We start from the raw sequence: 144179 nt of genomic DNA, 5'->3' as shown, positions 1-144179 counted from the left end.
CCTATGGCCAACCTGGTGATGAGCTCTTCTACTTAGCTAGACTGGTTCTCAGATAACAGGCATGCATGGGAAAGTGCTAGAGCTCTTCCACATACCACTGGTCTCTTTCACCCCCAGGTAATTTGCACATTTAATATGACCTTCTGGAAATATGGATTCCCTTACCCTAATAGCATCAGACCTGGGTTCAAAGTCTTGTAAGCTTGGCAGGACCTGCAAAAGCCAACACTTTGCTGGCAGGGTGTAACAGAGCCTCTTATCACTTTTGCACCAGGCTGAGGGTCTGGGATAGGGCACAAGAATGGGTGCGCAAATAAAGCACATGATAAAGGATTGTTAAACCAATGAATTAAGGAATACTAAGACTTTTGGTACCTGTCAAAAAAATCACTTCAGAGTCAAGAAATGAGCCATTTGGTAAGGGGCTCAAAATTCCAGGTTAATCAAGTGCTTAAATGCGTAGAGTTATACAGACTGTCCCTGGTGTCATTTTATCTTGAACAAGGAGAACACAAACTTATTTATACAGTTGTAGTGTTTGTTGGCATTAGCAAAGAAGGCTTTTATGTTGCTCAGTTGTCATGAATTGGAGTGTTATGAGAAATGCCTGGCGCCACAGCCCAGATTCATGAGATCAGTACCATATTTGGCAGAAGCCAGTGAAGCAGCCAGCTGGCGTACACATGGCTGTCTCTAGTGCAGGAATGAACCCAAATGGACCAATAGCAGGCACGGCTCACCAGCTGGCTGTCCTGATCTAAGTTCTGACGCCCCTGTGAATTTCATCACAAGTTCCTTAAAAATAAGGGGTTTTGATTCAGATCACCTCTGAGGTATCTTCTAGCTCTCAGCCTATGCTTATTTTCTTTCTTTTTAGCATTGCTTCTCTTCTCCACCTAGGGAAGAACTGGTGAACTAATTCATGCTTAATTTTCTTAAAGGGTTCTTCTTGTGAGGCAAGTCATCCTGACGGAGAGGTAGAAGGTGGCATGTTCCAACTGATCTGCTTTCCCCTCAATCACCAACTCCCTTTAGGCCTTAATGGAGACAGGCCAGGACTATTAACCCAAGACCTCTGGGAATAACAATGTCCCCCAGATGTTCTGCTTCCAGCCCAGCCTTCACAGTTATCACTGAGGAATGCAGTCCCTGAGAAGATACCCACCTTCCTTGCCACAAGCTACACCAACTGCTGACCAATTGCCACAGAGAGGCAAGTAAGTCCAAGGAATGGCATTTTCCCCTAGACCACTGGCTCTGGTTCCAATCCAACCCCCATAGCCATGATTCCAGCAAACAGCCCCTATAGAGATGCTACCTGGCAACAGAAGTTACCGCCTCCTCAAGAACCACAGCTACTGAAGACCAGAAAAGAAAGTCTTACATACCAAAGCCCTTGACACTGTTGGTTCTACATTAGAAACAGATACGATTTGGTTAGTGGAAACAACATTGAATAAAATGCAGTACTGTCTGCTTTGCACCCTAAGGACCAGGGGACCTTTCCATCTGATCTGCTGCTGAAACCTCCTATATGTTATCACTCTCTTTAGAATGTGCAGTCCTTGAGAGTTGAGACAGTCTCAGATTGTATCTCCATTGTTTCATACCTAGGAAGAGCTTAACAAATACTTTTTTCATTCATTAGTTTGTTCATTCATTAATTTATTCATTCTCAAGACAACAAGCATTTATTAAGTGCCTTGTATGTGTTAAGCACTGGCAATATAAATACAAGCCAAAAAAAAAAAGATAGTCCCAGCTCTCCAAAATCTTACATTTAAATGTACATTTTACAAAGAAGAAAACACTTAAAAGGAAGTTGGAAAGGGGGAGGGGAGAGGAGGAGAGAGAAGTTAGCCGGGGGCGGGGGGGGGGGGGCATAGTGGTGAAGTTCAGAGAGCTAGAAACAGCTGGGAGAGGAATGAAACATGGCTGCACTGGGCCAGTCCCAATATGGAGGTCCCTGGGAGGAACTCAGTGGTGAGAGAACTGGGTTAGCATAGTAATGGGATATTCCTGAGTGAGAAGGCTTCAGGCCTGGAGAAAGCTTCCAGGGTACCAGGGCCACTGAGTTATGGTGTCAAAGTCCAGAAAGTCAAAAGCAAAACTGGGAGTGGGATTTTAAGTTGCCACTTCCTACCAGAAAGAAGCCTGATTGGATCTCCTTACTTGTTAGAGCCCTTCTCAAATTGTAATGCATGTACTATTATTAGCCCCAGTAGAATGTCAACACCTTGAGGGCAGAGACTGTTTTCATATTACCTTTCTTTCCACCCAGGTATAGTACAGTGTCTTGAACACAGTAGGCGCTTTGTGAACACTTATGAAGTTGAATTATAAAGGGGGAGAAAGGAAGGAGAATAAAAAGAAAGGATGAATTGTGTGCATGAATGTGTGTATGTTTGAATTATCATAACGCAGGCATATGCATATCTATGTACTCCTGGAAGAAACTAAATTTTAGACAATTAGGAAATTGAATGAAACTAACCCTTTGAAGGAAAGACTTCATGTTAACCCTTGACTTACACCATTATAATCAGCAATGATGAAATATTGTTAGTGTTGGAAAGAACGTTAAATATTATGGAACTTTAATTTATACATAAAAAAACCTGAGACCCAGGTTGTCTAAGTCACATAGGCAGAGGTGGGTCTGAAGATTTTCAATTTTTTTCAAAGTTTTACTTGTAAGGCTGGAGATCCTTGGAAAAGAATCCAGTGTTCACAGAGCAATGTGCCAGAAAGTTGTGGAACAAAACCCTGTATCATAACAGCGAAGAAAGTGGTACTACTTCTGCATCTAGTCTAAGGAGGGGAACCAGAAACTATCTTTCCGTTTACCAATGATTGTTGTCACAAAAAACCAAATGATGGCATAGGCCTATCCAATTCCAGAGCATTAAAAATGTGTCTTTAAGGCAAAATACGAGGACATTCAGCCACGGTAACACTGAGTGTGAAGGGGAGAGTCCTTGCATTTAGTTTAGTGGTTGCCCCTCCCCAGACAGAGGAATGGTTGATTCCAGGGAGGACTAGCTAAAAAGGTGAGGAATACTGCTGTTTGACCCCTTGACATGTCGTTGAATTATCAAATGTGTTTAAAAACCCTGCAGGCTGGATTTTTAAAAAAGGGATGACATGAACTTTCATAGGAGATGAGTGTGGCATACACTAAAATGGTTTGGTAATGACAACAGCACTCATGCTTTTAATTTTACAACCCACTTCAAACCGAAAAACCAGTGACAAAAAAAGTACAAAAGAATGCATCACATCCCCCACCCCTTCCCCTGAAAGAATAGGAGTCTCACCAAATGATCTGGGCTATTAAAGATAACTCGCTTTTCAAAAATTGAAAAGCAAAAGGAAAGGACAGTTGAATTACATACATGTTAGAATGAATATTACTTTTTTAAAAATCCCTGGATGTTCAATCAACACTCTCGTTCAGCTGCGAATCTTACAAGTTTCCAGATGCATTTGCTGCTTGGTTGGAGCAGTGTCTTGTTTTGGGGATATGTCGATTTAGTTCTTCTGTTTAAAGAGGAGCTCTCGTAGAGAGCACTTTCCCTGAAGTTGGAAAAACTCAAGTTCAAATCCAGCCTCAGACACTTCTTGGCCTTGTATTTAACCTCACTTAACCTCTGTCTGCCTCAGTTTCCACAACTATAAAAAGGGGATAATGACAGCATCCACCTGCCAGGGTGGTTGTGAAGATTGAACGAAATATTTGTAAAACACTTAGTATATCGTAGGTGCTTAGTAAATGTTTATTCTCTCCCTCCCCTCCTAGTAAACATATACTTTAATCACAATAAAGGTATTGCATTTTGTCTTCATGTATTTTCTCAATCCAGGAATGTTAATAATGGATTATTATTATTATGTGGGAATCTGATAAATTCTTTGATGTTTAGAAGGATTCTCCAGACTTCAAAAGACTGGGAAGCATTGGATCAATGCAGCTGGTACTATTATAGAGGAAGAATTAGCCTCGGAGAAATTACGTAACTAACCCTCAGTCAAACAAGTAAATGCAAAAGGCCTATATGAAGCACCATCTTTCCTGCATCCCAAGCTCTTTGCTACACTGTGGGGAAATTGTGAAAGACACGGTTGGAAATCTAGAGTGGGGTCAGATTGCAAAGAGCCTTCAAAGTAAGGAAGCAAGGACATAAGCATTAAAGTACCTACTATGTGCCGGGCATTGGTTACAATTATCCCCATTTTATGGTTGAGGAAATTGAAGTTACCAGAGGCTTGCCTGTGGTCACATAGCCAGTATCTGAGGCCAGATTTAAATTCTGACCTTTCTGACTCCGGGTCCAGAACTAAGGAGTTTGGACATTATTTCACAATGTAAATGTAATTATAATTGCTATGAAGAGTGCAGTGTTTGAGCTGGGAAGTGACATAATAAAAAATAGTGAAAGCAGTCTTCAGACTAAAGGCAGGTGGCTGGATCAGATGTTCTCGCCTTTCTGGAACTATTATTCCTTGATTCTAGATTCAGATTAAGCTTTATGCTAAAATCAGTTTAGGGAGGTGAGCACACACATACACACACACACACACACACACACACACACACATACTCACATTCACACACACAATCTGGTTCCTCTTGTAGTCTGTTAGCATTCCCTGCGTGTAGCAGAGATTAGCAGTTTTATCAAGATAATAGTTTTTACATTTGCCCTCTGCATAGCACAACAGTTCAAATCACAATAATTACTGTTTTGAAATGTTCCTGGTTTGGTACTATATTTTTTTTTCCCTCATTTGCAACATTGAATTAAGTTCTGAATTTATGTCAGCCACGAATACACTTGAAGGGTTCTGTGCTTCCAACTACCTCTCAGGGCTCTTGAGAGAAAAGGTGATTTGAAAATACAAAGTACTTTAGAAAAGGGACATTTTACTGTGACTTAGCCCTCATTCCCTAATTCAACTGATATTCTCAGTGAAGACGATATCAAGTAAATCATGGACAGAGTTGGACTGAAGCACATGCAGACCATAAATTCAACAATCTGGATCTGCAATTAGTAAGACAGGCCATAAAGTGGGGGGTAGCGAGTGGAGGGGAGGGGAGGTGGGGGGAGGCAGAGGTGGGAGGAGGCAGAATAAAGGCAGCAACTCACCTGAGCTCTCCCAAATTCCCCTCCAAACAACATTAAAATACTGCCTCAAAATGAATTCTGGAGTGGCAGAACCAACAAAAGGATGGGGTAAAACAAATTTCCAGCCCAAGACAACTTAGAAGGTTATCAGTAAAGGTCTGTCTCGCTGAGGTGAAAATGTAGCACAGTCCAGTGCAGGATGCCCAGGGCAAGCCAGCCGCAGGCCTTGGGGGCAACTGCTTGGTTTCTCAGCTCCTGGAGCTTTCAGCCCATAGATTATAAGAGGATGGGGATTTGAGAACAGGTCAGAAGGAGATTATGGGGGACCCTTTACTGGCACTAGGAGAGGGACCTTGTTGCATTGCCCATGGGAGGTTCTTGGTCACAGTTCCAAAGTGAGGAGGAGCACTAGGGAGTGCTAGCAGGAGCAGGTACCCTAGTCACAGTTCCAGGGGAGAAAAGAATGCTTATGGTGACTCACAGACAAAAGCACAGGCCAAGAGAGTCGTAACCACACCCCTCTTTAGATCCTACCACCTTGGAAGAACTGAACAGTTACAGACTCCTAGAACTAGCTCTGAAAATGACAGCATGAAAAATCTGAAGCCTGGGACGGCGCTCCCTCTTCTTTGGGAGCAGAGCCCAACTTTAACATAAGGTTAAAAGTCAAGAAATAAGCTGGAAAAGTGAGCAAACAACAACAGAACCCAACCATAGAAAGTTACTATGGTGACAGGGAAGATCAAAACACAAACCCAGAAGACAACAATGTCAAAACAGCCACAGGCAAAGCCTCAAAAAAAAAATGTGAATTGGTCTTAGGCCCAAAAAGAATTCCTGGAAGAAATCAAAAAGGATTTTAAACATCAAATAAACTAGGAAGAGGAAAATTTGGGAAAATGAGAGTGATGCAAGAAAATCATTTTAAAAAAAGAGTCAGCAAAAAATACCGAGGAAAATGGCAACTTAAAAAGCAGAATTGGCCACATAGAAAAAGAGGTACAAAAATTCACTGAAGAAAATAAATCCTTAAATATTATAATTGGGCAAATGGAAGCTAATGACTCTATGAGGGAGGAGAAAATTTGGAACTCAGAATTTTGAAAAATGAATGCTAAAAAAAAGTTTTTACATGTAATTGGAAATTTTTTTTTTTAATTTTAAAAAGGGCCATAGGATGCAATCTTAAGCTACCATAGCATGATGTCTGGGACTAAAGAAGTGACAGGCCCTGTTATACTCTGCCCTGGTCAGACCATAGCTGGAGTATGACCTCACTTCAGGGCACCTCATTTTGAAATGGACATTAATAAGATGGAGAATGTATAGATTCACTAGATAGTGAAGGTCCTCAAGATCCTGCCATCCATATGAGGATCCAGGGGCAGCTAGGTGGCGCAGTGAGTAGAGCACCGGCCCTGAGTCAGGACGACTTGAGTTCCAAGCTGACCTCAGACACTTGACACACTTGCTAGCTGTGTGACCTTGCACAAGTCACTTAACCCCAATTGCCCTGCCTACCCCCCTCCAAAAACAACAAAAAAATGAGGATCCATATGAAATCCAATTGAAGGAATTTGGGAAGTTTAGCCTGGAAAAGAGAAGACTTGGAGGAGGGGGAATGTGATGTGTGTTTTCAAATATTTGATGATCGTGGAAGAAGGACTGAACTCATTCTGCTTGTTTCCTGAGGACAAACTAGGAGCAATGGGTGGAAGTTGCAGAGGTGTCATTAAGCTAAAATTGAGTGTATAAATGTCAGAGATAGACTGGGCTGGGGTGCAGGAGAAGAGCAATTAAGATCAGAGGTCACTATTTGCACAGAACAGCTTTTTAGAATTTTATGGTCAAAATTACTATTTTGCATAGAACAGTGGGACTACTGGAGTTTAAAAGTCATGCTTTGTTTCATTCCTTTTTTTGTCTGGGGATTTGGAAAGATTTGCTTTATGCAGAAGGTAGGGAGTTCTAAAAGTGGTTTTAGAACATAAGTTTGGTAACAGTCAAATGAAGTGACAGGAAGGGGCAGCAGCTCAGGTTAAGTTTAAGACTATTGGGAAGACTACTAAGTCTATACACCTACACGATCAAGGAAAGAGGAAAAGGACATAAATGTTTAAAAGTACTTATAGCAACTCTATTGTGGCAAAGAAACTGAGGGGATGCCTATGGATTGGGAAATGAGTTGACAAATCATAGTACTGTATATGAACGTGATGGAACACTATTGTTTTTTTTTTAAGAAATGATAAAGGGCTCTTGTGCTAAAAAAGACATTATGAAGGAGATGGTTTCAGAAAAACTTGGGAAGACTTATATGAACTGATGCAAGATGAAGTGAGCAGGACCAAGAGAACAATGTACACATTAATAGCAATATAGTAACAATAATCAATTGTGAAAAATTTAGCAAAGCTGATCAATAGATTCATGGTGATTTCAAAGGACTCATGATGAAAAATTCAATCCACCTCTAGATAGAAAACTGATGGACTCTGAGTGCAGATTAAAATGTATTTTTTCTTTTTTTTTCTTTCTTTCTTTTTCCACGACAAGGCTAATGTTGAAACATTTTGCATGACTTCATATGTAGAATAGGTGTTGCATTTCTTAACTTCTCAATGGGAGGAGAAGAGGTAGAGGGAGAGAATTTGGAACTGAAAATAAAAAGTAAGAAAAAATAAAATAAATTGTACTAAATAAAATAAAACTTCACTTAAAAAAAAAGAAAAGGAAAGGATAAAAGAGAGGGTTTCAGAGAAGCCTGGAAAGAACTGTATGAACTGAAGCAGATTGAAATGAGCAGAACTAGGAGAACAATTCATACAATAATAGCATCATAACATATGACAAAATTTGAAAGACTTAGGAATCCTGATCATCACAATTAGCCACCACAGTCTCAGGGGACTCAAGATAAAATGTGCTATCCACTTCCCGATAAAAAGGTGATGGACTTGGTGGAGATTGAGACATATTTTTTGAATGGGGGCAATGGAGGGTTTTGGCGGGGGGACTTGACTGTCTATATGTTTGTTGGGCAGCTAGCTAGTGCAGAGGATAGAATGCAGGGCCTGTCATTAGTCAGTAAGACTCATCTTTCTGGGATCAAATCTGGCCTCAGACACTTACTAGCTGTGTGACCTGGGGCAAGTCACTTAATCTTGTTTCTTAGTTCCTCATCTGTAAAATGAGCTGAAGAAGGAAATGGCAACCCACTCAGTTATCTCTGCCAAGAAAACCCCTAATGGGGTCACGAAGAGTCAGACACAACTGAATGACTAAACAACATGTTTCACTGGGATTTCAATTTTCTTGTTTTGGGGGGGGGGGAAGGGAAGGAAAGAATTTAGATCTGAAAATAAAATAGAATTTCTAGAGGGAGATGAATTAAGACCAGCTAAGAAGAGTTATACAGAATAGAGGAGCTCAGAGGAAAAGGAACAGTTAAATAGAAGAGAGAAAATGGCAATCGATTTTATCCTAGGTCTCTGGGCCTACTGGTACAACCTTGCTTAAGGGATGAAAAGAGATCTCCACCGTTATTGGCTGAAAGAAGTGGGCTAAGAAGCTTAAAGCAAGTCTATTGGTTGGGAATGCTGATTGGAGATAGCAATAACCTTCCACTAAAAGTGCTTACACTTGCTTTACAGCTCTTGTCTGGGAAGACTGGCTCAGCTGCGGGCTGAGAATTGTAGTTGGCCCTATAAATGAAATGCTTACTAATCTCAGCACTAGTAGTGAGGTTCAGGTGGCTCTAAAGATAGCACTTCAGCTGGAACAACAGCGGAGGCACAGAAGGAGCCGCAGCAGAATTTACCAAAAACAGCCTTTGTACCAATCACCGGAGGAAGGTGGATGTGGTCGAAAGAGCTGTGACCACAGCACCCCCAGTGGGTGTTTGTTTCAAGGAATGCTAGGACCCTGGTAATAGCCAGAGGCGATGATGAATTGGAGTTGATATTTGAGAGAGCAGTATCCAGCACCGAAACTCAGTGATAGCCGTAGAAGACAGTGGCAACTTGAAGCGTTGGACATGGGAGCTGCCCCTCCCTCTGCTTACACAAGTTCTGTGTGTAACCTCCATGTAGGTGCCTGGACAAGTGTTCCCCCATGTGTGGGACAGTCCTTCAAATGCATACTTATAGGAAAATAAGTTTAGGTTTCATGAGTGAAATGTTCCAGTGTTACTTTCCATTGCTATTTAAAATGCCTTTGTTATGAACCAAGTGTTTCATGGAGATAATTAGTAAAACTTGCCATCTCAGGGAGGGGGAAAGGAAGGGAGGGATAGAATTTGGAACTCAAAACTTTTAAAAAAAAGTTTTAAAACTGGGGGAAAAATGAAAGAGTTTTAAAGATGAAATCACAAACTTGGATCCTAAACAAACCAATAACGATGAATAATAAAAGAAACATAGGGAGGGGAGCTCATTAGCAATGGTTTGGAGAGGATTCAGACCCACAAAATACATAAAACCTGGAATCGCAGAGTGAAAAATCCCCAATCTAGGACCTAGAGAAGGACAATGTTTGAACAATTAAAACTACTTAACAGTGAAACCAAGTCTTCATCACTAGGGTTCTTCAAGCAAAGATTGGATTGGAGAAGTTGCAGAAGGGATTCTTTCTCATAAATTGGACTAAAATGGTTCCTGAGGATCTTCCAACTCTAAGATCCTGAGATTTACAAGAGGCTTTTTTGGGGGGAAAGGGATCACAACAGAATTTCTTTGAATAGCAGAATCCCTTGATGAAATACAACTATTCAATGTGTATGAACACACTTATTGTCTGAAAGCAATATTTGCCTATATGCAGTCAATTAATTCTTTATTAACTAGCCTCACTAGGATGGGTGTGGAAAAGGGGAAACACTAGTAATTTACAGCCACTGATGATCCTTTGCCTTTCCCCAAAACTTTTTCCTAAAAATTAATCAAACTGATTGAGTTTAATTTTTTTATTTCCCTTGTTCACCCTCTAGTGGAGATGCTAATGAGTAATGAAAAAGTCAAAAAGGTAGGGTGACAAGGAGAATACCAATAATGTGTCTCCGGAATTGACAAATAGGATCATCTGGCCCAGAAAAATGTCAGGGCAGACAATGAAGGCATATGGTGGTGCTCTGGGCACACAGTAGGTATATAGCTAATAATTGTTTAAGGGACTATATCCCCAACTTACTGTTCACTCCATAAAACAAAGCAAAACAAAAATTTAAGGGGAGCAATGTTTGGGGGGAATCTCAACCCTATTCCCCCAACCCCAAATCAATGGGAAACTTGAAAAGTAGATTTTCAACCAGCTTGTGGTAGAGATGCTTGAGCCATCTTTGTAATCACTATTAGAGAACCACAGGTTCACTGTGAGTCCTGTAGATTCCAGTCTAATAGAACCTCGTATCACCTAAATTATAGCTTAGAAACAGGCAATCACAGAACCAAGAGCCCTTGTTCTGAGGACTATCGTTGCCAGAATGCAAACTTAACTGCTGGAGCTTTGAAGATAATAACTCAGGGGTCCATGTGGATATGGTGCTTTATGTTGTTTTTGAAGACGATCATCTGAAGTCTGTTACTGTAAGGAGATGTTATCAAATATAAGTAGGAAGTTGACATTTATTTTTAATAGTATTTTATTTTTCCCCAATTACATTTTTTGACATTTTGTTTTTAAGTTGTGAGTGCCAAATTCTATCCCTCCTTCTCTCCCTCCCCTCCCACCTCCCTGAGACAGTAAGCAACCAGATATAGGTTATGCTTGTGCAATCATGTAAAACATTTCCATATTAGTCATTTGGTACAAGAAGACTTGAACCAAAAAAAAAAAAGAAAGAAGGAAAGAAAGTGAAAATAGCATGCTTCAATCTGTATTCAGATAATATCAATTCTTTCTCTGGAAATGAATAGCATAAAAGAAGTTGACATTTAGGAAAGCAGGTGAACATTTTCAACTATGCAGGATTCCCAAAATGAACCAGATAAAGACAATATAAAAGAAAGTCAATTTTTTCCTCTTCTCTGTTCAATGCATAGGAATTTACTCAGTTCATAAGATTTATAGCTGTAAAGAGACTGTTGCTCAATGCTCTCATTTTACAGATAAAGAAACTGAGGCCCAGAAAAGAGATATGACTTGGCCAATGTGACCTCACTATTAAGTCATAGATAAAGACTGGACCTGTGATTTCATTGGTACAGGGTGAGGACGGTGGCATCATTGCTACCACTTATAGTATTAGGGTATTGCCAAATGTACTGAGAGGATCAGGGACTTGTACGGAGTCTCATAGCCAGTATGTGTCAGAGGTGACCCAATCTAGCTAGCAGTCTATGACATTGATACAATGACTTTTACTCTGTAAATGACCCTGCATTTGATTCTGGGTCCTTTGCCTTCATTTATTGCACTCTTGCTACAATGCCATGCTATATGTTAGTAAACTAAAAAAAGAAAAAAGGAAAGAAAAGGAAAAAAGAAAAGGCTTCATAGGTGAAACATTAACATTCTTAAGCAATCAAATATTACCAGCTTTGCATATAGCTGTCTACCTTTGCTGATTAAACATTAAAAGTAGGGACTATGTAGTAGATAGTACTCATTTTAAAAAATAAGTTTAGAACTTTTCAGTTTTTAAAAACCTGAGTTTGAATGAATGTATAGTTGGTACTCTCAGAATTTCTATTCCTTCCAAACAGTAGCTTCACTTTTAATTTGGTGGCCCAGTCTATTTTTTTTAAAAGCGGCTTATTGCCTAACAAAATACACAAAAGACTTGTATAGATTTAATTACAAAGTGCTCCTTAAAGAAATAAAGAACAATTTAAGCAGCTGGAGGAATATTCAATGCTCATGGCTGGGCCATGCCAATATGATAAAAATGATACTACCAAATTTATTTATATTTTTATACCATGTGAATCAAATTATCAGAGATATTTTATAGAACTCAGTAAAGTAATAACAATTCATTTGGAAAAACAAAAGATCCATAATATCAAGGGAAATGATGGGGGAAAAAGGTAGGAATGAAGTGGGAATAGCACCTCCAGGCCTCAAACTATATTATAAAGTAGTAGTCATCAAAACCATCTAGTATTGTTTAAAAATAGAAAGTTAAATCAAGGGAACAGACTATACAAAAGGAATCAGAAACAACAGAACTTTAGTAAGTCAGTGTTCGATAAATAAAAAACATGAATTACTTATGAAAGAACTCTCTATTTGACAAGAACTACCGGGAAAACTGGAGAGCAGTCCACAGAAATTAGGCTTAGACCAACCCCCTGGAGCAGAGGTGTCAAACATGCAGCCTGCATATGACCCACAATACTCCAGTGTCTTGAACCAGATTAAAATGTAATTGGGAAGTAGTTAATGAAACAAATAAAAAACAGTAAAACACAGGTAATGTTACATTTTAAAACTAAGTCAAAATGTGACCTGCAGGGATCCTTATGTAGCATTCAGTGGCCCATATTTTTATTTGAGTTTGAAACCATTGACTGACACTATATTCCACAAGGCATTATAAATGGATATATGACCTAAACATTAAAGATCATGCTATGAGAAAATTAGAAGAAAAGCAGATCACACACCTTTTATACTTATGGGTAGGAGATCTATTCTTAACCAAACAAAGGATAGTGAAAATTATAGAAGACAAAATAAATATCTTTGATTACACTAAACTTCCAAAAAAAGTTTGTTATCCATGATATATAAAAAAATTAACATGATGTATATATACACACATATGTGTGTATGTGTGTCTATAATCAAAAAAACCATTTCTCAATTGTCAACAAGCATAATCAGCTCTCAAAAGAACTGTAAACTATTAACAACCCCATGAAAGAACACTCCAAATCACTAAGAACACAAGGGATGCAAATCAAAACAACTTTGAGGTTTCACCTTGCACCCTGCAAATTGACAAAGATGTCAAAAAATGGGAATATTGTTGAAAAAGTTGTGGGAAGATAGGTTCATTGGTAGATTGCTGATGGAGCTGCAAAAAAAAAAATTTTTTTTGAAAAATAATTTGGCATTATGCAAATAAAGTGATTAAGATAGTCATACCCTTTGACCCAGATATTCCATTACTCGAATTTTAGCCCAAGGAGGTTGTTGATAAGAACAAAGTATTCATATACATCAAAATTTTTATAGCAGTGCTTTTTGTGATAGCCAAGAATTGAAAACAAAGTAAACCATTGATTGGGGAATGGCTGAACAAATTGTGGTTACACAAATGTAATGGAATATTACAGTACGGTATGAAATGATGAATGTGATGAATATAGAGAAGATGGGAAAGAGTGAAGTAAGCAGAGCCAAGAAAACAATATGCTATAACAATGTAATGGGAAAGGACAACACGACACAGAAAAAAAAAATCAAAAGCTAATATTACAATGTTATAAAGAGCAAGCATGACTTGAAAGAAGAGATACGAGATGACATGCTTCCCTTTGTAGTGGTGAGATGTCTATGAGAGGGCAGGTAGGTGGCACAGTGGATACAGTGCCAGGTCTGGAGTCGGGAAGACTCATCTTCTTGAGTTCAAATCTGGCCTCTGACATGTACTAGCTGCGTGACCCTCGGCCAAGTCACTTAATCCTGTTTGCCTGTTTCCTCATCTATAAAGTGAGCTAGAAAAGGAAATGGCAAACCACTCCAGGACCTTTGCCAAGAAAACCCCAAATGGGGTCACGAAGAATCTGACATGACTGAAATAGCTGAACAAGACCAACAACAACTGATGTCTACAAGGGTCGCACATATTTTCATACTTTTTTGATTTTTGATCGGTTATGCTGATTTTTCTCTCTCTTTTTCTGTCTTTAAAAATACTATTTATTATGTGGGATAGGTTTCTGGAGTGGGAGGGGAAGGAATGCTGGGGGAAATGCAAAAAGAAACAGAAGACATCAATAAACATTTATTTTTTAAAAAGACATCAATGAAAGATTTTTTAAAATAAAGCAACTTCTTGCTGTTTGTTATCTGCAAAGAAGAAATAATGCACAGTACCTGGCAAAATAAAGACCACTTGAGCAATGATGGTACTGAGGAAGAAAGGAAAACAAGGCTTCTGGTAAGACTGTCTCCTTTGCGGATTTGGGTTTGCTCTTTATTATTTATTATTTTGTGCATATACTATACTGACCAATGAATGCAGTGTGTACACACATATGTGCCTCATAAAAGTTTGTTTAATCTGTTGAACAAGCTGATCTTCAGCAAGTTTGTATTCAATAAAGAGACCGAATAATTTCATTCAATTCAGTTCAACAAACACATAATAAATACATATTATGAGCAAGACACTGGGGACAGAAAGTCAAAAATAAGTCCCTGAAAGAATTTCAGACATACATACACACACACACACATTCTCTCTCTCTCTCTCTCTCTTTCTCTCTCTCTCTCTCTCTCTCTCTCTCTCTCTCTCTCTATATATATATATATATATATATAGCACACATATATAAATGTGTGCATATGCATACACATCTATATACACACATGTATCTAGATAGACAGATAGATAGATAGATAGACAGACAGATAGAGCCAATTAATACAAGATAATCTGAGGAGGGAGAGAGGATTTACAACTGGCAAAAATCAAGACAGGCTAGTAGGAGGCAGTATTTGAGCTGAGTGGCGAAGGAAGCTAGGGCTTGCAAGAGGCACCAGCAAAGAAGGCATATGTTCCAGCCCCATGCAAAGACATATATGAGAGATGGAATGCTGAATTCAGAGAAAGAGAACATTTAGTTGGGCTCAAACCTAGAGCGTGTGAAAAGGAAATAATAAATGGTTGGTTAGTTGGTTGCTATCCTTTGCTTTGGAAGAGGACCAAAATGACATCACTATGCTAGAATCAAGTTCCAGTGCTTCTGACTGTGGCTGATCAGACCCATATGAGCTCGGAATGCTCTACCACAGGTTGTTCACAAATAGTCCATGTGAACATTTGAGGTGGATGCTCTAAATCTGCACATCCTGCATTTCTTTTGAGCTACTTCAATTCTGCTTTGCTCATGGAACACAGAAAGTTAGAAGCCAGATTGTGGTATACTTTAAATGCCAGGTAGAAGTTTGTATTTTATGCTAGAGGCAATGAAAAACCATTAAAGATGAGGAATGACATGGTCAAACGTATGCCTTAGGGATGTTATTTTGACTGCTGAATGAAGAGATTAGAGGGAGGGGAAAGGCTTGGAAGTGGGAAACAGAGAACAGTTAGGATGCACTCGCAATAGTCTAGGGAGGAGAAAATGAGGGACCGAGTTAGGGTATAGCAGGGTCAGTGGAGAGATGAATACAGGGATGTGATGGAGGTAGGATCCAGAGTTGGCAAATGACTATTCAGGTTTAAGAGAAAAGAGTTGAGAATGACTGAGGTTGCCAACCTGACTAACTATGAGGATGGTGGTGTCCTAATGAGTACATAGAATTCTGGAAGAGGAGGAGGTTTAGGTGAGAAAATAGTGAGTTCCATTCTGAACACACTGAATTTGAATTAGTAATCCAGTTTACCTGTTCGATAGAATGGATGAAAGGGAGTGAGTAAATCAATCTGGAAAGGTAGGTTGAAATCACATTGTGGAGGGCTTTAAATTCTGGCCAGGGATTTTATATTTAACACAATGGCTCTCAAATCACTGAGGACCTCAGAGAGCTTTTGTTTATGTGGATTATATATATTGATACTTCCCATATTAGACAGACATTAAAACTGATAACAGTTTTTTCAGTTAATTGTGAATAGTATTCTTTGATATTAAAATTAACTTGTTAAGTGGTAATTACTTAATATGAATCTATGAACTTTTCAGACTGTTACATTATAACCCATTGTCCTGCCTAGTAACTTGAAAGGATCTTTTACCCATGTATGATATTGTAACATCACGCATTGGTTATTTGGAAAATATTGGTTCACTGAGTTATGCAGATCTTCCAAATGGTGACACGTCATTATGCAATATCCAAAAATCACATTTGTTACTATCAACTTCTTTCCCCCCACCCCCCACCCCATCTTGTCAGAAAAGCCATGAAGTATTGGGAAGCTGTCAAGTTCATGGCGACAGATACAAGTTTTTCAAATTCTAATTTTCACTGAAAGCTCAAATTTTATCATTGCCAATGAACACTGTCAATTGTTTTCCTTTAAGTGACAGGCTGACTTCATTCATTTTCAAGGAACTGTCTGCCAAATGCCCAAATCTGAAGCATAGTTTATCTCTCAGTTGTTCTTTCAAGTCACAATGGTGTTCCATGAGAAAAGCAGTTAGTTCGGCTCATAACTCAATCACACAAGTGAACCTTAACATAACCACAGTGCTTTGGTATGCAGCAGGCATGCTTTACACATACTTCCCACTTAATCAAATGGAATATTAAAAAATATGTGTACTCAAAGGTCAAGATTTAATAAAATTAATAACTTTTATTGCTTCATCAAGGATATTCTCAAATGAAACTGGCATTTTACTTTTGTGTGTGTGTGTGTGTGTGTGTGTGTGTGGCAGTGAAGAATACAATGACCACTAGTACAGTTTGGGGCCACTGCCTTGATTCCTGCTAAGTCATCATCATTTTTACCCAACATTGCTTTTTCATCATCAGTGCAAATGTCAACACAGTTGCTCCAGGGTAAACCATGAGATTCAAAAAGCTCATTAAACATTTTGAGTACCTGAGCACCACTTGTGTTTGTTGCCAAATACTCACAAAAAATTTTCTTCGGTTAGTTGCTTCTGATACCAGGTGAATATAAGTAAAACAGATTCATCTATTTGTAAGGCAATTCTGCAGATATTAATTCAGCCTTCATGTTTGCAGCTAAATCTTTAATTCATAGGTCTTGTGCTTCTGGAAAATTCTACTGCACACTCATAAGAGAATGAGAGTAGAAAAAAAAAATAAATATTGTCTTGGTATTACAGTTATCTCTTCCACATCATGATTTTCCCCACTGAGGTTTATCTTGATATATCATGGGTAGGCACAAGAAATTAAATGGGAATTTTGGGGGAGTTCTGTGGAAGCCATAGACAACATGCGAAGGCCAGCAGATGACAGAAAAAGTTTAGAAACTCAGAAAAGCAAATACTTAACCCAAATTTTGCAATAAGGTAAGTACCCCATAAAAGAAAAAGAAAAAAAATTCAGATTTCTTCTCTGGTATGGAGGCCTCAAAATGTTTACAAAAAGTTTCTAGATCACCAGGAGTGCTTTGCCCCTAACCTCCTCGATACAGAAGGGATAACTGTATAATGAAATAGTTTTAACTTTTCAGACCCCTTGAGTTTCAGGGACCCTCAAACTACACTTTGAAAATTGCTGCTAGAGATAACAAGGAACCATTGAAGATTTTTTGATTAGGGGAGGGAATGAAGTCCAAAATGCATACAGTTGGTGAGGCAGGACAAACAGCAGGAAAGAACATTTAGGTGAGAGTAGGAACTAGAAAGATTGACTGTCTCAGTCTCACAAGCTTTAAAGATGCAGTCTTTTGCAGCCAATCAAAAGAAGCCACCTCTACCCTAATGGTAGGGACTGCAGAGTACCTCCACGTAAGGCAATCTAGGTATACCCAGGCAAGCTCCCGTAGGCGTACCTCTACACTAGGTGACCTGGACAGGTTCCAAAGGCTCCATTAGATTTGTATTGAAATAAAAGGATAGGATGTTAAATTCATCTTCTGAAGGCTCATTAGAAGCACCTCACTTACTAGAGGGGCAGACAGGAGGAGAACAATATGCTCCTCATCCCATTCTCCTGTTTGATATTTTTTACTGGGACTTTGTGTTTTTTTATCTGTAATGATGATTTCGCTTCAGTAGTTTATTGGCTGAGTTCTTGAGAATATTCTAGGGTTGTATTTGTATTTTGACTCTGTCAGTTTGTGAAAAATAATAAGCTTCTCATGTATTATTCTTCAGTTATTATTATCTCAAAAGGTCATTTTAAAGTGAGGTTGTTTGGAACTCCAGATGCTTCTTGTTGGGATTGCTATAGTGGTGATAGCACCGAACTGTAGGATACTACAAGGCATCTATGTCCACTCAAGAGATTGGACCAAAAAATTCACGTGAGGAAAAAAAAGCCTATCGTCCAGACCATAATCAATCACAAACCAAGGAATTATTTTGTGCCTTCTATGTGCCAGGTGGGTTTTGGGCATACAAAGATGAAAGCTAAACAGTGTCTGCCTTCAGACAGTTTTATTTGGGGAGAAAATGTATACATATGTAGATACAAAATACATACTAGTCAACATGAGCAGGGAAGGCAACAGCAATGAGGGGAGCTAGGAAAGACCTTGTGTAGAAAGTGGTACTTGAGCTATCTTGAAGGATAACAGTTATTCTAAGAGGTGGAGATAAAGAGGAGGTGCAGTCTTGCAGTCAGATGACCAGTACAAACAAATGGAGTTAGGAAATGGAATGTTATGGGTGAGGAATAGGAAGGGCAGTATGGCTGGACCATAGTTTTATATACAGGAATATTGTTGAAGACTGGAAAGGTAGGATACAGACAGGTTGCAAAAAGCTATACATGACAAACAAGTTTATATTTAACCTTACAAGAGGGAGGTATTGGAGTTTAATGAATGGGGGTGGGGAGGAGAGAAGACATGGCTATACCTGTGCTTTAGGAAAATCACTCTGGTTGCTACGAAGAATGGTTTAGATTGGGGAAGAGATAAAGCAATTGAGACCAATTAAGAGGCTATTGCAATAGGTTAGTAGAGAAGTGATGAGGACTCATGGGGTTGGCCACCTGAATGGAGAAGATAGAATGGAACGGGAGGAATTTGGAATTAGAAATGACAAGATCTGGCAACCAATTGGATCTATACAAGACAGCCAGGAAGAGGTGAATGCTGTCTTGTCCCATATGTCCAATTGTTTGCCAAATCTTGTCATTTCTAATTCCACAACACCCTCCCTTTCAGCAAAGGAGGCTGAGAAGAATCAGGCAAAGAGGAAAGAGAACCAAGGGTGAGTGGCATTACAAAAATCCAAAGAGGAGTAGCTAGATGGTCAACACCCTAGAGAGGTCAAGAAGATTACGCCATGCAGTTGAATGCCTTACATGTGGACGAGCAATGGATCTAGTACTAAATAGAAGAGAATAGATTGGATTGTATTTGGGGAAAATTGGGCAGTTTGTACAGTGATCTGACCAAAAATGAAAACAAAAAAGCCAACCCAAGTTGACCCCAATATTCCTCCAGTTATTCTTGTCATAGTTCGGTTGTTTCAGTCATGTCCAGAAAACGAAGTAGACCAGTCAGGTAGCATGAGTGAAGGGGAACAGAGTGAGAACTGTACTAGGCTCCCTGGATGTTAAAAGAAGTAAACAGAGGCATGTTGGTGTGGGTGGGGAATGGGAATGGGTGTAGATCTTATGAGAACATGGACAACAACTGCACAGAATGAGGTGCAGATAGTGAAGTGACCTACACTGCTGGAAGGAGCAACCACATCGAGATCACAGTGCCACCCATGAAAGCATTAAAGTCTAGTCTCAGATTCGGATCCCATAGAAATAATAAGAGACAGCAAGGCAACAGGGTGAATTCCTACATAGAATGCTGCACCTGGCCTCAGGCAGACCTTAAAACACAAGCTATATGATCTTGAGAAAGTCACTTTTCTCAGACATGGTTGGCTCATCTGTAAAATGGGGACACCTATTTTGAGTCTCAAATGAGCAAGTGCTAACTCGTGTTCAAATGTTAAAACACCATATAAACGCCATTATGATTTTTGATAGGCGCAGTTCATTAGAAGGTGAAACAATACAGTAGCCCTGTGGCCTGGCAGTTCAGCAGAAAAGCAAGACGGAGGGAATTTGGGGAAGAGGAGAGGGGTGAACCAAGGGAGTCCCTTTAGAGTTGTAACATCCGACAGGAGGGACTGTTAAAGGAGGAAGGGGAGAAAGGAGGGAAATTCTTATAGAAGGGACTCCCAAGGTTGCTGCTTTAGGGACCTAGGAGGGAGACTACCAGGAAGGAAGAGTTCAGGCTATAGGAGTAAGAGGATTGGACGGCAACTCAATGGATATGCCCTGGCTGTCTGAATTTGTTTTTCACACCTTCTCTTGGTTAGGGGAGGTAATTGAGTGCTTTGGTTTAAAAGACCTCCTGCTGGGTGCCAGGCTCCATGGGGAAGTAAAATAAACAAGACATAGTTAATTGTGTCAACTCTGCTTAATTATGTCAATAGAACTTGGAAAGCAGGGTTTCCTAAGGAATTCAGAATCAGAGCTGATTTTAATGTTAAGGATAGCCTACCTAAATACTGCATTCATCTGACCACATCAATAAATACTTAACTCTCTATTTATAGAGATAACGCATCGCAAGTAAAAGATACGACTTTCAGCCTCCTGGTGAAGAGGGAAAGGGCAATGGAGCCAGTATACCTGGCTTGGAGCTTAAACATCCCACGCTCAGCCAGTTACTTACATGGCTGACCTCACAGAGGTAAAGGAACTCTAGAAAACTGTAAAAGTGCTGCATAAACACGAATGGTTATCCTATGTGTACAATGCTGTGGTTTTAGGGGATTAAGATGTAAAGGGTAAAATTTTCCGTTTTCCTGTATAGCTTGAGAAGTTTTTAATTTTAGCAAGAACAATACCCATGTTTAATGAAAAATGAAAAGAATCTCAACTTTATTATTTGAATAATTAAGGAGTAACACTTTAAAAGTCTCATGTTTGATCGTTATCCTTAGATTCTAATCAAATGATTTAATGTCATCATTGGCAATGATTTACAATCTCCTCCCTGACCTAATGGAACACTTAAATAAGCCTAAATGTTAATGTTCTATTGACAATTATTACCCACTTTGAAAATTCTTGTCATAAATTCTTATCATAGCCAGGAAAATTACTTCTGCTTTTGGACTATCTTTTTTAAACCTGAAAATGACAGGTGACTTACTGAGTTACAAAGAGGGCTGCACTAAAGATTAGGAGACCCAGGGTCCTAATAACACCTCTTGACAATAAAATAGATGCAAAAGCTTGGGAAAAGCCATTGAAGTTCTCCAAACCAGTTTCTTCCACAACAATGCCATTTACACCAATTTTAAAGTTTGCTTTGCATATATTACTTCATTTGGGACTTACACCCACGTGAGATCCTATGTGTATTGCTGTTCCAATTTTACGTTACTTCCCACCATCCCATTTTACAAGGTGGTGTGGTGGTGATGGTGGGGAACCAATCCTTAGGTGAGCCTAAGTTGTACAGCTAATCAGAGTAGGGTTTGAACTAAGATGTTTCTGACATCAAGTTCAGCATTCTATTTAGACCTCATTATCTCTAAGGTTCTCAGTTCTTAACAGCCCATGGCTGCTCTTTCATATGGCTCATGAATTTGGCTCCACTCATTCCATATTCACATTAAAGATACACACACACACATACTCTCACAATATACACTTATCATTTAAAGAGCTAAGAAGTCAAATTTTTGTTTTGCATTTTGAAATGGTACGTAACTTCAGAGGTTAAAACAATACCTTCAAAAATGGAAAATGGTTGACTCATTGGGGGATGAAACCCACTACTACTGCAAACCAAAGTGGGCTGTTCAATTCAATAGAAAATCTGAATTGACAAAAACATGCCAAAAAATAGCTTGCAGAGCTACAGCCTTCTACTATGTGTACCCACCTAACTGGTGCCTGGTTAAGTTTGTGTTCATTTGGTTTAAGTTCATTATTTGTGCTGTTGGTAGCAAAGGTGAAAGAGTTTTGACGTGTTACGCCTAGAAAATCAAATGGTAAGAAATGCTTTCCAATAAGAAATGACACAACTAAAAATGGCAAATTAGTCACATGGTTGTTTAATTAACAGGTTTAAAATGATCAACAGTCAATTAACTATGTGGCATCAAATTCTGGTTTTATTCACTGTACACACATGTGCCTTGGTAACAGATGTTTGTGTATAATACACATATACAGTGAAAGACTTTTCTGTATAACTTTTGATGTAAAGTGGAACATTTTAAAAAATCATTTCAAAAAATCAAATCTTATATAATGGAAACACTTTAACCACAGCATTCACATGCTCTTACTGTGGGTCCCAGAGGCTTATCTAAACGCAGGCAACACAATTAAACCACCTTCACTCAAAATGGTGTCAGGATGAAACTACCTATTTACAGACCACTGATAAGTTATGACAACACTATTTCTCTGCCTGTCACTGCATTTCTTTTAACCCCCCGGCACTAGGAGTCAGGATTTCCTCAGCACTATGGACTTATCTCAAATGCGTTAGTGCAGAAGAGTTGAAAATCTGGGCTGCTACTGCCATATACAGAAATGGAAAGATGATTTGGAAATAAAGGAAAGAAAAGTGATGAATTGCCACATATCTGTTCTTAAAAGTTTCCAATTTTCAAAAAAAAGATAAAAAAACCCATAAAACTTTATATATTATACAAATGGTAGAAAAATAAATCTAACAGGTCTGGAAATTCTGATATGAAACACGATGGCCAATGACTCCCAATATTTTAAATTTCTTTATAGAATTTAAGTACTGTAGTTTCTAACTATGTCTAACTGTAGTAGTTAACCCCTCATGTTTCTATCTGCAATAAACTTATATCTAACATGTATATACATAGGCACAAACTAGACATTACAATAATGTATATAAACCTTGTAAAATTTTAGTATTGTTTACAAATTTTTATTACTTGAGAAACAGAGCTAAGACTTGGCAAAAAGAAAATATTTGAGAAAGGCTCTAATGTGAAACTATTTCACTATAATCTTTTCCAAAATTTCCTATCAGAATAAAAGCCAGATAAGCTCTTTAACATGAGAACTATGAAACTAATTTTGTTATTTAACCATATACATACCACATGGGGGGTGGGGGTGCAGAAGACAGGAAAGATGGAAGAAAACGTGAACTCTAAGGAAAATATATTGAATAAAATGAGGCCCAAATATTTATTCACATATAGACACACGAAAGGTGGGAATCAGCCATGGTGTGCTGGCACCTAGTAGTCCAGCCAAAGTCCATGCTTGCCTTCCTTATTTGGGTTTCCCAAATTCCCTAAGAGATGGACCCTAAAATGGACCCCAAATTCTCTAAGATTAAGGACCACCTGAAGGGCAAGAGTATGTGTGAGAAGGTGACAATATATTACAAATGAGGGATTATGAAGGAAAAGAAACATAAAGGTTATGTCAAAGAAATGTATAATTGAAAAAGATGGGTTGGGGCACATGGCAAGAAATAACTAATGGACAGCCTGCGTAATACGTTGGTACCAAGATGTCATGAAAACTCAAGGAAGCTCCTAGCATATTGAATGATCTCTCAAGTGGTATATTTATAAAAAAACATAATTAAGAGACAAGAAAAGAAAGCATATTTAGATTGCAATCTGTATTGTTAAAAAGGAATACCAATTGGATCACCCATAGCCAATTTAAAATGCAGGCTGATTGGATTCGACATGTTTTTGGTGAACCAACACTTTTGGTATTGACTTATGATGACATAGCTTTGGCAACTCCCAGGGAAGAAACTACCTTTATCCATATCAAATCCTTCATTGTTCCACAATTTAGTCCTGAGCTGCATGGGGTTAAGTAGTTTGCCCAGCCAGTAACTGTCAGAAGCCAAAGTCAACCCAGGACTTCTGAACTCTGAGGTCACTTCTATATCCCTTATGCTACCCTGCCTAATGTAAAAGCGAAATAACTGAGAAACTGTCAGGGGTACAATCCTAAGCCAAAGGCCATGTATCTGATGACCTTTATGGAATATTGATGAAAATTAGGAGCTAAGGACAAAAGAGCCTTGAACAGCCAAAACAGAGACCGGGAAAAAAAAGTAGGATAAAAAAAGTCATGTACTTGGTTCATAAGTCTCCTCTGATCTAAATTACTCAGTTTACACACAAAATTAATTATTTCTAAGCTACTACAATTGAAGCAACAGGTCAGATATGTTGGAGTGGTGGAGGTAGGAACACTGGTAGAAGCAAAAAGGAAGACAAATATAATCATATGAGGCAGACACAAGAGTCATCTGGAGCTCTTCAATTATGAGCACCCAGTGCTCGCTCCACTCTGCAACAGCTCATGAGGCCAGCACTGGATTGTAATGGAGTACCAGAATTAGCGTTCATAATGAAGCTGTCATCAAGAAAAGGTTAAATTATATTCCATATCCCCTGCTTAATAAAAGATAATTGTGGGAAATGCATTTTAAAAAGATTTCCATCTAAAACAGTTAAAAACAATTTTTAAAATCTAGTACTGACAAGGGTAAGCATCGATAATCTGGAAAATTCACTTTTGTGGAAGAGGTGCTACTAACTATTATAAAACCAAATATAAATTTTAAAACATAATCATCTATTTCACATTATCCACATCATTGCTTCACTCCATTAGTATAGATCAAGAGCTGAACACAAAGGAAATTCTCATGGAATAATCAACTGAATTGTGATGTGTCTGAAAGAAGAAAAAAGCAGCCTCAAAATACCCTAATCACCTAGTAAGCAATACCTCGTAGAGTTCGAGGAAAGGCTCTCCATTGAAAATTCATCATCTCTGTGCTTTCCTACAATAAACCTGGGAAAGGCTGCAATCAGCCTGAGGTCTCCTGAATGGTAGGGGAATAAATGTTTTAAAGAGCATGGGATGGCTGGGTGGGAGACTCCAGAAATATGGCCTACATGACTAGTTCTTTCTGCTTTATTCCTTGCAGCACTCATAATTTAAAAGGGGAGATAGCATCTTGCAGTGAAAGTAGCTCTGAGTTAGGAGTCAGAAAACCCATACTTGAGTCCCACTTCTGCAAATCAGTCTCTAGACCAGTTTTGTTACTTGTACAAAGGCCAAAATACTGTTTGCCTTGCCCTCCTTACTCTACAGAAAAATGAAAATCAAATCAGTTAATAGGTGCTTAAATGTTTTAGTATAGAGTATTACATTATAGTTTTTTCCATGCTAACCTTCTATAAACCTGGAAATCTTTATAGGAGAGTGACCGGAGTAAAACTGCCCTTCTACATTTTTAGCAGTAAGAAGAAACAAAGCATATGTCTGTCAGTGAAATTAATAAATTCACCAGGCTATTTCTGGTCACATGTAAAATAGCCATAAAAGACTGTGTTTAATGCCTATGAGTATAGGCATTTCTCAGAGGACATCATACATTCAAAACCTTGTGCAGGAATTGTCGTATACCCCTATAGTGAAGTACAAGTCCTCACCTCTAAAAAATGTGCATTTTGTGCAATTACAACTTCACAGAAATCAGAATAGGAAGGGAACTCAGTACAAGCTGTCCCAAAACAAAAATCTTCTATCATAAATTACAAAGGATTTTCCAGTCTTTGCCTAAAGACCTCTACAGAGTGTAAACCCACTACTGTCCCAAAGCAGTATGTTCCACTTTGGAATAGTTCTAATTACCAGAAAGTTTTTTCTTACATAAAATCTGCCTCTTTGCATATCTTATCCATTGCTTCTAGGCCTGCCCTACTTTTCTCTAACTTTGCAGGACCTGTCAGTGCTTATGATTTATTGGTGTAGCCTTTGAGAATCCAGGGTTACCTCCATGAGGCACCAGAGCAGCACTTTATTGAAAGTTCATCATCAACAATACACATTTATTTTTCATCTACAAGGGAAAAACGAATATACTTCAGGAAAACTTAGTACATTAAAACACATAAAACTGGAAGGTTTGGCTAATAAAAAGGCAAGAAAATATAAAACACAGTAATGCAGGTATAATATAAACCATATTTCAATCTAAGAAACAAATACATTTTGGTAATGTATTTAATCTTAGGAAGTACATATCAGACAAAACTGCCAAAATAAAGCTTTAAGAATTTTTCAGTAACTTTTACAATATATAATCTTTCCAGTAACTTGTTTTATCGTTTACTGTTGATAAGCATAACTATGATTGCATACAAACATATAAAGCAAATATACTAAAGGCAACCTCAAATACCCACCATCACAATACATAGATGACATCCTGTTCATGCTGTCTACTAATAGCTCACAAGTTACTTTCATTGATCTTTTAAAATTAAAATCTTTCCTTACTTGAGAACAAGAATGGCACTGGTAGATTCTACCTGTGTAAAGCATCTCTCTGTAGCATCTGTTTGGGCTCTTTGATGAGGTATTAAGTATGCACTAATGCCATAAAGTTTAAGTGTCTCTAGTGTCGTTATTCCACTGCACAATTCACAACACTATGAACAAAACACTCTTACAATCATTAAGAAATATTTCTCCCCAAATCGTTTTAAAGAGCTTTCATGCAACAAATTGCTCTCAATAAGAGCTGCCATCTTAACTGTCTTCTGATCATTCCTCAGATGTTAGGCCGTGTCTAATATATAGAAATGAATTAAAATTCTATTTCAGATGACTTATAAATACTTTTTGAATCATGCAGAGAATCCATGGTTAGAAATACAGGCAGTTAAATCCCCTACTGAACTTTCTGTAAAAGAAAGAATTGTCACTGTTGCTTCTGGTTAATGCATTAATAAATGCTTAAAACACGGGGAAAATGTTATCTTTTAAAATATAGATATAACCCCAATTTTATTAAAAACAAGTAATAGCATTTTATGATTTCCAAAAGATCCTTTTATTAAATCACAAGGCATCTTGAATCCCTCATACCAAACCACATCACCCAACCTCAAAATTCCAAAGGGCTGGCCTTTCCAATCCCCAATACTGGGCAACCCTCCACCAACCATTTTCTACACATCTATGCTAAACTTACAGTATCTAACCTTGTCTGGCAAGCTGCTTAGCAAACCTTTTGCCCTTAATATTTGTTTTATTCCACATTAGCAGCTGCCTTAAGTCTTTTCCACATTCCATAAGCTAGCTCTATTCCATTCTAAGCAAATGAGTTCTCTCAAATTTCCAAAATATCTGTATTATAATTCATTCCTTCTTTTCCAAGGCTGGCCCTTTCACTTGTGTTTAATTCCATCTCCCTCATAGATCTTCAACATTTTTCCTCTCTAATGGCTCCTTTTCTTCTGCCTAAAAGCATGTTCAGCTCTCTAATATCAAAAAACAAAACTTTTCTTCAGATTCCATTAGATTCTTTTATACTTTCCTTCCACCAAATTTCTTCAAGAGGGTATTACAAACACTTTTTATTTCCGTTACCTTAATTTAATTTAATCCCTTACAAATTAGTTTAATCCAACCAGCATTCTATTGAAACTCCAAGTTCACATTACTGCTAAAAAGAACTAAACTTCCCTAAAGCCATTAAAACTACTCATCTTAGCTTTAAGCTCACTTGATGCCTATGACCCATGCTCATCTTCCATTTCTTTGTAGTCTAGAAACTTGTCTCTCTTGACAAGTTGTGACCCTGCACACTGTTTCTCACTTCTCTGGACAAGCTTCCTGTCCCTGATCTCTTTCCTACAAGTCTGGCATACTGTTATCTCCCAAGAACACCTGCTGACTAATATCTTATCTTTCAAGTATCAGATAAAATCCCATCTCTTCCGCAATGAAACTTTTCCTTACGGACATGAGCTTTCCCACCTTAGAACTTCCACAACTCTATCTTTCCTTTTGGTACTGATTACATACAGGTTCCAAGTAATGTCCATCAGATCTCTCCTATTTACAGTGTTAGCCCCTGAAAGAAGTGGGGAGGGGGGCGAGCAAGGGAGGCCTCTCATGTTTTTCTAACTACCTCAATTCCAAGACATTACTTTGAACACAGTAGGTACTCAAAACAATATTATGCTGAATGACTAGATTTGGCCAAATTTGTTATTCCCACATTTTCGGCAATACAAACAGATCTAATTGTTCCATGGGACAATTAAAAAAGATCAAGTATACAAACCTTATTTGCTATATTTACATATCAAACAAACCTCTCCGGAATCTAATGGAACAAGACTAACGCAAATAACTTAATTCTTAGCTTATTATTAGCAGCAAGCATTAATACTACACTAGAAAGAGCACTTTGTTATACAAACTATAAAGCAGGATATAATTCTTTAAAAGCATCCTTATAATACCATGAAGGAGCTCAAAAAACTCAAATATTGAGGTTTCTGGAAAACAATTTTTTTTTTTTGCTAGTAAGAGATTTTACAATCTTAACATGGGCTGTTAGATGTTCAAAAAGTCAACTACAGTATTGAGAATGGCTGGCTTGGCAGTAGTCAATGTGAAAAAAGTTTTAAAGAACTGACCTTGTCAGACATGATAAAATCCCTTGTGACACTGCTGTTACCAAAACAACTCACAACAACCCCAAATTCTTTTATCTTAGTCTATATTACAATCACAGAATTTTAGAGCTGGAATCAAACCTCAAGTCTTGTAGTCTAATCCCTATTTTTGACAAATGAATTGAACAAGCACAGAATCTGAAAGCTAGAAGAAACTTCAGTAGCAATCTAGTTGAACCCATCAACATATCTGACAAGAGGTCCTACAGACCATGTCTAGAACATGGTGTTCAGTTGTGTGCGCAACCCTGAAAGAAAGATTCTGACAGACTGGATTAATCCAAGAAAACCCAATCAAAATGGTGAAATGTCTGAAAATAATATAAAGGGAGACACAACAACTCTCGTCATATACCATACACTATGCAGAAAAACAAATGTGTTCTATCTGACTACTGAAGGTTAGACAAGAACTAATAGAGGGGTACTGCAAAGAATCTGTTTCAAATCCACATAGGGAAAAACTTGAAGAAAAAAAAAAAAAGACCAGCACATCAACAGAGCTACTACTCTTCATTAGAGGTATTTAAGCAATGGCTGGATGGTTATAATGATACTTTTGAAGCATATTTCACTGAGTTTTGGGTTGTTACAACTTCTAAGATATCATCCAATCCTAAAGTCCTATAATTCTATGGCCGCATTCTAGATATCAACCTTTTAGCTATTTTTCTCTCTTAAAGTCCTCTCTTCCTCATAGCAGCTGCTAATACTTCAAGAGATGAGGAGAGAGCCTTATTTTTTTTTAAACAGGCTTTAAAAATTTCCCAGTTCAAGAAAACTAAAATAAAAACTTTGTCTTTTAATATAATAGTCTGGTTTATTTTTAATATTATAGTAACTAACTGGCCACAGGATTACAGACTTATCCTTTCTGGACCTCAGTCTCCTTGTCTAAAATTCTATGACTGCTTAATTTCCAAAGTAAGTAAGTAATTTATAAAGGGTATAGTGAACATTAAATTAACAGTTGTCTTTTTCACTGGAAAAATTATTAACCCCAAATTCTTTTTTGGGAAAATAAAATGCATAACAATTTAACATATTGAGCAAAATTTAATTCTAAAGTAGGATTTGGCAATCTTTATAATAATCATGGCACATAATGTCACTTACACAATTTTTCAATCATTAGAAAGCCTAAGCTTTGGTCAGATTAAAACATTGTTAAACATGATGAATGAGTGTAAGTTGCCTAGATCTACTGTCTCCGAAGGGTAATTCCCAGTAGCAACCAGCCTATTAGATTGATGCTACTTTTCCTAGAAACTTTGCTAAACTCTGCTCTGAAAACCTGAAAATCTTTGCTCAACATGACTGAAATGCATAGCTTTCAAGCATCAAATTTAAAGTTCAAGATTATTCCATTTTAAGTAAGCCACATTGGAATCTATAGATTTTTATAGACTGTAAAAGGCTCCAATTGACATTCACAATGACCCAGAAACTGTACATTTGTAGCATAGATTTTTAAACAGGTCATTTTTATAAGTGTATTCCTTTGACAATACTTTCCCATGAAAACACATTTTGAGCCAAGTGCCAGTAGGTCACTTTTATTAAGCCTACCCTTTAAAAAGAAAGCAAAAGAAACACACTGGCCCCTAGCAGGTAATGCAGCCAAAGGATTCAAGTGCAGTTGAGTTTTTAAATTGATCTATAAATGTAATCAGGCATAATATCCTAGTGTAGAAATTATTCTTTGGAAACAAATTAGGTACATTAGTTCCTTCAAGGTCACTAGGGCATTATTTATTAAATGACAGCTACCATTATGTAAGGCCTTAGTGGCTTCAAAGAGTTAATGTTACAAAGTAGGACCAAATCCTATAAATCCTAAAAATCAACTACCAAATGTACCTTTGAATCACAACATATACCTACAAATTTACCTTTAAAAATTGATAAAATGAAGTATTATTTAATAGCACATTCATTTTAATAGCTTAAACCTACAGTTGAGAAAAACTGGTTTATGTGAGATCCAGAAAACAAATAGAAACTTTTTTCCCCTGGAGACAAAAATGGACTATTTTTTTGATTCGTGAAGATAGTTTTATTAGCCTAATTGCCAAGTAAAAAATTCAAATTCATGATCTGAAAATGTTTTACCTTTAAAATGAATGATGCTCCCTGGCCCAGGACATTCAACACTCAGGATCTATTGTGGCACCGTCCCACTCGATCAGTTTCACAAACCAACAACATGAAGAAACCATCTTTTAAACTATCCAGGAAAAGAATGATCTCTAAAAATATTTAGTAATACAACTTTTCTTTCCTTTTTGGAGGTGAGTCAGTGTAGTGTGGTGATGGCAAGGGGATAAAAGCCTATGATCTCATCAGTGCAGGAAATTGTGTGAAAATTCTATCCACTGATATAGGTCAGCAACTTTCCTACAACTTAACAGTCTAACAAAATTAAGTTGCCCATGACATGGGAAAAATTAAGTGACCTGCCTAGGGTCAGATTAATTATATGGCTAGTACCTGTCAGAGACAGGACTGAAACGCGTTCTTTAAATCAGTCCTGCCCACCCCACCAAGATATATTTGGGGGGGGGGGGGGGGGGGAGCGGGCAATCATCATTATCAATCATTATGTTGGATGAAAACCACGTACTAGCATTCTCATTTTGTCCAATTATGTCAAAACTTATTTAACATACCAAGACTCCAGGATAGGCTCTTTAAATGATAAATGTGATTAATTTCTATGAAGAAGTCATTGTAGAGAAAATTCAATTGACCTGAGTTTATATGAGAGAGAGATATATAACATGTAAACCTTTTTCTCATATCACAGATGTTACATTTATCATTACTTTACCATTTACACTGAGGGAGGAAGGGGAAAAGGAATCTATCCATTCTGAGACCAGAACAAAGATACTGAAGTACTCTGGCCAAAATTAGTATAAATAGACTTTATTGAAGTCATTGCCTCTGTACTGAGACCGAAGATTGTGTCTACATAAGCACAAGTTGTAACATTTCACAACTTCTAAAAGGAATGTCAACAATTACAACGATCATGCATACCATGGTCGATAATCACATTTTAGAAGCATTTTCAACCATTTCTAAAGAAATGCTTATAACATTGTTATATATATAGAACTACTTTCAATAAACTGCAAAACATTGATCGACTTTTCCAGTATGAGCTACAGTGTCAACACAAAAGGGAGGCATAAATGTTTAATTTATGAAATCAGAATGGAATATTTACTGTAAAGAAAAATTAAAAAGCTTTCAAATAAAGGCCATTATTGAACCAACGTGAAGAGCACAACTTGAACTTTGAGTTCATTCATCTTTTAAAGCTGTCCTCTGAATAACTTCAGTTCAAAGCACTCAATTCAGTACTGTGAATATTCCTTGGACTGAAGTTTGGCAATGATGCGGTCCAATTGTCTCTTTGCTTCACACTGTGGGAAATTGCTCATATCATAATATTGAGGGGCAATTTTCACCAACCTGTCAATAAATAGTCAAAAGTTACCATATTAACATTTGATTATAACACTTTTAGGCAATAGCTATTACCTGAACAATAGTTATGGATGATTATGCTGATGGACACAAAATCTGCAAATCCAATTCATTAATAAAAATACATGCAAATTATTTCAAGTATTCCAATATTAAATAATAATCTCAAAATAAGTTTTAGAAGGTACAACAAGTTTAAATTTTTTTTCCTCTCAAAGCTATAGTCCTAAATGACACTTCCACATGACTTTTAAATAATGACAAAAGCCCTCTTCACAATACTAAAGTTAGGGGACCTCAGGTAGATAGCATCTCTCTGTATTCAGATTATTACTTCCACTCAACTTCAATTCTTTCTATTTTTAAATAACTATAGATATTATACTATGTTCTAAGAAAACAATTTCTTTTAAATATTAGGGGTGATTTACGGGAAATTTTATTTAACCAATTATTTGTGCTAAGACAGCAATGTTCTACATGTTCAGGTTTCAAAAACCCTTTATTATGAAGAAAGAAAGAAATCCCACAAAATAGGCAAAGAAATATCAAGTGCCACTACTTAATAAGTTCTTTCATGTGTTGAAACCAACCATGCTGGATAAAAACTGGTGTTTCCCACCAAAGATTGGATTCTGGTAATAACTAACCAGGGAGTGAAACAATTCTAAACTGAAACAATCAGCATTGGTTGCACTTGTACAGCATGTATTGTATTTTAAACCCTGCTATCAATTATGATGTTAATCAGGTTTCTGTTTGAATTTTCATAGAAATCAACTGAATTGCACCTCCACAAAAGCAACTTAAATTGCTAAGTTACCAACATGGAATAGAGAAAATAAATATGGGACATAAATTATCTCAAATTTTATTGTTGTTGTTTGCCCTTCATTCTTGAAGAGGACCATGACATCAGGAAGATGATGCCATGACATGCATGCAAACTGGATTTAAGGGAGGGAGGGCTATACAAGGTTACCAGCCTCACTTTCTCCTCTGGAGCCATCTGAGTCCCATGGCAAGAGATCAAGATGACTGGAGATGGACTCCCTCATCAGAATTTGTATTCCACTAAAAAATAATTCTTTATTCGTTAATGTAGATGCCAATCTGCACTGGCAGGTCCCTATACCAACGAAATCACAGGTCTGGTGGAAAGTTAAGGGAATGTAACAAATGGCATAGCACCCAAAACCTTTAAGGAAAACATTAAATGACTCAGTTAAAGGAGGAAATGGGACAGTAAAACTATACTAGTGGGGGATCTCAATTTACCCTTCTCAGATCTAGATAAATCTAACCATGAAAGCAAAAGGAAAAAAGGGGAAAGGAAGAAGAGAAGATGAAAGAGAAAATAAAAAATAAAAAGACACATTTACTTGTCCCTAGAATTGGAGATTAGAAGGTTTAACTGCAGGCAAGACAGGAGATAATACAAGGCTTTAGTTGGTAGCAATATAATTAGCTTACAATGAAAAATCTATTGGTGTTACTCTAGCCATACAATATACTCTGCACCCCACTTGGATCAGCTTTCTTCACTTTTTGGCTTTCAGCTTCCCCTCTCCCCTGAACTCTTTAACTTACTTTTCAGTCTGCTCCTCTCCTCAGGAGTCCCTGATACTTGAGTGGATACAGTGAAAACAAGCCACTCATACTGAAGACTTTAGGCATGAGGAAATGACCTAATGAACCCAAGAGACTTTGAGAGGAATACAAGTGCTAGGATAATCAGTGGCAAAAATCTTTGATTTGTCTATTAAAAAACCAAAACTTTTCTGGGTCAGAAAATACCACTGAGTGCCGTGGAAAGCTCCATGGAACTGTAATGCTATGAGCAACTAAGTATTGCAGAAAGTACCCTGGAATTACAGGACCTAAGTATGAATCCAGGCTTGACCAAGCTACTTGGTCTACCCTGTAAAAATCACTTCACCCTCTATTTCTTCAATTTTCTTATACCATTGTTGTTCAGTTGCATCCGAATCTATGAGACTTTGTCCATGGGGTTCTCTCAGCAAAGATAGTAAAGTGCTTTACAAATTCATTCTTCAGTGTGAGGAACTGAGACAAATAGGGGTTAAATGACTTGTCCAGGGTAACACAGCTAAGTTAAGTATCTGATGCCTGATTTGAACTCAAATCTTCTTGACTCCAAGCCCAGTGTTCTACCTACTGCAGCACCTAGCTGCCCTTTTCTTATACCGTAAAGTGGGGATAATAACATCTGTATTCCTACCCCACAAATTTATTGTGAATGTTTAGTAAACATTAAACCTGACATCGATGTGAATTAATAATCTTATTGGATTGCTAAATATATTAACCACACTTGAGGCAGTTACGTTTATATTTACATCTGAGTGAAAGAAAGATATAAACTGTGAAGTCTCTTAGCTAGTGAGCAGCAAAAGAAATTAATTGTCAACTCTTCACAGTCACTGTATAGTGACGATGTCACATACAAGGAGTAAGACGAACATAGTCTGGGTCAATTTTCCAGGCACATCAAGTCAAATATCAAGTGTGCAAAAAGGAAAAAACAGCAACAAAGCATAACAACTGAGAGAAGACCCTACATAACACAACATTACAAATGTAATTCCTTTATTCACTTTGAACTTGCTAATTCATAAACTGATTACTGTCTCTAGACATCTTCAATCAGCACAACCTTTTATTAAGGGGATTTGTTCTGTGAAGTTTAGATTCAGTTGAAGGGCCACAGTTGAGGACCTATAGGGCCATATATGGTCTTAAGGCTGCAGGTTCCCCACCTCTGACTTAGCATATCACACACAATATAAGCTATTTTTCTGTAGATAAAAACATCTGCTTACCATTCTGGTTTGATATCTGTACATGTCCGGATATAATTCTTTGTCGTAAGGACAAATTCGTTGTAAAGCACCCATTCTGGCTTGTGGTCCAGAACAGTTGAAGGATGTAACTGCACTACTTGGTTGTCCTTTACAGTTAAGTAATGCCCTGTTCGTTCCAAATGCGCCACCTAAAATCAAAACCAAATTAAATCAATACAATATTTTGATGTACTGAAAAGTTAAAAGTGGGTTAAGAGATACTTATTTGATCAATTACAGATATCACCTCCAATTCTTATTGTTTTAGATTTCACTGCTCCCATCATGTAAACTACCTACTAAAGGCTTCTTTTGATTCCTTTCTTTTTGCCCTCTCTTTGGGCTACTTCTAGCATTAGAAGAGATGAAGATAACTTCACATATAAAATCAGGTTTTGTATGTTCCACCTTAGTGAAGATATCTGAAACCAGTACTGTCTGGGTGGCTTTAAACCTCACACCTCTCAGCTCCAATTTCCTAGTTTGTAAAATGAAGTGGTCAGAAAAAGTGATCTCTCCAAGGTCCTTTCTTGCACTAAATCTTATACTTGTATGACCTCTAATCATAGAGCTTATAGAAAGTAGCAGTGATGCTATTTTAAAACCAATTCTCACCAAAGAGGTGAGGAATAGACAGGGCCAATACAAAATAAATGCCTATTCAAATTATTGGACTGAATTGATCCAAACCTAACAAACTTGGTTTTCTAGCCTACTGGCAGGCTGAGGATGGCATCTGGGGCCATGAATATACTTCAGCAGTTAACAAATGATGTCTAAAGTAAGTCAAAAGTGCCAGATGTCTATGGGACACCCAGGAGGAAATATTCAACAGGCAGTGTGATACAAGACTGGGAGCTCAAGAGAGAGTTAAGAACTAGATATGCAGATCTGGGAGTCACTGACACAGAAATAACTGAATTCATGAGAACTAATTAGATGACCAAGAAAGTGTTAAAGGGGGTGGGGGGAAGAGGGCACAAGACAACTGTGGAATATATGGTCAAATGGATGTGAGACACAGATAATGATCTAGCAAAGGAAACTAAGAAACAGTGAGAATGATAGGAGGAAGAAAAATGAGCAGAGAATAATTTTATGTCAACTCAGAATAATTTTATGTCAACTCAGGGAAGAGCACCTAGGGAGAGGGGCTGTTTTTAACAGAGAAGCCTAGAAGGATGAGGAGGGAGAAAAGATTTCACTTTTCTTTATGTTTAGGGAAGTATTAATACATTTAAGAAACACTTTCTAACAAAATGGTTAATTTTCTTAAAAAAATAGCAATTAAATGGGTAAAGCTTCAACTCTGCAAAATACACAAAAATTAAGACCCTCTCCTCCCAGCAATGATATATAAATGGAGTGCTATTGCAGTAGGTTCTGGTTATTCGATCTAATTACCTCAGACATAAAATCAATTAAGATGGGGTCTGTAAAAACAACCCCCATGCACACTGGTTATATTAGCACTTTTTGCAGTAGCAAAAAACTAGGGATAAATAAATATCCCTTGATTGAGGACCGGCTAAACAAACTGCAGTTAATAAGTAGAATGGAGTATTACAGTGCTTTAAGAAATTATGAATATCATGAATACAAAGAAGCATGACAAGACTTACATGAAGTGATGCAAAACAAGTAGACGACAGCAGAAAAACAAAATATAATGACTGTAAAAATATAAATACTAAAAAACCCCAACAAAACAATTAAAATCAAATGCTACAAAGCCTTTGGATATAAGTCTTGGATATAAATGAAAAGATCAGAAGGCACCTTTCTTCCTGCTTCTTTGCAGAATGGGAATCTATGAGTGTGGATCATTGCATACAATGTAACTCACAGCACCAACATTTTCTGCCAGCACTGACATTGCTCATCTCATCAAATATATAAATCTCTATAACACTAATTATAAAGCCTTGCAGTTTATAGAGCACTTTGTTCAAAACAACCCTGTAAGATAGCTAGTACAATATTAGGGCAATAGTACCCCATTTCACAGATGACATGATGTAACTAATGCTCACTCTGCCACAAAGCTAGCAAATTATATGACATCTAATTTTCTTCCCAGGTCTCTGGACTCCAAATCCAGGGCTTTTCCTACTACATAATACTGCCCCTCTCAATACATTCCATAATGTTTGACGAAGATCTACAAAAGCTTCGATCACCTACAAACTTAATTTTCTAGTTCTCACTGATAAAATGATAGTATATAATAGTGATTAAACAAATTAAGCAAATCAAAGTGATGGGGAACTAATGCTTCCAATTTCAGACTGGGTTCTGAAATAAAGGAGTGGCTAAACAAAATACCACATTATCAAATCAAATCATTAAAAAAAAAAAATCACAGAAGCTGAAAGAGTTGACCCAGGTCACATAATAGTGGGAAAATTAGGACAGCACATGGGACAAAATCATTTATCTCCAAGGTCTTTCTCTTCTATAAAAGAAGGATGAAGTAGATAAATTCTAAGATTCCTTCCAGTTCTGAAGAAATCCTAGGATTCTATGATTAGATTCCAGATGAATAGATCACTTGCTTGTTTGATAAACTGTATCATTCAAAATATTAAATATAATTTTTAAACCTAATGAGTGTTACGTTAATATTACATAATTTATAATGCCACGGGGAAAAAGCAAACTGGAGAATTTAAATCTTTAAGGGAAAAGATGCTTAAAAATATGATAAAAACAATCTCACAATTATTTTCTCATTTCCATAAAAATGCTACTTTTAAAAAACCAGTGGTATTTTAAATAACAAAAGGTTATCAAGATAAAGTTAAAAATTAAGTGAGGTGAGGATGAAGGTAGATTATCTCCATTCCCCACCAGCACTCTCAATCTTTGGACATGCTGTGTTAAACAGACTCAACTAGATATAAAAGCAAACGGATAAGCTCCAACTATACTCAGTCATTTCTTTTCTCATCAAGTGTTAGAAATGGAGTAAAAAAAAATAGCTTTAGTATTGCTTTATATTTACAGATTCTTCTGTACAAGCACTCTGTTGTGGTTAATAAGGTCTATTTAATATTTTTAAAGGACTTTTTAGCCTGGAGAAAGGAAGGCTAAGGAAAGACATACAAAGAAAAATCATAAAAATATAGCTATTACACAGAAGATGGTAACTTTAAATTTTCTCCTAGAGATAATACCAGAGGAAATTATAGCAGAAAACACTTAAAATTTAAAAGAATTTCTTAAGGGTTAAAGTAAAGGAATGGGATAATATGAGCACTTGCGAGGTTTCTTTCCTGAATATACAAGGAAAATCAACTATCTTCCAAGGTCCTAGAAGACTAAAGGTGGCTCTTGCCTTTGTACTGCAATGGGTTCAGAGTAAAGTAGATCATTCTAAAATAGACTAGACACACAATGCTCAGCTAGTCTTAGTATTCGCATGTTTAGTATAATCAGCAAAATCACAGAATGAACAGGAAAAAGCAGTGAGAATTAAAGTGCAGGTATAGTTCCAGATAACTCTTGTGACAAAAATGCAAGGACTTTATGCAATCAACTATTTTCTATAATTGCACTATATGACAGAAAACGTTCTCATTCTGGTTTCTCTATTCAGTTCATTCTCATAAAAGCAAAAGGCTTGTCTTCCCTAATATCTCTGATATTATCAGTTGACATAATTTGTCCTATGCAACGATTCTTTGGCAATACAGCTTACATAAGGAATACATATACAAAAAGAGAAACATAGTTGTAGACAGATATAAACTGACAGAGAAACATACAGAAAAGCCTCTTTAATTCTGAACACCATGGACAGAAAGGATAAGGCATATGTGGAAATAAGTATGACATAGGGCACACTTTGATATAGAGATACCTAAAATGCTCTTAAAAATACTTAGGGAAGCAGAAGATCAGGGAAAGCATCTAGAAAATGGCTAGGACTTGAAGGGATGTATTTTAATAGGTAGAGATGTGGAGGAAGTACATTCTAGGCACGGGGGATGGCCAGGAGAGGGCATAATGAGATTGAGGAACTGCTATTAGCCCAAGTTTAGCCAAAATGGAATATGTAAATGAGTGTTGTTAACGAAGATGACCTTAATGCCAGGTTAAGGATTTTGATTTATCCAGAAAGTAACTAAAAATTTCAAGCATGGGACAGAGATAGCCAGATCTCTAAAGTCAGTTCTCGGAAGGATGGGTTAAAGAAAGGAAAGTCTTAAGTCAGCGAGATTAGTGGGTGGACAAACATTTATTTAGCTCTTACTATGTGCTGGGCACTGTCCTAAGTGCAGGGAATACAAAGACAGGCACAGTCTCTGCTCTCAAGGACAGTCTAGTGGGGAAAACTAAATGTAAAGAACTACGTCCATAGAAGCAATATACACTATTGTAACCTCTGAGAGGAAAAAGCAAAGGGTGGGTGGGACAGAAAAATGAAAGATAAGAACCAGTTATAGGGATCTGGGAATTGGAGCTGCCTGAGGAACAATGAGAAGAAAATTTAATTTTTGATAATGGAGAAAGCATTTAAAAGCTGACATTAGGAAGTTTCCTTGAAAGCCACTCCTTGCTCGACCTTACAGAATACTGACATTTTTCCACATGGGCACAAATATCCCCTCCAAAAGGGAAAGGAGAATGAAGATCAGCTTGTAATTCTCCGCTAGTCTAATTATAAACAATACTCAGGGAAGCAGTTTCAGGAATTATGTGGATTTTGAAGGGGCATTTTATAAAGCACTATAATGAGCCAGTTAAACTTTCTGTGTTCAACAGTTGCTGAAAAGCTCAAACTTTGATTCTAGTTATAAAATTAAACTAGATTAAGGGTAAAAAAGAATAATTTAAGGCGTACTTCTGCATCTCAGAGTCATCATTATGTGAATATCGATAATCATTTCATAGTATAATATAGCCAACATTCTGGTTAGGTGAGTTTTCTGATTGTTTAGATTAAGAAAATTTAATTTTAAAAAATTCATCAAGTATTAATGCCTTCTTTATATACTTTTTGAGTAATAAATGTCAGTTATATAGCTTCATAACGACCATTTGATACAATTTAGATTACATTAATAAAATTAAATTTAAGTATGCATGATTTGCAATGCCAACTTTGCCATTTTACTGGGTTAATTGGTTACACATTCTTAGACACATAAAATTTCTTAATAAAAGCTCCTGAGACATCCCATCTAAACAACCTTTTAAGAGCAATTTTCACTGGGTTTCTTAAATTTATTTTACATTTGAAGAATTAAAGGCCAATTAGATAAAAGCAAAGAATACCAATGTGAGCAGTGGACTTTTACCTTATTGTTCTTTACATACCTGCATAAAATACCCAGTAACCAAAGCTTTTCTTATATTAATGTAATAGTCTCTGCTTGTGAAATCTGTACTTCTACGAGGCAAATTAAATCTGTCCATGATTCGAGACAGCTGCTGGCGTACATTGTCTGCAGACATCAGGGACCTGTAGTTAATGAAGTTGTCATAACACCACTGAACCGACTCATGATCTGCAATGTTTAAAAAAAAAGGAGGGGGAGAGAAAGGATATGTATCATCCAAACAATTTACCTAATTAAGAAAAAAGTGTGACTAAATGGTCAACCAAACAAACCAGGAAATAAAGTTATTTTATGTACCTTTCTAGAATATATGAAAAGCCACTGTAGATTCATGTCTCTAAAGGATATCATATATGAATTCTTTCCAAATCCTTACTGAGTCAAAATAGAGATGAAACACAATTCTAAAAACAATTTGTTTGAATTTTTTTCCCCCATGACCTTCCAGAGAGTAATTTTTATACTAATCAAAAGGACCAAAGGCAGGAAGGATCTGAGTTCAATTTCTGTCCTTGCCACGTCCTATGTGACCTCAGGCCAGGTACTTTATGTCTCCAAGACTCACTTTCCTCACCAGTAAAAACAGAGGGTTGGCCTAAATGACTTTTAACATGCCCTCCACCTTCCATTATAACAATACCCAAGCGACCAAATGATTACATTACAAAATTTTTGCTTAAATTCAATGGAATAAAATCCAGGACCAAGAAATTTGTTTTCTATTTTAAATTGTGATTTAACTAAAATTAGAAGAGTTCCAGTAATTCACTTCAGTCATAGGATCAAAAGATCATAGATTTAGCACTAGAAGGAACTCAGAACTATCTAGTCTTCTCTCTAAGTAAAGAAACTAAAGATTAGGAAGGGTGAATGACTGACTCCATGGTCAAGCAGCTACTGAGTGTCAGGAGAGATTAAATTCTAGGTTTCTACTGATTTCATGTCCAGGATGCTTTCTATTACGCCACACTGATGTCTAAGAACTTCTAGTTCTTATGATCATTCTACTACACCATACTGTCTAACCCTTACCTAGGCAATGGCTGTGCAACTATGTAAATGTAAAAACTAAGACTGTCTTGATGCCTCATCCTCCCTCCCCTATATTTAGATACTACTATCACCTGGACATTTACACGTTATCCGGACAATTACACATTCTCACTAGTGGCCCATGTGGATCAGGATGGCAAGAAATTTATTGAGTCTTGTATCACAAGTAGACATAGTTTTACATGGAATTGGGAAGCCCCACAAATTATTCCAAACATAGTCTTTACTCAAAAGCATCTTTATTAGTAAGTTCTTGTGTTCCTTTAAGGAACTAGTATCTAAAATACTGTTTGTGCATTTAAATTCCCACTTGACAGACTATTCCTCACAAAATGTAATAGAAGCAAATTGTCTTTGACAAGGAGGATTGTCTTTTGACTAAGGAATAGTGAGTTACATCCATATTTCTCAAAAACAAAAAAAAATATTGAGTTATTTGCTTAAGGTTCTGCCTTCAAACCGGCATACGCTTATGCTATTTAAGGAAACTGGCTATGCTGAAATGGAGAGAATGGATCTGGAAAGCCAAAACTTAATCAATTCTTTATTATTCCCTCAAAAATTTATAGCTGTGGCAATCTTTTTTTTTTTTAAATTTCTTTGCGACATTACTTCTGCTCAGGTAATTTGGTGACATTAACATTAAGCAAAAACAAAAGAAGAAACAAAAAGAAAACATAAACCTCTCTGAATTATAAGTCTGAGGTTCCCTTTAAAAACAAAATTCTAGTTTAAACGCCCAAAGGCCCAGTCAAGAGGTAAGGCAGAACACAAACTAACTTTAACAAAGAAACTTTGCCTAAGGTAGCACTTTATAGATGATTATAGTCCCTGTGAAAAACCAGTAACTACTAAAAAAGTGACCAACTCCACAAGTCTTAATATTGGCTTATTTATTCTGCTGGAAAAGCTTGATAATTGAAAAGTACAGAAAGCTAGATGCCTTAACTGTTTCACTGTATCTTGAACTATTTTCATTGGAACATGAGAAATTGTAGAGTATAGAAGATAAAGGTCTAGCCTTGGAGTCAAGCCAAGCCCAGGTTCAAGTGCTGTTTCGGACACAACTAGCTGTGAGACCAAGGGCAAATCAATTAACCCCACCAGGCAACTTTCTAAGAGGATAAACTGCAGAGATCAGTAGCTATGGGAGTTTCCTAAGCCTGAAATCATAGGGTCAGAACCCTTCTTTGCCAAAAGAGCGAAAAATCTTAAAGTATTAGATCTACTAATATGCATATAGGCCTTGATGTTAAAAAACAAACAAAAACCCTAACCATACAACCTAGCAGAGTGTTTTTTTTCCCTGCCTAATTAATGGCAGTCCCTCCTTGATGTGAAAAACTGAAAATCTGCATGCCCAATTCAGAATAGGTAGGTAATTTCCAGGAGTTAATGGGAAAGGAGAGTTATACGGGAAAAAGAATTGTAAAAAGGGGTCAAAGAAGAAGTTAATTATTGACCTGACTCCTTTCCTGAGCAGTAATGGACAAACTACATAAATATCACTGGGACAGCACGGTACAAGAAAGCTAATGTTTGATCATTTCCAAAACAATTAGAACCAGAAGCAAAAAAGGACTCAGGGGACTTTTACTTTTGTATGATCAGAAACCTATACAGCAACAACTCTGCATTAATATCATCTTAAGGAAAACTAAGTTTTCAGTCCAGTAATCAATAACCAAAACACGATCACAATCTGGTATTATACAAGTAGCACAAAACTCATGCTTTACATTGAGAGTATTATTTTACTATTTCGATGTATCCACCATCCTAATATCAGGTGAAATCTCTGGACCTAAATAATGATTATTCCTTTGACGATGTGCTTTGTAAACACAAAAATATAAAATCATTTTATTACAAATATCTGTCACACGGACTAGCAATATTTGGTAATTTTTAAAATAATTAGAAAAAAATTTATTATTATTCAATAAATATTCAAGATACAGCTTTATTGTTGGAACAGAACCTACTAAATAAAATACGTTTAGCCAAAATAAGATCTCTATTTTTTTACCCCAGGCAAGAGTTTAAAATAACTATGGATGTGTTTCCAATACAAAGGTCTCATTAATGTCAATAAATATACAAACACAAAAATGAATGAAAGTCAAATGAGAAAAAGAAATCAATGTTATCACTTGATATTTAGGCAAAAGTAAAAACTAAATGTAATTAAAACTTACTTTGTTTAAAAGCGTGGTAAACGTTCAGCAGTGTCAGATGATCTCCATCTATGTGGGCAAACCTCATCTTGGCTTCATCTGCTGCTTTCTTGGCCTCCGTGGGGCGAACAAAACACTGTGGGACTAAACAAGGTTGGTATGGGCCCAACACAAACGCCCATATCGATGAGTCACGCATTCACAGACAGAGGAACAAGGCCTAGCTAGGTCAGTTCACAGAGCATAGGGCAGGGCAGGATGGCCTCCAACTGCATCTTGGACTGTTTACTACCTTGAATTGGTACATCAACACCTAACCACATCTGTAAGACAAGAGGGTTTCAAAGCTACAGAGTACCTGATTATTTTGACTAGAACTAAAAGTAGGCATCAAAACGGCTATTCTGAAGGCCATCAAGATTGCTAAAAGTATACAAGGAGGGCTCAATAGAACTTATTTCAAAAAACCAGTGCTGATAGCTCTACCAATAACCAGAATTATGGTGACAACAGTCTTTTAGCTAAATATATCTCTTCAAGTAAGAAGTCCACTAAATAACACAAGCAATTTAAAAACTATACTTCACCACTGCTGTGGTTACAAACAATTTTTACAACTAGTCCTATTTACCACAATTAAATGCAAAAGATCTAAAAAGTGTTGTGGCTGTCACCACTGGTGGGTATTACTATAAGCACCGGTATGCAGAAGCATATGAGAACAAGAAAATATCAGGGAAACTTGGGTTTTGATAGTAGCAGTAGTGGTGGAAGGTTAAACCGCCCTTTACTATTATTTAAATTAAGGAAATTCAACCAAAAGGCTGGGGGGAATTCAGCCTATTCTTTCAATATCTTAAAGGACCAATAAATAAAGAGTCCTAAATGAAGATTTTTAAAAATGGTATTTTGAATCAATACCCCCAAATAAAAACCAACACTCAATAATAGAAAAGTGGACACTGTGAGCCCCTGACATTCATTATTTCAAGGGTCATCAAGATTGCCAGTAGGGTAAGCCCAGCCATGTATTTGTATGAAGCCCCAATCTTAATTGAAATAAGGCTATATAGTCAATACAAGGTGTTTTGTACACTGCATTAAAAAATACAACTTTCCTTAAACCACTTTAGCAATTCCATATTCATGAGAATATAAAAAATTAAATTTTTAACAAATCGGGACCTTTTTTCAACACATTTTAAAAGCAAAGCTTTTCAACTCTTGATTCAGTGGAAATATCTTAAGTGATCATCAATCCAGATGGAAATGGAACTAGCAGACTTGTAGACCAAATACAGAGTCAAATGAATTACTCTTTCCCATAATCTTTTCCCCTCAAAAGGATATCAAATAGCCAACAGAAAATAAAGACACATTCATGGTAAATATTAGAGGTCTCACTTAAAATAATAGGAGCAAGTCAAGTAATTGAAGCACAAAAAAATTCACATTGCTCTGACTATATATCAGAAAGAGTGTGGAAAACTGGTCACCATAACTAAGGAATAGTGGGAAGAAACAGCATTATATGAAGAGAAGGCCCTTGTTTTTTACACAGTTTATGTCAGGACCTCAAAATTTCTGAAACGTAAAATTTTTTAGATGAAAAATAAAGCACGAGAAGTTTGGCAAGCTGTTCATGTTCAACGGTCCCTCTGTGTTAGTTCACTAATTTCTCCCCAATGGCCTGTCCATGTATCGCTACAAGTAAGCTCAAACTTTGTGAATTCTACGATGAACTATGTAACATCACTAAACAATCATTTCACGCATAACATCTATTACTGACCAGAACCATGAAAAGAAGGGAATTTAAAACAAGTTGGAAGATTTCAACTGAACCCAAATAATAATTTCCTTGAAGAGCTAACTTTCTTACCCACTCTAAAACTAGGTTCCAAAAAGGTGAAAACCTTAGAAAACAAAACAGGCAGTAAAGGTTGAAAATGATGGGGGAAAGGCAGGTGGAACATAAAAATAACCTGTTGCTTTTTGCAATCACAAATTCTCTTAAATCTTGGGGAAGATGAAACTGACTGGAGAAACTAATAAAAACAACATATAAGAAAGGCAGACAACAACCTACCACCACCTCCGCAATTAAGACTACAATTTAGTTAAAATGATTAGATTCTGCCCTGCCCATCTGCTCTGAGTCTGATCAATTATAACTCTGCAAAAAAAAACATTTTAGCTAGTTCATAAATAAAAAAAAAATTCACACCATTAATATATGCCACAAGACTGAACTAGGCCATAACTTTATAAAACACTTTTAGTTTCAATTTTTAACGAATTTAGAAGTAATCAGGAGAGGGTTTACATTGCATAAGGCTTTTAAATATTTAAAACCATTATAAATAAATATCCTGATTACCATAGTGAGCAGGTGTTTTTAGACATGAAGTCTATTGTCCCCAGTATCTGAATCTATAAATGCATGAGCACCTTACTTATAAGTCGGTTATATTCTGTACAAAATCTTATTCCATTATTTTTCTACTGGAAATTTCACTCAACTACCACATAAGCAATTTATAGCCGTAAAACTCAGTATTAATTTCTTTACTGATATTTCCTTTCTTGCTTCTGGAATATTTACATCCAAGTTGGTATCATTTCAAAGATTGAACTTGACTCAAATGGATGATTCTTTCTTGAATCAATATATGGCTTTCAAATTTAGACTTTCACATACTAGACATGCCTTATTATGTTTCTACCATCATGAAGTACAGCCACTTAAACAGACTGAGTTAGATTTGAGACTTTTGTTATTGTTACTATCTTTATTCTTTCACAGTGAGTTTTTATTTGATCTTCTTTTCAACTGGCATATTTGTACACAACCAAGAGGATCACTATAACAGTGTTCAAAACAAGGTCCTTCTGGTACTAATGACAAACCTAGGGAGGTAAGTCTATAAATGACTCACCTTGTTCAAAATTCTGAATTATGGGATTATAACAGTTACTGTTATAGTGAGGTACCAGTATTCTTTTCTTTACAATTTGGCAATTTAAGTTTCACCAGTATTTCAAAGTTGAGTATTTTTGTTATGTTTCATACAATAAATTATTTTGCCTTCATAAATTTTGTGAAGATTTTATTCTTCAATTTAAGTAAATATTTTCATATACAAGGTATTTGTTCTTTTTGAGAATATACATCAAACTATCATATGTTAGAAAAAACTAAGTGATATCCACCCAAACTGGGATATTTTGGGGGGAGGCAAGAAATGGAGGGGGCCAAGGGACAGGGGGAAAGGATGGGGGTGGCTTTTTCCCTCTATTACCTGACAACATAGCAGTAATAGATAGGACCTCATTAGAACAGTTGTAGTCACAACTTGCAATAACCATTTTAGCGAGCTGTGGATCCAATGGAAATTCTGCCATCATGGATCCCAATTCAGTCAAGTCTCCATCGTCATTTAAAGCAGCTAGATAATTCAAAAGCTCTAGGGCTCTCATCAGAGTTTCAGGAGCTGGAAGAAAAAATACTCTATTAGTCAAGCTGCCTTTAGTAAGCAAAAATGTGACAAAGTACAAACTATTATAAGCAAACTCATTTTTCATTCCACAGTGGGCCAAATTCAGAATTCAAGCTGTCATCAAATTCAATTATAGGAATCTAGCAACCAATGAATCACCCAAAATTTCAAAGTTTGCTAAAGAGGAGTTTAAAAGGCAGTCTTTCTTCTAAAAGGGTTAGATAATTTGTTAACCAAGTAGTATCATGTTACATACTTTACACTAAATATGTATTTCCTAAAGGAAGATAAGCACCTTAATTCCTAAAAATATCAATGGCAGTGACTAAATGTAGCCATACAAACACATGCATGCACACATACACACATGCCTCATCCCAAGTCTCAAGCCTAAGAGACTATACTATAGTCCGAGGGTTCAAAAAAGGCTAGTATTACAGAACCTTAGCAGCTAGCAGAGACCTGAGAAAACATCTAGCTCAATTTCTTCTTTTAGGGCTGTGAAAACTGAGGCAAAAAGAAGCAAAATAACTGTAATGCCCCTTGGTCAAAAGGGGCATTTTGCACTAGAACTCAGACTAGAAGCCTGGTTTCTTGAGTTGTGACTTCCACAGAGAAGCTAACATTGTTTGCATGGGAACTGCATTCTTAGTAACATATGCATATGAAGTTTTGGAACAAAGTGGTTTATACACTGGCAAATAACTCTGGAAATCTTCGGAAGGCAGCATGTTAACATCAACCAGGGAGAAAATGCACATTGTGAGTTCAAACTATAGAAAAAGCTCATAAAACCAGGTATTAGGAAAAAAGGGAAGCATGATGACAGGGCAGACTCCCATGCAAAGCTTCAATATTTTTATTTCATTGTTACGCCCATAATTTTTCTGTCAATTGTTTTGGGCTAATAATCTTCCTTTAAAAAATGAAATCTCTTTAAGGATTAGGGTTTTTAATCTTTAATCCTTAATATGATTAATTCAAATTATCTAATGCTAAGATCACCTATCAAGGAAACAGAAGTTTTCATTTGGAATAATGGGCAATAAAGGATATTTTCTACCTAAGCATGGAAAGATTGGGTAATGTAGAAAAATTAAGGAGGGTGAAGGTGGTTGAATGGCATCAGATCCCATATCAGATACAAGCTGTGACTGTGGGCCTTTCAACCTTTCTGGGCCTCAATTTTCTAATTTACAAAATAAGTGGTTTAGGCTTGGTGGCCTCTCTAAGGTCCTTTCCTGTTCTAAATAGATCCTACTATATATACTTATCAGGTGTGTGGGAGAAAGGGATAAGTTAGTACACCTGTTTAACCTATGGATGACCTCAATATATTAGCAAGCACTTAATAAGCGCTATGTGCTAGGGATATAAAGAAAGACAAAAACAGTTCTTACTCACCGGAAAATGTATTAAGCTCCAAATAAATGACTAATGACAGAAACTAGAACATGAAATACAAACTTTAACCATTTCAAAATTTTGTAGAGGGTTAAAGCTGCATAAAGGAAAGCTCAGAAAACATCATCATTCACTCTTTCCTACATGACTTGGGCACTTGCTCCTGGGATGCAGACGTCAAGCTATTAATACTCCAACTCTTAGTACTCAGTCCATGTAACCTGTTCAACCAAGTAACTGATCTCTGAACCTTACCACTATTTACAACATTTCCTCCCTTTAGAAAAAAGTATAAACATATTCTGAATTATACATGACTGGCTTACAAACTTCTGGGATGCAAACTTCTTGGAGACTGCTTGTATTAGAAAACAAAGTTACACACTTACACACACACACACACACACGCACGCACGCACGCGCGCGCGCGCATGCCTGCCTCAAGAACTCAATATCAATCCTAAGGAGTCCTAAGTAAGACTTAAATGTTCATAATAAAACAGACTAATAGAAAGCATTCTGGAATACTTGGATTAGCCTAATGAGGTTAGAGTTGTCATCTCTGTTAACTGTGAAATGGACAAAGTAAAATGATTTTTTAAAATGCTTAATATGCTTATATTAAATTTACCAGACTACTAATTTACATGTGTAATGTCCACATTTTTAAAGGTCTATATCCCCCAAATGAGATGTATGTATAAAATACAGATGGTCATTCATAAAAATAGTAAACTCATTTAAGGAGAAGCAGGACAAATATGCCTTCGTTGAGTTTCATCGCATAAAAGAGGTAATTAACATAGAGAATTTCACTTAAGATAAACCCAAAAAGTATTTTAAGTAGTACTGGCAACACATTATTACAGAACAATGTTATTTAAAAATACCTTACCTGGTGGATCCATAAAATCAAAGTGCACCAAGTCATCTATACCAAGTTTCTTCAATTGCAACACCACTGAACCCAAATTAGACCTCAAAATTTCAGGGTAAGTATTGTCCTAGAAGAAAAGCACAGGGTTGTGTTATGATATTAGCTTTGCTTGTTTTACATTTACTCTCACCCTATTCCTCTGGGAAATAGCATATTCTTACCTCTGCCTATTCCATCAGAAGAACAAGGCAAATAAAGCAAACACTGATTAAGAATAAGGAAACCCTGTTTCTTCTCATACGAAAAGGTGCTTATAACAGGTGCTATATATATTAGGCGTCTGATTTTAAGATCTACATCATAGATCTTTATTGATAGGAAAGGAGTTTTTAAATTGCTTGTGCTGCCTTCTGATAGCTTAAAAACTTAACAAATTTGGATGCCCAGAAGGGTCATACATTAAATAAAATGAACCTCTTACCTGCATTTCAGTTTTATAGGCTTTCTCTGTATAAAGTCTGAAACATTTTCCAGGCCTAGTACGACCAGCTCTACCAGCTCTTTGCTGGGCAGAAGCTTTGCTGATTGCTGTCACCAAAAGAGACTCCACTCTAATTCGAGGATTATATACCTAATGGAAGTATCAAGTCAAACAACAGTTATTTCCTCCACTTAAATATGTGTGCCCTGATAACTCACACTAGCTCAAAAAACATAAACACTGCAATTCTCGGTATATTCATAACACTTGACCAGTGGTAAAAGATGCGGCAGCAAAGCAAGAATTGGAATATATATGCTTATGCCTTGACTTGTTTATGGAAGCTGTAAATTTAACCCCCTAAAGGCAAAAGATAACCTCAAAAACTTCCAGCTTACCCTATTTATCCAAGAGTCTAAACTCCATGAAAACTAAGGACTTAAATTTTAATCCTATTGCCACATGAGTTCACTTTATCCATTAGAAAGATTCTTGAATCATTCAATAAAAAGACAAATGGTATTTCCCCCTAGTGAATTTTATTGTAGTTTCTGAAATGAGTTTCCAAATAAACAATTTGGTTCCCAATATGAAAAAAAATTTCAGTGACCACAATGCTAATATTAATAATATTCACTCTAGGGAGCAATGATTCCTTCAAAAATATATAGCATATATATTAATTTCTATCCCTAAAGTTAATAAAAATGGACAACTAATTTAAAGGATCTTTTAATTTAGGAAAAGATCTATTAAAATTATTAGGGATCATTCAACACCTGTATACTGAAGCAGCATTCTATGAAAATATTCTAGATGTTTAATATAATTTTCTAGCTGAAGAATAATAATTATGGGTTTTTTTTTTTTTTTTTTGGTTTTTTAGGGTCTATTTTGGGAGGGGGGAGGTAGAGGCCAGGGGAAGAGGGACAGATGTTAGTCGAAACAATGACTTGGTCTTTGGAGTAAAGTTGTACTATTTTCAACATGTGCTACTTAAAGAAAAAAAGAAAATACAATTTAGTTGCAAAGGTCTCTGATAGTCCTTCTCAATTCAAGAAAATAGTTACAGATGCTTATTGACTTGCGTAACATAGAGTTCCTTCTGTCCATTTTTGTTCCTATTATTCAAGTAGGACACTAACAAAATTCCATTTTCTGAACTCAATTTGAGTATTAAATGACTATGCAAAAAAAACTATTTGAAGAAATCCTAAATTATTTTATAAGTTGTGAAAGCAAATTACCTTCTGTTTTGCAAATCCAGGGTCAATGACAAACACAACACCATCTATTGTTAGTGATGTCTCTGCGATATTGGTAGACACAACTACCTATTGAATGAGATAAACATCACGTGTAATTCAAAATTAAATGACTATGTAGTATGATTGAAACACATTAGTTATAAAGCTCAATAAATTACAGTAAAATATAAAATATTTTCTAGCAATTATACAGGTCAATCCATCTTTCTCTTTGCTTATTTAATCCAACCATCTTCTTAATCAAACTGAATACAATCTTAATTATAGGTTTCTCCTAGAAAATTCAAGGGCTTAAAAATACATTCACATTGCGAGTTTAGGTTGAGGATAAGCAAGTTACAACAAAAACTAAAAATACTTCCCAAAATCCTTAAGAGTTACCAATTGATTCATTTAACAAATGTCATTTTAATTTTCACTAAAACAGCAATTTTATCCTCCAGCTAACTGTTTTCCTAGGATCAAAGACTAAGAACTAGAAAGGTATGAAGAGCTCAAAGAAAGTGAGTGACTTCATTCAAAGTCACACAAATGGGAAATTACAGGGTCAAATTATTACTTTTTTCACGGCATCATATTGCATCTTCAGGGCAGTATGAATGAAGTTATATGATCCTAATGAAGTTTTTACTGCATGTAACCTCACAAATAAAAATTCTTATTACTAAACAACTTGCACTTTGAACATAAGTTATTCTCACCTGCACCAGACCATCAGTGGCACCAATAATTCAAAACATTAATAATCCAAGGTACGTAGCCAGATGTAATCCTTACTTTTAGAACTGTGTTAAAGCTTTAAAAATTAATTTTATATTTCATTGAAATTTTTGATGTTTCATTACATAGTAATTCCATGAAAAAGGACTATGTTATATATAATCAACATCAAATTGCTTGCCTTCTCAAAAGAGATGAGGGGGCAGAAGGGAGAGAATTTGGAACTCAAAATCTTAAAAACTGACCTGAAAATTTTTTCACATGTAATTGGGAAATATTTTTAAGAAAAAAAATTTTTTTTAAAGGGGATCTGGCAATTTCCCCAACACCTACCACAGAGCTCTACATAAAGTAAGTATCAAGAACTTGATGCTTGCTGAATTGGGCTGAATTGTGTTTCAATCAACGAAAAATTGTTGGACAATAGGCAATTAGAAATAAAACTATAGCAAAGCAAAAGTTTAAGATGCCTGACTCAGCAGGATAACAGCATATGCCAACAGGTACAATAAAATAGATAGTTAAATATAGTTTACTCGAAAAATACAGAAGAAAGGATGATTTCGGCTTTCAGGAAGATAGGCATTTCTCTGAGTTTTTCAATCTACCTACCGGTGCAACTACTTTCTCTTGAGAGTAGATCATACACAGCTGCCTGGCTATAATACTAAACTACTCTGTGTTTTCAGCCATGGAAACCAAAACAGAGATTTGATGATAATGAATTTTTATTATGAGGTCAAAGATTGAAAGAAGCCTAATGGAAGCATCAACATTACAGAGAGTAACATCGTTTCCCTCCTCCACTACAGGAATTAACAGAGGTTGGTGAATAGGGACAAGTTACAGGTGGTGGTAGTTGCTTTATTTGGTAGCATAGTAGAAGTGCCCAATAAATGATATAAACAATAGCAACTCCACTAGTGTTGGTTTTATATAACCTGAACCCCCCCCATTAGTGGATCCTGACCCCTGTGGTCCACGAGCAGCAATGTAATTATGGGTCAATGGGAAGAGGTCTGGAAAAATATAGGCGTAGATAGTCAGGAAGTATAAGCTCTAGTTCTTGTTCTGCCACAGCTTTGCAATGCGGACCTGGGGGGAAAATCACTTCTGATTTAATGATAAATAATATTCATACAGCACATCTGTATTAAAAAAGTGCATTCCTCACAATAAGTCTATGTAGCAGGCTGTGATCCCTAAGATCCTATTCCACAGAACAGGTTAAAGGAGGAGGTACTCAACAGGACTGTGATTTCATTGGACAGAAACTTGTACAAATGGGTTTTCAGTCACTTGCTGATCCCTATGATTTCCAGTCAGAAGGGAAAACTCAATGCACACTTAGTGGTAGTACAAGAAAAGAGTACCCTTTTATGGTAGCAGGTTTTGTAGTAGACTGAGGTCTACTGATTTGGGGGTGGGAAGAATTGAAATGTAAAACTATCAGCAATATGAAATGTAATTTTAAACTTCTTTTGGATACCTCTATTGCCACCAATGACATGACACCACTACAACCAGAGTAGTATAATATGGTATGAGTGTGATGCATCACAATGATCCAGGCAATCAGACCCAATAACACAAACAAATGTAATGTTAACCAAAGTTTTTTAAAGAAGGATTAAATGAGGAACTCAAGAGTTGGTTAGTTTAGTGCCTCTTTCCCAGAACTCTTGGCAGATGAGACACAGTGATACACAACTGAAGAAATGAAGCATTTACTTAGTGCTTACTACATGCAAAGCACACTGGATATAGAAATGTTTAAAGACATTCCCTGTTGTCAAGGAGATCAAATTATAATGGGGGAGACAACACACATGGACGTTTTCAGCTCAAAACCAGGTGGAAAATTCTCATGGTCCTTAGGATGCAGCAGTAAGGTCAATATCGATCCCTCTTGAATGTCATTTCCACCGATAAAATGATACCTGTTCTGACGTTACATCTGACAGTGCCAAGCACTCTCTTTTCTGGGTCCCTTGTAGCACCTGCCAGGTAGGTAGCAGGCTCCATCTCCACAGGGATTTAATTTAATGACTGCCATAAGGACAAAGTGGTCTTGATGTTACAGAGATGTTGAGCGGTAAAGCTCAACATGTCCATGAAATCAGGGATTAGAAACAACATCCTCTAGGGGTAAACAATAAAACATTCATCATGACATCAACTTTTGGAAGTGAGGATGACCAACAAGTGGAAAAAATCTAACAAGTCTTTTCCAGTCAATGAGTATCTTCATGAGTCAAGACTGTTTCCAAGTCCTTGAGAAAATACTCTGAAGTTTAGAGGTGACATAAGATGAATTCTGAAAACCTATTTCAGAACAGTTTAAGGCATATTACTAGATCGGGATTATTTAAGGGGCAAGAGCCAAGGCTGAGGGAAATGGTAATAAGTAGGCAACAAGAGAGGCGGTCATAGTTCAGGTTAAATAACTTAGGGGCTAATTAACATGGACATCACAGGGAAAGCTTGATACAGACACTTAGCAGGTACCTACTATGTACAAGGAAAGTACTGCACTAGGTATTGGAGAATACAAAGACAAAACAAAAAAGGTCCCTGCCCTCAAGAAGTTTACATTTTACTGGGAATATGTATGTGAAAAAGGTAAAATGAGTAGGAAAAAACACTAACTGCTAGGAGGTCAAGAAAGCCCCTCCCTTCCCCAACTGCAATTAATCCGAACCATGAAATATGTGAAGGATAAGAGGGTTATGGGAGAGTGGAAAGAGAATTAAATTTGGAGTCAAGAGACCTTTTACTGGAATACACCTGGAGTCTTTACCATTAAATACCAACACAAGCCTGGGCAACCTGCCAAATGAGGAGGTTGGACTAAATGCTTTCTAAGGTGTTTTTCAGCTCTGATTCTGAGATTCCTTGAGGAAAAGTTGAGAAGGAAATGCTCACAAGGTATGGGGGACCATCCTATGCAAAGAAAGAGAGGAAATGGAATGCTGAGTTCAGGGAATAATTTAGTTGAGATGTACTTCAGTAATTCACTTTTAAGTAGCAGGATTAGCTCAATCATGTTTCAACTGATTCATCTGTGTACTGTCTCAAAATAATAATGCACTTAGGTTAAACTAATTTATTTTCTCAGGCCTCAAGGGTCTGCTTTGTGTTGTTCAGTCATGTCCAACTTTTCATCACCTCATGGACCATATCACATCAGGCCCTTCTATCCTCTACTATCTTGCAGTCTGTCCAAGTAAATGCTCATTGCTTCCATGATATGATCTATCCATCTCATCCTCTGCTATTCTCTTTTTCCTTTTTCCTTCAATCTTTCCTAACAAGGTCTCTTCCAATGAGTCCTGTCTTCTCATTATGTGGCCAAAGTACTTAAGCTTCAGTATTTGCCCTTCCAGCAAACAGCCTGAAGTAATTTCTTAAAAGTGTTGACTGATTTGATCTCCTTGCTGTCCAAGAGACTTTCAAAAGTCTTCCTCAACAACACATTTCAAATGCATTGACTCTGTGGTGCTCAGCTTTCCTTAGAGTCCAACTGTCACAGCCATACAATTGCAACTGGAAAAAACATAGCTTTAACTATATGGACCTTTGTTGGCAAGGTGATGCCTCTGCTTTTTAAGATGCTGTCCACATTTTCCATAGCTTTCCTTCCAAGGAGCAAGCATTTTTTAATTTCATGGCTGCACTCACCATCTGCAACGATCTTTGAGACCAAGAATATAAAATCTGACATTGCTTCCATTTCTTTTCCCTCTATTTGCCAGAAAGTGATAGGATCAGTTGCCAAGATGTTAAGCTCAACAATTCAGGAAGGATGTTAACTTGCTGGTTTCCTCAACTTCCAAGCAGGCACTAAGTTATCTTATTGTTCTTGGATCATTAAGCCTCTCTTTAAAACTACAGAAGCATTTCCACAGGGCCCAGTTCCCCTCCTCATTGAGTGGTGTGCAATTCTAGCTGAATCAATTAGCCAACTTCCAGGATGAGTGATGACTAAGTCAGTTATAAGTTAAAACGGGGGCGGGGGGAACTAGGTATATTACAAAAGCAAAAAGTTGTAGTTGTGTTCTCATTCATGTTAACTGTGCTAAAAGGATCTTAATTGTAGCCCAAAGTAATATACATAAATTGATGAGAACTTTATGAAGAATTTAAAATAAAATTCATTTCAATTAGAGTCATAAGCAGATTGAATATTCCTTACAATCTTTGTTCTTATTATTACATGGCTTCTCCAAATGAGAAATAGAGAATTCCTATTACAATTAATTATCTATTCATAAATTGCAAAATTGAGGAATATCAATAAAATACTTTCTTTTTTTCTTGAAGACAAAGAATTTGAAATTTCTAAATTAAATCAAATTAATAATTATCCACAGCACTATACTTCTCAAATCGCTTGGTTTAGTATTTTCCAAAGAATGTATGAATTCATTCAACAAACTGATATTGTACTAATAGTATTTATGTGACTTATCTAATAATGACTAAGTACTTGCTCTACCCATCTCCAGCCATTTCTCTATTGCAACCCTGACACTTAGTAGCTAGACTTCTATGTACCTCCGTATTGGAGATAATAATATTTGTACCTCCTTCTTCCCAGAGTAAAAGAAATTAAAAAATGAATAATTGTGGTGATTGTCATGTCACAGTAGTCTACTTGCTATAGAATATGAAATATAAGAAATCTTTGTTACCTTTCGTCCTATTGCTCCATTTTGTTTTTTTGGAGGAGGAGGCTCAAAAATTCTCTGCTGTTGTTGAGGTGGAAGAGTGGAATACAGAGGAATGATTTTAATGTCACCAACTTCTGGACCTAAATCATCAACTTCACGCTTTATTCTTTTACAGGCTTCATCAATTTCCTACCAAAAAAAGTTTAAAGTAAACAAACCCAACATGAATGTAAATATTTTTCAAGTATTTATCATAATCAAGTTCTATGCAAAGTTTTATTTTGGGTATACCAGCACATTTTTATCTTCATGGGTACTGTATTCTCAATTTAGCAACCTAATCTACTGAACACCAATAGATTTTCACAAAAGCCCCAAAAAGCTGAGGCTTCCATATTCTAATGAACACACAATGGCCTTATTTGCATTCAACACCCCTTTTTCTTCAAGTCAGATTTCCTAATTAATTCTCAACAAATTGTGCTAAAATTGAAATCTCTCACCCAGGAATATTAAACTGTACTCATGACCTTTTCAATTTTCACAATCTAAAAGAAATTGATGGGCAAGATATTTTAAATAAACCAATTAAGCTTTAATGTCACGTATCACTAATGCAATTATATGGAAGATTTGCTTTATTGTACCTAATGAGGATAAACACCTTTACAGTATCAACATGGACAGTCAAGAATGAGGCTAAATACAGTGTCTAAATATATAGCTACATTTTTTTTCTAAAATTTTAACCACAACAAAAACCATTATAAGCTGAGGTTAATTCAAATGATATATGTACATATTCAACCAGGGTATACTTTATACTATGATTTTTATTGGAAATATATTGAAATAAATATTTAATCAAATACCAAAGTAGGAGGTAAACAAATAATCAGATGTGTAGCTAAAGTTAATATTGTGATTTATTAAAATGGTAACAAACATTTTCTGGAATATTTTTATGAAGTACTGTAAAAATAATGAAATGTCAATTTAATTTTTGCTAAAATATTAAATAATCTACAATCTAGCATTTAAGAAAGTAATTGAAATCAACTACCAATATTTTCCCTTTGTCAAAATTCTTATTCAGCACTTTTAAGATTATGGGAAGAACAACTACACTGGACTAAAAACATTGTGGCAGTAACATCTTCTCATATGGGAAGAACACTAGATAAGAAATTAGATGATTTTCGAGCCAAAATGAATACTATACAAGATCAGAGGGATTATAATTGTTCTAATATCTTCAAGAACTTTAAAAATGTACTAACATTGTTACACTAATTATAATTACTTATCTAAAGTGGTTCTCCAAAGGGCTTTTATAAGGTAAAACTTCAAGCTAGTTCTACTATGTGTACTTTAGTAAATTCACTGTTTTCAGAGATATTTCAAGCTAGTCTACAATCGACATGATTTGAGTTGTAAGGAACTTCAGTGAAATCATTGAAGTACTAGGCCAATGCTTAGTCAGGAAACTTTTAGAAAAAAAATACTGAAGGTACAGAGAACTGTTAATAAAGTGAAAAGTTAAAATCTCAGATTTTCAGAATTAAGCTTCTGTCCAAGCAAACTTACCCATTCAAAACATAATTGAAAACTAGGATATAAAAAGGAATCTTTACAGCAAGAATTAGCACAACAGTCAATGACCAAAAGCTTACTCATATGTTCACCCAGAACCTATTAAACATTATTTTACATACACTTCCAAGTACTTGGAATGCGTAACCCCCTAGCTCATAACAGTCTAGAACAGGGGTGGGGAACCTTCGGCCTGGAGGCCACATGTGGCCCTTTGACTGAATCCAAACTTCACAGAACAAACCACCTTAATAAAAAGATTTGTTCTGTGAAGTCTGGATTCAAAGGAAGGCACTTGAGGACCTAGAGGGCTACTTGTGACCTCCAGGCCAAAGGTTTCCAACCCTTGGACTAGAATTTTGTCTTCCAAAATCACCAAGCTTTTAGAACAGTCCCTGACAGACAGCGACTATAATAACTGATGTTACTAATGTGTGATTCTAAGTCAGAGAATCACACACAGTATAATACAATCTTAAAATCTTAAAGGTCACCTATTCCAACCTAACACTCAATAAAGATCTTTTGTAAAAGCTATCAAGGTTAAATTATAATTGGTATGTTCAAATTAAGAAGGAAGAGAAGATGCTTAGGAAGACTGGAGGGAAGGAAGAATCATAGTTTTTGTATCTAAAAAGGACAAAGCTCTTAACGAACCAAAATCACTTGAATTCCTAAGGTTCTGGTTCTGGGTGGCTGAGGCTTTACTTTACAGGTTCTTACTTCAATCCTCTTTGAAAAACCCCACACTTTTAAAATTAAGCATGTCTTACTAAACATTTAATGAAATTAAATAAAGCACAAGTAAAATAATTAGAAAAAGCCTTATTAGGAGAATTAAGTACCAGTAAAAACAACCTTAGATTAGTTTTAGGTTTAAGCCATTCTTACTTTCTCTCATATTATAGAGAGAAGCCAAGGAGAACCAAGTTATGAGATTAAAATTATCTGTATGGGGGGGCGGAGCCAAGATGGCAGCCGGAAAGCAGGAACTTGCCTAAGCTCTTCCTCCAAACACCTGTAAAAAATGGCTCTGAATATATGCCATCTTGGAGTGGGGGGGAGGGTAGAAATGGGGAGAAAATTTGTAATTCAAACTCTTGTGAAAATCAATGCTGAAAACTAAATATATTAAATAATAATAATAATAAAAAAAGCTCTTAACAAATTCTAGAGCTGCAGAACCCACGAAATAGCAGAGGGAAGCAGGTCTCCAGCCCAGGACAGCCTGGATGATTATTGGAAAGGGTCTACTGCACAGTGCCAGGAGCGGAGAAGCGCAGGCCAGCATGAGTAGCGCCAGGACTAACCAGATGGAGTCAGGCGGAACAGGCCTGAGGACCATGAATCATTGAGCTGTGTAAGTTACCAGACTTCTCATCCCACAAACGCCAAAGACCACAGGGAAGGTTACTGGGAAAATTGGATCAGGGTAAGAGTGGTCCAGCCCCAGCCTGGGGGGGAAGGGGAGTGGCGGAGGTGGCAACACAGTAGCAGGGCAGCAGCAAAAAGCTCTTGCAGTTGCTTCCAGAGTCCAGCCGTGGCTGCTTCCAGAGTCCCTGGCTCACACAGTGGGAGGAATCAAGAGGCGGATCAGAGCGGGAGTGCAAGGAACGCATTGCTGGTGCAAAGGCAGGTTCTCTTGCTGTGCCCTGCTAGTATCTGGGTTAAGATCCTGGTTGGCAGTTCTTGGGAGAGAAGGAGCACTAATGTGGCAGAGCTTACAGTGATGATGGAGTAGAAGTAGCTCTGAAAACAGCAGTTCAGCCCCTCAAGCTTGGGACAAAGTACTCTCTACTCTACAAACAGTCATACCCTAACAAAAAGTTCAAAGGTCAAGCAGGTAGCTGGGAACATGAACAGCAAAAAAGTACTAAGACTATAGAATCATTTTTTGGTGACGGAGAAGACCAAAACATACAGCTAGAAGAAGTCAACAAAGTCAGAGAGCCTACATCAAAAGCCTCCCAGAAAAACATGAATTGGTCTCAGGCCATGGAAAAGCTCAAAAAGGATTTGGAAAAGCAAGTAAGAGAAGTAGAGGAAAAACTGGGAAGAGAAATGAGAGTGATGAGAGAAAACCATGAAAAACAAGTCAATGACTTGCTAAAGAAGACCCCAAAAAATACTGAAGAAAATAACACCTTAAAAAATAGACTAACTCAAATGGCAAAAGAGCTCCAAAAAGCCAATGAGGAGAAGAATGCCTTAAAAGATAGAATTAGCCAAATGGAAAAGGAGGTCCAAAAGACCACTGAAGAAAATACTACCTTAAAAATTAGATTGGAGCAAGTAGAAGCTAGTGACTTTATGAGAAATCAGGATATTATAAAACAGAACCAAAGGAATGAAAAAATGGAAGACAATGTGAAATATCTCATTGGAAAAACCACTGACCTGGAAAATAGATCCAAGGGAGATAATTTAAAAATTATTGGACTACCTGAAAGCCATGATCAAAAAAAGAGCCTAAACATCTTCTTTCAAGAAATTATCAAGGAAAACTGCCCTGATATTCTAGAGCCACAGGGTAAAATGGAAATTGAAAGAATCCATGATGACCTCTTGAAAAAGATCCCCTAAAAAAAAAAGCCTAGGAACATTGTTGCCAAATTCCAGAGTTCCCAGGTCAAGGAGAAAATCTGACTTTCAAATACAAGAATCAAGAGAAGAATGAAAAAGTAAGCAAGAAAAATAATCATAAGGGCTTACTAAAGTTGAACTGTTTTGGTTACATTCCTACATGGTAAGATGATATGTATAATTCATGAGACCTTTTCTCAGTATTAGGAGCAAAAGAGGAATATATTGAGAGAGGGAGAAGGGGAGAGATAGAATAGGGTAAATTATCTCACATAAAAGTGGCAAGAAAAAGCAGTTCTGTTGGAAGGGAAGAGGGGGCAGGTGAGGAGGAATGAGTGAATCTTGCTCTCATTGGAATTGACTTGAGGAAGGAATTGGGTTTTTTATCCCACAGGAAAGTAGGGGGAAGGGGACAAAAAAAGGGGAGACCACAGAAGGGAAGGCAGATAGGGGAGGAAGTAATCAAAAGCAAACACTTTTAAAAAGGGACAGGATCAAAGGAGAAAATTGAATAAACGGGGACAGGACAGAATGGAAGGAAATACAGTTAGTCTTTCACAACATGATTATTGTGGAACTGTTTTGCATAATGATACATGTGTGGCCTATGCTGAATTGCTTGCCTTCTTAGGGAGGGTGGTTGGGGAGGGAAGAGGGAGAGAATTTCGAACTCAAAGTTTTAAAAGTAGATGTGCAAAAAAAAAAAAAAAAAGGTTTTTTGCATGCAACTGGGAAATATATATATAGGGAATAGGGCATAAAAATCTACCCCGCCCTATAAGAAAGTAAGGGGAAAGGGAATGGGGGTGGGGCAGGGAGTGAGACAGAAGGGAGGGCTGACTGGGGAACGGGGCAATCAGAATATATGTCATCTTGGGGGGTGGGTAGAAATGGGGAGAAAATATGTAACTCAAAATCTTGTGGAAATCAACGCTGAAAGCTAAAATATTAAATAATAAAATATGAAAAAATTATCTATGCATAATTTCAAAGGTATAATTGAAAAGTGTGACATCAAGAATAAAACAATTGTGTCAATTAAGAAAAACCTGCTTATGTCTATAATCGTATGAAAAAATACTCTAAATCACTATTGACTGGAGAAATGCAAGTTAAAATAACTCTGAGGTAATAACACTTATCAGCTTGGTTATTATGACAGAAAAGGAAAAAGATCAATGTTGGAGAAGATGTAGGAAAATTGGGACACCAATGCACAGCTGGTAGAGTTGTGAACTTATCCAACCATTCTGGAAGACAACCAAACTGCATTACTATGTCTATATCCCAAAGAGATAATTTAAAAAAAAAAAAAAAGGGAAAAGGACCAACATGTACAAAAATATTTAGCAGGTCTTTTTGTGGTGGCAAAGAATTGGAAACTGAGAGAATGTCCCTCAAAGGGGTAATGGATGAACAAGTTGTGGCATACGAATGCAATGGAATACTACTGTGCTATAAGAAATGATGAGAAGGGTGGTTTCAGAAAAACCTAGAAAGACTTACATGAACTGATGCTGAGTGAAGCGAATAGAACCAGAACATTGTACACAGTAACAGCAACATTACATGATGATCAGCTACGACAGATCTAGCTCTTCCCAGCAATACAAGACCCAAGACAATTCCAAAACACTCATTATCTACACCCACAGAAAGAACTATGGAGTCTGAATGCAGATTAAAATATAATATTTCCACCTTTTTGTATTTAGTGGTTTTCACTTTTGTTCTGTTTCTTGTTTCACAACATGACCAACATGGAACTTTTAATATGATTGCACATATACAACCTATATCAATCAGACTGCTTGCCATCTTGGGGAGGGCAAAAGACAGAGAGGAAAATTTGGAATTTAAAATTTTATAAAAAACAAATGCTGAAAACTATCTTTACATGTAATTGGAAAAAATAAAATAGTATTTACAAAAAAAAAAAAGAAAAAAGAAAAACTACTTATCAGAATTTTAGGTTTTTACATCCAACCCACAAATTTTACATAGAAAGAAACAAAGAGAATAAATTACTTGCCAATGGTCTATAGACTGAAAGCTATTTGCATAGCCTGGAAAAGCACCTAATTTGAAGTACTTTCCCACTAAAAAATACAAGTAAAACATCAAGAATTTTTGCCCACAAGATTAATATAAAACAGTAATGTGACAGGGCTATTAAAAAATTAAGCAAACAAGCCGTATTAGGTGGAAGGTGGTTGTTAAGCACAGTATATCTGAAGTATGGTTATGTTCTAAGCATCCCACTTAAAAAAAAAAGCATAACTGATAATCAAAAGCAGCTGTTCTTATCCCTTTGTATATCAAGGATCCCCTTGGTAGTCCAGTAAAGCCTATGGATCCCTTTTCAGAGTGTTATAAATTGTATATGATTAAATACAGAGTATTATAAAGGAAACCAATTATATCGATATGCAGTTATGAAAATATTTTTAAAAACCAGCTTAAGAATCCATGGAACAGGATCATACCTAAGGTCCCTTTGAGTTCTAAAATCATTCCAGTGCTTTAAATTCTAGATCTAAAAAGCTAGGTCAGGGGTTCTTGACCTTTTTTGGTTATGGCCCTCTTTGTCAGTATGGTGAAACCAAAGGACCCTTTTTCCAAATGTTCTTAAATGTAGAAAATAAAATGAATAGGATTATAAAGGAAACCAATCAAATTGAAATAAACTAAGCATAACATTTAAAAACAAGGGTGAATCTAGAAACTAAGATGAAAAATGCTTTAGTTGGCAAGGAAAATTTACTGTCAAAAAAAGATAATCTAAAGAGAATTATTGTTTTCAAATATTTAAAAGGCATTAAAACTATTCATTAACACCACTGGGTGAAAGTTTCAATGAGGCAAATTTTAAAATATTACAACAACAGATGACCTAGTCAAATGTTTCATGATATGATGTTTTCCATGGATTCTTGAAGGCTAAGGCTATGCCAAGTAGGGAAGGCTTTAAGCATGGGCACAGAAATAAGCTAGATATTATTTGTCATTTGAGGACTAGACTAGGTTTGGACAAGCTCATCCACAAATTTATGAATAATTTCAGAATAAGGAATATCCAGGATCAAAAATCCTTGAAGGAGGTTTAGAACAGACCAGCATTGGTCAACTTCATGTAGTAATCAATTCCTTATTATCTATAACATTCCAATACAAGTTAGATCCCTGTGATACTGAACACATATATTTTCAGGCCCATTTCAATAATAAGATTCTAAAATTAAGACCAAAGTACACTGGTAATACAAATAGCTAATGAATTCTTTTGGAAGTTCCGGATTCAAAAAATTTGAAAAAACAGACAAACAATACCTCCCAGAAATAACCAGTCCTGATCACTATGCTCCGAGAAGAGAAGGCAAAGAGGTTTGAGAAAGGGCTTCATACTTACTAGGGAAAATGAAGCATTCCTTTAAAAAAGTATGGGTGAGAGATGAGAGAAGGAACAGAGGAGCTCCTTATGAAAGAACTGGAAAGCAGTGGTTGTCATATAATAGAAGACAGAAAAGGCCAACTGCATACTTAGAGCTTAAAAAAAAAAAACCCAAACAAATGAAGCTCTTTCTGAAGGAGCCGGATGCTCTAAGAAGGAAGTAACTTCTTGCTCTCCAAGGAATTATCAAGCAAAGCCAGAATAACTATCAAGAGAGAGGGTAAGAGACAGAAGATAAACAATATTTGTGAACTACCTCAAATTAGTACTAGAGTAGTTAGGTAGTTATTTCTTGACATAATTATAAGGCAGATAGATGTTAGTCTTCCCTGGGCACAATGTCAAGAAATGCCAAAGAATTTCCACAAGACCTGTCAAAATGAATGACTACTACCCACTTCTAATGATTCATATGAACAACAAAGTACCAGAATGAATTCATAGAGTATTGGCAAAGGATGACTTTCTCTAAATCCTGTCCTTTTGCAAGGGGTCCAGAAGAAAAAAGTCAATTATGGACTAATTATGGGCTAACAAGTTGGGTCTTACAATGCAATGTGTATTTCTGGGAATAAGCTCAACTGTAAAGATGAAAGATCCTTATCAAGAGAAGGCACCCAACAAAAAACATTAAGAATGTACTTCTTTGAATTAAAAAAAGTATTTGCTTAGTGTCTAGTCTAACTAATTAAAAAGACTTTAAACTAAAAAGGGTATATTCAACAGGAAGAGTAAATATAATTTTGTATATCCACCAAGAAAGCTATTGAGAGAACAGTTATTGTGAAGGAAGATTAGTAGTAAAGATGTCTAGAAAGTCAGGAGGACAAAAAAGTTAGAAAAGACCCAGTGAGAAAACTCATAAGACGTCTTTAATTAATCATCCAACATTTAAGCAATAACTGAAAGGAAACAAGAGGTTCACAAGAGGTATCACTGAGCCTTGGTGGAATGAAACTCATGAATAGAATATGGTTAAATCTATTCGAAAGAAAGAAGGTACTTAGAGAGTAGGAGGAGTGGATAAGAAATAGTTTTTTCAGAGCACAGGGCCCTGAAAATTGGGAATTTCCCTTCAATAAATGCTTTCAATTTAAGAGAATGGCTTGTTAACTCAAATTCTAGTAAGTAGAGAATGCAAAGGAGAATTTTGGAGCTGGATGAATTGAGGGTCCATTACTTATTGCAGCTCTTTACCTCCAAGTTTAAAAGAACATCAAGCAACACGAATGAGAAGACAAGAGTGGAAAGCCCACTGGCTGAGTCAAAGCACTTGGATTCTCCTCCTGTTTTTGACACTTCCTACCTTTCTATGTGACCTTGGGCAAGTCACTTAAATGCCCCAGGTGCTTAAAGAAAAAAAAAAGAATTTTTAAACTAGATATTCTCTGACATTCTTTAAACTCTAGGTCTCTGACCCTAGATCTTAGCATCACCTGATGAAAGGATGGTGTTCTAAGTTAAAGCTTGAGAAGAAAATACTTATTAACCTGAATGTAGTTATTATTGTGCAAGGAAATTTCTGTTCAATATCTACTAAGGTCATACACAAAAGGGGTTATATACACCATTATGAATGGCAACAGCTGCAAAATGACAAAAACATGTTGATATATATTCTAGTAACAAATTACTATAATTTCATAAAATGAAGAGAATAAAAATACCTCTTGTCCAGTAAGGAAAAGAAGAAGATCTCCTTCCTCCTCTTCACACATGTGAATTTGTATCACAGTTCGAATTGCAGCTTCAAGGTAATCTCTCTCTGGTTCTGGAGTATAAAAAATCTCAACAGGGTGTGTACGGCCAGGGATGGTTAAAAGAGGACAATTATCAAAGTAAATCTGGAATTTCCCCGCATCTAAAGTAGCACTCATAACAATAACCTAAAAGGAAAAAGAAATATTAAAATCATATTGATGTGTAATATATGAATATAATTTTAATATTTTTAAAGTATAACTAAACACCACCCTTTATTTCAGTTCTGAAAGCTCATAAAAATACTGAGTAAATATGGAAAATTTAGTTGATACTTAAAATGATTAAATTCAAACTGGAAATTTTGGATTAATATTCCTAGATATTCACTCTTCTTAAACTGTACTATTCTATATTAAAAATAAACTTATATACTTCCCAGCCCTACTCTACCGATCATGTCCTACAACAGGGCTGTCCAAAATGCAGCCCGCGGGCCCTGTCCTGCAGTTCAATTTATGCTGCCAGCCTACAAGCATAGAATTCACACAAATGCTTTAGTAAACGAAACTGAGCTACCACAGAGCTCTCACTAAAGAGGCAAATCAAAATATACTGTCTATTGTTTCAATAAAAACCTAAGGTTGAACAGTCCTGTCCTACAACATACTTCTTAAGCCTAGCTAATCTTCCTTGTTTCTTCTATGTCTAGTGATAAATTTTTTTTTTCAATCAGCAAAAATTCACTCTTTCCCTTCCCTCCTCAGCTCCCCCCCATCTCCACTGAAAAAGAAAGAGACACTAAATACCTGCTATAAACATATATAGTCAATCAAAATAAATTTTTGCACTGGCAAGGTCCAATAAAATGACTCATTCTGTAATCTGATCGCTTCATCTTTCCATTAAGAGGTAAGAAGCAGATTATGAGTACCTTGGAAACCTAGTCAGTCATCACACTGATGAGAATTCCTGAGCCTTTCAATCTTAACAACATTGTTTTCATCATCTAAGCTGTTCTCCAAGTTTTTCTCACCTCACTTTACGTAAGACGGCTTCTCTGAAACCACACTGTGCATCATTTCTACAGGACAATAGTACACCATCAAATTTATATACTGTAATTTGTTCAGCTGTTCTCCAATTGGGGGGTCTCCCTGTGTGTCCAATTTTTTAACATTACAAAAAGAACTTCTAGAAACAACTTTGTATATGCTTAGAATGTGTTTGGCTAGAACTAATCCATTCTTTATTAATCTACTCACCCACTGGTTCTAAGAAATCTGGGCAGTTTTCCCTTATGATTTCTTTAACTATGATGTCCAGGCCTTTTTTGGGGTCATAACTTTTTCCAGGTCAGTTATTTTTGCCTTCTATTTTCTTCTGTTGACTTTAATATTGTTTCATGGAGACATTCTGTTCTTTAGTCAAGGTTTTATATCTCGTGTGTCAATCTGTTAAATTCCCTTTCCGATTCTTTCTACCATTATTCTAATTATTTTTCCTTTACCATTCTTGTTTCATTCATAACTTTTTCAAACTCTTAAAAAAGAAACTCTTAATCCTTCCAAAAATTCCACTCAACATGTGTTTTCTTTTGACACTTTCCTTACAGATGTAAGTTTGTGTCTTGAGCATCCCTGTCATCATAATAGCATTTTATGGTGGGATTTTTTTTATTTGTTCTTTCTTCCAGCTTACTTACTGATCTCAGAAGTCATGTCATGTTCCACACTTCTGGTGGAACATTTAGGCCAGGGATGGGGAGGCCTGTAGTGCCTCAAGGCCACACATGGCCTTCTAGGTCCTTGGATATGGCCTTTTGAACTAGTCTAAGTTTTATAGAACACATCCTTTTATGATGGGAATTTTGTTCTGTCAAATTTGGATTTAGTCAAAGGGCCACGTTTGAAGACCTTGACGACCACATGTGCCCTCAAGGCCACAGGATCTCCACCCCTGATCTAGGCTGTTCCTGTTATTGCTTTCTTGAGGTACTGAGCATTATGTTATTTCTCAGGGACAGCTTAGACTGGTCATAAAACAGTATGATAAAAGGCCAAGTCTGATTGTTGCCTCCCTGGCTGCACTCTAGAACTTCCTGATCTGGGTTCAGGCCTACCCTTGCTTAGAAGATTCAGTAGACTGATGTTGGATTCCACCACTAACAGCCAGCTAGAAAGCTCCACTCATTCAGAGTGATAGTACCATAGAGTTCCCTTTGGCCTGTCTATCTTCAAATTGGGCTACATAAAACCTAGAAACTGAGTCCCTGCTTTACTCCTGAGGTCAGTTACAAAGCTGCTCCTTGCTTCTAAATTTGAGCCTTGCTTGGTACACCACCAAGAACCTACAACTGCTCCTCACCCTGAAATTACAACACTAGATGCAGATCATTTCCTCAGTCTATTCTGGATCTGTGCCTAGAAACTGGGCAGTGAGCAACACTGTTGCCAGTTGGCACTTGTTCCTACAATATATACAAGTTTAGGCCTGTACGTGCCAATGGGACCTCTTCTTGCCCTGGTGCAGTTTCTCCAATTTCTCAGTAAGGATTCAGTCTAGTGCATTGGGAGGAGCTGCAGTCTGGAGCTCAGCTGTACTTCTTGCTAATGCTACCTTGGCTCTACTTCTGCCCCTGGCAGACTGAATCTATTCCTTGCTTCTTTCCACTTTAGAGATGCCAGAAGGAAAAAAAAGTCTATCAATCACTCTTCAGATCTGGGACTATAATCATAGTAGGGAGGTGAGAACATCAAGCAAGACAACCACATCAATGTCTAATATTTCTAACAGCTGTGAAATAGCTAAAAATTTAAAAGTTCTATCACATAAAACAGGGCTGTCCAAAATGTGGCCCACAGCCCACAGTGTGATTTATGCAGCCTGCCTACAAGCATAGAAATTTACACAAATGCTTTAGTAAACGAAGCTGAGTTACCGCAGAGCTCTCACTAAAATGGTAACTCAAAATATATTGTCTATTGTTTCAATAAAAAACCTGAGGTTGGACAGCCCTGATGTAAAGTATTCTTTAGCTTACTTTCTATTGTAGCTGCCAATGTTAATTAGATGAGGTTTCCTGCAGCGTCAGGATCCGATAACTTCAAGGAGTTAAAATGTTACCCCACAACATCATGTTTTTTAAAATTTCCCTAAATATTATATTCTCCTACCTTAACAATGTTCTTTTTTGCAATGATGTTTTTCAACTAATACTTTGATCATTTTTCCCTCAATCTCTAAAACTAATTTGTTACCACCACACTGGAGCTCTGTTAAAACCTTTTCAAAAAGTATCTATGATGCTTGTGATGGTCACACCTTAAAAATGCTGCTTCTGCCTATTCAACTTCTACCCACCCTTCAAAGTTTAGTTCAAGGCCCAAGTTCTCCATGAAGTCTTTCCCTGTCTCAACACTCCAATATATGCTGTTATCTAGCCATTTCATAAATAAGTCATGTTTCCTCCCAACTATTACTATGAGTTCCTCCAGAGCACCTAGAAACAATGCTAAATATACTGTAGACATTCAAAGATGAAAGCACAAGAAAAATGTTCCTATTGTCCCATACTATCTTTAATATATCTTAAAAGGATTTTCTGAAAGTTGGGAAGCACATACATTCATTTTTCTCCTTGGTGTTGCCAGGTTTAAAAAATACATTAGAGAGCAAGGGGGTGGATAACCATGTCTTATGATTTCACTGGTGTTGGAAAATTCCACTAAAACTCTCTCTACCATTGAAGATAAGCCACTGTTGTGAAAGAGAGTTCACAGGGACACTGGGAAAGTAGGTTGACTTCTCCAGGGTCCTACAGCCAATGTGCCAGCTTCTTTCTGATTCTAAGGTCAGCTATCTATCCACTATGCCATGGAGGCTGATTTTATCCCCCAAAATAAACAAAAAAAACCCTCACCACATTTATATCTAAAGGGAACTGTGTTATGTCAACATTTTAGAACACAGTAGTAATGTTAACATCTAAAATACCCAAAATAGTACAGGGAACAATGAATATTTTAACATTAAAGACTGCAGGTAGAGCAGAGGGGTTGGACAAAAGGAAATGAGAAGCTTACTTAGTGCATGTTACTCATTTTATTTTTAAGAAGTATAATGACAACATGTTTTTTTTGAGTGTTGGGGGCTGAAAGGGTAGCAGGAGACATCTACCCACTTCTTTAGGTAAAGATTAATATGAAGCATAGTAATGTCATGACTGTACAGCACTCTTAAAAAGAAAAAAATGGGCCTAGACTTTAAAAAAAAAGCATTACAAAGATCATCTAAAATGTTTTAAAAAGAGAGTAGGGAGAATACCACCATAGAAAACTCAAAAACAAAACCCCCAAATAGATGAAAGCAAGGAACAGCAATGCAGGATGCTGGAAATTTTATTTGGAGCTCTCTGGAATTTCTTTTTCGTCTATGTTACAGAAATCAGTAAAAAAAGCATATTAGAGGAAAAACTTCATGCTTATAATGATCTGTTAAGATTTTCTTCAAACATTTTTTAAATGCATGGATGTTTTATAAATGGTCTATATACCTTACCTTTAAATCTGATCTTTGCCTCACAACTTCCTTCAGAACTCCCATGAGAATATCTGTGGCCAAAGTCCTTTCATGAGCTTCATCAAGGATTATAACCCCATACCGCTCTAGAAGAGGATCATTCATAGCTTCTCGAAGTAACATTCCATCTGTCATATATCTGAATTTGAAAATAAGCACCAATTAATCTCAAGTCATTATGTATTTAAATTTCACTGTATGTAAAAATTTTAAAACAGAAGGGTCAAATAGAAAGTCAGAGTTGGGAGAAACCTCATAGGCATCCCAATTCAATCCACACCTAAACAAGAACACTCTATCAGATACCTATGTACCAAGCACTGTATGAGGCATGGGGGATACCAATTCTGTAAGTCCCTATTGGGAAGGAGATTACATTCTAGCATGAAAGACAACAAGACAGTTCTTGCTACACATGAATGCAAATTAAATGAATTTAATTTGATCTAAAGAATTTCGAAAGAAGTCTACAATTCAAAAGAATGGCTATGTTTTACTGTACAGTACTAGGCTTACACCATCTGTGCTCCTGTCCCTTGGCTCAGTGCTTGCTCCACTGCCTCTCAATACCCCAACAACAAAAAAACAAAAAACATTCCAGTGAAACCAGAAGAACAGAAAGACTGCCACCTCTAGATCAGGGGTTTGGCTTAAGACTTCTGTCACCAGAAGATGAAAACATTTGCCCTGCTCACCCACCTACCAAGCCAATGTGTCTGGTCCCTGTCTTCTGTCATTCAGGGAGTACACCTCTCTCCCTGTCCCCAGCCCCAGTGTGTCCCTGAACTGTGTGCCAGGCCCCTGAATCCATGAGTCCTCTTTAATGCCTTTTCCCCTCACTTCCCCATGTCCTAGGGTAAATTCGCATTACATTTTACGTAGAGGTCTGAGGTCTTTTCTTAAAGAGAATAAATACAAAAGTTCAATATATTTAAGGCAGTTTGAGAGGAAGTACATTAACAGTTAAAGCAGGGTTTCTTAACTTCGGGTCTGTCAAATTGTTTTTAAAAGATATACTCATAACTATTTCAACGTAATTGGTTTTATTTTGGCATTTAAAAACATTATTCTGAGAAGGCATACCATACATACATAGACTTCACCAGACTACCAAAGGAGTCCAAGACATTAGAGAAGGTTAAGAATTTCTGAATTAAGGGACCATGAAAGGCAGTGATGGAGTGGCAACAAGTGAGGGATTCTATCAAACAGATGAGGAGTGAACATATTCCAAGAATGACCATTTCATTACAAAACTCCTAGAAAAAGGTATTTACAGTCATTGTCTCCATTTCCTCACTTCCCATTTATTTCCCAAAAACTTGAAATGTGGCTTGCATCCATCCTATTCAACTGAACCTCTTCCCTTCAAAGTTACCAATGACCTCCTCATTGAGAAAGCCAATGTCTTTTTCCTTCCTGACCTCGATGGGGCATCTGACACCACTCTCTCCATCCTGGATTTTAATGGCACTGTTTTCTTCTGATTCTCCTACACAACTGTTCATGCTCCATCTCTTTTGTTGGGTTACCTCTTCCATCTTGTCCCTTAACTATATATAAAAACTAGGGCTGTTCTTTCTAGGTGGTTTTATCAGTTCCTGTGGATTTAAATATCATCTCTATGCAGATGAGACCCAGATATAATAAATAGCCCTCATCTTTCCCCTGACGGCCAATTTGACATTAGTAATTGCATGATAGTCATTTCCACCTGGGTATCCCATTGGCAGACATCACAAACTCAATACTCTAAATAGTGTGTATGCACAAATAAAATAAATGAATTCAAAGCTGTCCTATATGACTGTTTCTCTCTGCTATTTGCTATTCTCTTTTATTTTCTTTTAAAGTCTTCAATGACCCTACTTTCTTTGTGACTACCCTATTTCCAGCTCTCTTCTTCACATCTTCTTTCTAATTAGAAAATAAAACAAAACTTTGTAACAAATATGCAGCTGGGAAAAACAAATCCCTTCATTGGCCATGTCCCGAAACTACCTATGTCTTAATCATCTCTCTATCAGGAAGGAAGTGGGGAAGCATGTTTTGTCACAAGTCCTCTGGAATTGTACTCGGTCATGGTGTTGATCAGAGTTCTTCAAACTTGTTTTTCTTTACAATACTGTTATTTTATCAATCATTCTATTCATTTTGCATCAGTTCATACAAGTCCTTCCAGATTTCCTCAAAACCACCTCTTTCAACCTGTCTTACAGCACAATATAACATTAATGTCATTACTGTTCCATTGTTTTCAATTGTGTCCAATTCTTCCTGAACTCATTTGGGATCTTCTTGTCAAAGATACTTGAGTAGTTTGCCATTTTGACATACGACATAAGTGAGGTAGAAGATCCCTATGATGAAAGTTCACAGTTGAAAGCAGAGTGACATCACTTACTTGAGAATAGTTTTTGCACTACTGCAGTCTTCAAATCGAATGGAGTACCCAACTTCCTGACCCAACATCACATCCATTTCATCAGCAACTCTCTGAGCCACACTCATTGCAGCAACTCTCCTGGGCTGTGTGCAGGCCACTCCTCTCTTGGGTCCCGGTAAGGAGCGCATGTACTCAACACACCACTGAGGGATCTATCAAAAACAGTTTTGAAGTTTACATGAAAATATTGGTTCACTTTACACACAGTAAATGAAATTTAATAAAAGTGCCTTTCTTTAACATTTTAAAACAGCTTCACTTAACCATGTCACAAGAGTATGATTTAAAATAAAGGTAAAAGATAACATGGAGATAAGAATCCTCTTTCGATTTAGTAATTCAATGAACATTTCTTTTGTGTCTACTAGGTGAAAACCACAAAAGTTATGAATGTATGCCTGTACTAATGCTTCTTGTTATTCTGATTCAGGTACAACATAAAGGAAATTATGTCCCTGAAGACTTAAACCTATTTATACAACAGGACACCCTTCTACCCAGCCAGCACATCCTGCTTTCTCTCCAGAATAACCCTGCTGCAGGGAAGTGGGTTACTTCAAGAAATACAACTTGTGCTCCATGTCTAGCCAAAAGCACTTTAAGTACTGCACCTGCTTCAGGTAGGGTCGAGATGGGGTCTTGATCCATAGCTTAAAAAGCACTGAAGGAGTCTAAAGTGGAAAAAGTTTAAGAAGCCCTGGACTAGAGTTGGAGTTACACTGCTAGAGAAGAATACAATTAAAGTGATAAAAATACAATGGCATGACAATGCATTTCTTCCCTCTTTCACAGTGAAGTAAAGAGGAGCCATGGAAGTTAAGTGGGTTGGCTAGAAAAGTAACACAATGATGGAGAACCACAGGGCACTGTTAGTGGCTAAGTCTCCACTGAAGTGTGTAAGAATCCACATTCCCTAATCTTACAGAATTCCATATACATCACTATAAGAAATTAATCCATATAATCCGGAATTACTAAGTACCATATTTAGAAACTACTCAAAAAGCTTTCAGCTCTCAAAGCAATCCTTTGGTGAGATAGCTAATATTCACCTCCTCAAAAGCCTCTCAAAACCACAGACAGAACCTTCCCTTCAGGTGGCTATCCAACCCTTCTATGCATTCTACAAGACTACAAGGCCAAAAAATCGTTTAGAAACAAAACCGAAAAAGTTATGTTATATGAGGCAGGAGAGGGAGGGAAAGGGTAGAAGAGAAGAAAAAGATAATGCAGACAGGCTAAATTTCTTTTTGTGCAATTCTTAAATAAAAATCCTGGTCCTCCCTTGTAGTTCAGTATCTTGTTCTTCAAACTAATTTATATTTCTATCTAGACCCACTAGTTCAGTGTTCTTCACACTAAATCCTCTCTCCTTTGGGTCCTAATCAAGCTTGTCTTGCCAACACTTGTGGCTTGCCACAATTCTATTTTTCCTTCACTTTGACTACAGCAAGAGACCTTGAAATCATGTAGTTCAATTTCCTCATTGTTCAAAGACAACAAGGAAATTGAGGAAGCAATTTCCTCAAACTTACAACTCTGTAGTTGTACCTAGTTATAGGTACCTAGTTGTAGCTAGTTAGTACCAAGCTAGAACTAGAACTTAAACTTCTAGTTCAATGATCTTTCCACCAAAATACCCTGCCTTTCCTGATCACCACACCACCTCCAAATAAAAAGTAAACCTAAGCTTTATTACTGTCATAGCATAAACAGTCAGATATAGAGTTCCTTTTCCATATGTGCAAGAAAAAAGAAACTCCCTTTTCTCAAATACGCTAAGTCAATCCAATGTGTATCATTTTAGTGAAAGATAAAATGCAGAAGGCAAACTAGAAATGGTGGTGGCAGCTAAAAACAAACAAAAACTGTCCTGACACCACCAGCTTCTCTCTTCTCAGTCAAAGGGAAGGGTTTAGTGGCAAGAACTTGCTTCACAAGAGGTAGGAAGGATTCAGGATAACAACGTATTTCAATGAACTCCATTAAAAACTAGCGGGAGAAACAACTGTACCATCAATTTAGGTGTGTATATAGCCTCTCCTATTAAGAAAAGGGTGAGGGGCTTGGGGTGGGGTGGAGGTGGTACAGATTCCCTAGGACAAAAGACAAAGGGATAAATTATCAATGAGAAAAGAATATAAAGTAATGTTGTAGAATACTACAAAAAAAATGGAGGAATTAAATAATGTACACTTAAATCCCACATTAAATACAGAATAATCACTGCTATTCTAAATGGAGTAAGAGTATATTAGTTTATGCCTATATTCTAAAGCTATAAGATTTTTCTCAAGCTTAGCCACGTGATTGCAAGAAGCCCCTTTGAAGTTTCATTTTTGGGGTAGTGGAGGCAGGTGGTAGTATGTGGGTGGAAGGCCCCTAACAACATTTTGAGATGAAAGGGTAAAGATGACTGACTGCACACCAAGAGAAAGCAAGTCTGAAAAGACTGCCAAAACAAGACCATTACTTGAGTCCTTTTGACTATACAACTTCTAATTTGAGCTTCCACTTACATCCTTAACTAAAAAATACAAAGCTAAATTCAAGTGTCTATTTTACTTTTTCTTCTTTCTTTTCCTGGAGCAGCTAAAAACTATTCAAACGAATTCCTGAATAAGTATAAAAATCAACATGAGGTATAAGAGCAGGTAGACTAGTCAGTATGCACACTTTCCCAAATAATAAGTGATTATTAAAGCAGAGAATGGTACAAAATATCTTAAAATTCTAGCATACTGACAGAACATCGTAAACCAGAACCAGTTCCTAACTTTCAATCAACTTGTAAACTTGTTTTGTAAACTATTTGCAAATGTATCCCTCAAAAATCAGTAACCAGTACTCCCATTCGTTCTAATTCTAATTCTTCTACACAACACAACCAATGTGAAAATGTTTAATAGGAATATATATGTAGAACCCCTATCAGATTGGGGAAGGGGAGGTTGAGAGGGGGAGAAAACTTAAAACTTATGGAAGTGAATGTTGAAAACTAAAATGACTGTAAAAAGAAAAAACTTTAACAGCGATTTCCATAGTCACAACTTTCTAGGCTTTAAAATTGTAGCCTAAAATAGATGCTAAAGGTTCTGTAATTGTACAAAAATCTCATTTACCCATCACTATCAAATTATCCCTCACTACAGTAAGCTACTTCATAATGTGTGCTACTGATCAAATGTATGACTGAAAGTGATTCTCTTGAATGACCAAATAATTTCTATTGCCAAAAAATATCAGTAACCAGGAAGTCTATTTCTATTTGGTAATCTGAGTGACATACATATGAGAAAACTGAGACAAAGAGAAGTTGAGTGATTTGTTTAAGGTCACAGGGTATCAAGTGACAGAGCTAGGATTCAAAACCCAGGTCATATGCCTCCAAACCTATGGTTTTTCAACTTTATTGTACTGTCTCTCACTAAGGCTCTTCCCAACAGGTTCACAGACATTAAGTGTGCCCCATGACACTCCTTGATGGCTCCCTTACTCCACATAAATATAACTGAGGCTGCTTTCCTACCACTAGGGTGGCATAAGCCAGCCTATCTCCAAAGTGCTTTCTAAGCACTCCCCAATGAATTCTACAATGAACAAAGGGAATGATTAGGGCATTTAAGTGTTTTAAACATTAATGGATAAAATATGAAACATACAGCCCTATGGACATCAAAGACAGAAAGGTTCTGTATAAATGAAAGCATGCATAGCATCATTTTTGTGTTATCAAAAAACCAGAAACAAGTAAGTACACATCAATTGGAGCATTGGTTAACACAAAATATGGTATCTGAACATAATAGAATTTTACTGTGTCACAAGAAATGACAAATAAGGAACACAAACAGATTTACAAATTGAAGTAAGCAGAATCAGGAGAAAAATAGCCATTAAAAACTATATGAATATTAATGAGGTGGGAAGTATAAAACACCCCCAACTAAAACAAAGCCAAATGCTGATAGTGATAATGACCAGTCTTAGCCCTGGAGAAGAGATGGGAGGAGACCATTGGTCAAAATGCATATACATCAACTAAAGTCACTGTGGTGGTTGGTTCAAGAGATATCTAAAAATGAATGTCACACACACACACACACACACACACACACACACACACACACCCATGCATCATCACAATTCGAAAACTCACCTGTGTTGTTTTACCAGACCCGGTCTCACCAACCAGTACAAAGGACTGATGCCTAACCAGAATATCTGTAAACCTATCTTTATATTCCCAAACAGGGAGTTGAAGCCGCTTCTTTAGAATGTCATAGTAACGAGGGGTGTGGGGTAGATTAGTGAATGGATTAATACACTGTGGAAGTGATGTGTGTCCTGCATGTCCTGTGTGTGTTGAATGAGCAGAATGTGTTGAATGTGTTGAGTGTGTTGAGTGTGTTGAGTGTGCTGAGTGCGATGCTTTTAAAGGTGGTAACCCAGCACTAATGAGCATAGCATTAGTAGAGGCACGCAATTCCTTTTCTTTCTCCTTCTCTCTTTCTCTCTCTCTATCTCCCCTGTCACGTTCTCTGTCACGATCTTTGGAACGATCTTCACGATCCCGGTCACGATCCCGATCCTTCCTAAAAATAAAATTAAGAAATCAGATTTTGCTAAATTAAGGTAATATATTTAGACATTTCCATTCAGCCAAAAAAAAAAAGGAAGCCTTCAATACAGTACTTCTCCAAAGTGAGTTCTATGAACCCCCAAGAATACAGTGCCTAGTTATTGAAAGCAAGTTAGGAAATTTCAGTTGATTAAGAATGACACTTTAGAAAAACGGAACTATGTTCCCCAGTGCCAAGGAATCTATATTGACTACAGGCATAGTGAGTTCCCTGTCAGTGGAGATGTTTAAGAAAAGCCTGGATGATTATTTGTTGGGTACGCTGTAATGAGAATTCTTTTTCAGGGTATGGGGTGGGTAGATGGCTGACGAGGTTCTTTCAAACTCTAAAATTTGGTCATGTGCTTACTGTTTTACTGTTCTGGCCTGCATGGTACTGGGGTACTATTTCTTAGACTATCAATCAAGATTAAGTTGCCTACTATATGCCAGGCACTATACTACAAATACAATGAATGAAACATTTCCTACTTGTGAAGAGTTTACATTCTACGCTAGGTGCTGAAGATACAAATACATGAAACATTCTCTACTTAGCAGAACAAAGACACACATATATAGGCAGATACAGAATAAATATAAAGAGAATACAAACAAATACAAAGTAGTTAAATACAAAATTATTCGAGAGGGAGGCACTTAGAGATTAAGGGGATCAGCAAAGATTTCCAGTAGAAGGTAAATCTCTGAGCTCCATCTTGAAGGAAAGATTCTATGAGGCAAAGATTGAGTACATTCATGGGGTGGGAGTGTTGAGTAGCTGGTGCAAAAGAAGAGCGACAAGAGACCAGCATTGCATGATAAGAGAAATGACCTCACAGATGACCTCATCTCCTTGAGTTCAAATCTAGCCATAAGATACATACTAGCTCTGTGACACTGGGCAAGTCACTTTACTGTTAGTTACTGTTTGCCTTGGTTTCTCACCTGTAAAATGAGCAGAAGGAAATGGCAAATCACTCCAGTATCTTTGCCTAGAAACCCCAAACGGAGTCACAAAAAGTTGGACATGACTGAACAACAAATGTATAGCTAATAATGCTAGGCACTGGTAGAAATATGAAGGTTAGATAAAATATGGTCCTTGTTCTAATGGAGTAGAAGAATAAAGTATATGATTAATAATAGCAGGCATTTATATAGCCTTCTAAAGTTTGCAAAGTACTTTACACAGATTATCTCATTTGGGCCTCACATCAACCTCATAACAAGTAGATGATAAAAGTATCACCACCACCATTTTAAAGACAAGGAAACTTAAGGTCCAAAAAGATTCAGTGATTCACCCATTAGAACCCAGGTCACTACTCACTCAACCATCTTTTAACTACACCATACTACCTTTGGGGTATAGTAAGATGGAAGAGAGGGTCAAGAGTTTTCTAGATCCTCCATTTAAGGAGTGAGCACCCAGGCCAATCATCTATTCATTTTTCACTCAAAAATTGGAAATTTCTTCTCTTGACTTCATTATGCTCAACCTCCTCCTGCCCCTCTTTCAGCTTCCACACAGATTCAGTTATCTTCCATCATTAGATTGTGAGCTCCTTAAGAGCAGGGACTGCCTTTTGCCTTTCTTTTTATCTCCAGCAATTAGCACAATGGCTGGAACATAAAAATATATGTTCAGGAACTGACTTTTCAAATACACAAATACCTGAAAAATCACGAAATGAAAAAATAAAATTTTTATACAAAAGTTGAAGAAATAGTTCTGACCACATCATGCTCCCACACAATGACCCAAGGATAAACTACCAACTTCTGATTGGCACTGAAAGGCCCTAACAAAGTTGCTCCAATCTACTTACTAGTCTCATTTACATTACATAGTTTACAATCTAGCTAAACTGGAGTTCTGGCTATTTGTCGAACATTATGTTTTAGTTTCCATCTCCATACTTTTGCACAGGTTGCCTCCCATACTCAGAATGTACTCCTGCCTCTTGGATTTCCTTCAAAGTTTAGCTGAAATGTCATCACTTACACAAGGCTTTTCCTAATCCCTCTAAGCTGCTGGTTCCCCCTACCCAAAATTACCTAGTATTTATTTTGTGTATATTTTAAGTACACTTGTAGATGTATATGTTGTTTCTCTTAACTGAATGCAACCTCTTTCTTAGATTATTTTTGTCTTTGTTTCCTCAGCACCTAGCATAGTGCCTGGCACATAGTATGTGCTCAATACCTGTTTGTTGAGAAGATAAAACAGGATGAGCAGGCCTATAGTTCAACAACTGCCCCACATTAAACAAAATATGATGATTCTAAAACTCAATTACACAGTTTGAAGTTTAAGGGTCATGCAACATAAAACTTAGTAGACATAAAGTCTTTGAGAACTTCAGTGGCTGTAAAAATCTGTCTCCCCAAGGCATGATGATGAACCTCTTCTGGCTGAGTTATGCTGGCCCTCAGGCAACAAAGACAGAATATTCACCAAGCCACAATAAACTTTCTAGCTTGGCAACAGCTACCAGAACTCAGTCAACTAGTACGGACTTCAAAAACTCCAAAATAGTTTCCAAAACACAAGGAGGCAACAGCATTAGACTTTAGTGAAGAATAAAGATCTAGGTTGGAATTCCAGCTCTTGAGCATATGTTGTTTAGTCACTTCAGTCTTATCTAATTCTTCCTGACCTCACTTGGGGGTTTCTTAGCAAAAATATTGGAGTGGTTTGCCACTCCCTCTCCAGCTCATTTTATAGATGAGGAACTGAGACAAACAGGGTTAAGTGACTTGGCCAGGGTCACACAACTGACAAGTGTTTGAGGCTGGATTTGTACTGAGGCTTCCTGACTAGTTCACTGCACCACCTAGCTGCCTATATGCAACTTGTACCTTAAAATCCATGGACATATTTTCTGAAGGAAAAAAATGGAGATAATGAATATTAGCTATACTTCACCAAGTGGTTGTGATCTCACTCTATAATAAACAATTAAAATGTTTATCAATTAGAAATAGTTCTCCAAAAGCAAGTTTAGTTCTCACTGGGAGAGAGAGATGATAGATGAACCTTAAACTAATGATCCCTCTGGATTTCTATTTACACCAACTAACCTAAAAGAACTGTAATCATAATTAGGTTTCCTGCCTCAGTCCAACCCCCAGATCTTCCTGCTACTACTAATTCGTGAAATTCTTTTAATGGGAGTGAGAGCTTTAATTCTGCAATAAAAATAAAAGTTATAAAATGCAAGATGTAGAGCACTGGGAATCAGGCAGACCTCAGCTTAAATCCTGCATGTGACACATTTTCTCATTTGTACAGCTAATGGTAATAACTACTTCATGGGACTGTTGTGAGGCTCAAATGAGATGATATATATAAAATGCTTTAGAAACATCAGTTATCATTACTAAATGCTGTGTTATGTTTACAAAAGCCTTTGGATCTGTATGGTGAGTTAACACTGCCCTCACCGTTTATTTCTGAGGATTGGTAAATCCTCTTGGCAGCGGAACTCTGTTGAAACAAAGTATCATTTTACCATCATCTCACTAGTCTTTTGCTCCTCCCTGTTACCATTCTAATAAGTTACATTAACATTCTCTTTCTACTACTCATCGTATAGGCACAGTACCCATTGTAGTGTGGGTTGCGGATCCAAGGAAGCAAATCAAAACCCCTCACTGCACATCTTGTGAAATTCCTGTCCACACATTTCCATAAATCCTTCTTTTTCGATTCTAAGTGTCCCTTAACAATGTATTTGATACCACTGGCATTAATTAGCTCCAGGAAAACAAGGATGTTATACCAAATAATGTTATAGGGAGCAATGAGTTCAACAGAAAGTTAAACAGAGATACTAGGTAAAATTAGGTTATTACTTCAAAATGATATTGGTCAAACAACTTTGCATGTATACAATACGTATATATATTTTTATATACTTATTTTTATCATATCAGTCTTATTCTTATATACTTATTATATTAGTATTATATACTTATTACATACTTATTTATATTATATGCTTACATTAGTCTTAATGACAAGCTTTGTAATGGGCCAGGAGTAGAATGACAAAGACCATGTGATAGAGTGCTCAGCAAGAGGCTTAGAGTTAGAAGGTCTGAGTTTAAAGGTTGCTCTACACCTATCATTTACCAGGTGTGACTTAAATCATTTAACATGTTTCAACTTCAGTTTCCTCATCTGTAAAATGGGGATATTCGTATTACTTTTCTACCATGGTAAATTTAAATTATTTAAAAACCTATGCACAGTAGTCAACTATAAAATCAAACAGGTGCCAATTAAAAAGCTTTCTGGCAACTCAATTTTCACCCACATGAATAAAGATTAATTACTAGTAGGGATAATCAAAATCTAACCCATCCAAATGAGGCCTCAGCTCTATTTCCCTGTGGTAGGCAAACCTGTAATAACATACGGGGGTCTCAGGCCTGAATTAGTTGAACCACAGGGCAGCTGGGGGACGGGGATGTCTAGCCCTGAAGGTCAAATGAACAGGGAAGCATCCTTACACAGCTGGATTGAACAGAAAAGCAAAGAACTCTCCCTTATGCATTGCTAGCTGAGCTGAGAATGAGATTACATTCTCTTTAAATGTCAATAAATAACTTTTTGTGGGCTCCTGGCTTTGAACCAGCTAGAGCCACGGGTGGGGAACCTGTGGCCTCAAGGCTACATAAGACTCTCTAAGTCCTCAAGTACAGCCCTCTGACTGACTCCAAACTTCACAGAACAAATCCCCTTAAAAGGATGTGTTCTGTAAAACTTGGTCTCAGTCAAAAGGGCCACATCCAAGGACCTCTAGGCCACAAGTTCCCCACCCCAGTCAAACAATGGTAGTACAGAGGCTGATGCGAGTTGAGTTGTAGATGTTATCAGGAAGTGTGTTTCTTGTCCTGCCATAGCTAAGGTGCCCCCCTCCGCACATCGCTAAAAAAAAAAGCCATTCTCAAAAGCCAAGTGAATATCCACCTCAGTATTCGCAGTCTACACAGTAATTAGAACAAATTGAAGTCATAAGCTTTAAGACCTATCATTTTCATTACACCTAGAAATCTTACAAGTCACAAAAAATAAAAGACCCCAGAATAGTAACATACGGTGAATATTTATAAAAAAAAAATCACATCTCGTAATTTACAAAAGGTTGCCAAAAGGAAGATCCTGGTCATCTATGTCACGCTACGGAACAGTCTCCATCCTGAAATTTTCAAGTTGCTCTTCCCTTACTATCCCTGACCAGCCTGACATCCACCTTTGAATCAAGCAGAGTGACAAGAGGAAGGTGTTTTCATGCTCCCTTAAAATGTAAACTGGAAGTATTTTAAAACTAAATTTCACTAGCAAACCTAATGACTAGAAGTCTTTACCACTGTTTACCACTGTCTCAAGTTTCCAAATGTAGACTTTTGAGTTCTAGCAGATTGTAAAACCAGATAATAACAATCCACATGTACATTTAAGATTTACAAACGTATCAAATAGGCTACTCTAGCAGAAAAGGATCTTAAACCTCTAAGTCTGACTCCCCCATTTTGTAGAGGAAACAGAAAGTAAGTGACTCACCCAAGGTCACACAGCAAGTTACTGAAAAGCCATTAACAGAGCCCTGATCTCTGGACTTCTATTCCCATACTCATTCCACATTCATAAAGTATTTACCAAGTTCCTACTGTGCACATAGTCTAAGGCTATTCATTCTAAGTCTAAGACATATTCACAGTTCTACAAAGAAGAATTCTAGCAACATGCTTCATACCAAACTTCATTATATGAGGATGAAATTACATAGATGGCTCAGGACTATATTTCAAAACAATGAGAGGAGTTTCAGTAAAGAAACTACTAAATTAAATATTGAAACATGAAATGTACTAGGGCTGAAGTTAAGTGGTAAAAGTCCAACCCATTCTAGGGCAGACTACTAAAAAAGGTTAAGGAAGGAATGTCGGACTACTGGGAATAAACCACAGCAGCTAGATATGGTAGCTTCCAACAATGGGATAAGGGGACCTTCAGAAGTCATATTCTTATATTTTTCCTCATTTCCCTTCTCCCTCCCATTCTCATCAAATTTAGATACTACACAGTAGAAGTGTGATTTCAGGATGCTATCTGGCCTCTGCACAACACACATGTCCATACTTGTGATTCCTTTTTAGCGGATAAAATATTTCAATTTGAAAAAAAAAAAGGCAGAAAGGCTTAAAATCTAAAACTATGGTTAAATGTATGTGATCTAAAGCTATCACTTAACCTAGGACATCATCGTTTACTAATTCCAACTATACTAAGCACTGACAAACTAATTTAAGTCTCTACCTTGGAGAGAGCAAGCACAGGAGCATGCATGTGTGCAAGGAGTGGAGGCTGACATCTAGGTTGTGAGCCTGGGTGACTGAGATGGTAGCACCCCTGACATTAATACATTAGTTGGAAAGAAGGGATAGTTACAGACAATGAATTCAGCTTTGAACAGGTTGAATTTAAAATGTCTAGCAGGGGTGGGGCCTTGAGGCCACATGTGGCCCCCTAGGTCCTTAAGTGAAGCCCTTGACTGAATCCAAACAATAAAAGGATTTGTTCTGTAAAGACTGGATACAGTCAAAGAGCTGCACCTGAGGGGGACTACATATGGCCTCAAGGTCACAGGTTCCCCACCCCTGGAGGATATCCAGTTTGATATGTCCAATAGGAAGCTGGAGATGTAAGGCTGAAGATCAGCAGAGAAGTTAGAGCTGAACAAGTGGATCAGTCATCTATCTCCACAGAGATAATCGAAACCATGAAACTTGAAGAGATCACTAAATGAAACAATACAGAGGAGAAAAGAGGGCCCAGGACAGAAGCACTAGATAAAAGATTTAAAAAAGATGGAGAACAGTGTCAAAATCTCACTATTATGCTGCAGAGAGGTCAAGAAACATGAGGATTGATAAGGACTGAAGAAAGGCCATTAGATTTGGCAATTAAGAGTTCATTTCATACTTTGGAAAGAGCAGTTCCCATTGAATGATGAAGTTAGAAGGAGGGATCAAGGCAAGGAGAAGACACAGGGCATAAGAACAAGTCAGGTGTTTTTTTTTGTTTTTTTAAGAAATAAGGCCCATAGAGCTGAAAGGGGTAGGGGTGGGGGGCTTTAAAGGTCATTTAATCTAGTGACTTCTTTTTAGGACCTCAACATGATACTAATGGCTGTTCTATTAACATACAATGGTTAAGTAAACTACTTGACAAAAAATTACTGAGTTCATAATGCTGTCAAATGAATATATTTAATCATAAAGCATCTACAGTTATTTGATAAATAGTAATAAAAGTACAAGATATTACTTTTTCCACAAATCATGTGCTTGCTTTTTTTATTACACTGAGTCACTTAATGAGAAGGACCTCTTGCAATAATTCCACACCTTTAAGTTAGGAACCACTGATACTGTCCAGCCCTCAAGTCTTCATTTTATAGATAAGGAAACTAATGCTCAGAGGAGTTAAGAAATCTGTTTAAGTTCAATTTCACAAAAGTAGCAGAATCAGGAATCAAACACAGTATTGGAGAGGCAATATGCTATGGTGGAAAGAACAATGACTCCGAAAGATTCAGAGGACTTGGGTAGGATGAAATCCTGGCTGACCCTTACCACCTGGATGAAATTGGGCAAGCCACTTAAATCTTTGTGGGTCCCAGTTTTCTCACCTAGAAAATGAGGCTCTTAGATGGGCTCTGAGGTACTCTTCAGTTCTAGATTTATGATCTTAAGTTGTGCAGCCATGTAAAAACTTTCTGGGTTTGCATGACAGTGGATTGAATAATAAACAATAGCTAAAAAGTATACAGAGCTTTACAGTTTGCAAAGCACTTCACATGTATTTTTTTCATTTGATCCCCACAACAACTTGGACTATGACTGACTTATTCATAGAATATACAATCAATTAATATAAATGACATCAGATCTTTTCCTACTAAGATAGATGAAAGAATCAAAAAAACTATGGCCAGAAATAATAGAGGCAAAGACAAATAAAGATTTCCCAGCAATTTTACCTAGAGCCTACCCTATTTACCTTAGAAAAGGCAGGGACAAAGAGGAGTAACATTTTTGAATAACTGCAATCCCTCTCCCTAGAATGAAGATTTTTGCGCTTCGAACAAAACAAAACAACTAACTTTGTTATAAAGGAAGCTTTGTTCTCAGGAGTTAATTGAAGTATGACAGTACTTAAGCACAAAAATGATTTATACAAATGAGAAAGTACTTTAGGAATTTAAGAAAGAACACCTGGATAGATAATAAATCCACTTCCTTTTCTTCAGAGAACATCCCTAATACTCCTTAGTAACTTCAAGCATAAAGATCTTCATTTTCAAACCAAATCTAAAAGGAACCAACTCATAAAATAATAGGTTACAGGAAGAAACCACCAAGATCAATTAGTCCTATGCATTCATTTAAGTTATTTTTTAATGATAGCTATCATTTTTATTTAATAATTTTCTCCAATTACATTTCAAAACAATTTCTTAACATTTCGGTGGTTTAAGTTTTGAGTTCCAAATTCTATCCCTCCCTGCAATGAAAAGCAATCCACTACAGGTTATACACATGCAATCATGTAAAACACTTCCACGTTGGTCATTTTGTACAATAAAATTGGAAGGGGGGGGAAGAGAAGCTGGGAAGGCATAAATGGAGAAGGAGGGGAAAGAAGCATGCTTCAGTTTGTAGTTAGACAATATCTGTTCTTTCTCTGGTGGTGGATAGCATGCTTCATCATGAGTCCTTTGGGATTGTCTTGGACCACTGTAACTGCTGAGAATAGCTAAGTCATTCAATTCTTCATCGTACAATATTGCTGTTACTATGTATGACGTTCTCCCAGTTTTACACATTTCACTTTGCATCAGTTAATCTAAGTCTTTCCAGGTTTTTCTGAATCATCCTGCTTATCATTTCTTATAGCACAATAATATTCCATCACAATTATATACCACAACTTTTCAATCATTCCCCAATTGATGGGCATCCCCTCAATTTCCAATTGTTAGACACCACAAAAGAGAGCTGCTATAGTTTTGTACAAATAGGTCCCATACTCCCCCTTTTAAAAAAATCTCTTTGCTACCCTCTCATCTGAGATAAAGAAACCTAAAGTTGTATCCTAGGTTACATGGGCAGTAAGAGATCAAGGGTTCAAACCTGGGGCCTCTACCTTCAAATCTAGTGAGGACTCTTTTCACTCTCAATATTCTTTCTCTATAAAAGTACAAATAGGCATCTACCTGTGACATAATTGGATTTGCTGCTGGAAGCACCTTAGAGACCACTTAATCCCATCCCTTCATTTTACAGATGAGAAAACTGAGGCCCAGCAAGGCTAGGAATTTGTTTAAAGTTACACAATAGCAAAATTGTAAAAACAGAAACAAATTTAAAAAAAACAAACCCTAATTTGAAATATCCAGACCACCACTATACTGCACCAGTAGACTCTTTTGGCTGCTTAGTTTTTTTTACAAATAAAGAGTCTTAGCTCTGGGAAGCAAAAGAATTTGTAAATTAAAAATTAGAGTAAAAGCATTTTAGTTAACAAATGTCAATTTAATTAAGTGCGTATCATCTTTCAAGACAGAAGAAAATTAGAACAATAATCTTTAATAGCCCAAATTCAGGGATCATTTAGGGTGTTAACATTTATATACTTTTCAAAGTTAAAAATTTTTACATACGTTATTTTATATGCTAGCTCACAACAATCTAGAGCAACAATATTGTGAAGTAGGTACTACACATATTATGATACCCATCTTATGGATGGGGAAAAGGCAACTAAAAGTTGTCACTTGCTCACAGCAACACACTGGCTAATTTAACTGGAAATTGTCCCAATTAAAGTTTCATTTCAGATACTAGATATCCAGTACTGATAATACATTGAACTTCCTGGTCAATAAATTCTCATTTCCTTTAAAAAAAAAATTGAAAGGGCAGAGGAAGGAACAAGGTTTTCAGCGTATGTATTGGTTAGTCTAGGTTTGGAGTAAGGAAATGGCTTGTCTGAAACTTAGTTTATGCTAAAATGCATGGTGGATGGGGGGCAAGAGATATTAATGACTAACCAACATATAAAGTTAGAATTATTTTAGGTCTTAGCCAGTCAAGTTGGTCAAAGAGAAAAATCCAAACATTTATTAAGCCATCTAATGTATGCAACACTGTATATGTGAAGGGCATCTGTTCTGACAGTTAATCCAAACTGAGTGCAGTTTGGATTTTGTCCCACTTATTATGCAATTACAAACAGCCTAATTCAAGTATAAAATACCTTGCCACCTTTTACAGTAGGAACTGTAAAAGAATTTTGACTCCATGAACTGTGATGAGAACTACAGGACTGAAAATAGGAACAATTCATGTGTTTGGACAAGTAGAATCAATGCTATTTAAACAGCCTTCTCAAAATAATTTAATTTTAAATCTGATTTTAAGATTAATACAACAGTTCATGTCATAAACCTAAGCCTTTAATATTGAATGCTCTAATGATTAACATTTCCTTAACATGCCCTGATTTCAAGAATGTTTCTTTGGTTTGCAGCAGCACATCGTTGCAAAAATCTAACCTTTCTACCTAATTCTAAATCTATGTTCCTAGGACTTCTAGACAGACAGGAGTAAAGGGGAGGGACAGGGAGAGAGAGGAAGAGGGAAAAAGAGAGTCAATGCATGTTGACTACTCTATTAGTATCTCTTATGATCCAGGCACAGAAACAGAAAAATATATTACCTGTATCTGTTACGGCAGAGACTTTTGGAAGTGGTACTCACAAGACTGCCAAGTGTGAACCATTTTAAAAAGAAAAATCCACTCAGCAACAGCCAGGATTTTAAAAACAAACCTGAAGACTTCCATGTAAGTCAGTCAGCAAGTATGAAAAATTCCTGAGCACTATCACAGTGCTGTAAGATGACAATGTACAAAAGCTGCCATTCCTCTGGCAAGATCCAAGAAAGACAGAAGTTAGGGACTTTAGAAATTATCTAATCCAACTCCACATTCTAAACATGAATGTAAATGGAGTCTCAAAGAAGTTAAATGGCTGCCTCAGTAAACTCCTACATATTTCAGAACTACTCTCTTAAATTACAAAATGCAGTTAGAATGTTTTGGACAGCCAGTTAAAGCAACAATAGAAAAATAATTCAACTGCTTTCATCACTTGTCTAGGGAGGAATAAGAATAAAAAGTGCGGGGGGGGGGTTACTAAATTTGTGTGTTTTACAGTACCTAACACAGGGTATTTATTATACCTAGTAGGTGATTCCTTCTTAAGTGTCCTTTGCTGCGCTCCCTCCCCACCCTCCCCCCACATCCAGCCTTCTAAATGTGAAAGCAGGCCAAAGCAATGCCCATGATCTTTTTCTCTATATATACCCTCTCTCCCAGTGACTTCATTAACTTTCTAGGACTCAATTACAATCTCCATGCAGATGATGCTCAAGATCTATATACTGAGTCCTAAATGTCTTTCCTCAGCTTCAGTCCCATATCACCTGCTGTCTACTGGACTTTTCCCACAGGATGTCCTACTACACAACTCATCAAAAAGCAGCATGTCCAAAACAGAATTGTCTTTCCGCCCTAAACAAAGCTCTTCCAAACATCTCTATTTCTGTCTAGGGTACCATCCTTCTTTTCACCCAGATTAGCAACCCTGGAGTTGTCCTCACTTTTCATTCTCCCTTATTCCCCACATCTAATTAATTGCCAGTCAATTCTACCTCTACCACATCTCTAGAATTTCTTTCTCTCAATTAACATGGCCCCCAATCTTATTTAAACCTCTTCACATCACCCTAGACTATGACAAGAATCTCATTTGTCTCCTCACCTCCAATCTCTACTTGCCTTTGTTCACATTATTCCACTGTTCACATACTGGCCTAAGTGCTATTTGATAAGCACAGGTTTCACCATACCACATTCTTGTTTATAAAGCTCCAGTGGGGCTCCCGATTGCTTCTGGGACACAATACAAACTTCTGTTTGTATTTCTACCTGTCTAATAAGTATATTACACATGACTCCTCTTCATGCACTCTTACCTTCCAGTCATTCCTTGCGGTCCCACACACATTATGTTGGATGATAGATCCAGAGCAGAAGCTACCTAGTCCCATCCTCATTCTACAGATGAGAAATGTGAGGTCTGGGAAGACTAAATGTCTTGCTCACAATAACTGTAAGAGGGAAGATCTGAACCCAGGGCTTCTGACTTGAGAGCCAGAACTCTTTCAAATATCAGCCTTCATCCCATCTCCTATTTTCAGTGCCTTCGAGAAAGCTGCCCCCGCCACGGCCTATCCCCATTCCTGGAATACACTTCCTTTTAAGCTCCAACTCTGAAAATTCCTAGCTCTCTTCAAAGCTCAATTGCTGGCTCCTGAACAAGAGAAGTTTCCTGACATCACTCATTCCCAAAATTACAGTTTACTACGTCTATATTGCACATTTACTTATGTGTATTTGATATTTTCCTTGACAGAATGTAAGCTCCTTGAAGGAAGGAGCAATTTCAATTTTCTCTCTGTATCTATTGTGCCAAATGTTGCTTTCACACTTACTGATTATCCAACATCACTCAGATTAAATTAGGAGCAGATTCAGAATTCAAACCCAGGTCTTCTCATTTCAAATCCAATGTTCCTTTATATTACACTGACCCTTCAAAGTGAATGTACAATTTTATAACCCTTTCTCTTGTATTATATATAGGCATATGGATTATATGATCATTTTATAAAGATGAAATCTTACTTCCATAGATCAAGACTTACTGTATAGTTGATCCCAAGAGCTGAAAACTTAAACTTTTACACATATATAACTTAACTGAAAGTAAATAGGTCAAACTGATAGTGTCTAATAATTTCAAGGTTGAATTCTGAAAATTCACTGTCCCCAGGGCCTCCTAAACCAGACATAATTTAGCTACATAGACATGAGACATTACTGCACAGATGCACCAACCACCACACTTAAGGAAAGCATTTGAAAGATAAAAAGAAAATGAATTTAACATTCCCTCTAACATAAATGCTGCCTTAATAAATGTTAGTTTTAGTTTCTCAAAATACTTTTAACAATAATTGGCTTTCTCCCTACAGGAAACAAAGTCACTTCCATCCCTAAGGATGACGAAAGCAGTCTGTTTTGCTTCAAAGAATTTAAGAGCCTAGTGTTCTCTCCTTCACCGGGATATTGTAGATATCTTATAATTTCAGAACTAAAGGACAAAGGCCTCCAAGAAACAAACTTTTCAGAAATGAAAAAAACACCCTAGAAATACAAGTAAATTTAGTCTGAAGTTGTGAAACTGCTTGAAAAATACTGAAATGTGACATATTGTTTTAAATATTCAAAAACTAGGGAACAAAAACTTTTGAGCAGGAAATCCCCTCCTGCTTTATTCTACACTTTAATTCCAAAGAAATCACAGTCCACTTAGCATCAACCAGGAGTGAGCTCAAGTTTAAAGGGAAAAAAGGTATAATTTACCTTAACCTGTAGAACAAATTCAGTGAAATGGTTAATTGGAGGCAATTAGCTTTGGCATTTATAGGATCACAGGATTAAAAGCAAGAAGAGACCTTATAGCACAAAGTTACAGAGATGAGTAGCAGAGTTGGGGCACTGGGTAGGCACAAAAACCAACAGAGGAATGACTGTTGCTTAATTGTATCAATAACCTTAGATCTGGGATGCAGAATATTATTCATTCCACAAGCACTTCTTAAGTACCTATCATGGGCAAGACTACTCCAATGAGTTAAGAAAATCCATACCATCTCTTCTCCAAGAAAATAGAGGAAGAGAAAACAATCCGAGCAAATGTGTCAATAGAAATGTGACCTCCAAAAAATCTGCCTTCCAAATGGGTGACTTTAATTTACTCAAGGTTTCTAGAAAAAGAAAAAAAACCTTAAGTCTCACTTAAGCTTCTGGCCTCAAAGCCCAAGTTGCAGAAATGGGACTTTACTACTTCAGATCTCAAAACACTCTGGGTAAAAGTTAGACTATCAGTAAATAAAAATGCAAAAGAAGGTGGTCTAGCAGTACCAGATCTCAAACTGCATTATAAAGTACTAATTAGCAAAACAATCTGGTTCTGGCTAAGAAACAGAAATCCCAGATCTCAAACTATATTATAAAGCAGTAGTTATCAAAACAATCTGATATTGGCTAAGAAACAGAGTGGTGGATCAGTGGAATAGATCAAGTACAAATTACATTATAGCAAATGACCACAGTAATGCAGTATATAAGAAACCCAAAGATCCAAGCTTTTTGAACAAAAATTCATTATTTGTTAAAAACTGCTGGGAAAACTGGAAAAGCTTGCCAGAAACTAGGTATAGACCAACATCTCACATGGTATTTCCAGATATGGTCAAAATGGATATGTGATTTACACATAAAAGGTGATATAAGCAAATTAATAGAGCATAGAATAGTTTATCTGTCAGATTTATGGATAAGGGAAGAATTTAGAATCAAAGAAGATATGTGTAGCATTACAAAATATAAAACAGATCGTTTTGATCATCTAAAATTTAAAAGTTTTTGCACAAACCAATGAAACAAAAATTAAAAGGGAGCAGAAAACTGGGGGAAAATTTTTTGCAACAAGTATCTGATAAAGGCTTTCTTTCTCAAATATATAGAGAATGAGTCAAATTTATAAAAATACAAGTCTTTTCCCAATTAATAAATGGTCAAAGGATCTAAACAATCTTCAGACAAAGAAATTAAAGCTATCTATAGTCATATAAAAATGCTCTAAATCACTACTGATCAGAGAAATGCAAATTAAAACAACTCTGAGGTACCACCTTACACCTATCAGAGTGGCTAATATGACAAAAAAGGAAATTTTGGATGCTGGAGGGGATGTGGGAAAACTGAGACATTAATGCTTGGTTGGTGAAGTTGTGAACAGATCCAAACCATTCTGGAGAGCAATTTGGAACTATGCCCAAAGGGCAACCCAACTGTGCATACCTTTCATCCAGCAAAACCACCGATAGGTCTATATTCCAAAGACATCTCAAAAAAGAGGGAAAGGACCTATTTGTACAAAATATTTATAGCAGCTCTTTCTGTGGTGGCTAAGAGTTGGAAACAGAAGGGATGCCCATCAAATGGGGAATGGCTAAACAAGCTGTAGTAAGAAATGACAGGATGATTTCAGAAAAAACCTATAAAGACTTATATAACTGATGCACAGTGAATTGAACAGAACCAGGAGAACGTTGTACACAGTAACTGCAATAGTGCTCTATGAAGAACTGTGAATGACTTAGCTATTCTCAGCAATACAGTGATCCAAGACAATCCCAACGGACTAATGATGAAGCATAATTCAGTCTCCAGAGAAAGAGCTGATATTGACTGAATAGAAACTGAAGCATGCTCGTCTAGTACAAAATGACTTATATGGAAATGTTTTACATAATTGCACATGTATGACCTATATCTGATTGCTTACCGTTGGGGGGCGGGGAGGGATAGAATCTGGAACTCAAAACTTTAAATAAAAGTGTTAAAAATTGGAGAGAAAAAAAGATAGCAGTGGATACCATGAGAGGTGCTTCCACTGTTGCCCAAAGATGACCAGGACCAAGCTTTCAAACTAGTACAGGCAAAACCAGAAGACTGCGGGAGCGTGGCTCCTGAAGCGGAAGTTGTCCTCTTTTAGCATCCACTTGGAAAGACTTTGAACGGATACAGTCCAGCCAAGCTCCCTGGACTCCGCGTCTCCTGTTCAGGCCTGTGTGAGTGTGAGCTTGTGCGAACACACGGACATACACACTCACACTCTCACTCATACACATACCACGCGCGCGCGCCCTTCCCCCACGACCTCTCCGCGTCGCGCCAGCCCCCACCGAGGATCTCACCCTCCTAGGCCTACACTGGGGCCCACGCGCCGCTTTCCCTTTCCTGGGACCGGCCTCGGTTCGCCCGAACTGGCCCGACCCTCTCTCCCACAGCCCCTCAGCTCCTTGGTCCTCCAGAAAGGCGGCCGAGGGAGGGGGGGGGGGGATTCCCGGGCCTGCGAGAATCGCTCCACCCCAGGGTGGCGGGAGGGATCTGGCCACGAGGCTCCCCGATCCCCGCGGAAGGCCTAGCTCCCCAGCAATTCCGAAAGGCCTGGAGAGGAGGAGAAAACTAGTGCCGGACCCTCCGGCCTCCCCGGCTGGGGCTGGTGCTGGCGCCGCCACCCCGGGTCCCGGGAGAGGAAAGCCTCCCCCGGGCCGCCTGCTGTAGGCCCGAGATCCAAAAGAAAATACCGGTAATCCCAGGCCCGGTCTGGCCCAGCAGAGAACTCGCCTCCGCCCGCCCCGACATCAACAAAGCCTGGCGCTCCCTCCCGCCTCGGGCCGGCCTCGCTTACCCATCGGTCCCCGCACGTTTCTTGCCGGAGGGATAATCTTCCCCTAGGTCCAACCGGTGCCTCTTGGACATGGTCGCGCTGGCACAGCAGCGATGGAAGAAGGAATTTAAAAAGGCGAGAGAGGGAAGAAGATGAGGGGCGACCAGCGGCAACAGGGACAAGGGCGATCCTCCGTTCAGGCCGCCCCCCCCCCACCTACAACAGCCTCTGCTGTGCGGCCAGGACCAGAAGGTAAAATGGCGGCGGCGGCAAGGACCGGGCCGGCGCGCGCGCCTCCGTCGAGTGCGTGCGTGCCTCGGTGCGCGCGCGCGTCGCGCCGCTCCTCGCCGTTTCTCTCTCGCTATTCGTCCAGCCGCCCGCCGTACAACCCCCACTCCCGCCTTTTGCTAGGAAGAGGAGAGGAGGGGGAGGGGCAAGAAATCGCCCGCCCTCTAGGCTTGTCGTGATGGGGCACGTAACGCGAAAAGGCTGCTGGGAAGATTACCTCGGTGTCACCTCCACCCTCTCTCAGCGAGAAGGAAAATCTTGGAGAAGTGGCGGGAGGTGTTGGGAGAACCCCACGTGTTGTGAAAAGTTGGGCTGAATGAAAGGACGGGACTGTCCAGGCACAAAAAGGTGGAGTTCCCCTTCCAGGCTTACCTGCCACATTGTTGCCAGCTGGAGGAGCGTGGGAAAGGACCCCCTCCCCTGGGGTCTGAATGTCCTCTTTAGATGTGGAACCACAGAAGCTCGGAATTGGAAGGCACCCTCCCTCCCATGCCATCTAGTCAGTGACTCCACAAGCACTTCTTGGCAGCCCGCCTTGTGCTGGGTCCTGGGCCAACTCCTACCTGAACGAGAAGACCTCTATAAAGTAGACTTTCATTGAGGGGGAGCTCACCACCGCCAGAGGCAATCATTTCAAAGGATAGAAACAAACACTTCCCAGAAGAAAAACAAATTGAAATGGTCAATAAACATGAACAAATACTCCAAATCACTATTGATAAATGAGTCAACTTCACACCCAGCAAATGTTTAAAGCTGACGCAAGATGGAAAAAGTTGATGTGGGAGGTCTTGTGGGAAAAGTGACTTAGAATTTTGCAGTGACTAAAGAGTCCATATCCTTTGATCCGCAGGTCCCAGGGCTCATCGCTGAGAAATATTCGCAGGTGGTCAAAGATAGAAAGTCTCCCTGTGTGTAAAAATGTTTGTGTCAGCATTTATAACTACAAAAAAAATTTTTTTGAAACAAAGTAGGCTTCTGCAGTTTGGGAAATAAACAAATTGCGGTTCGTGCATGCAACGGAATATTGCTTTGCTGCAAGAAACAGTTTATATGAAGAATACAGAGAAACATTGAAAGCTTTTAAATAAACTGATGGAAAATGAAATAAACAGAACCTAGAAAATAACACACAAATGGAAATAGACTCTAGGGGATAGAGAGTCAGGAAAACCTAGATAGAGATCTTGTCTCAGACACTTACTAGCTGTGTGATGCTGGGCAAGTCTCTTAACCTCTCTCAGCCTCAGTTTTCTCAGCTATAAAATGGGGATAATACTAATAAACATCTCTCATAGTTGTGGGGATGAAATATATGTAAACTGTTTTGCAAAAAAAATTAAAGTTATATGTTTGTATATAGCTTTTATTATTATTAGAGCAATATAAATGGAAAGAATAGAAAAAATTGAAAATGAATGCTGTGTGAGTATAATGACCAAGCTTGATTCCCAAAGAGGAGATAAGAAAATGCACTTCCCTTCATTGGAGAGTTGGTAGACTGTAGGTATAGAATATTAAGTGCATAATCTGAGGCACTGTGGTAAGTGCCAGGGATGTAAAGAAAAAACAAAAATAGTCTTTATCTCAAGGAGCTTATATTCCAAATACATTCAGACTCATTTAATATATTGGTTTTGGAGAACTGGTATTTTTTTTTCCTTTTGTAACAAAGGATGACTTTCTGAGTAGGGGAGGGGAGAGGGATATATTTAAGAATGAAGGTGATCTAAAAATAAAAGATAATTTTTAAAAAGTAAAATATTTTTAAAAGGGGAGAGTTGATGGAGTGTGGAGCTTTAGACCTGGAAATAAGGTATAAAATCAAAAATCATCGAAAAAATTTAAAAGCACAAATAAAGCCATTAAGAACTTTAAAAGAAAAAAAAACTTAGGGACAATAAGCCAGTTTTATGCCTGAAGGCTGTTTTTGAGCAAAAGTTTAGAATAAAGACTATGATAGTGTGTCCCATCAGGTTGGTCCCAGATTTGGACTGTTCTCTGCTCTGAAGAACATCAAAATAAAGTGGAAAAGAGCACTTTCATCTAGCTCATCCATGAGAATTGTAGGAGAGACTCTGTGAAATGCTGTACGGAAATCTCAATTATCTAAGTATTTTCCTGATCTGCCAGTCTAGTAATCCTGTCAAAAAAGAAAATGAAGTTAGTCTGGCATGACCTGTTCTTGATGAAGTCATGCTGGTTGTTCTCTTTTCTTGAATTCTGTCTCAAAAGAATTACTAGGTATATCTACTGCTATTCTTCTGATATTATAACTCCTATCTGTGTTATCTAGCATGGTAGATATACACTGTTTTCTCCCACTCTTTTTACTTTAAAGTGTTTTAGAAAGAATATTGCTAGCATAAGACTGTCCACCCTGGCCTGAAATCCAAGTATGTTACATCCCACTCCTCCCCCAGAGTTGTATAATACCCTTAAATGGTGTAAGGTATTTAGGTTCTTAGCTAATAGCTCCAACGGATAGAAAATAATTTCCCACCCCACTTTTCACCACCTCATATTCTGGGGTGAGGAAGGGGATTAGTTCCATACCTTAGCTCAGTTCCTATAAAGGACGGTTCAGTTCCAAGTCCAAACCTGCTTCAGCCCCAAGTCTCAGCCATCCTGGCCCTCAGATTTTCCAAACCAGGCTGGCTAGCTGGCTGCAACATCATGCCTGGACTCCTGGCTCCAAGGTAACTATGGCTTAAATACCACACTAATGGGGATCACCACTGGCACCTGAAACTAAGAAGGACAAATGACACAGAACAGGCCTGTTTCTTGCAGCCAGGGTAAAAGGAGAGTATATCCTCTTCCCCATTAAGTTCATTGTGTCCAGACCTTCAGTGAACCAGACCATCTGAACACAGTGGGAAACAGTGAGTTGTAAAGAGAGACTCTCAGTCTGGCTAGTTTTTTTATTCATTTAATATTTTTACTTTTCAGCATTGATTTTCACAAGAGTTTGAATTACAAATTTTCTCCCCATTTCTACCCTCCCCCCCAACTCCAAGATGGCATATATTCTGATTGCCCCATTCCCCAGTCAGCCCTCCCTTCTGTCACCCCACTCCCCCCCATCCCTTTTTCCCTTACTTTCCTGTAGGGCAAGATAGATTACTATGCCTCATTGCCTGTATATCTTATTTCCTAGTTGCATGCAAAAGCTTTTTTTTAACATCCACTTTTAAAGCTTTGAGTTCCAAATTCTCTCCTATCTTCCCTCCCCACCCATCCTCCCTAAGAAGGCAAGCAATTCAACATAGGCCACATGTGTATCATTATGTGAAACCCTTCTACAATACTCATGTTGTGAAAGACTAACTATATTTTGCTCCTTCCTATCCTATCCCCCTTTGCTCAATTTTCTCCCTTGACCCTGTCCCTTTTCCAAAGTGTTTGCTTTTGATTTACCTCCTCCCCCTATCTGCCCTCCATTCTATCATCCCCCATCTCCTTCTTCCTTCTTTCCTGTGGGGTAAGATACCCAATTTAGTGTGTATGTTATTCCCTCCTCAGGTCAAATCTGATGAGAGCAAGATTCACTCATTCCCCCTCACTTGCCTCCTCTTCCCTCCCTACAGAACTACTTTTTCTTGCCACTTTTATGTGAGATAATTTACCCCATTCTATCTCTCCCTTTCTCCCTCTCTCAATATATTCCTCTCTCATCCCTTAATTTGATTTTATTTTTTTAGATAACATCCTTTCATATTCAACATACCCTGTGCCCTCTGTCTACATACATATATATATCTATATATAGGTATATAGATATACATATGTATATGTATATTCCCTTTAGCTACCCTAATACTGAGGTCTCATGAATTATACACATCATCTTTCTATAGGAATGTAAACAAAACAGTTCAACTTTAGTAAGTGCCTTATGATTTCTCTTTCTTGTTTACCTTTTCATGCTTCTCTTGATTCTTGTGTTTGAAAGTCAGATTTTCTATTCAGCTCTGGTCTTTTCACTGAGAAAGCTTGAAAGTCCTCTATTTTATTGAAAATCCATATTTTGCCTTGGAACATTAAACTCAGTTTTGCTGGGTAGGTGATTCTTGGTTTTGGTCCTAGTGCCATTGACCTCTGGAATATCATATTCCAAGCCCTTTGATCCCTTAATGTAGAAGCTGCTAGATCTCGTGTTATCCTGATTGTGTTTCCACAATACTCAGATTGTTTCTTTCTGGCTGCTTGCAGTATTTTCTCCTTGATCTGGGAGCTCTGGAATTTGGCAACAATGTTCCTAGGAGTGTTCTTTTTGGGATCTTTTTCAGGAGGTGATTGGTGGATTCTTTCAATTTCTATTTTGCCCTTGTGGCTCTAGAATATCAGGGCAGTTCTCCTTGATATTTTCTTGAAAGATGCTATCTAGGCCCTTTTTTTTGATCATGGCTTTCAGGTAGTCCAATAATTTTTAAATTATCTCTCCTGGACCTATTTTCCAGGTCAGTGGTTTTTCCAATGAGATATTTCACATTGTCTTCCATTTTTTCGTTCCCTTGGTTCTGTTTTATAATATCTTGATTTCTCATAAAGTCACTAGCTTCCACTTGCTCCAATCTCATTTTTAAGGTAGTATTTTCTTCAGTGGTCTTTTGGACCTCCTTTTCCATTTGGGTAATTCGGCCTTTCAAGGCATTCTTCTCCTCATTGGCTTTTTGGAGCTCTTTTGCCATTTGAGTTAGTCTATTTTTAAGGTGTTATTTTCTTCAGTATTTTGGGGGGTCTCCTTTAGCAAGTCATTGACTTGTTTTTCATGGTTTTCCCATATCACTCTCATTTCTCTTTCCAATTTTTCCTCTACGTATCTAACTTGCCTTTCCAAATCCTTTTTGAGCTTTTCCGTGGCCTGAGACCAGTTTGTGTTTTTCTTGGAGGCTTTTGATGTAGGCTCTTTGACTTTGTTGACTTCTTCTGGCTGTACGTTTTGTCTTCTTTGTCACCAAAGAAAGATTCCAAAGTCTGAGTCAGAATCTGAGTCTGTTTTTGCTGCCTGGCCATGTTTCCGGCCAACTACTTGACCCTTGAGCTTTTTGTTGGGGTATGACTGCTTGTAGAGTAGAGAGTACTTTGTTTCAAGCTTGAGGGGCTGCGCTGTTGTTTTCAGAGCTTTTTCTACACAGTAAGCTCTGCCGCACCAGTGCTTCTCCTCCCCCAAGAACCGCCAACCTAGACCTCGACTCAGATCTGAGCAGGCTCCGCACTTCTGCTCGGATCCTCCACTTAATTCCTCCTATCAGGTGGGCCTGGGGCCAGAAGCAACTGCAGCTGTAGTTCTGTAGCTGCACCACCTCTGCTCCCTCCAGGGTGGTGGCTGAACTGGGAACTCCTTTCACTCTGTCCCCGCAGTTTTTTCCCACTAACCTTCTCTGTTGTTGTTGGTGTTCGTGGGTTGAAAAGTCTGGTAACTGCCACAGCTCACTGATTCAGAGCGCTAGGGCCTGTTCTTCCGGCTCCCAGTCTGGTTGGTCTGGGCGCAGCCCATGCTGGGCTCTGTTCCTCTCCACTCCCAGCTCCGTGCAATAGACTTTACCCAGTGATCATCCAGGCTGTCCTGGGCTGGAGCCCTGCTTCCCTCCGCTATTCTTTGGGTTCTGCAGTTCTAGAATTTGTTCAGAGCCATTTTTATGGGTGTTTGGAGGGTCCTGGGGGAGAGCTTTAGGCACGTCCCTGCTTTCTAGCTGCCATCTTGACTCCCCCTCCACCCAGTCTGGCTAGTTTTTAAAGATGTAACCTTTTTTGACCACATAGCCGGTAAATGGAGGCCACACCCACTCACATGGTAGGAAACCACAGGAGGCAGAGTGTGCTTCCATTTTAGGCAATTTGAGTATGATTAGGGCAAGCCCCTTAAGCTAGCAATTTTGGGGCCCAAAGCAAGCTTCACAAAATGTGCCCTCAAATTAGCTTTTTATGAACAAATTCTGTTGGGGAATGGAGAAAGACTCCAGGACAACAGACTGTGATGGTAGATATCCTGAACTCCAAAAATTCCACCTTGGACGCTGCTGGGTTGGGGATCAGGGTGGGAGTGAAGAGCAGAAAGCTGATCATTTGATGGTTTCCTATTTTAACTTCATTCTTGCTAGACAGATATTAAACTCAGTTGTTTCTATGCTGCTGAGTGAATATAGGTCCTGTCAGTTTCTTCTAAATTTATGGTTTGATCATTCCTATTTATAGCTGTCCTGGAAGCAAAAACTGGATGACCACCTGTCAGGTATACTGCACAGGGGACTCCTGTACATGTATGCTTTTATACTAGATAACTTCTGAGGTCCCGCCAAGTCTGAGATTCTATGATTTCTTGAACAAACTTTCTTTTGTTTCTTTCAATTGCTAGAGCTAGATGGAAAGTGGAGATAGCACTAAGGAAAACAAAATTGGGAAAAGCAGTGGCCCTTTGTAGTCCAAGGATGCATAGAAGTTCAAATTGGAGGTAACACAATTTTGAGAGCACTGAGGGATTAACAATTCTCAAGATATCTGAAAGAGGGGAGAATGCCAAACAGGGGGAGGGGAAATGATTGCCAAGAATAAGTAACTAAGAAAAGTATCAATAACTGCTGACCTAGATGCCTACTTTCCCACCTCTACAATAATCTTCCTGAGTGTAATCTGCACATACCTCAAGGGGATCCTTGATGAGGCTGTGAGAAGTGAGCAGGAGACCACCTTTTTACAACTGCTAGGTTGTTTGAAAGGTCCTGCTTTCAGTCATGATCTTACTGGGTTTATTGTTTGTTGGCTCTGTGAAAAAAAAAGCATGATTCTATAGAGTAAAATGTCTTACAGGCTTTCCTCCAACAGCATTTGTATCCCCTGCATCTGTCAAATTCACATTGGATTCCTTGAAAAATGTAACAAAAGAGATAACTTTGTTTCTAAACCCCCTGATTATTAACATCCAGCAAGACATAAAATAAGGAGATATATACTTGGCAAATGTTTTTTTGCCACTGTCATGGTGTATACTCAGTGTGTAATCCAAATGGTAGAGGATTTCCTTATGGATGATTAAGTCCCCTATGTCCTCTTGATAGCCCTAGCACTTTGCTGAGCCTCCTATGTAAGATCTGTAATCAGGAGAATTCAGCTTAAGTCTCCACACAGGAAAAACCAAGCGGCTGGTAAATGATTATTATCCAGGCTCTAGTATACAGTTGTATGGTTAACCATGGAACTATGTCATCAGTACATGTGTCTTGGACAGACCCTATATAGATGGAGGATGAACTGGGCCCAGAACTGAATGGGAAGAGGAGAGCATGCTTGATCACATTTGGAAAACTGCTTTTAATGACCCCCAAGCTCCTCTCCTGAAATACAAATGCCTCTTTTACAATATTACTGTTCTTCCAGTCTTGCTTTATGACCGTAATTCATTAATTATCAAGGTCACTAAAGAATTAAAATTGAAGTTCCCCCAAAGGACAATAGAGAAATGGATGGCAAATAGGCTACCAACTTAGAACCAATGAGGAAGTTCAGCAGAAACAGCACTGACATATGACAGGAAAAGAAAATGAACAGATGTTATGGCAAGCAAAGTGGGACTTTTTTATTTTGTTCTTTTTTCTTTTGGAATTCTAGTTCTTCTCAGCACTAATCGAGTGCCTTTGATTGAGCTTTGCCTTTGTTTGAATCAAGAGTCTTTGATTGAATCAAGAGTCTTTGATTGAATCAAGAGTCTTTGGTGACTTGCTTAAGTCACAAGAAAGCCTAAGTCACAAGAGTTTGAGTCACATGGTTGTGATGCCCTCTGTGGGCTGACCCTGAAGAATTGTATATATACTCTGAGGTTAGCATTTTGCTTTCAGGGGCTCACTCATTGGAAGAGTGTTCATGTGATTTGGCCAGATGAAACTCTGGGTAGCAGTTAAGGAGCCCTCCCCCCCCCCCCCTGCCCCGGCTTTGAAAACCCAGGTGTTGGTGCTTCTCTCTCTGGTAATTATGTATGTATTGCTATGAACAGACAGTTAGAAGCCCTGTCTGCTGATTTGTGTTATTTGCTCTGTTTATATAATTTTTGCTTGTAATTTCTGTTTGCGTTTTCTCTGAAGTTCAGGGTGCTTTTTCCCCTAAACTAAGTGAATGGTATATGTATGTTTAATTAAACTGAGATTGTAAACACCTTAAAGTTGCTTTCCTTAGAAAAGCAGATCAAAGAACTTGTGTTAGCAGCTCTCCTGTGTGCTGGTGTTATTGGCCTTACACCTCTGTAGCAGATGCAAGCAGGATTGTTGTTACGACAGATCTTATAGTGAGAGGCAGAGATAACAACCATGGACAGCCCACATGCACTTATGGTATCCACAAAATGTCAAGAAATATATAAGATGATTGCCAGGATACTCTGGAGCCCCTGTCAAGGATCTACAAAAGGACACAAACAAGCATGTCAGAGGAAGAAAAGGCAGGGCCAAGTTGTGCTCTATAATCATGCTAATGACATCACAGATCCATTTAAGTACTGCAGTTGTTATTTTATTTTCCTGTGCCATACCTCTGTAATGCATTGTATTTTGGTATTTGGGTGACCCATGATTTTGTCAATGTGGATCTTCACTCCCACTTATACAGATCACAAACTTTTCATGACTTCTCATCCTGAGCAACTCTTGTCTATATCCTTTTCACAAGTACCCAACCTGCTAGAGGCCTTCCTCTGAATTTCTGAATATCTTGGATATAGTCACGTAACATGTGGGCCTATTCTTCTATTGCCTCTCTATTGCCTTGCTAGTTTATATTGCTCTAGTTATATTGCTCTCACAACTTCTTCTTCTAGATACATCCTATACTTGAATTTACAGCAGGATCTTAGACATTATCTAGTATAACTCCTCATTTTAGAGATGAAGAACCTGAGGTCCAGAGAGTTGAAATAATAATAATAATGATAACATTTATATAGCACTTACTAAGAGCCAGACACCAGGCCAGGCTAAATGTTTTATAATTATTGTCTTATTTGATTTTCACAACAACCCTGGCAGGTAAATGCTGTTACTCTCCCTATTTGACAGATGAGGAAACTGAGGCAAACAGAAGTGAAGTGGAAGCTAGTGTCTGAGACTGGATTTGAATTCAGGTCTTCCTGACTCCTGGTGCTCTTTCTACCTTGCCCAGGGACAAACAGGTTGTAAGTATCTGAGCTGGTATTTAAACCCACATACTCTGACTCAAAATTCAATATTCTTTCTACTATACCATGGTAATGTATATTATTCTAGTAGATAACCAGTGGAAGCCTACTTGTGCCTACCCTAGGTCTTTCCCTTGTTTTATAATCTAACTTTAGTTTTGGATTAAACATTTGTGCAATGGGGAAGCAGCGTGGTACAGCAAAAAGGGCTCAGCATTTGGAATCAGAAAACCTGAGTCTGAATCTTGAATCTGCCACTCAACGACCTATGTGACCTTAGGCAAATCACTTAAACTCTATGGGCCTCAGTTTCCCCGATAATAAACGAGGGCGTTGGATTAGATGCTCTCTGAGGTATCTTCCGGCTCTTGATTTTGTCAAGCATTGCATTAAGTGCTGGGGATCAAAGACAAACAGCTTGACAATCTGTACCTGGAGGAGCTTACATTATGATTGGGGAAGATCCCACATATGGGAAAACAATGACAGGGGAAGTTTGCTTCGGTCAGGTGATGATGAGTGGTCACCTTTATTTGATTACTGTTCTCCGAGCTAAAGGAGTAAATGGGGTCGGAGGGTATCTAGAGCTGGGTCTAGCTTATTTTCTAACTATAGCATATGTTCCATATATACCTATTGATGAACTACAACTTCCTGTTCTTGTTGCTTAATCATTTTAGTCATGTCTGACCGTTTGGGGTCTCGTTTGGGGTTTTCTTGGCAAAGATGCTGGAGAAGATACTGCCCATTTCTGTCTCCAGCTTATTTTACTGATGAGGAAACTGAGGCAAACAGGGTTAAGTGACTTGCCCAGGTTCACATAGCTAGTGAGTATCTGAGGCCAGAGTTAAACTCAGGAAGAGTCTTCCTGACTCCAGGGCTGGCACTCTATCCACTGTGCCACCTAGCTGCCCACAAGACTACAACTTAAGTCTTGATTAAAATGAATAATGGATCCAATGAAACAGTTGCATTATTCAAATTCACCCGGCATATATCCATTGTGCTGGAACCAATTACTATATTTAGCATAATTATTACTTGGAATAGTGTGAATTCAAATAAATGCAACCACGTTATAGGATTCATTATTTGCACTAATTGGAACCCAGTTGTAAATTGGTGGACTGTCTACCTACCTATGTGATCTGGGCAAAATACGTTTTTCAACTATTTTTTTTCCTCAGTGTATATGATTTGCACTACTATGTATTTCATTTAATAGGTTGTGTGTGTGTATGTGTGTTGTGTGTTTTCAGTGTACTAGAGTTTGATTCAATTAAAGTCATCTGTAATTTTTTTCAACTTTTTTCAATTTTTCCAAAGCTTTCATGATCCTGGTGAATCACCCAGATAAGCATATCTCCCTGTTTTTTGTTTGTTTTTGTTTTTACCTCATTTGATTATCAGTAGTCAGAGGATCTTTGAATAAAGTTATCTTTGTATATGTGGACCATAAAATATTGTATTACTTAAATATATACATATAAATATATATATATATATATACAAAACACCTTGTCTAAAGAGAACCTAGATGCATTTTGTTCTGAGTTCCTTTCTTTTAAAAAAAATCATTTAATAATGAACATAGCAACATCTTATGTTGTCTACATCTCTCGGTAAGTCTTAAGACCTTGAACATATGTTCTCTTATAAAAGCATCTATGGAAAAAAATGCTTGTTTTCTTCTCAAATTTTCATTGATAGGGGCGGCTAGGTGGTGCAGTGAGTAGAGCACTGGCCCTGGAGTCAGGAGGACCTGAGTTCAAATGTGGCCTCAGACACTTAACACATGTACCAGCTGTGTGACCTTGGGCAAATCACTTAACCCCAACTGCCCTGCCAAAAACAAACAAACAAACAAAAAATTTTCATTGATAACCTCAGTTCATAGTCCATAACTGTGTAGTATGTAATGGAATCTTTTCTCTCCCTCTTTCTTTTGAGTGACTAGGGAAAATAAATGACATCTACCTGATAGCTTGCATGGAACAGAGTGAAGATGATAACAGGTGAAGAATGGGTTGGTTTTTTTTTTTTAAGTAGAAGAGCCAGGAGCATGAGCCCAGAAAAAGGAACAAGAACATGGAAACTGGTAGGAAACAGAAAAAACAACTGCCTTTTGCTCCTGCACCCACTACAGAGCAATAGCCAAAGCTAGAGCTGAAGTGTGGGTTTGAGGTGGGGGCGGGGGGGGGGAAGTCTGCCAAAGGAGGCTTCAAATACTAGGGATACAAATTAGTGTGGATTTTTATACATCTTTGAGATTAATAGTTCATTGGAGCATCCCTATATTGTATCTTCTTTTTAAAAAAATAACGATATTTTATATTATGAAGTATATTTCTAAGCTAAGTCAGTGTATGAATACTGAAGAGAACTATTTGTACATTTCACCACTTTTCCTGTTTGAGGCCTTTGAGCTAAGAGAAGTTAGGAAATTCTCCAAAATATACTTGGACCATTCATGTCATGAGAATCTGACATAGGTACAAACCTTTTAAAAATATAAGCCTGAGAAATGTTGCATATTCTTGGGAGGAAACAAGGTGTTGAAAAGAAGCTAGTTACGCTCCCTCCACCCACGCCCATGACCAGCTGAGTTAGAGGAACTGGAGAAACTGATGAAAGATCTAGATCTGTAGGAGGTATGTGAAGTCCAGAGTATGGACTTGATGATAGAAGAGAAAAAAAAAGGTGTGCCCGGCAGCACTAAAACCATCTTGAAGAGTAGGCACAAGTAAATCTTATCCTAGTTTTCAAAAAAAAACGAAAGAAGGAAAGATAAATTTTACACACTGTATGATAGTGAGTTAGAGCTGTCAACCACTGGTGTACTCTGTCCTAAACCCTCTTTACTCGGTCTATTCTCTTTCTTGGCGATCTAATCAGTTCCCATGGCCTCAGTTATGATCCCTCTGTAGATCCCAGTCCTATTCTTTCTCCTGAGTATCAGTGATTTATCAGCAGGCATACATGGTTTAAAGAACAAGCTTGTCCCCAAAAGTGAGAGACAACTCTCCTGCCCCTCCTTTGCAGAGGCAGAGGGATTCACAGGTGTGGAAAATTCCATAGAATTTCAATTTTTTGGGATGTATTGGTTTGTTTTGTTGGGTTTTTTCTCTTCCCCTTTTTCTTTTTTCTATTAAAAAAACTTTGTCATAGGGATTGGCTCTCTGAGAGAGAAAAGAGATACAGGGGGCAAATCTGGGCAATGCAAAAACAGAAGTTATCAATAAAAATATTTTGAAAAGGCATAGATGGTTCCTTTGTCACCTTTGTATATTACATAAAATGAGAAATATTTTCTGTATTAAGATAATCAGACACTAAAAACCTCTTGACAGATTGTAAAGATGAGTGGAAGATAACAAAATAAAATTTAGTAGGAGGGAAATTTGAAGTTTTCCCCTTGCATTAAAACAAAACAAAACAATAACTATATGAACACCTATAGTGGGTCATTCAGGTCAAAAGTCTTCAAGGGGTTCTAGTGTATGGAAAGCTTAATATACGGTGTGGCAGTCAAGAAAGCTGATGTGACCTTAGACTGCATTATTAATAAAAGTATATTAACCAAAAATGAAAGAGATAATAGTCTTACTATGCTCTGCCCTGGTCAGACCATAGCTTGAATACTGTGTACAGTTTGGGGTGCTACATTTTAGAAAGTTGATTAACAGAGTAAAATGTATTTAAGAGGTTGTGACCAAGAAGATAGAAGGACTAAAAACCGCAGCATATGAGGATCAACAGAAGGAACTGGAATTGTTTAGCTTGGAGAAGACTTACTAGAAATCTTTCTCCAAGTATTTGTAGGCTTTTCATCATATGAAAGATGAATTAGGTTTGTTCTGCTTGGTTCTGAAGAGGAACAGTAGATCAAGTGGTTAGAAATTATAAGGAGGCAGATGTGGACTTGACATAAGAAAAAAATAATTAGAACTGCCCCAACATGAAATAGACTGCTCCAACTGCATTGAGTTCCAAATACTGGAGGTCTTCAAATGGAATGACATTTGCTGAGGATTTTGGACAGTATTCATGATTTGTAGAGATGTGTATACATGACTTATGAAGTCCCTTTCAGCTCTATGATTCCAAGAGGAGGAGGATTAAAGCACAAAACTTGGAGTCAGAAGACTTTGATGCCAGGTCTGGCTCAATGACATATTAGCTGGGTGACCCTGTGTTAGTTGTTTTAAATCATAGGTCCTCAATTTCCTCATCTGCAAAATGAAGGAATTAGATGATCTTTAAGGTCCCTTTTAGCTCTGATATTCTGTAATTCTATGAGAGCAGAACTTCACTTCAGGGTTTTGTTTTTATGTGTATGTTAAGATAGGTTTAGATGGATCCAGAGGCATATCCTGTTGGTCCAGTTGTCAGGGCTGGGAGCCACAGATGAGATTGACTTTAGTGTAGAGACTCATGTCTGAAGTATGTTATAAGGTATCCTTTGAGCCCAGCAGCAGCTGGGGCAGGGGAAGTGGGGTTTGGGAGAGAGAAGAGGGAGAAAGAATATCTTCACACTACCACCATTAGGTTGATGTCAATTCCAGGCAAAACTCTGGAATGGGTTATTAGACAGATGGTTTATGAGGAAAGGAAAGTGGTGATCACTAGAAATTGTCATTTTAAACTCTTCTTTTACAGACCATGGGTTCATTAAGAAAAGTCATGGCAAACCACATTTTCTTTTTTGAGATATTCGCTAGAATGGTATTCTCAAATGCTCAAACAGATCTATGACCTCATCAATTTGTATAATCCCTATAACAATGCAGATTGCAACCAATTCATGTCTGCCCACATTATATGACTCTTGTCCATGTGTTCCCATGAATTTTCCAAAGGGAGCTGATCCAAAGTATCTAAGGTCATCCTTTCTTTCTCTTGACATTGTAAAGATATTATTGGAGCACCTGGGCTCTTACCTGTCATCCCTCAGCCTCACAGCAGGACTAACCCATTTCATTTTCCTAACGTACATTTACCTAATGACACCCTTTACTCCTGTTCTTAAAAATTCCTCAATTGCTCTACGACCTCATTTGTTTTATATTGCAGCCTGCTCACACCCACCAGGTGCCTTTCCCTTCCTCTTTGAGTGATACTTGTGTGTAGCAAAAACAACTGCTGCTGCTAGGCCAGGGGGACTCTCCTCTTAGGTTCCCCTCCCAGCTCTAGACCCATGCAGACCAACTTCAGGTATGGGTTCATCCCGGACTCTAATTCAAGAAATTGTGCCCCTCCTTGCACTTGCTAATTCTTTATACTCCCATTCCAGAGTCCTGGGGAGAAATACTAAGTGTACGTTTGGCTCATGTGAAGGTTCTCCTCAAAAAAGGACATGACAGTCCAGCCACAGCAGCCTACTTGTTGTTCCTCACATATGTCACTCCACTCCCCTTCCTTCTGCTTTTGTACTGCCTTTCCCCTATACCTGGAATATTTCCCCTACTCACCTCCACCTTTTAGTTTGCCTGGCTTCTTTCCAGATCCAACTCAAATCTGACCTACAGAAGACCTTTCCTGGATCCCCGAGCTGCTAGTGTATTCACCAGAGATTACCTTTCATCTTGCTCTTTTTGTCTTTTATGTACCTAGTTCTTTTCATGTTTCTATTCCCCACTAGAATGGGAGCTCCTTGAGGGTGGAGACTGATTTTATCTTTCTTTGTAAATGCAATGCTGAGCACTATGCTCTTGCCACATAGTAACCATTTAATAAGTGTCCTTTGACTAACCAGAGTAGAAAGTAGTAAATGTAGAATGTAAATTGGGTATAGGATAGCTATTTATTTTCTCTACACACAAAATAAATGCTAATTCAAAAGACTCAAAACCACAAACTAAAAAAAAATTTACACTCCATTTGAGTATACCATTATATAGTTTGTAGTATTGCTAAGTTAACATTCAAATTTCACCTCAAATCTGCACTATCCAAGTAATTCCTTTCATATTCATAGCTTCTGACAAGCCAGGGAAGGAGTTGGGCTCTTCCTCCTGTTGGTAATCATCCTCCTTCATATTGAAACTTCCTTCTGCCAGTCAGCTGTGACTGGAAAATTCCAGAAACTCCAACCTCTGAAACTCACAACATTGCTTTGAAGGCTGAGAATGGTTGTAATAGATTAATCACTCAGTCACCTATTCTCAGGCAAGAAAGAGAGAACAGAAAAGGCAGGCAAAGATCAGAATCAGCTCACCTGTTTGCAGCTGCCATGTTGCCAGGGTGGGGCAAAGGGCACCCTCTCTCCCATCTCCCCCTCACGAAAAGTCGGGTAAGGGAGAACTACTCCCCAATTAATTGTATCTTTTATACATACATCTTATAAAATTATTGTAATCACTTGTAATATCCTAACTACCACCCATTACTTATTTTTCTTTATTAATAACTTGTTTAAAAAGCTCAATATGGGCCCAGGGCTCTCCCCCAGGACCATCCAAACAACCATAAAAAATGGCTCTGAACAAAATCTAGAACTGCAGAACTAGCAGAGGGAAGCAGGGCTCCAGCCCAGGACAGCTTGGATGGTCTCTGGGTAAGGTGTATCACGGAGCTGGGAATGGAGAGGAGCAGAGCCCAGTGTGGACTGCACCCAGACCAACCAGACTGGGAGCCGGAAGAACAGGCCCTAGCCCTCTGAGTCAGTGAGCTGTGGCAGTTACCAGACTTCTCAACCCACAAACACCAAAGACAACAGAGAAGTTTAGTGGGAAAAAAATGCGGGGACAGAGTGAAAGGAGTTCCCAGTTCAACCACCACCCCGGAGGGAGCAGAGGTGGTGCAGCTACAGAACTACAGCTGCAGTTGCTTCTGGCCCCAGGCCCACCTGATGGGAGGAATTAAGTGGAGGATGCCAGCAGGAGTGCAGAGCCTGCTCAGATCTGAGTCACAGTCCAGGTTGATGGTTCCTGGAGGAGAAGGAGCACTGGTGTGGCAGAGCTTACTGTGTAGAAAAATCTCTGGAAACAACAGCGCAGCCCCTCAAGCTTGGGACAAAGTACTCTCTACTCTACAAGCAGTCATACCCCGACAAAAAGCTCAAGGGTCAAGTAGATGGCTGGGAACATGGCCAGGCAGCAAAAACAGACTCAGATTCAGACTCAGACTTTGGAATCTTTCTTTGGTGACAAAGAAGACCGAAACATACAGCCAGAAGAAGTCAACAAAGTCAAAGAGCCTACATCAAAAGTCTCCAAGAAAAATATGAACTGATCTCAGGCCATGGAAGAGCTCAAAAAGGATTTGGAAAGGCAAGTTAGAAACGTAGAGGAAAAATTGGGAAGAGAAATGAGAGTGATGTGGGGAAACCATGAAAAACGAGTTAATGACTTGCTAAAAGAGACCCCCCCAACATACTGAAGAAAATAACACCTTAAAAATAGACTAACTCAAATGGCAAAAGAGCTCCAAAAAGCCAATGAGGAGAAGAATGCCTTGAAAGGCCGAATTACCCAAATGGAAAAGGAGGTCCAAAAGACCACTGAAGAAAATACTACCTTAAAAATGAGATTGGAGCAAGTGGAAGCTAGTGACTTTATGAGAAATCAAGATATTATAAAACAGAACCAAAGGAATGAAAAAAAAGGAAGACAATGTGAAATATCTCATTGGAAAAACCACTGACCTGGAAAATAGGTCCAGGAGAGATAATTTAAAAATTATTGGACTACCTGAAAGCCATGATCAAAAAAAGAGCCTAGATATCATCTTTCAAGAAATTATCAAAGAGAACTGCCCTGATATTCTAGAGCCAGAGGATAAAATAGAAATTGAAAGAATCCACCAATCACCTCCTGAAAAAGATCCCAAAAAGAACACTCCTAGGAACATTGTTGCCAAATTCCAGAGCTCCCAGATCAAAGAGAAAATACTGCAAGCAGCCAGAAAGAAACAATCTGAGTATTGTGGAAACACAATCAGGATAACACGAGATCTAGCAGCTTCTACATTAAGGGATCAAAGGGCTTGGAATATGATATTCCGGAGGTCAATGGCACTAGGACCAAAACCAAGAATCACCTACCCAGCAAAACTGAGTTTAATGTTCCAAGGCAAAATATGGATTTTCAATAAAATAGAGGACTTTCAAGCTTTCTCAGTGAAAAGACCAGAGCTGAATAGCTACAAAAACATAAACTGCCCAGGCTAACAGAGAAGGAAGTGAAATTTCTTAATAACCCCATATCAGAAAAAGAAATTGAGCGTGCCATCAATGAACTCCCTAGGAAAAAATCTCCAGGGCCAGATGGTTTTACATGTGAATTCTATCAAACATTTAAAGAACAACTAATTCCAATACTTTGTAGACTATTTGGGAAAATAGGTGAAGAAGGAGTCCTACCAAATTCTTTTTATGACACAAATGTGGTACTAATACCCAAACCAGGTAGAGTCAAAACAGAGAAAGAAAATTATAGACCAATTTCTCTAATGAATATTGATGCAAAAATTTTAAATAAAATATTAGCAAAAAGATTGCAGCAACTCATCACGAGAATAATACACTATGACCAGGTAGGATTTATTCCAGGAATGCAAAGCTGGTTCAATATTAGGAAAACTATTAGCATAATTGACCATATCAACAACAAAACTAGCAGAAACCATATGATCATCTCAATAGACGCAGAAAAAGCCTTTGACAAAGTACAACACCCATTCCTATTAAAAACACTAGAAAGCACAGGAATAAGTGGAACCTTCCTCAAAATTATAAATAGCATCTACCTAAAACCATCAACAAGCATTATTTGTAATGGGGATAAACTAGATGCATTCCCAATAAGATCAGGGGTGAAACAAGGATGTCCATTATCACCCCTATTATTCAATTTGGTACTAGAAACATTAGCTGTAGCAATAAGAGAAGAAAAAGAAATTGAAGGAATTAGAATAGGAAAAGAAGAAACTAAATTATCACTTTTTGCAGATGATATGATGATTTATCTAGAGAATCCTAGAGAATCAAGTAAAAAACTACCTGAAATAATAAACAACTTTAGCAAAGTTGCAGGATATAAAATAAACCCACATAAATCCTCAGCATTCCTATACATTACTGACAAAGCCCAACAGCAAGAGATAGAAAGAGAAATTCCATTCAAAGTTACTGAAGGAACTATAAAATATTTGGGAGTCTATTTGCCAAGACAAACCCAGGGCCTATATGAACATAACTATGAAACACTTTTCACGCGAATAAAATCAGATCTAAATAAATGGAGAAATATCACTTGCTCATGGTTAAGCCGAGCTAATATAATAAAAATGACAATTTTACCTAAATTAATCTATCTATTCAGTGCCATACCAATCGAACTACCAAAAAATTATTTTACTGAGCTGGACAAAATAATAACAAAATTCATTTGGAAAAACAAGAGGTCTAGAGTATCTAGGATATTAATGAAAAGACATGCTAGAGAAGGCGGCTTAGCCACACCAGATATTAAACTGTACTACACAGCAGCAGTCATCAAAACTGCCTGGTACTGGTTAAGAAACAGGGGTGTGGATCAGTGGAATAGGATAGGTACACAAGTAGGAGAAATCAACAAGTTTAGCAATCTACTCTTTGATAAACCCAAAGAGGCCAGTTTCTGGGCTAATAATTCACTATTTCACAAAAACTGTTGGGAAAATTGGAAAATGGTAGGGCAAAAACTGGGCATAGACCAATATCTTACACCATATACCAAAATAAAGTCAAAATGGGTTCATGATTTAGGAGTAAAAGCTGATACTATAAGTAATTTGGGAAAGCAAGGAATAGTTTACTTATTAGATTTATGGAAAAGTAAAGAATTCATGACCCAACAAGAGATAGAGAGCATTACAAAATGCAAAATGGATAATTTTGATTATGTCAAATTGAAATGTTTTTGTACAAAAAAGCCAATGCAACAAGAATTAGGAGGGAAGCAGAAAATTGGGAGAAAATCTTTGCAACTAGTATCTCTGATAAAGGCCTCATTTCTAAAATATACAGGGAACTGAGCCAAATATATAGGAATACAAGCCATTCCCCAATTGAGAAATGGTCAAAGGATATGAACAGGCAGTTTTCAGAGGAAGAAATTAAAGCTATCTATAGGCATATGAAAAAAATGCTCTGAATCACTACTGATTAGAGAAATGCAAATCAAAACAACTCTTAGATACCACATCTCTCCTGTCAGATTGGCTAAAATAACAAAACAGGAAAATGATAAATGCTGGAAAGGATGTGGGGAAATTGGAACATTGTTGCATTGCTGGTGGAGTTGTGAGCTGATCCAGCCATTTTGGAGAGCAGTTTGGAACTATGCCCAAAGGGCTATAAAAATGTTCTTACCCTTTGACCCAGCAATGCCACTTCTAGGGTTGTATCCCAAAGAAATCACACAAGCGGGAAAAGGGCCCATATGTACAAGGATATTTATAGCAGCTCTTTTTGTGATAGCCAAGAATTGGAAATCAAAGGGATGCCCATCAATTGGGGAATGGCTGAGCAAGCTGTGGCATATGAAGGTGATGGAATACTATTGTGCCATGAGAAATGGGGATGATGCAGACTTCGTAACAACCTGGAAAAACCTACATGACATAATGCTGAGTGAGCGTAGCAGAGCCAGGAGAACGTTGTGCACAGCCACAGATGTATGGATTACGTGAGGACCAACCCTGACATACTGCGCTCTTCTCAGCAACCTAAGGTGCAAGGACAACTCCAGGGGACTCACGAAGGAGAATGCTATCTTCATCCAGAGAAAGAACTGTGAAGTTTGAGTACAGATCGAGGTGCACTACATGCTCGCCTTTTTTGCTTCTTTTTTATTTTTGTTTTTGGGTTGTTTTTTTTTGGTTCTGTTTCTTCTTTCTCATGATTCATTCCATTGGTCATAATTCTTCTCCACCACTTGACTAGTGTATAAATTAATTCAATGCAAAGTTATACATGGTAGTTATATGAGATTCCATGCCGTCTTGGGGAGGGAGGGGGGAGGGAGGGGAGAAAATCTGGAACTCAAAACTATGTAGAACCGTGTGTGGTAAACTAAAAATAAATAAATCAATTTAAACAAAAAAAAGAAAATTTGACTTTCAAACACAAGAATCAAGAGAAGCATGAAAAGGTAAACAAGAAAGAGAAATCATAAGGGACTTACTAAAGTTGAATTGTTTTGTTTACATTGCTACATAGAAAGATGATGTGTATAATTCATGAGACCTCAGTATTAGCATAGCTGAAGGGAATATACATATATATATATACATATATATATATGTATATATATATGTAGACAGAGGGCACAAGGTGAGTTGAATATGAAGAATGCTATATAAAAAAAATAAAATCAAATTAAGGGATGAGAGAGGAATATATTGAGAGAGAGAGAAAGGGAGAGATAGAATAGGGCAAATTATCTCACATAAAAGTGGCAAGAAAAAGCAGTTCTATAGGAAGGGAAGAGGGGGCAGGTGAGGGGGAATGAGTGAATCTTGCTCTCATCAGATTTGGCCTGAAGAGGGAATAACAGACACACTCAATTGGGTATCTTACCCCACAGGAAAGAAGGAGGAAGGAGATAAAATGGAGGACTATAGAAGGGAGGGCAGATGGGGGAGGAGGTAATCAAAAGCAAACACTTTGGAAAAGGGACAGGGTCAAGGGAAAAAACTGAATAAAGGGGGATAGGTTAGAAAGGAGCAAAATATAGTTAGTCTTTCACAACATGAGTATCGTGGAAAGGTTTTACATAATGATACACATGTGGCCTATGTTGAATTGATTGCCTTCTTAGGGAGGGTGGGTGGGGATGGAAGAGGGGAGAGAATTTGGAACTCAAAGTTTTAAAAGCAGATGTTCAAAAAAAGTTTTTGCATGCAACTAGGGAATAAGATATACAGGCAATGGGGCATAGAAATCTATCTTGCCCTACAAGAAAGTAAGGGAAAAAGGAATGGGGGGTAGTGAGGTGACAGAAGGGAGGACTGACTGGGGAATAGGGCAATCAGAATATATGCCATCTTGGAGTTGGGGGGAGGGTAGAAATGGGGAGAAAATTTGTAATTCAAACTCTTGTGAAAATCAATGCTGAAAACTAAAAATATTAAATAAATAAAAAATAAAATGATGGCCTTAAACTAAAAAAAAAAATTCAACATGGAGCAGTTTCTATTGTAAAACATCTTTCCTGTTATTATTCTAGCTTTATTTTAATTTCAGTCTTTTATCTATCAGATCAGTGATCTAATTGTACTCAACTGATGTAAGAATGATTGAATTGGTAGATCTAATTAATTCTATAGATGTGTTATACATAGATTTCAGCAAGGTATTTAACAAAATCTCCCAAGTTATTTTTGTAAACAAGACAGACTAATGTAGATGATATGGCAGCTAGGTGGCACAGTGGATAGAGGGCTGGATCTGGAGTCAGGAAGACTCATCATCATGAATTTAAATCTGGCCTCAGACGCTTACTAGCTGTGGGACCCTGGGCAAGTCACTTAACCCTATTAGCTTTAGTTCCTCATCTGTAAAAATGAGCTAGAAATGAAAATGGCAAACCACTCTAGCATTTTTGCCAAGAAAACCCCAAATGGGGTCATGAAGAGTTTTATGAAATGAATGACAACAAATTGGTAGAACAGTATAGTAGATTTGGAACTGATTTACTGATCGCACCTAAATAATCCTGATTAATGGGATGATATAAAATTTGAGGGGAGGCTTTAGCAGAACATAACTGAGTTCTGTTGTTGGCCTTGTTCTTTTCAACATTTTTATTAAGGACTGAGCTAAAAATATTTGTTAAGGACTATAGCTAAGAGTCATTATCAACTAATTTGTTTCTATTTTGAGGTCAACAGGGAATACTAATGTAACACAGAGATGTCAACCAAAAAAGAGGGTAAAGAGCAGATGGTATCACAAATCAAAACCAGGTTATCCCAACGATCATTTGACAACAAGCCATGAAATGGGAATTCAAATTTCAGGTCTCTAAACAATGCAGAAGTCAATACAATGAGGTCAGTCATTGAAGTTAGTTAGGGCTATAAATTCGCTAACCACTGATAAACTGTCAGCAATCAGGTAAGCCTAAGAGTAACTCGTGCCTCCGGTAATGCGAAGCTGCTAAAGTCTTCTATTGATGTCATTGAGCTGTTCTCTGCCAGGCTGACTCCTTGCCAAGCATTACACTCCACTATTCTGTGCCAGGCATTGCTCTCAGCTGCTCTTTGCTAGGCACTGCTCTCTGTTATATCTGGTCATCCATCAACTCCAATTTTATTCAGTGGCACCTAATACCTTATACAATATTCACTAGTGATGTTACGGTTATAGCTATTTTACCAATTGTTTTAGCTACCTCTACCACCTAGTTGAAGATCCTTTGGTTAGTCAGATTTTCCCCCACAGAGGAGAGGCCAAAGTTCTACGTCGGCTCCATCAGCTGGCCTCACAGCTTTCTTCTGTGCCTCTAAAATACTATCTACAAAGCTACCTGTGATCCTCCTCCACTTTTTGGAAGGGCTATGCTTGGTAAACCTGTCAGGCAGAGAGAACTATGGCTCTCCTCAGCCAGAATTTTCAGCCACTGGTTTTAAAGCTCTATTCTCTTCAACCAGGTTTCTCAGCTGAGCTTCTGGGCTAAATGGTTATGAAGCTCCCTTCTCTTCTTCCAGGCTGCATCAGAAATTACAGAGGCTGCGTTCAGGTCTGCCCCCTTGCCTCCTTTGTTAAATGCTTTGGTTAACTTCTTTTAACTACCTGGTATTCTATTTTCTCCCCTGGGTCTCTCAATTCAACTGTCCCCCAACTTGAGGTAAAAATAAAGCAAAACAAAACAAAACTAATTTTAATTCCTAGGTCCTATCATAACCCTCAGCTCAGGTAAATCTCCCTAGTGCTCAATTTCTTCAAATGGAAAAGGGATTTTGAGACATTGTGTTAAGGAAACTGTTTTAACTTCACCCAGAAGCCCCTCTGTTCTATGCAAAATAGCAACATTTATGTTGGTTAGGGAATTCTGAAAGTCTATTCTATTTTCCCCAGCAACATATCAGAGCCTGGTCTCATACTCTGACTTCGTTACATAAAGAAGACAAAAAGTACTTATTTGAATCTAAGGGCTAGCATTATATGAAACAGAGAAACATTAGAAACTTTCCTAATAGAAACATGAGTACAACGAGGCCGTTCACTCTCACAGTTACTATTTGACATAGTTCTAGAAATGCTAGGTATAGGAATAAGGCAAGAAGATGAAAGTAAAGAATTAGCATTATTAAAAAAGGAAGTTAAATATTTCTATTTGTATGTAAAGTAGTTTTATATGTGAGGCCCAATCAACTCAATACACTCAAAATTCATCTAGGTAATAGCTTCACATGATTTTTTCACTTTATTTTTCTTGCTTTTTAAAAATATGAAAATATGTTTTCCATGACTTCACAAGTATAAGGGTGTCATATTGCTTGCCATCTTAATGGGTGGGGGAGGGGTAGGAAGGAGGCAGAGAGTTTGGAATGCAAATTTTTAAAAATAATTTTTAAAATTAATTAGAAATATTTTTCAAGGTAATAGCTTCAGAAAGAGTTAATGTGACATAATAAATAAAGTATTTACTTCAGTCAGGAACCTGGCCTCTAATCTATACTGACTATATGACCCTGGGCAAATCTCTTAACCTCTCAGTGCCCAAGGTAACTGTATCTAAGACTATTAGTTACAGCACATTTTCTGACCTTTATTAGTGGAGGGAGTATCCTTATCAGGAGTGCCTTACATCACTAAAATTACAGGTTCAGATTTTTTTAAAGTTTCAGAAATTATGGGATATAAGATTATCTACCTTCCCCTCAAGGAAATATCAACAATATTACAACAACAGAAACCAGAAAAAAGATGGAAAGATAAATTGTTTGTGAATTAACCTATTAAGACTGACAAAGAATCTCTATAAAGACAACTATAAGATAACTGTCATGAGACAATGGAGGAATTAATTAATTAATTGAAGAAGAATTTAATGAATTGAAGAAGAATTTAATGACCAGCTTATACAGAAAAGATGACTTTACTCACATTAATATACCAATTAAATGCAATGCCAATCAATATCACCATAAGCTAATACAAATTTATAAAAGTAAGAGCCATTTACCAATAGGCAAGTGGTCAAAGGATATGAACAGGCAGTTCTTTTAAGAAATAACAAAAATTATCAATAACTACATTAAAATAGATTAACAATTCTAATATTAGAGCCCTCCAAATTAAAATAACTTAGAGATGACCTTATACCTATTATTTTGGCAAAGCTAGTAAAAAATGATAAAATGCCCTCAGCAATTAGCAGGACTGTAGCAGGGGCAGGAGGGAAGGAAAGGGTTCACAGTTATATGGCTGGTGTAGTTTGTGAATTGATTCAATCTTTTTGAAAAGCAAAATGAACCTATATGATGTCTTACAAAACTCTTCAGACCTTTTAATCCAGTGATCTTGTACCAGAGCTACACCCAGAGGAGGTTGTTGACAGGATAAAAAAAAATCTATACAAAAGTATTCCTTATAAAGCTATTTATAATCGCAAAGGACTGAAAACAAACTACCTGTCTAATGATTACAGAATGGCTGAACAAATTATAGATCATAGATTTAGAACTGGAAGGGACCATAGAAGCCTCTGAGTCTAACCCCCTTCTTTTACAGATGAGGATAGTAAGGCACTAAGAGGTTGAGAGTCAGGCCCAGAGTCATACAGCTCATAAGTATCTGAGGTAGGATTGGAACCCAGATCTACCTGACTCCAAGTCCAGTGGTCTATCCATTATTCCATGCTGCCTCTTTGTATATGAATATAATTGAATATTATTCCGCCACATGAAATGATAGCTATGAATAATAATAGCGAACATTTATATAGTGTTTTAAGGCCAGCAAAGTACTTTTCAAAGAGATTGAACCAATTCATAACTTCATCAACAGTATGATTATGAAACTTTTTTTGACAGCTATTCCAGCTGCTGTGACTATTTTTTCCTCATTTGAAAGATAAAAAGAAATGAGACAAATCTAATGTAAAATGATAGAGAATACAGTGTGCAGAAGTAGGACAATAATAATAATAATAGTTACCATTCATATAATGCTTTATGGTTTGCAAAGTGCTTTGTACTTTGTTATTTTATTCTCACAACTCTGGAGGTAGGTGCTATTATTATCCCCATTTTACAGACAAAGAGACTGAGGCAGATAGAGGTGAAGTGACTTGCCCATGGTCACACAACTAGTCAAATGTCTGAACTTAGGTCTTGAACTTGGGCAACCTCACTATAAAACAAGCTACACATAGATGACAACTATGATCTGGATGAGATCCCTGTCACTGTCATTTCCCATCCTCAAGGGCATCATTCTTCCTTTTTCAAGAAGACTCACTTTTTTTCTGTAATACAACCAATGCCCTCAGAGTTGGGGGCTTCAATCTGTATGTGGATGTTCTCTCAAGTATCCTGGACTTCCAATGCACCAATTTCATCAGATCCAGTGATCTATAGTTTTACTCTACCCACAGAGATGGTCACATTTTCTCTCACCATCACCCATAACTACGGAACCTCCTTGGTTTTGAACTTTGAAATTCCTCTCCCTAATCATAATTTCCTCTTCTTTAATCTCTCTTCTTTGCACCTTTAAAACCTGCTTGTTCTTTATACTCACTACAACTTCCCTCTCTCCTAGTACTTACTCCCAATGCATTACCCTTGTTCTGGCTTCACATCCCTTCCTTAACAGTCTTGACTATTGGCCTTGACTCCCTTTTACCTTACCCCCTTCACGTACTTCCATTCTTTAAAACCTGCGTCCTCCCATAATCATTTTTTGACAGTTTCCCAGTTTTTCAATGTCTGAAGTTGCACCACTAAAGATTGGGTCTGCTTTCAGTTCATGTTTTCTAGTCCAGTAAGTGGAGGAGGGCAAAGAGAAGAAAGCTAGACGGGAGCATCAGTCCTGCACCACTTCCTTTCAGATTGAAAGTCACTTCTTCATGAGTAACATCAAGAAGACAGAGATTACCTAAACTGAACCCTTCTTGTGTATTCCAGGAGTGGAGAAGGACAAATCATCAAATTATAATAATTTTAAGAAAATAATGTCCAAGAATATTCCACTCCATTTGCTCTAATCCTATGCTCACCACTCAAACTTTTGGCTTTGTAATTTGGTGTTTTGACCAAAGGAAACCCACATAGACATTTAATACCAGTCTTCACACCATGTGTAGCTCTCATTATGCATGTAATTACCTGGCCATTGTGTAGACCCATAGGCAGGTGCTATGTGGCAGATTACTTTGCCAGATAAGTCATGCCACTGCAAATTGGTATTCCATTTTTCCTGAGTTTGATTGGTATGAATTAGATCTCTAGACCCTATCTACCACTTTTTGGTGGGTGGAAGATATCATATTTCTGACTCTAAAGAGCTGAGGCTCAGACTCTTTTATATATGGTAAATCCACAAGGCCGCTACGAGGATGCTGGACTGAATAGTCAGGGTCTTTCACTTGACTGCCCCTCAATATAAATTGAAAGGAACTTAGAGGTTATATAGTTCAAGACCTTCATTTTATAGATGAGAATATAAAGCATTTCATAACTATAAAACAATATAAATATTCATCATTCGTCATTCATAGATTCTAGGGCTAGAAGGGATCTTAAAAATGATATACTCTAAGTTCATCATGGTATAGACAAGAAAACTGAGCCCAAGAAGACCAAAATAACTTGCTTAAGGTCACACATTGGTAGTGTAACCTTGAATATCAGAGCTGGGATTTGAATCCCATTCCACCATCTCCAAATCCTGTGCTCTTTCTGTTAGCATTATGCTTATTCTCCCTCTGGATGCCAGGTTACAAGAGGTTGAGTCAGTTGGTAGTAAGGGAGTACGTGTAACAAATAGTATCTTTTAACTTCAACCTTAAAGGCCATCTAGAGTCTAGCTCCATCATTTTATAGATTAAGCAACTGAAAGCCAGAGAAATTAAGTGGCAGTATTATTTCTTCACAATTGCTTGTTTAAAGGTCTGAATATTAAAAAAGGACACATGGTACCTTCCACATAATAAGTGCTCAAGAAATATGTGCTGATGTTACAAAGAGGAAGAAAGTCAGGATGAAATGAGGCAAAATGTAGTTGAGATAAGACAAACTCATTTGGATTCCTGGTAACTTTCCCCAAATTTCATGTTACTTAACTTCTGAATACCCTTAAGGGTAATGTCATTTGAGCTTCCCCATCTCAGTGGTAACATAAATAATTTTATATGCCTGTAAAGGGGAGAAGTCATTAAATGAAGGCTTTTCACTACCTATGGGAAGGCATAGTGTATTTCCCCTTATAATTTCTTCCTTAACATAATATTTTCACTCTTAAATATGGAAGAGGCAGATAATTGGAAGTAGCTAAGAAAATACATCTTTTCCATTTAATTAGAAGACTGAGAACATCCATGGTAAATTCACTCAACTCCTCTCCTCCACATCTAAAAACTTCTACATACCTTCACCCATCTTCAACTCTTTTCTCTTGTCTCAGAGAGAGAGGCAGCCTTCCCTCCTTGTCATTGCTACCTAGCCACATATTTCCTTGATTCCATTTACTCCTTCCTCTGTGAGGAACTTGTTCCAACAATCATCTCTTGTCTTTCTTTCATTTCCGCTCTCTCCTCCAGTGGTTCTTTCCTTTGGTTAACACATGTTCTGGTCTTTCCTGTTCTGTGTTGGAGAATGAATTGGCTTATGCGTTTCACCCCAGAGAATGAGTACTTCCTGGTTCTTATGGACCATGTGGGAGTTTTCTGTACCTGCCTTTGGCCATGTGTTGATGTGTCAGTAAAAGAATTTTGTATTTTAGTGGCAAAACCCACATGGTCCTTTGGTTCCTCCCTGCCATGATAACAGCAGAGGTGTTGGAGTGCTTTATAAGTTTAAAGAAGAAATAGTTTCTGATTCAGCCTCTTTTCTTTTGACTCTCCAAGTTGCATTATGTAACTTTGAGAATTCCTGGGAGGAGTCAGGAAGGGCTGGCCTATCTTTACTCCAGCATCATGGTAACCTCTTTCATGTGGTATCTAGTGCAGTGGAACTCATCCAGGTGAGCTTGCTCCTGAAACACTGACCTTTTTTTGGTTTTGTGTTTGTCTTTTTCTGATCTTAGCTAAATGATTACTTATCTCGAAATGAACATTTCCTGGCTTGGATGCAACCTAGGAGTTTGAGGTCCCATTGAATTGGAGCTGAATGGCAGCAGGAAGGAATCCTCAACAACTACTATAACCATTGTCAAGAGGATTGATCCAAGGCCAGGAGTGGGAAACCTGTGGCCTTGAGGCCACATGTGGCCCTCTAGGTCCTCAAGTGCAGCCCTTTGACTGAATCCAAACTTCACATGAAGGACTTGAGGACCTAGAGGGCCACATGTGGCCTCAAGGCTGCAAGTTCCCCATCCCATATATCAGGAGTTGTTTAAACAATGCAGAACCAAGGTGAAAGGGGAGGATAGGTATTGGATTTATGATTTTATTGGTATGGGGGGAGTCACCTGTTATGGATTAGCACCCTCTCTGTAACTTATAGTCTTAGAGAGTTGCTTAGAGCACTGAGAGGTTAAGTGATTTACCCATGATTACACAGGTATTATGTGTCAGAATCAGGACTTGCATTCAGACTTCCTTGGCTACAAGGCCAACTTTCTATCCACTACAGCACATTACCTTTAGTGAAGCAGCATTGTGATTGTGGGAGGAGCACTCCCACTGGCATCAGAGAAAACTGTGCTCAAATTCTGTCTCATACTTACTATCTGTATGAATTTAGGTAAATCATTTAATTTCTGTGAGCCTGTTTCCTCATCTGTAAAAATGAAATGGTTGGACTAGATAATCTCTGAAGTTCCTTCTAATGCTAGAACTGAAATGTTTTATGTTCTAATGAATTTTAAGTATCAGCCTCCCAGAAGATTTTAACAGTAGTTGTAAGTAAAGTTATTGAATCCTATCTTTAATTCATTCTGTTAATGTGTGCTGAAAGTGTTTTATGTTTCGTATTTCTTTTGTATGTAAGAAAAAATTACCTGTCCCATACCTAATTTATATCATGCACTGAAAAGGAGGCAATTCTAGATATAAGCCATAACCTAAACTATAAATGAATTTTTCCTGGAGTGTCAGGTTGGGGGTTAAAGAGCTAAAATGTGAGAGAAGGAGTCAAATTTTTCTCATTAGAGTCCAAGCTCCCCCAGGTCCAAGTAGTATACTTGGGTCCATAGCTTAGGGACTCTTATAAGTGGTACAGTACCCAGATGCCTTGGAAGGGAGGAAACAACAATTTATTTATAAATGGGCAAAGGGGCCCTACAAGGGGCAGCATTCCTCAGAACACTGGTCCTGCTTTCAGCCCAGGCCTCATAATTATCACGTGGGGAAGCACCTCCTGATTGCCGCCTATAGGGCAGGCTAGCTGAAGCACTGAGGCACACTAATGGACAGACAGGAGGAAGCCTGGTCCAGGCAAACAAACTGCCACCAGCACCTTGACCACAGTCTCCTTTGAGATCCTGATGGAGACAGCTCAGGACCCTGAACCTGAGAGCCTTTGGAGTAGCGATGCTTCCAGCCTACTTCCTTCAGTCGTCACTTTGGGAAACAATCTCTGTGGAGATGTTCAGCCTGCTACGGACACCACCACAGTGTTTTGAGTTGAAAGGAAGACTTGACATCGCACATTCATCTTTTTTTTTTTTTCAGTACTTATCAGGTTCTCCATTGATTCTCAGGGTCTTCTACCTTTCATTTTAGTCCTCCTCTTTATAAGATACCTTTTCCAAGTCAGTCACAGTTGAAATTCCCTTGGGGATATTACTACACTCTCCTTCCAGGTCATTCAGTGACCCTTGCTGACCCACTCACTGCTGTGGCTCATTTCCAGTGCTCCTGCCTCTGTAGCTGTAATTAGGGGGAACCCCACTGTTTTCCCCTTGCTTTATAGACATTGATTCACTCTGTCCTCACAAGGTGACTTGCCTTGCTTTTCATTACCAGAACATCATTCCTAGCATAAAAAATGTTTAAAATTAATATTGTCTAGAACACCAATGTTCCACAAAACACTTTGGGCAACACTAACACAATGTTTTCACATTTGTCTCCTGTCTCAAGCCAAAATCTTACAAAATAAACTGTGACTCCTCAATAGTTAACAAAAGGAGGTTTCATGGCCCTAACATGGAAAAGACACTTAACAGGGATATAATTACATTTACAGAGTCAAGTAGATTCAGTCCCCCTGGGTGGGGTGGGGGGCGGCAGGTGTGTGGTGACTTGTAAGGCCTCAGCACATCCACCTTGAGGATGGGCCTTTTATGCCTTTAATTGACTGCTAAGGCACATCGATCTAGCCAGAGGTCATCAGAAATCTAATTCACCTGGCAGCAGGAACCCTGGGAGATAGGGATCCTGTCACACTTGGTTTCCTTGCTTCTGGTCTCTCTCCTCTCCAATCCATCTCCCACAACGCTACCAAATTAATATTCCTAAAACGTAAGTCTGACCAGGCCACTTCCCTACTCAGAATCTTCAGTGGCTCTTGGTTGTCTCGAGGACAAAATGCAAATACTTTAGTCCATCATTTAAAGTTGTCTACTATCTGGTTCCCACCTACCCCTCCAGACTTATTTTGTATTAATTCTCTTTACAACCTCTTCACTTTAGCCAAGATTTAGTTTTTCCTGTCTTTAAGTCCGGTAGATAGAGCATTGGGTCTGAAGTCAGGGAGACCTGAATTCAAATTCAGCCTCAGATCATCACTAGGTATGAGTCCCTGGGCAAGTCACTTAACCTCTGTTTGCCTCAGTTTCCTCATCTGTGAAATGGGGATAATAATACCAAGTTTGTTGTAAGAATGTGATAATTGTAAAATGTTTAGCACAGAGCCTGACTCATAATAGGGGCTATATAAATGCTAGTTATTATTACCATTAAATGGGCCTGCTTGCTGTTCCTAGAAGTGAACATTGTAGCTTCTGCTTCCATACCTGGAATGGACTGACTCCCTGCTTTTCTCTGCCTTTTGGAATCCTCATCTTTCTTTAAGGTTAAACTTAGGTTACCTTCTTCTAAGAGGAAGCTTTTCCTGATTCCTTCTCCTCTCTATCTACTACTCTCCTCCACTTGTTAGTGTTTTGTCTCCTTAAATTACCTATCTGTGTACATATTTCATCTTTCCATCAGAATGTTAGCTCCTTCAGGGCAGAGGCTGCATTTCTTTTTTCTTTTGTCTTTGTATGCCTAGAACAAAATGCTGAATATAGTAGGTCCCTGATAAATTGTTGTTCAATTGAATTTCTTTGCTCTCCTACATCTTAATAATGCTGCTATTCATTATAATATACCACTCCACAAATTTCTTTCAAATTTCATCCCCTTTTTATCAAGCTTTTGTTAGATCACCTTGAATTTTATGTGTCTCCCAGACTATTGTCATCCCCACCAACACAGTCATCTGCCCCATATGTCTCTAGAAAATCCTAAGTGCTGAGGGCATTTACACATTTTCCATGGCATTTAAATTTGTTTGCACCTGTGCTTAAGATTTGGAAATTTGCTTTTATGACTTTGTATTAATTTAAAATAATTGAACTTTGCTTAATAACAAAAAGCTCAAGTGTGCATAAAATAAATATGCTGGGGTGAGGGGAGGAAGTTTTTCAACATTAGAAAAGACCAATATCCTCTTCTTATTCCTAGATTTTCAAATGAGATTTAGCTAATTCCCTTGGCTGTAGCATATCTGCCTTAAATCTATTGGCCTGATAGCTGAGTACTTTTCCCATTTCCAGTTCAGATAAGGAAGTTCTAAAGTCAGGGAACCCTTAAATAATTAAATCTCCAAATCACTAGTACCCAACTTAGAAAGATAGTTAGATATGAACACTAGAGAGATAGGTAAGATAGTTGATAGATTCGGCGGGGACTGAAGGGATGAGGGAATCAAGAACAAGGGCAGTTTATCCTTCAGATGTTGCAATTAAAAGCTTCTTAATTAACAGGACTGCCACCTACAAATTCAGATTGTGATTCATTTAAATGCACCCTTGCCTTTGAAAGGAAAAAAAACTACCTATCAGGTATAGCTGATATTTGGACTAAACAATACTCATATTAATAATGATAATAATAGCCAGCATTATATAGCACTTTGAGATTTGTAAAGCAGTTTACATGTTATCTCATTTGATCCTCTAAAGCAAGAGTTCTTTTTTGTATGTTATGGACCCTATGGCAGTCTGGGGAAGTCTATGGACCCCATCTCAGAATAATGTTTTGAAATACATAAAAAATCCTCACAGGATTACAAAGGAAACCAATTATGCTGAAATACAGTTATCTAGATATTTTTAAAAGTTCCAGGTTAATGGGGCAGCTAGGTGGCGCAGTGAGTACAGCACTGGCCCTGGAGTCAGGAGGACCTGAGTTCAAATCCGACCTTCTTGACACACTTACTAGCTGTGTGACCTTGGGCAAGTCACTTAACCCCAATTGCCCTACAAAAGACAAAAAAAAAATAGTTCCAGGTTAAGACCTTTTTTTTGTCTAAAGAGAAGGTAAGAAAATTTCTTCTCATCAGAAACCTCTATTAACAATTCTATTTGAATAGGAGAATGTTTAGTTTACTTTAGGATTGTGAACCTCAATTGTTGGTTGATGAGTTGAAGCTTTGTTTAGTTGAGTTTAACTTGGTCTTACTTTACTTTCTTTTTTTAAAAAAATTATTTTTTCCCCAATTACATGTAAAAAAAATTTTAACATTCTTTTTTTTTTTGGTAAATTTTGAGTTCCAAATTCTATTCCTCCCTCCCTCCCTTTTTCCTTCCCTGAAATGGTAGTCAATATGATATGGGTTATACAGATGCAATCATATAAAATATATTTCCATATTAGTCATTTTGTGGAAGAAGACTTGAACAGAGAGAGAGACAGACAGACAGGGAGGGAGGGAGGGAGAGAGAGAGAGCATGCTTCAGTGTATTCAGACTCCTTCAGTTCCTTCTCAGGAAGTAGACAGCATTTTTCATTATAAGTCCTTTAGGATTGTCTTAGATCATTGTATTGCTGAGAATAGCTAAGTCATTCACAATTGTCCATTGTACAATATTGCTGTTACTGTGTACAATGTTCTTCTGGTTCTGCTCACTTCACCCTGCATCAGTTCATATAAGTCCAGGTTTTTCTGAAGCCATCCTGCTCATCGTTTCTTATAGCACAATAATATTCCATCACAATTATATACCGCAGTTGTTCAGCCATTCCCCAATTGATGGGCATCCCCTTAATTTCCAATTCTTAGTCACCACAGAAAGAACTGCAATAAATATCTTTGTACAAATAGGTCTTTTTCCCTTTAAAAAAAAACTCTTTGGGATATAAACCTAGTAGTAGTATTGCTGGATCAATATGCACAGTTTTATAGCCCTTTAGGCATAGTTCCAAATTGCTCTCCAGAATGGTTGGATCAGTTCATAACTCCATCAATAATGCATTGGTGTGCCAGTTTTCCCACATTTTCTCCAACATTTATAATTTTCCTTTTCCATCATATTAGCAATATAAGTATGAGGCAGTACCTCAAAGTTGTTTCAATTTGCATTTCTCTAATCAAAAGTGATTTAGATCATTTTTTCACATGACTAAAGATAGTTTTGATTTCTTTGTCTAAAAATTGCCTCTTCATATCCTTTGACCATTTTCAAGTGGGCAATGACTTGTATTCTTTTACATTTGACTCAGTTCTCTATATATTTGAGAAATGAGGCCTTTATCAGAGATACTTGCTGTAAATCTTCCCCCCAGTTTTCTGCTTTTCTTCTAATTTTGGTTTTAGTACTTTTGTTTGTGCAAAAATTTTTAGTTTAATACAATCAAAACTATCTATTTTATATTTCATAGTATTCTTTGTCACTTGTTTGGTCCTAAATTCTTTCCTTATCCATAGATCTGACAGGCAAACTATTCTAGGATCCCTTAATTTTCTTATATCTAAATCATATGCTCATTTTGACCTTATCTTGATATATGGTGTAAGACATTCATCTATACCTAGTTTCTGCCAAACCATTTTCCAGTTTTCCCAGCAATTTTTTCAAATAGTGATTTTTTTTGTCCTAAAAGCTTAGATCTTTGGGTTTATCAAACACTAAATCGCTATGGTCATTTACTACAATGTATTGTGTACCTAATCTATCCCACTGATCCAGCACTCTATTTCTTAGCCACTGAAAGATTGTTTACCACTTTAGAATACAATTTCAGATCTGGTACAGTTAGGCCACCTTCCTTCACATTTTTTTACATTGATTCCCTTGACAGGAGTGATCTTTTGTTCTTCCAAATGAATTTTGTTATTATTTTTCTTGTCTCTATAAAATAATTTTTTGTTAGTTTCTTGTCTTGCCTTCTAAGTTGTTTGTATGTATGTGAATAACTCTTGTGCTGTCTAGAAAGCATTTAGTTTGCTTTTATAATCTTCCAAGAAAAGATCTCATGGGGACCCAGAAGCATCCTATAGATATTATGATTTTTTTCTAAGACTCTTTTCAAATAATAAATTCCTGTTGTAAAGGAGAAAAAAAAGAAATAAATACTGAAGATGTGTTTACAACCCACATAATCTTGCATTTCAAGTCATATTACATTAGCAGACCTCTTTTTATGCCTCCACATTTACAAGCTTTTTTTTTTTTTGTTAATCTTGTGACTAATATATTCTTGAGTCAGGAAGAAAAATGTTCTAACTTGAAAGTACAACTAGGAGCGTGGATGGTAAAAAGCATGATAAAGCCCTCATTACATTAAGCAGACATTCCTTCTGAATACTTTCTTCTCCCTTGGATTCTGAGAAAACCTACTTTCCTGGTTTTCCTTCTACCTTTTAAACTATTCTTTCTCTATGTCCTTCACTAGCTTCTCACCCTCTTTAACTCTATGTGTGGGTGTTTTCCTAGTAGAGTTCTTAACCTTCTTTATGTCATGGGAAGTCTATGGACCCCCTTCTCAGAATAATGTTTTTAAATGCATAAAACAAAATTCATAAGATTATAGAGGAAACCAATTTATGGAAAATATTGTTATCTATCTATCTATCTATCTATCTACATCTATCTATCTATCTATCTATCTATCTATCTATCTATCTATCTACCTTAGTACACAGACCTTCCAAACTTTTCTCTTGGTATTGATGCTTGGCCCCTTCTCACTCTACACTCTATCCTCCCATGAGTTGGACCATTACTTATATTCAGATGATTCCCACATCTATGTCTCCTGTCTTGAGCTCTTTGCTGAGCACCAGATCCAAATTTCCAACATCTTTCAGGATATCTCCAAGTAGATATCTTACCAGAACCTCAAATCAAACGTATCCAAAATGAAGCAGATTTTTCTTTTTTTAAAATTATTTATTTAGTATTTTATTTTTCCCAATTACATGTAAAAACAATTTTTAACATTGATTTTTTTTAAAATTTTGACTTCCAAATTCTCTCACTCTCTCCCAAGACCCATCTCTCAATGAAAAGGCAAGCAGTTTAATATAGGTTATACACATGTAGTCATGCAAAACACATTTTAATATTAATTATGCTATAAAAGAAAATATAGACAAAAACCCCAAGAAAAATAAAGTTTAAAAGGTATGCTTTGATCTGTATTCAGACTCCATTAGCTCTTTCTCTGAGGATGGATAGAAGCACACATTTTCCTATGCAAACTTTTTCCTTCTTTTGAATTTGCTATTCCTGCCAGTTATACCTCCTAATTTCTGATGCTAAAAATCTTGGTATTATATTTTATTCTTCTCCCCCTTAACCCCCATATCCAATCAGCTACTAAGTACTATCAATTCTACCTTTTTAATAGCTTGTACTTTTATCCTTTCTTCCCTATTTTTATTACTACCACCTTTTACAGGTCCTCATACCTATTTTCATTACTGTAATAATCTAATTGCCTATCGTCTTCTTGCCTTCACCTGCTCTTCTCTCCAATTTAGTCTTCACCTGACTTTTAGAATTATTTTTCTTATACATGGACATAGGCACACTTTTGCTTAAAACCCTTCCAAGGCTCCCTATGGCCTATTAATTAAAATTCAAATCCTTTTACTTGCCATTCAAAGCCCTCCATAAATTGGTGCCACCTTTTCTTTCTAGGCTTATCTCATATTAATCCCTTCCATGTGCTCTATTTTAGCAGACTCCCTGTTCTGCCACCCAGTCTTTTTACACACAGTTCCCAAAACCTGGAATGCTCTTCCTCTCCTTCTTTTCCTGTTAAATACTTATTTATCTTTTAAATTGCAACTCAAATTCCACCAACTCAAAGCCCAAACATGAAAGTTTTCTTGATCTATTCAGAAGGCACGATTACTACTGGGATTTATGTCTCTACACTCTCTTACTTAGTGACCTCATCAGCTCTCAGGAGTTTAATTAACATCTCTTTGCAGATGGTCTAAGATCTACATATCTAGCTCTAGCTTCTTTCCTAAGACAGGGGAGAGTTTTCCACCACCAAATGCCTACTGGATATTTCAAACCAGGTGTCCCAAATGCAGCTCAAACACAACAGTTTTCAAACTCTGTTTATTATCTTTCATCCCAAACCCACCCATATCACACAAACTTCCTTAATTCTGCTAATGGTTTAATCATTCTTCCAGGTGATTAGGCTCATAATTCAGTAAGCATTTATTAAATACCTACTATATACTGTTTACTACGGACTATGCTAAGTGCTGGGGAATACAAAGAAAGGTTAAAAACAGTCCCTACTCTCAAGGAGCTCACAGTTTAATGGGGGAGACAACATGTAAAAAAAGAAAAAACCCAGCTATGTACAACCAACGTATAAATAGGACAAATCATAGCTAGTCTTAAAGGGAAGGCACTAGCATTAAGGTGGAATCAGAAAAAGACTTCTTGTAGAGGGTGGGATTGTAGCTAAGAACCAGGTAGCTAAGGAAGCCAGGGGAGCCAAGAGGAGATAAGACATGGTTTCCACTTTCATGATACTTATAGTTTCCATATCCCTATATTGTCATGGAACCACATTGCCCACGTAACTCTTGTTCTCTCTAACTTATTTCTGTTTACACTTTCATATAGATAAGATTTTATATTTATAAATAGCACATGAATGAATGGAAAGGATTTATTAAATACTATTTGCTAAGTGCTATGCTAGGTCCTGGGTTGTGGTTTTGTCCTTCATTCTCGAAGAAGACCATGACATCAGGAAGATGATGCCATGTCTTGCAAGTGAACTGGATTTAAGTGAGGGAGGGCTGTGTAAAGTTACCAGCCTCACTTTCCCCTCTGGAGCCATCTGGGTCCAGTGACCAGATACAGATCAGGACAACTGGACATGGCCCAGCAGGTCCTGGGCTTATAGATACAAAAGACAGACATTCCCTGCCCTCAGAGAGTTTACAATATAATGAAGGAGACCACATATGTAGGGGAATGGTGGCTAAGGAAGGCAGTTATAGTTTGGAAAGTGGCAAAACTAGTGAATGGAGCAATAGGGTAGTCTATTGACATGCTCTTTCCAGAGATAATGATAGTGTTGGTTTAATTATGGGTATGGATAGGTGAAGGGGGAGAAGTGAAGATCAGAACCTGTGATTCCAGGGAGATGTCAGAGTGGCTTAGCTCCTCCAAGGCATAGTCTCTAGTGGCCCAAGAGAGGGTGGAACAACAGTATTAGCAGCACCACAGAGAAAAACGGAAGATCTGTTAAACAAGAAGTTGAAGACAGACATAGGCACACACATACCCAAAAGCTTAATGTCTCGGGGTAAGGGGGTAATGCTAATATATTACTAGATTAAGGTGGGGTACTGGATAGGGCCAGTGTCACCATTATAGCTTCATTCTTATATATCTTGACAGCTCTTTGGTATTCCCTTACTATAATGCAAGTCATCCTTAGGGCTTTTTAAGGTGTCAGCTAATACCTTAGTTGACAGTCATCTGTGATCATGATCTTTCGGGATTGTGGATTGGGACATTCAATAAGGGAAACTGGGTGGGAAGGAATTTAGACAGCATGGGAAACAGACGTTGCCTATTTATAATTTTGCCTAGCCATCCCAGCTCATTCCTGGCAGCATTCTTTTCCACTCTCCCAAGCAGCAACCTCAAGGGTCTTCTCTACTGTTGTTGAACTGTCCACAATTTGGACAAAGAGAAGGGGCAAGGGACTTTTCTCATCTCTGTGCTTGAGAAATATCCATTACCAGCTTCAAAGATTACATGAAGTGTGCTGCTATGTGCTGCAATAGAATTCATCATTAGAAAGTCTTCACTGTTCTAAATTTAGCATCATCTAATCCCATTACGCCTACCATAGTTACATGACCTTGTTTGCTCAGTTGGTTACAGCGAAGCCCTAATGTAGCCAAGGTCATCGGCTTGATCTCTCAATGTCTTGGGTTCCACTGTGGAACCTGGGACCCTCAACCTTGCCAGCTGTCTTGTAAATGCATGCCATTAGTTACAAGGAGGACCAGGTGATGAAGTGTGGATGGATCAGCGTAATCCCATCCTCCTTTAGGAAAAATAACTGTATATCCAGGGTCAGTCCAAGGCAGAGCTGTGATGTCAGTCAGTCAATCAATAAACATTTATTAAATGCCTCCTATGTGCCAGGTACTGTACTCTCATTGCTCTTCTACCAGTAACACCTTCCTTAGACATCTAAGACTACCCCATTAATCTAGTTGATCATGGCCTGACTATGTAGCACTGAACCTAGTCCAGGACAATCCCAATTATGCCCCACCCCTTGCCCCCTCTTAAAACTCCCTAACTGGTAGCCAGTGTATTTGTTTTATTTGTGGTGGCCCAGACATAGGACTTATGATTTCATCAGCAGGGGCAAATCCCCCTGTGGAAACTATTCATGGGAGCAAATCAGCAACACAGTACAGGGACAAGAGCACCGATTTAGGAGTCAGAGAATCTTGGTTCGAATAGCACTTCTGATACTTGGAAATCACAGTCTCCTTGCGCCTCAGTTCCCTCATTTGTAAGATGAGGGATTGTGCTAGACAGCCTCTGTGGTCCCGTTCAATTCTGTATAAGAAACCTTTAGTCTTAAAGAGTTATTGAGGGCACAGAGAGATTAATTAGATGACTTGCCCTTCATCAAATGGTTAGAAGTAGGCTTTAAACCCAAGTCCTTCTAACTCTAACTCTATCCACTGTCACACCACCTCTAATCTATTGGCTTAACTACCAAATAACATAATGCCTTTGGGGAGGCAGTGGGTAGAGAACTGGCCCTGGAGTCAGGAGGACCTGAGTTCAAATGTGGCCTCAGACACTTGACACATGTACTAACTGTGTGACCTTGGGCAAGTCACTTAACCCCAACTGCCCTGCCAAAAAAGCAAAAAAAAATCTCTCTCAGAAGGTCAGTAAATAATGAGCTAATGGTGAAATTTTGGGCAGGTAGGAGAAATATTTTTACTCGAGGTGATTTCTCAGAGCCTTCAGTGACAACTTACTCCACTAGTGACATTTCCATATGTTATGCTACAAATTACTTTCCCCATCTCTCTCTCCTGGCATAAACCAATGCCACCCTATATTGTTTGTTACCCTTCTACTGTTTTTTGGATAGTGAGCTATGTTGTTATTGTGAAAGAAGCCCGGAGGTAAGAATTAGAGGACCCAAATTCTGGGCTTGGAGCTATACCATGTAACTGTGGGTGAGGAATTTAACCTCGGTGGGCTCAAATTTACAGCATTGGTTGAGCGAACAATGGATTTAGAACCAGAAAACCTGAGTTCAAATCCCAGCTCTTCTATTTGCTACCTACTTGTGTGACCTTGAGGAGGTAGCTCCACTTTCCTAGAAGACTTGAATTAGATGCTCTGTAAGTTCCCCTTGTGATAATGGATGTAAAAGCACTCTGTAAAGTGCTATAAAATGTAATGTATATTGCCCAGTATTATAATTTCTTTCTGGGTATCTTTGTCCCATTCAATAGGTCTGCTTTGGGATATTTATTTCACAGATTCAATCCATTTTTTCAGGATAAGTTTCATTTTGCTATTTTCTTTCCATTTCAAGCCCTTTCTGCATCCCCTTTTCTGGTGCATGCAGTAAATCCTAATTTAGCATCGCCTGTGATTATAATTAATGTGCTGTTTACTTTCTCTTCCAGATCATTAATGAAGATGTTAAATTAGACCAGAATGAAAACTGATCCCTGTGGCACCCTGCTAGACACCGCCAAACAACAGGATGCATTGCCATTTGCTGTATCATTACCCTTTGTTTCTCTTGTGTGTTTAATTCCTTGCTTTGGTAAAGAGTCAAAAATTGCTTGACATCTCCACCACTTCAGAGATGCTGCTATAGAGAAGAGCTATTAAAAACCTGCCAGATTCTAAACAAATCCTTTTGTATTTTGAATTAAACATGGATTATGAATAGAGAATTGTTGGGAATTGTTCTGTTGCTTATTATCTTAGCTGCCTTTGTTTTCTATTGACTTTTCTGCAGCTGTTCTGTCTTTGCTGGAGCAGATGAAGTTAGATATTTGCTGTATTAGAGGATGTTGCTTGCATCAGCGTAACTAGGAAAAGCAAAGCAACTCTGATCCTATACATGAAAGCACATATTTGTAGTATTATGGACTGGAAAGTCATTGATCTCCAAGAGGAATTCTACCTAGTCAGTGCCTAATAGAAATATTGTCTTCTACCACGAAGTTGAAGTAAAGAACTCTTGGATATAGTGGAAGGAATTACAAAAGATAATATAGAATAAGGCTTTTTAACCTGGTATCCTTGGACTTGTTTTTTTAAAAAAAATTATAACTGTATTTCAATATAATTGGCTTCCTTTGTAATCCTATGTATTTTATTTTACATATAAAAGGGGTCTGATGAAGGACCCTATTAGCTTTTTTTGACTGATGCAACCTCTCCCCATGAAGGATGCTGGAGAGCATCACGATGATGTTTAAGGGAAACGTCTTAGAGAGACTGTGGAGCCCCCGTAGACATTCCATAACTGGTTCTGGTTGGCTAACCGCATGGTGAAAAGGAGGCTTTTTGACTGGCTGCAGGGAGCTTGGAGATTTTGAAAAGTAGCCTCTGAACATTTCTGAACTTTAGGGTAGTCCTCGGTATTAGAAATCTAATGTTCATACCTTGAATGTAGAAGAGCTTTCTGTGTCTAAATATAGAAATCCCAATTCTGGCATTTAACTAGCTGGCATCTAATCCGTCTGATCCTCAGTCAGTTCTCCAAAGCTAAGTTATAGATGAATGTGATAGAAATACAGAAGAAAAGAAAGAGTAAAGAAGGAAGTGTCCACTACCACTTTGAAAAAAAAGGCACCCAACACATACAGACATGCATGTACTATATACGTATACACACATATATAATTTTTAAAGGTTTACATAGTACTTTCCTCAGAACAACCCTGTGAGGTAGGGAATGCAAAGCTTCTCTCTCTCTAACAGAGGAGGCAACAGACTCAGGGAGCTTAAGTGACTTCCTAAGGGTAAAAACAGCTCATACATGTCAAAGTGAAAAGTTAAACTCGGGTCTTCTGACACAGTCTAATAGTTTTTCTATCACATCACATCTGTTTCTGTGGGTGAGGGGGAGAAAGGAAAGAAATAGAGAGAACAAGGAAAAAAGAGGAGAGGAAGAAGAGGAGTGAAAGAAGAGAGAAAAGAAGGGAGAGAAATGGAGAGGAGAGCTATAGTCTATAGTCCATAAAAGGTTCTATTTCCCTTTTTTTTTGTTTTGTCTTGGAATTTCTTGCTTTTCGTCCCCTCTCATAGTAACGTTGACATTAAATATCCAATCTTTTCTGCCCCATAGCAACTTGAGTAATATACCACAGCCAAGGTTGGCTGCATCTGTTTCTCTTATATGATCTCTTCCTCTTTACACATTTCCAGTTAAGATTTTTTACACTGTACATTACTATTGGGATTTTAAAAGTGATTTATTTTGTTACATAATCCAGACCTTTGATGCTGGGTGCTTTGTTGACATAGTAGTTAGGGATAAAAGGAGTTTGGGGGATTGTGGAAATCTGACTTTCTATAAATCACTAATTTTATTGTAGTAAATAGAGGTCACCTGCTGGAACTTCAAAAAAAATCTCCATTTAAAAATGGTATAAAGCTATCAGTGTCAGTCAAATGAAAAACAGGACAAAGGGAGTAGGGAGAAAGCTATTATTTTCTAATTTTATTCAAGGCTGTGCCAAGGTTGTGACCAAAGGATGGCTAGGGCCGTGGGGTAAGAGCAGTGATGGGGTTAGACTTGACATGGGGTGGACTTTAAGGATGAACACAAGGATTTATTCTGAACCGTCCTTGCTCAATAGGGCACATTTTAAAGTGCTTCCTGCACCACCCCCTCCAAGAATCAAGAATGGGGTTAGGTAGATGAGGGAGATAGAGCCTGAGGAATGGTGCTTACAAACACCTATATTCTGGATACAAAGTTTAAGCAGATGTACTTAAGCTTAGGGCCAGTACGCAGTAAGGTTGGTGTGCTCAAAAAAAAGGTCTTTTTCTACCTGAATGATTTTTTATAGACTACTAAGTAGCTATAGGGCCTGGTTACTGTTCTTGTTGTTGTCCATTTGTGTCTGACTCTGTGATTTCATTTTGGGGTTTTCTTGGCAAAGGTACTGGAGTGGTTTGCCATTTCCTCCTCCAGCTCATTTTACAGATGAAGAAACTAAGGCAAACAGTGACTTGCCCAGGGTCACAAAGCTAGGAAGTGTCTGAGGTCATATTTGAACTCAGGAAGATGAGCATGCTCATTGTGTGTTCAGAAACCTTTTACTGTTGCCAAATTTTTCGAGTCCCCCACATTCAATTACTTGACCCCATATGGGGTCTTGACCCATAGTTTAAGAAGTGCTGGTTTAAGGAACTGATACTAAAAATTCTTTAATGGCACCTTAAGCAGCAAATAATCACCTGATTATATTGAAATGACATTTTTACTTTGGCAACAAGCCAGCACATATTTGAAGCTTTATAGGTTTGTTTCAGCTACAATTTGAGCCCATGATCATTATAATGATTATTATAATGATTTTGGTGTTTATCCACTGATTACATCAAACTCTAGCCACTTCTGACTAAGCGACATGTTCTTACAGTTTCTCAACCTGTCATCAAATTGTTTCTAAACTGCCATAAGGATTTGACATTTGAAAGCAAAATAATTCTAAAGCTGGTCAGATGAATTCATATGCCCTCATTTGTCCTCTGCACACTGCACCAAAGCAGCTTCCTGGTTCTCCTTGTTACTTGGTCATTGCACCTCATCAGCTGTATCATCACATTATCAAGGTGTTACCGATGTTTGGGTTCTTGCAGGGTAAATGTCAGGCTGTTTGAAAATCGTGTCCCTAGGCAAATGCATTACAAGTCATCTTGAAACCATCACCTATCATCACAAATATACTACAGAAACAAACCTTATATTGCTCTCATCGCTGTATTAAGGCTGTTTTCCAGTTTAAACCTAGTTACTACTTATGTTACTATTCTTCTGTCTGATGCATTTTTGAGGGAACTGGTTGGCAAGGCTGGTCAGTAGATCAATAGAATTTCTATGAGAAAGTAGCTGGGATGCCAGTGGTAAAAGAGAAGAAAGTTACATGTGAAGTGAGTCTTTCCTTATAAAGTTAAATTTATAGATAAATGTTGTTTAAAATTAAGCAGTATAGGCAATTGAACTTTAAGGCAATTGAAGTTTAAATACATTAAATAAATTGAACTTTTAATACAGCATTTGTCATTAGTCAGAACAGTAAAATATTATATCTACTAGATAATTGTTTTCGTCAATTGGTTGGTTGGTTAAAAAATTTAAAAAATGAATTTTTATTTCTCAGCAAGAGAGCTTCTAACATTTTCCTACCATTTTCCATAATCTATTTATGTGAAAAAGCATTTTCACTACATTCTTGTTTTAAATAAAAATTCAGAAGCAAACTCAATACAGAATAAAATTTAAGAATATGTTTGGTATCAAACTAGATATTACAAACCTTTTATTCAAATAAAAAAGTCCAGTATAGAAATTAAGTGCATATATTATTATATTATATTAAAAATCTTCCAAGTTATAACTTATTTCATTAAAATGTTATTTATGCTCAACAAAATTAATAAAATCCAGGAATTTAATGTAAATTCTTATAGATAATAGTAACCATATGAAGTCTTTTTGTATGTCTTCTTTTAATTCTTGTAGAATGTCCCAATAAAAAGCTAATTTTATAGTTGTTTTATAATTCAATAAATATTTAGAGTTCTAATAATTATACATAAATATAATTTTATATTTTTACAATTATAATTATATAATGTGAATTTAAATTTGGAACTTTGGGGGCAAAAGTTATCATTGTCATGGGAAGGATCTAATAAATAAATCTAAAAGAATGTTATGAACAATGCATTAAATTATCATGGGGGTTTGTAACACATCTTTTTTTGTTGTTGTTAAAAAAGGGCCTTGAGGAACAAAAAATGTTGGGAACCACTGGTTTGGTAGAAAGAATTAAATTTGGAATCAGTGGATCTGGGTTTAAATCCCAGGACTGCCACTTATTGTCTGTGTACTACTGGGCAAGTCATTTAGCCTTTGTGGGTGAGCCTTGGTTTTCTCATCAATAAAATAAGGGGGATTGGACTAAATGACCATTGAGGTCACTTCCTGTTCTAAATCTATGATCCTATGACTAAGTGACTTAAATTCCTGCTAACTCTGACCTGTAATCCTCTGACTAGATGATTTCCAAGGTCTCTTCTAGCTCTGAAATTATACACCCTACATTTTAAGTATGAGATTCATGTCCCAGACATCCTAGATCTAGGGGAAATTATATGAAGCTGTTTAAAAATATCTGAATGTCTGCAAAGTCTTTTTCACCTGATGATCTAATATATTCAGTTTGATTCTTACCCCATGTGGACACAGCAGATAGCAGGGTAAAACCATGGAAAGTGGTATTCCAGTTCTTTTCTAGAATAATTTTTGTTTCATTTTAATTCCCGACAGGTTAAAAAAAACCTCTAGGATATATTCCCTCCCTGCTCCCATCTCCAACTCCTTCCCTCCTCTTTCTAAAAAGGCCTCAGAATGAAAAGTGCTTGACTTTGGTACTTGCAAAAAGAGAAAATCTTCCCTTTCCCCAATCACTAGCCCTTAGGTACAGTTGGGTATGACCAAGCTCAGAGGTGCAACGTGTGCTCTCACAAACCCTGTAAATAAATGAAGTCCCAGACTTTAGGAGACATCGTAAGACCAACAACCATGCCACATTGTGCTTATCATTCCTAGCACTCTACTTTAGTGACTATGCCAACAAAATTTTCTGGGAATGATTGTAGCACCCAAAAGAACATTCTGGGTTCCATGTGTTCTATGATAATGTGTGTGGCTGTCAGTGGTGATGGTGGAGGAAAAGGAGGAAGGAGAGGAGGTGGGGATGTTGCAGGGGGATGGAGGGAGAAGCTCTGTCCTGTGCCAGCATTTATTTAAGCAATGAGGATGGTGATCTTCCGCTTCCTCACAACATACAGAGTACAGAGACACCCTGAAGATTTGTGTTAGGTGCAGGCAGCCTTAGAAAGGAAGGCGACTCACTATATTTGGGGTGGGGAGGTGTGGAAACTAGAGAACACAGGCTAAAGAGAACCTCTCCTTCCCTTATGAACTCTTGCAGGAGTGTTGCAAGCTCATTTTCAAAGGTTCTTCTGTAGATAAACATTTTTCTCCCTTTTGGTCGATGACCAAAGAGAAGGATCAAGGAGAAAGATAGAAGAAATATTTTCTCTCTTCTGCACCTTGAATGTGAAAGAGAAAACTGGGCATATTTGCGATGAATTCAGTCTAAAGTTCCAAGAATAAGTTCATATCATCAAAAACCCCACCAAAATACTCGTCTCTTGATGGAAGAAATGCTATCTTTGGAATTATATCCAAAGAGGAATAGACAAGTCAAATTGGATGCCAGAAAAACTAAGAAGAAACTTTCATTTCATAGTAAGAAGTTTACTCCATTTCTTACAAAGACAAGCTTAACATTTGCTAAGTTTTATTTTATAATAAAAATTAGTAATAAAATGACCAATCTTGACCCCCTGAATAAGAGATGAGGAAATGTGTTTTTATTTTAAAGATGTGGGAAACTACAAGTACAATTTGTTGCATATGTCATCAGCTATGATAAGTTGGTTTTAACTCTTTGTTGCCAGGAAAGGTTCACTGGGTGGATGGGTGGGGGTTGGAATATTGGAAATGACTTTGATGCAAAAAAACCATTAATTCAAAATAAATAAAAACCCTGTATTTTAAAACAACTATAGCAATAATAATACTATGAAAGAAGTGAACAAAATAAAGGGGTTTGACCAGTTGATTGCTAAAGTTCTCTTTAGCATTAGCATCTTAGGATTCTTATTCTCACATACTAGAAAAAACATTGGCCTGGAATCAGAAGATTGGAGTCCAAACCTTGCTATGTGACCTTGAATTGCATACTTCTCTCCTGGTTTTGGTTTCCTTTGTTTATAAAATAGTGGGGTGGAAGGAGATAGCCACTAAGGTCTCTTCCAGGATTGACTTTCTTGCTTTTCTTTCTTTTTCAATGTTTTATTGATTCCTCCCCACCCCCCCACCCCAACATACACACCTTTTAAATCACTTTCCCTCCCACCCAGTGCTCCTAATTTTGTGCTCTTGGGACCAAGCAAAAAAAGTCAAGTCCCTTTTCCACATGACAGTCTTTCAAATATTTAGACAACTATTGTGTTCCCCTCTAAACTGTCTCATCTCTAGACTAAACATCCCTCATTCCTTCAGCCGATCCTCACGCGGCATGATCTTGAAGGCCTTCATCATTCTTGGATTCCCAATTCAGAGCTCATCCACCAGACCACCCTGCCTCAATGTCAAAGCTGCAGTAATTGTAGTATATTTATTATTGGTTGCCAACCCTCTAGTGAGGAGCTTCCCCGCATTTATCTAAACTTGTCCTGGGATGACAAATATCTGGCTCAACTTGGCCTTTGAAAACTTTCCAGCTTGCTAGGCCCTGTCACATTATTTCCATGATAAAATATTAGAGTAGAATATTCTTGGGGTGAAAGAGAACACCGTCTTTAATTCACACAAAGGCATAGTGGATCCTTTGTTCTGAGTGAATTGAAATAATGACAAAAACTCATATTGACACAGTGTTTTAAGGTTTTCAAGGATTTTTCTTCACAAAAATCTGGTGAGATGGTCAATACAAGAACGACTATCATGATTATTCATATAAGGAAAGAATCTTGGATCTTGAGTTACAGGTGCCAGGTTCTTTGCCATATGTGTAACGCTGGGCAATTTACTTAATTCCTGTGGGCCACTCTAAAATGAAAGGGTCCGATGAGGCAGCCTCTAAGGTCTAGCTTGATATCTCTGTGCAATTCTGGGATACTGTGAAATTGAGGCTCAGGATGTTTAAATAGTTTACCATGGTCACATAGGGAGCGGGTGTCAGAACTGAGTTTGGAACTCAGCTCTCTCAGAAGCTATAGAGGAGGCTGCAGAGCACCATGGAAGGGGGAGACAAGGAACACTGGAAGAGAAACTTCAAAATTTTGCTGAGCATATTACCTTTTCCCAGACCATTATAATCTCAAATATCCCCTCTCTTTCCCTTTTGGTGATTACCCTAACATATAGCAGATACTTAAATCCCTCATCAGACATATTCTGTCATTCCTTCCCTTGCCTTGATTCCTCTCTCTTTTTAGAGAATGAAAAATATTTTTAGTCTATTCTATTACAAAATTATATCTTATGTTCAGGGCTTAATTAATGAGTACAGCAGGTCACCTGTGTGGTGTTATTTAGGGGCCCAGGGAAGTATACTATGCATAACAAACAAATCTCTGTACCTGACTTTTTTTTTTGCAGGGGGAAGGGCAGGGCAATTGGGGTTAAGTGACTTGCCCAAGGTCACACAGCTAGTGTGTCAAGTGTCTGAGGCCGAATTTGAACTCAGGCCATCCTGACTCCAGGGCCAGTGCTGTACTCACTGCGCCACCTAGATGCCCCTCCATATCTGATTTTACTGATACTTAGAACTCCAAAGTCCCCAGTAGTGGTAGCAATGGATGCTTGCAGGTTGACCTCTGTAAATTGGGAACTAACTGTAATAATGAGGATGCTCTTGTGGTGGACATAGCCAAATATGCCCTAGGAGGAGTTCTTTCCCCCTTGAGTCTTCTAGATAAAGTATAAAATCCTTCTCTCAGATCTCAGAGGCCATCCAGTCTAACTCCTTCATTTTACAGATAAGGAAACTGAGGGTGAGAGAGGTAAAGTGATTTTGCCAAAGCTCACACAGGTAGTAAGTATCTAAGGTAGGATTTGAATTCAGGTTCCTCTGATTTCAGAGTGAGGGTTCTTTTCACTCTATCATGCTGTTAGATTATCCCCTAAGAATTTATCATTTTCTAGATATCCTGGTTTGAGTATGATTAAAGAAAGGTCACCAGGCTTACCAGAGCCAATGCACCAGTGCCTCGTTGGGACTACAAATAGCTATTTTGCGGGTTTTTCAACCTGCTCCAAATGGAAGGTAATAGAAAGTGAATCTGCCTATCATTCTTGCAGTTGTAGCAACCACGCTACCAGCACCTGCATTATCACTGACATTTAGCAGAGCAGAAGCTCAATAAATATTTGTAGACTTGAATGGAGTTTACATATGGCCTAACATCTTCCCTTTGAAGAGTTCCCGGTGTTTTGTAATATATTAGCTTGTTCACCCCGTAAAGTAGGTAGGCCTATATTTTTAGAAAATATATATCAGTGAGCAAATATTTTAAACTGGTAAATTAGTTGGATTTTTATACATCTGAGATGGGTCAAATAGGGGAGGCTTAACATGGTGAGCAGAGTGGATGGTGCCCACTTTTAACAATCGATCATGGTGTGCCTGGTATTGCTGCAGCATTTCACACGGTATTAGATTCCTCTCTGGGATGCTCCCATTCATATACAGCAGACCAGACTAGGCTCAGTCAGGACACTGAATTCTAAATGGGAAGTAGGTGGGCAGCTGGTTCCTCTATGCCACTAGCACCCTGCATGGGAGAGTGCAGTGCTTCTTAGGGATACACCCCAGTATCAATGGATGAAGGCAATGTACCTTCATCTTCACTTTGGCCAGTGGAGGAGTGATAACCACTGCATTGACCTGATTGAGACCAAGGAGGGCAACAAGACATTCCACTGCCTACCTTTATGTCTTTGTGTAGAAGGTTCTCCACATTTGGAACATCCCGGATGTTTTAACAACTTAGGGAAAAAATCTATTCTGCATTAATGGAAATGATGTTTAGTAGTCTCTGTAACAGGCCTTGTATATCAATCATGATATTAATAATAATAACTAATATTAATAGTACTCTAAGGTTTGCAAAACACTTCACGTATGTTAACTCATTCGATCCTTACAACACTCGTGAGGTAGGAGCTATTATTTTCGCCATGTTACAGATAAGGAAATTCAGCTAAGAGAGATTAAGTTACTTGTCCATAGCTACATAGCTTTGAAGTGGCTGAGGCAGGATTTGAACTCAGGTCTTCATGACCTCAGGTCTTAGCACTGTATCTACTATGCTACCTAGAGATACTGACTTCTAAATAGTCCCAGGAATGATTAAATAAATTTGGTTTTGAGTTTGAGGTGCCTAAGGGACATCCACTTCAAGATACAGAGAGAAGGAGAGAGGGAGGGAGAGAGAGAGAGAGAGA

The 144179-nt window shown here is 37.7% G+C and overlaps 1 protein-coding gene across 1 annotated transcript; it reads right to left on the bottom strand.

Annotated features, from left to right (window-relative positions):
- Window positions 1-31395: 31395 nt before the first annotated feature.
- Window positions 31396-94081, bottom strand: DHX15 (DEAH-box helicase 15). The gene is made up of 14 exons (XM_036762402.1): window positions 93786-94081; window positions 76855-77290; window positions 72654-72847; window positions 70229-70388; window positions 65635-65853; window positions 56362-56529; window positions 50927-51013; window positions 49680-49829; window positions 49217-49325; window positions 46720-46911; window positions 43439-43561; window positions 40165-40355; window positions 34822-34991; window positions 31396-31963 (listed from the first exon to the last, which is right to left on the bottom strand). The coding sequence occupies exons 1-14, from the start codon at window positions 93854-93856 to the stop codon at window positions 31846-31848; spliced, it is 2388 nt and encodes a 795-aa protein (XP_036618297.1). The 5' UTR covers window positions 93857-94081; the 3' UTR covers window positions 31396-31845.
- Window positions 94082-144179: the final 50098 nt, after the last annotated feature.

This window comes from Trichosurus vulpecula, chromosome 6 (assembly GCF_011100635.1).
Source record: "Trichosurus vulpecula isolate mTriVul1 chromosome 6, mTriVul1.pri, whole genome shotgun sequence".
NCBI classification, from domain to species: Eukaryota; Metazoa; Chordata; class Mammalia; order Diprotodontia; family Phalangeridae; genus Trichosurus; species Trichosurus vulpecula.
The sequence above is the reverse complement of the archived record's forward strand: the minus strand, read 5'-3'. Positions and strand labels throughout refer to the sequence as shown.

Excerpts from the sequence above, each read along its gene's own strand:
- DHX15 (XM_036762402.1), bottom strand. The coding sequence starts at position 93,856 with ATGTCCAAGAGGCACCGGTTGGACCTAGGGGAAGATTATCCCTCCGGC. Across the intron at positions 70,389-72,653 it reads AGTGCAAAAACTATTCTCAA|ATATATGACAGATGGAATGT; the intron begins GTAAGTGATGTC and ends TTTCAAATTCAG. Across the intron at positions 56,530-65,634 it reads TTTTCCTTACTGGACAAGAG|GAAATTGATGAAGCCTGTAA; the intron begins GTATTTTTATTC and ends TTTTTTTGGTAG.